The sequence below is a fragment of the Pelodiscus sinensis genome, chromosome 13 (assembly GCF_049634645.1).
Source record: "Pelodiscus sinensis isolate JC-2024 chromosome 13, ASM4963464v1, whole genome shotgun sequence".
In the NCBI taxonomy this organism is placed as follows: Eukaryota; Metazoa; Chordata; order Testudines; family Trionychidae; genus Pelodiscus; species Pelodiscus sinensis.
Genome location: NC_134723.1, coordinates 3,422,395 through 3,544,290, shown reverse-complemented (window position 1 = coordinate 3,544,290; position 121,896 = coordinate 3,422,395). Strand labels below are relative to the sequence as shown.

Here is a 121,896-nt window from a genome sequence, read left to right as displayed (position 1 = left end):
TCACACAGGTCAGGGAGCAGCATGACCCAGGCTGGACCTGAACCAGAGCCCTGGCTGGGGATGCCACCTCGCAGTCCCTTGCAAAACCAGAGCTAGGATCAACTTCTCCACTATGAGCCGGGGGGCGGCAGAGAATTCTCCGCCCTGCGGGCTGGAAATGAGGGCGGCTCTTTCCAGCGACAGCAGAGCAGGGAGCAACGTTCTCACCGGGGAAAGAAAAGGCACGGTTGGTGCTCAGCTCCCCTGGGTGCCTGTCCCCTGGACCGACGCTTGAGGAGCACTGGGTGCTGGGTGAGTTCAGCCACTGGGACCAATGCTCTGCCCGTTTGGCCACTGTGAGCTTGGACGGAGTAGAAACCTTCAGGGCCTAAACTAGCTTCCACGTGAGGTTAGGAAGACACCTCCTGTATCATTGTGTTGTTCACTGGCTGTGGTGAGAGATGCAGGGCTGAGCCCGTTGTCTGACCCAGCCTGGGACTTCCTCCTACAGAATCCACGCCCTGTTCCCAGGAAACAGTCCTCCAGGAAAACCTATGCTGCATGTTTTAGCCAGCGGGGCTGGGTTATTGCCTTACTTGACTGGGTTTGATCAGAAAAAGACCCAGAGCTGACCAGGAATGCATCATGAGAATGACTGTTTGCTTTGTGGGCAAACCCCCAGTGTAAGAAGCTGACGCTTCCAGATTTTCAACCCCCCCAAACTTGTGCTTTGTTGGGCCAATAGCTCTGGTCTGGTCTAAATTCCAAAAGCAAAGCAAGATCCTTTCGCTGGCTCACCCTCTCGCCCAGAATTTCTCTCTCATCCGCCAGGAGCCTATAGGAATTGCCCCGAAAGGCGTCCTGGGAATGCTGTCAGGCCCCCTCGTCCCATGGGTTAGAGACACACTCATGCACTTCTCCTTCTCCCCCAGGATCTCGCATCGATCTTGTCAAGCCGTTTCAAATGGCCGCAACAGTGTTCTGCTCCAGGACCAATCGGTCTCTTCTCCCGACTCATCCTCTCCCCTCAAAGCCTCATTTCTTCTCCCCCCACCCAGCCTTGATAAAATCCCTTCTCCAAGCCAGCAGGGGTTAATGTTGTCAGCCATGACGTCAGGATCCTAATTTGCCCATAGATTTTTTTTTTTCCCTTCCCCAATCTACAAAAGTCTCTCTCTCCTCCCCTCTTGTGACTTTGCAATGAGCAGCAAAACTCTACAGGAGCTGCAGCAACAGCATACAGAAGCCATGCATCTCTGCTTTTGAGAGCAGTTCTTCTTGCTTCCCCGGGATTTTTCCTTCTGTTTTGTGTTTTTTTTTTAACCCTTTCACACTATCCATCCAAGTCAACAGCATCAGGGGGCAAGTAAACTCAAATCCAAAGGCACTCTGGGGTTGCATGTCCCCCCCCCAAACAAAACCCAGAGGGAGGAGGGGAAACAGAAGAGTAAAGGGTAGGTGAAATCTAGACTAAAATTGCACTGCCAGATAACTGTCACCCTGCCCCCCTCCACACACTCTCACACTCACTCACTCACACACACACATCCACACACAATCTTTCTCCTCCTCCTCCTCCTCTTCTGTGAAGGTGGATAACAGGATCCATGCAACATCTGCAGAACTGGATGGCAAAATAGCAGGGGGGAAAATAATCCAAGTGGAGCATTCAGGGGAGACCGGGTTCTTTTTTCTACCTGTGAGATTCGCTTCCACATTTTGCTGAGTCCATTTTGGGGACATTTCATTTTTCTCTCTCTTGGGATTTTGTCCATTGCCAGAGGATGTCTCTTGTCGAGAGGATGCTGAAAGGAAGAGGAGGCGAATTCTTTGACTGGCACTGAAGGGAGGGGGGGATACATATTTCCCCCATTTTTTTTTTTACTGTCTTGTGATTTTTTTTTAAAAAAAAAATAAAGGAAATTATTTGTTGTCTTTTTTTCCTTTTTTTTTCTTTTTTTTGGAGGGGGATTTCAGAAGATCTTTCCCTCCCCTCCCAACGTATTTTTTTCCCTCCATCGTGCTTGTGGAGATGTGGAGGTTTCAGGCAGACAGATTGAGTGCAATTGTCTCTGCTTTCGCGGCGCTTTGTCTTGCCTGCTGTGCGCAAAGGTAAGGATTTGATTTCCAGGGTGCAGGGACAGATGGGGGGTGGGCTTATAGGAGTGGGCTGGGGGGGGAGTTTTGTTGGTGGGGGTCTCTTCTCCAAATGGCTTTCCTGGTGCCTGCTGTTTATTTCCTAGTCAATTGCATATTAGGGAGAGGAAGGGTGCTCAGGCATAGGCAAGATCTCTGCAGCCGGGAGCTCACCATCCAGCTCGTTTGCATCCCAGTCACCGACTGTAAGAGAAACTGACAAAATGAAGCCTTGTACTGGGAAACATGGTGCCCAGCAAGCAGGGATGGAACTGAATGCAAACCCTGAACTGTAGCAAAGGGCTACCTCGAAAACCCCACACTGCCTGCCTTAGCCATGCATGAGGCTGTAGACACAGCCTGCACACGCATCCACACTCACACATGTCCTAGGCATGTGTGTACTCACACCCACTGTGCGTTACAGATGCAATGCAGCCAGCCGTCATGCAATATTTATTCATTGCATGCACACACGTAAATATGACCATATGGCTATATGTGCCATGCATACACACACATCTATGTATGCATTACTATATAAAGTGTACAGTCATACAGTGTATCATATCGCATACTGTGGGCAGGATACTAGACGCGCAATGCATGCGTCCACAGTTTCCTGCTTAGTAATATATCGCATATACACAAGCAGAGATATGACTATATATATATATGGACACAAGGTCCATGCATTCACACATGTACACACATCCATAGTGGACAATGTAGGTGGAGTGCATTTCTACACTAATATTTATCCACTGCACACACACATACCGTGTATACACATTTACACAGTTCATTAATAGACAGGGTTATTACATACTGGCTCTGTATTCACATACCCTTGCCTATATAATATTGCACTAAGACACATTTGAGGCCAGGCACAAATCTAGATCTATAATCCATGTTCCCTGTTAACACAAAGACACAGGTGCGTGCACACAGGCACATGTGCAGATTCATGCCCACACACATCCCTTGACTCCTACTGCTTAATGCATGACACATACACTGTACACTGAGAAATATACACAGATTCCTGCCATTGTATAGGCACATGTGGATTCTGCCCTCTCATATATGGCCAGGCACGTGCAGATGCATAGACTTCAGTTGGCATACTGTAAACACACACCCTTCACACATGCATGATGTATACACGGCATGTACGCTCGCACCCATGTTCACTAAGCATCTTACACGCACATACAGGATTGATACCTTTGGATGCGCGCATACGTGTACAGTGCACGTCCACACCCACTCAGTCTCAAGTGTACAATATTGAAAGAGATACATGTACAATTGACACATGGACTGTATCCTACGTTCATACAGTTTTGGCGCTAAGGTACAGCCACATGCCCACACCTGTGCATCTACACAGATCGTTTGTTCAGAGGAAGGTAGATGGCCTTACAGGACAGGCACACAACTGAAGAGACAGAAGACCTTGTCCTGATCTTTTTCTTTCCTAGCACACACAAGCTCCCATTGACTTTGGGGGCAGATATTTGTAGTTTGTGGGGAAGACTGGGACACCACGGGTCTAGACTTCTTGTGTGACTTTTTTTGGAAACAACGCGTACTCCCTCCCGGCCTATTTCCCTGTCTGTAACATGGAGGTAAGGATCATTTCTGACCTCCTGGCTTGTTGCGGGGGATGAATGCAAGTTTGTAAATTCCATTGAGGGTGAAGCACGAAGCATTTGGGTTGTTGTACGCATATATGAAAACCTGGTTGTACACATGCACTCACATGTGTACAACTAAATGCACATGTATCTGGAGTGTGCACATGTATATACCTATACAATTTCCCAAAATATATACCCATGCAAATATGTGTGCAGACATCCATAAGTCCAGTACATGCTTATCAACACAAATATATTTACCCTGTGTATGCACAGAGACAAGTGTACACATTCATTGGTACGTCCCTCCCCCATTTTCCTGTGGACTTGTGTAAAGACATACTTAAATAAATTAAAAGGGCACATGTATAAGAAACTCAGCGTGTATACACATGTCCTTCAGCATATTCACTGAACAGTTTTTCTGTGTTCCTAGACTGTGCCAAGATAAAACTGTTGGTTTACGTTCACATGTACACATTCTGATTGAAGGTGTATCCAAGCACACACAGGCTCATGCATCCAGATCAAAACCACCTGCCCGGACCGATCAATTTACCCACGTTCCTACCTCATACTCATGCACCTGTACCCACATATTCATGCCCCTTTACAGATAGATCTTTAATACACACACACGCACATATCTGTGTGCCCAGATGTACAGCACACACAGAGAAAGAGAGAGCTCTGTTTTTGCACAGCCATCCACATGCCAATCCATACTCGTGTGAATACAGGTCTCTGCACGTACTCAGCTCACACATAGACTCATGCACACGATGGAGGTCCATACACATAAATCACCGCCACACGTGTACAAGGGCCTGTGCCCACAATCTCCAGCTCCAGGGAGACACCCAGGTTGGTGGAAGGGGTAGTATATTGTGTTGCCACTTTACGTCCTAGACTAATTTGTTGTCGAAGGAAGGATGGTCTGGAAGAAGTGTCTTTTTCACGGATTTGGCGTTCAACCGATGAGGGAAAAGACTGTTGTTTGATCATATGTGCACCCAAGCGCCATAGAAAACAGAGCTGGGCCGAAGGTTGGGTTGGGGGACCACCCAAGTGGAAACACCTGCACTCGTGTGTTTTGGAGGTTCAGTGTAGCTTCTTGCTGCCTATCCTTCCACTATCACTTCCCTTGCGTCTAGGGCTCTTTGATGCAGGTCAGCTCTCTCGTTCACATGGCTGGAAGGAATTGGAAGGCCAGTAGCAAGGGAAGGAATACATGGGGCTTGGGAGGGAAAATACCATGATCTAGGCACACTGAGCCAAAGATGGACTCTTCTTGCCTCTCTGTTGCTAAGACCATATTACAAGCTGCTGTGATACAGTGATAACATATTTATTTTCAGAGGCCAAAGATCATCACTATATTGTCTAGGTGCGTGTGTGTAGGAGAGCGAGGATCCTTTGGTGCATGGCTAACCTGAGAGAATGCCTGGGTGTACAAAATGCAAAGGGGAGATTGGATAGGCGAATATTTGGGTTGGGAGTAAATAGCCTGGGGAGTTCAGTGTGTATTATGTGTGATGAAACTGGGTGTCTATGTAATGTGTGTGTGTGTGTGTGAGAGAGAGAAAATGCCTAGTGTGTTACAGATGAAGTGTGCATGAAAGTGTGAGAGGGAGGTGGCATCTGGAGGTATGTAACAGGGCAAATTTGTGTGTAATTTAGTGTGTGTGTCAGAGATACAGCGAGTGTGTGTAAATGAAGTGTGGAAGCCCTGTGTGTGCTCATGGTAGAAGACACAGAGTTATGTCCTGTGTGTGTGTGTGTGTGCAGTAGGAGAGAACACAAGGGGGTGGGAAGAAAGTTGAAAGGCTGCAGAGTGTGACAGAGATGGAGGCTGTGTGCACAGTGTTGTGTGGGTGTATGTGACAGGGACAGCAAGTGGGGGAAGAGAGTGTGTGTGCGCAGTGAGAGATTGAGTATGAGTTTCTACAGGACACGTGTAAGTGCCCCAGGGGACCACCCCTCTAGGGACTGGTTGACAGACTTTTTAAACTGCATGGGTGTCCCAAAAAGCTTGTTTTCGCCAGGGCATGTGCAGCATGGAAGAGGGCCAGGATCGTTGTGTGGGGGTGTGAGAGAGGAGGACTGTGATGCCAGAGAGACGGGGAGGGGGTGTTTGTGAGAGGAAGAGCTCATGTGTGAGGCAGGGAGCATGTGTGGGCCTGCGCATGCGCACCGGGATGCAGCCTGTACGCCAGGGAGGGTCTCGGCCCTCCGCCAGGCCCGCCGCATGCCTCTGCCGTGTGAGGACGCTGACAAGAACCTCTGCTGCTTCTCTTTCAGCCCCTCCACCGGGAACATTTCTGTGGTGAAAGAGATTGTGGACAAACTGCTGAAGGGGTATGACGTCCGCCTTAGGCCCGACTTCGGAGGTACGGTGAGCCAGGGTCCCGCACGCTGGGGGTGTTTGCGATTCCAGGAAATGGAGCAGAGGCGCTAGAGGCCCCGCTGCCCTGTAGGCGGGTGCCACCTGTCCCGCTGCTCGCGACATGCATCGACCTGTGAGCTTTCCCCCTCTCCGTGCGCTCTCTCTTTTCCTCCCCCATTCCTCCCCTTACCCTCCTTCTGCTTCCTTTGCCCTCTCTCCCTCCGTTTTCTCCCTCTGCCTGTCGTTCTCTGTAGAGCCTTCCTTCTGCTCTCCTCCCCATAGCCCCTCTCAGATCCCTGCTGGCCCTCTCCTCCGCTCCCTCCCTCGCCCTGTCTCTACGGTGGGTGCGTGACGCTGTTTGGCATTCCGGGGTCGTTCGCTGGCTGCGGACCCTGTAACGTGCCATCCCGCAGTCGGATAAACGGTGTTGTTCTGGGTTTAACCTCACTCACTGGCTGCCCCATGCTTCCCGTCCACCCCTGTTCCCCCCACAGCCCTCCAGTCTGTATCTCAGGGACTCTGGCGTTTCGGCAGCACTGGGACATTGGCGCACTAGCTGCCTCCGTCTGCCCCGTTCACCGCCTCGTACAGAGCTGGGAAAGGCTGTGGTCAGACCAACTGCTGGGCGGGCTGTGGGTTTGTCGGCCAGGATCTCTGTCTGCTGACTCCACTGGCAGGGATTTCCAGCCCCCAGGCGCGGAAGCAGAGGAAGGTAGAAAGGGGGCCCCTTTTCGTTTTTGGGTGCGTGGGGAAATAGTGACAAGGCCACGGAGCCTGGTCAATGGGTATTCAGTGGTGCCCGCGAAGTAGTGGGAACTAGCCTCCGGAAACCCAAAAGCCGGCTCTGTGGTGACGTGACGGTTGAGTCACTTTCTCTTGGACTCAGCTTGTTCGGGTTATTTTTGGCCTGAGCGGGGTGGTGCTTTCCCTTCCTGGGTAGGTGGGAATTGATCTCAGCCGCCCCGAGGGTTGCAGAGGAACCAGCGTCTCTTCCGGAGACAACAGCGGAGAAGCAGCTCTGTGTCCTTGCTTTCAAGAGGGCAACGTGCCCCTGATGGGGGGAGAAAGTCTCTCACGCGAGACCTGAGCCGAAGCCCTTGGCAGGAAGATTCACGCGGTGGCAGGAGCTCTGGACCAGTCCTTAAATAGCCAAGTTCCTCTCTGCTCCATAAACCAGCCGTTCTCTCAATCATCTCCGACTTCCCTGCACCTCACTCAGAGCTGCTCCTACGCCCCCACTGGCCGGGATCGTGGTGGGGCAGAGACTCTCCCCTGTAAAATGACTCCTCCCTGGGGCAAAGAGGGGCAGCCTGGAATTTCAGGGGCATGGCGGGTAGCCGCACGCGGCAGGCAAGAGGGAGGCGATGGAGCCTCTTTGGATCCCGACTGCAGGAGGGCTTGCTGAAAAGGGCTCACCAGGGAACCACAAAACATCCCTGTCAGCCGGCTGTCCCCTGCCACAGAAGTTGGTGCAGTCACATTTTACGAGAGAAGAGCTGCAGAGATGCCATAAAAAAAAGGCAAGACAGCCTCCTAGGAAGCCTGTGGGATTATTGGGCTACCGTAAAACACAGTCGGTGGTCGAGCCATGTGCAAAGGCGACAGGAACGCTGGGAGGGGGCTTGTGGGGTACACTGGTTAGTGCTGCAGGAATTGCTGCTGGGTGACCATATATTCCCAAAGGGAAAATGGGACACTGCAGGGGGATGTCCTGAGGCCTTCCACCCCCCATGAGGTCCCGTGTACCCCCCCAGCCTCCTGCCTGTATGGGTCTGGCCCAAGGGCTCCCTCTCCCCCTGCATGATTGGCCATCCTGCTCCCTGTGCTAGCCTGAGGCCTTCCTCTCCCTACCCTCACGCACGGGGCCAGTCCAAGGCCACCGTCTGCTGCCCACCCACATAGGGTCGGCGTTGCTGCTTGTCCCCCTCTTCCCGGCACATTCCTGCATGCCTTGCAAGGGGCCAGCCCCCCTTGGCATTCATCCCATTGGCTCTTGCCAGCACATGGCCAACTGGCAAGGCCAACTGGGACAAATGCCCAGTTTTGCCAAAAACCTGAGGCCGCCCAGGACAAAAGGGACGGTCCTGGCCAAAGCAGGACTTGCAGCCACCCCCGTGCTGGCTCTGGAGCTGGCGGTGAGACCCTTAAACCATCTGACCTCAAAACCTACGGGAGCGTCTCCATTTTTTTCCACCCGTTTGCCCAGCGCTGGCCACATCTCCGTAGTAGAAGCAGAGAGGGCGCCCCCCACGCCCTGGTGTGTAGCTGTTGCTCTCCAGACTTTACTACACATGGCTCTGCTCCTTTCTTCCCCCCTTTGGAAGGGCGCCGTGGCTTGTGGTCTGAGCTGGCGGCGCCATTGGCGCTCTAAGGCTGCACGGGCATTGAGCCTCTCTGGATGTGTGGGTCTGTTGCCCTGGCAGATCCTAAAATAAGAGACCCGGTGGTAGGAGTAGGAGTTGGACCGAGCCCCAGGACCACAGAGGGGTCCCCCGCAGACAGGAGCGGGCGACACATCTCAGTCATTGTTAACCTAGTGAGGGGGAGGGGAACATCTCCCTGGACCAGCGCCAGGCCCCAGAGCTATCTGGGACCCTGAGACCTTGAGCCAACTCTGTCCCGGGGGCAAGTCTGCAGAGGCGGGTGGTACCACACCAGGGGGTGAATACGGGTGACTGGGTTTTCTAGTTCCTTCCTGGCCCTGCCCTGCAGGGGCTGAGGTTTCCACCTTATCCCATCCGTGGAAGCAGTTGGAGAATTGCACCTTGGATAAGAGAGCAGGCTGCTTGTGGGTGTGAGCTGGGAGGTACTTCTGTGGCCCCTACACACCCCAGGGACGTGTACCTCCCAGCTCAGGCCCACAAGCAGCCAGCAGGGGTCTCCTGGCACGGGGCTGATTCCACACCCCACCTCACAGCTCAGGCCAGGGAGGCACAGAGGCCTGCAGCCCCAATGCTATTCAGGCAGCTTGAGCCTTTGAGGAGCCGGGCCACGCCCAGGTCTCCCCTCACAGGACTCCCTGGCAGTGCGCTTGTGGCCGGCCGAGCCACACTCTAGAGTTGTTAGTTTGCCATGGGGGCCGGAGGGCGCGTGCCCCCCAGCACTATGCTCCCATGAGTCATTGCTGCACCTGGAGCTGGCAGTCGGGAGCTGCCCAAGCACCCCCAGCCCTGCTCGCTCCCTTTCTCTCATGTGCCACTTTCCATTGCTCAGGACCACTCCTCCACCCCAAACATATCTGTGTCCCGTCCATCCCAGGGACAGGAGAGCTGCTATTCACTCCCTCTGCCCTCTCACCTGCTCCAGGTTCCAGACCCCAATTCCTCCTCTTCCACCTGCACTTCCCACCCAGCCCAAATTGCCTCCCCCATTCTCCCGCGCTCTGCGACCTGTATCCCATTTTCTATCTTCTCTGCTTTGCTCTGTGGGGATGAGGTGAAGGGGCAGCATGGGGGTGACTGTGTGCACGGCGAGGGGGGAATCCTGTCCGTGCAAACACCTTTCCTAAGTCACAGGCGCTCCCCCTCCCGGGATCCCTGTGCGCTGCCCAGACATGGGGCCTCGACGGAGCTGAAAGCTGCTCGCCGGCTCTCGCTGAGCGAGAAAGAGAACTCCAACTAATGCCAAAAGGAGGACAGGCCTGCTGGGGATTGCAGTTCACTTTTTAATTTCGAGATGCCTCGTTAGCTCCAGGCCGAGCCGAGTGGCTGAGAAACGTCAGCCACTCACCTCCTCCCCCCGCCCCTGGCTTTGAAGCCCATTAGACCATGGAGCAGGTTGGCTCTCAGGGGCCGTGCCATGGCAGGAGTGATGTGCGCCTCGGTTCAGATGAACCAGGAGTGGCAGGGAAGGGGGATCCTGACAAGCCCTCCTTCCCCAATCAGACAGCCGGACTCGGACCATGCTGCCCACGGGTTGCTAGCTGGGCAGACAGAGTTGCGGGGGGAGGCAAGGAGGCAATGGGAAGGACTCATCGGTGGCATCGCCTCGTCGGAGCGCAGGTGCTCAGTCGCACTAGCCTGAGTGACAGGTTGCCTGAGCTGGATGGCGGAGGCCGAGCTGTCCGGGATCGCATGGGGGGCATCGTGCGGAGGGGCGGGCTCTGGGGGAGGTGCCAGGATGGGGCAGGGTCTCCAAGAGGCAGTGATAGAACCAGGAAATGGCCTCTGACTAGAACAGCAAGGGGGCTGTTGAGATCAGCCTGTGAAGCCTTGTCAGAATGGGGGGAGGAGTGTCCCTGTACTGGAATAGAAGGGGTTGGCTATGTGGACAGAGAAGTCAGTCTGAGCGGTCGGGAGGTCTCAGTCCTGGAATAGCAAGAACAGGGTAGTAGAGAGGGCAGGGGTGCAGGGTGCTTTGGCCGAGCTGAGGGGGAAGGGCAGGTTTCCAGCACTGGAGCAGCAGGCTCCCTGCCTGCCCTGGCCCCACACTGCTTCCGGAACCAGTCGGAATACTCCTGCAGCCCCCGGCGTGGGAGGAGGCTCCTAACGCTGTCCCTGCCCTGAGCACTGACTCCGCCTCTCCCATTGGTGGGAACTATGGTCAATGGGAGCTGCGGGGGCGGTGCCTGTGGGCACAGGCAGCACGTGGAGGCTTCCTGCCTCCCCAGGGTCCATAAGGATGTGCCAACTACTTCCAGGAGCCTGCCTTAGCCCCGTTGTGCCACTGAAAATGAGCCACCCACGATAAGTGCCGCCTCACCAGAACCCGTGCCCCTCACCCGCTCCTGCACTCCTGCCCCTGCCTTGAGCCCCTTTCTGCACCCAATCTTCCTCCCAGAGCCTGCACCCCTCACCCTTGCCGCACCCTGCTGCACCCAAACGCCCTCCCAGAGCCCATACCCTGCACCGCTCCTGCACCCCAAGCCCCTGCCCCAACCTAGTGAAAGTGAGTGAGGGTGGGGGGTGCAGTGAGCGGGATGGGGTAGGGAGTGGGGCAGTGGTGTTCGGGTTTGTGCGGTCTGACTGTTGGCCACCCTCCCTATGTGGGATCCACCAGGCTGGGCTGGGGCTTGTTGGCGTGACGAGGCGGGAGGAAAGGAGGGCAGGAAGCGTTCACTGCAGCACCCTGCCCAGCGCTGGGCCTTAGAGCTCTCAGCCGCTCCCGTGTGGACGCATCCTCCAAAGCAGGAGCAAACCCACTGAGAAGTCGCTGCCCCGGGCAGAGGAGACGCAGGAAACGGCTCAAGGAGCCCTGTTAAGCGCAGTGACTCAGCTGCTCTCCGTTGGTGCAGAGCTGCCCAAAACTCCACAAGAGTTGCAAGCCGATGGCCTGGCCTCCCGAGAGCAGCCGTCCCTGGCATCCGTTAGGGGAGGCAAGGTTTCCTCCATGCCCCCCCCGCTCCCCCCCCCACAAAGCTCCCCGCCCCCGGAAGTTAGTGTATTGGGTGTGGAAATAGCAGGTGCAGAGAGAATGCCCGGGGTCCTCACGGAGCAAATACAAAGCTGGTGACCTGGAAACCTCGCCTGCTCCCTTCTCTCTTCACATTTCCCCAGGGAGACAGAGTTACTGTGTACGGGGTCCCGGCTTTCAAAGGCTTAGGAATGCCCCATCCATGCTGCCTGTCACCTGCACCGCTTTGTGGATGTAAACTGCCCTCCTGAAGACACTTACACACACCTGTCCTCTCCTCTCCCCTCATGGATCCCTCCACTCCTCCAGCACACGCACACACACACACACACCTGTCCTCTCCCCTCACAGATCCCTCCCCTCCTCTAACACGCACACACACACACACACACACACACACACACACACACACCTGTCCTCTCCCCTCACAGATCCCTCCCCTCCTCTAACACACACACACACACACACACACACACACACACCTGTCCTCTCCCCTCACAGATCCCTCCCCTCCTCTAACACACACACACACACACACGTGTCCTCTCCCCTCACAGATCCCTCCCCTCCTCTAACACACACACACACACACACACACACACACACACACCTGTCCTCTCCCCTCACAGATCCCTCCCCTCCTCTAACACACACACACACACACACACACACACACACACACACACACACACACACACACACACACCAGACCTTTCCCCTCTCTTCACAGACCTCCTTTCTCCCTCAAGCCCACACACTTGTCCCCCGCCCCTCTTGTTGGAGACCCACGTTACCTTCACACACATGCACACGTGACCCTGTCTTATTACAAATCCAAAATTTTCTTGCTTCATTCCACTTCATATTTGTGCTAACCCACTCCCAGTACGCCCCCTCTCTCCTCTCTCTCTCTCTCTCTCACACACACACATTTCTGTTTTCTCTCTCCTCTGCCCCTCCTTACAGATCCCAATTCCCTTCCACCTCATTTATCTCCCCCTTGCCTCTCCTTCTCACCTGCCGCTGTGTCCAACATCCCCTGCCCTCAGCTCCCCATCCTCCCTCTTGCCTGCCCCTCCTCATAGCCCCAAACTCCCCACAGTCTCTGCTTGTACTTTCTCCTCAGTCGACGAGTGGGAATTCAATGGCGTTCAGTCCTCAGCCATTCCCTTTAGAAACTGTGCAACATCCACATTTGAAAACCCAGACTGGAAAAAGAAATGATGGCTGATGTATTCAAACAGCATCAGTGGTCCATGGTCCTGAAGGGACAGTGCTGGAAGGCTGAAGCCACCATGTTGGCTGAAGGGAATACAGCCCTCGCTGTCCAGTGTTTGACTGCTGGAAAATGTTTCATTGTAGTGGCGTTGCGGCATAAGGAGCTAGGCACGTTGTTACACATTATTGTGAAGGGAGCTAAGACCACTCCCTGTGGTCATTTTGAGATAATGCTTGGGATTTCTCTAGCATGTTGTAAGTCTTCATGCACTGAGTTCACTTAGGATTTGTGATGGGGTGGCCCGAGCCCCAAAGGCCCCTGATGGAGGCTTGTGGCCTTGCCACACCCTGTGCAGCAAACCATAGAGAAGTCCTCCAGGAAAGCAGAGTGGCACAAAGGACACACCCAATCAGGGCCCAGCAAGCCAGTTAAAAGGAAGCTGTTGGCTCAGGGTGAGGCAGGGTTAGCCTTCAGAAAGGGCTGGAGAGCTGGGTTGCAGGAGGCTGCTAAAACAGGGAGTGTAGGCACTTTGCCCGAAAGGGGAGCCTTTAACAGGAGATAAATACGATTTCTTAGCGGGGAAGCTGGGCACAGAGAGAAAAGGGATTTCAGATGGCTTGCCTGAAGTCTCACACTCCTGGCTTCTGCCTCCCCGCCCGGCAAGAAGAATGCTGTTTTCAGGAGACACATGTATGTACTATTACACTCTCAGGCTAAGTCTACACTTGCGGCTTCTTGTGCAAGAATCTGCAGAGCGTCCACGCTGCCCGCCCCCTCTTGCACAAGGAAATTGACAGTACAACGTGGTAAGAGAGGGCTCCTTGCACTAGAGTTACGCTCTTTTTTATCAGGTGTATACCCTCTTGTGCAAGAGGGCAGTGTGGACTCCGGGTAGGGCTTTCTTGCGCAAGAAAGCCCTGTGGCTAAAATGGCCATCAGGGCTTCCTTACGCAAGAGAGCATCCACACTGCTATGGAAGCTCTTGCGCAAAAGCACAGCTCACACATGGACAGTGTGGATGTTCTCTTGCACAAGACTTCTTGCACAAGAACCCTTGCGCAAGATGTTCTTGCACAAGAAGCCGCCAGTGTAGATATAGTCTCACCTACTGTAACCAGGCCTTTGTCGAGGTCTCGCACACCAAGCTTGGTCAATGATGTGCAAGGGGAACCCAGGGGAGTGAGGAAGTTGGTTTGGCGATTCCCTACCAGGTGGCAAGGAATTAGACCTCAAACTGAGGTCCTGCATGCTTGTGGGCGTCAGTTAACCCAATACGCTTTTCATGGCAGTAGGAAAGGATGTTTGTTTTCATGCTCGGGCCAAATTCTGTGTTGAGTAATTGCATTCCACGTCCCTAGACTCCCTTGATGCCGTCCTCTTCACTTCCTGTCTGAAACTGTTGGGTACCATGACTTTCTACTCTTCTACAGCTAACCCTGGGGTGGCTGCCTATTTCAGTGAAGGTTTAATTGATTCTTGTTTACCTGTTGCTGCAGTTTATAAAGTGCCTTTGGATCATGTGGTAGATGGCTGTCTGTAAATATGTAAGACATGATTATAATTACTATTATTAGTATCACCTGACTCATAAATCTGAAGCATAACCCTTTGTCTACGTTGAATGTATAGTTCCATTCGGAGCAGGGTGAATAATTTTTAACACGGTATTTTGTCCACGAATTCTGCCTTTTTCTGTTCCCAAACGGTTTATGAACAATTGGTGATTTTAATAACATTTATTCATTACTGAAGGTTTTAGGCTGAATGCTTTGTGGCCTGTTGATTGGCCAGAAGCCATTTGTTGTGATTATTCAGGATGCAAACCATGAGCTATTTGAATGGCCTCGCAAGCCGCACGGTGGTGTTCTGTCCCTGATTGGGTTAGCAACGTAACTAAGACTCAGACTTCTGGTCTGAATGCTCCCAAAGACAAACTTTAAATTTGCTTTCCAAAAATGTTCTCTGGTATCTGCTTAAAAGCCTCTGTTCCCATGGACAGTCTTGCCAGCAAGCTCGCTTACCAGACTATTCCCAGGAAGTTCATGAAGGAGTGCAAAAACCAGCTACGGATGGAACCTCCCGACCCAGGACTGTGATCTGGCAGGGCCAGGGATGTTGCTGGATCAAAGAGCCCCAGAGGCTAGGAGTGAGAGCCAGCTAGGAGAACATGGGGCTGGGGAGCCCTGGCTGGGTCAGCACCAGGTGGTGGCTGGGCAGCCTCTGTCCCAGCCAGGGAACCCCCGGTGGCAGCAGCGCCTTGCAGTGGGGCGGCCCCGGGATGGGAAAACCCAGGGAACCCCACAGTGGGAGCAGAATTGGCCCTGGCGGTGGCGGGGTGGCCCCGGATCCGGGAACCCTGGGTAACCCCTGGTGGCAGCAGGCTGGGGTGACCGGGCAGCCCTGGCCAGAGAACCCCCAGCAGCAGCAGAGCCCAGCGGTGCCTGGGGAGCCCTGGGAAGCCAGCAGCAGGGCCAGCTGTGTCAGAGTGGGACTGGTGGCGTCCGGGTGGCTTGGCAAGGGGAGCCCACAGTGGCAGCGGGACTGGCAGAGGCCAGGCTGTCCAGAACCCCAGGAAACTCTGGCGGCAGCATGCGGACAGGCGGGTGAGAGCCCCAAAGAGAGCAGCCCAGAAGCAGGGGAGCATTGACTTCCCCTGATCCGGCAAAGTCCCTGGTTTGGGACCGCTATGGTCCTGCGGGTGCCGGGCCAGGGAGGTCCCACCTATACAGTGAATCCATTTAAAAATTGGAAAGTGCCAGGAAAAACATTCACTCGCCTCGTATCTCAAAGCACTTGGCAGTCCTTAATTTACTAAAACTTCACAGCGTCCCTCTGAGGTAGGTCAATAGTTCTACCTTCGATCTGTCGCTGAGAAAACTGGTGCAGAGACTTTATATAAGTAACACGTCGGGCATGGGTGCAATACTGCATCAGAGCCTGCTAGCGTAGCGGAATGCAGCTCCTTTAGGTCAAGGGGTAAAGTTTGACATGGAGGGTCAGTGGTTCTATCTTGGCCATCCTGGGTCAGACCACACATCCATCTAGCCCGGTGTCCTGTCTGCCAACGGTGGCCAATTCCAGGAACCACAGCGGGAGTGAACCCAACGGGTAACCATCAAGTGATCCCTCCCTTGACTCCCATTCCCAGCCTCTGACAAACAGAGACTAGGGACCCCATTCCTACCCATCCTGGCTAATAGCTATCGATGGACCTATGTCCCAGGAATGTATTTGGTTCTCTTTCTGAACCTTGTGATAGTATTGATAACCCGTGGTAGGCAGTATGAGCTACATACACGCTCAGAGACCCGTGCGTGGGAAAGCTCATGTTTGCATGCACCTGTTAAAAACTGCACAGGAAAACAGCTGAGTGCTTTTAAACAAACACTGCCCTCAACAGGGGCGTGAAACTCATTAACAGAATTAACTCCATGTGCGCACAAGGTGCAATGCATTAGAGAGAAGAGCCCTATCAGCAAGATTAGATCTGTTCGGGGACTAGCTAGCTCAGACCCATTGTTCCTCTCCCCGTTGCACGTAAGACGACAGAACTCTTCATGGCTGTCCCTTTTGCAGGTCGGCCAGAGAACGGTTTGCTCTGAGCAGGTTGTGCATTTCCTGGTGGTTCAGCTGTCACTACAGTAGGGTTGCCAGGTGTCCGGTTTTGAACTGGATAGTCCAGTATTTCAGCTTTCTGTTCGGGAAACAAATGGAGAAAATAGAAAGGAGAAAATAGAAATGTCCGGTCTTTTCTAAATAAGATGTAAAGTAGATTGTGGTGTAATGTCAAGCGTGCCTGGTATTTTTGTTGAAACCATCTGGCAAACCTACGCTCCAGCATTATTCAGAGACGCAAGGGTTCTGTTTCTGGGGTCAGCATTTTTCTCTCCCCTTGTTGTGTGTAGGAGCTGAGAAATCTGTCTTTGACCTTTTCTTGTTCACACTCCGTCCCTTCCCCCTTGCACAGACACTAGAATATTGCCGCTCACTGATTGTGCAATCAGATAACTGTGCTTGTGGCAGGGGTGAGGCCTAACCGACCTAGTGCAGCTTTGGTTTCAGATCTCAGGACCCTTTGGATCCGGTCTGGGAAGGCTTGAAGTGCAGTTACGGTTGGAAAAGAGCCTCTGTAAAAATTCCGTCTTGTGGCTCTGTAGTTGTAGTTGTTCTCCCTCAGCGACCTCCATGTCAAATTTGCTCAGTTTACCAGTCCAAACAAGAGATTTCTACCTGCCTGGGCTCTGGAAATCAAGCTGTGTTCTCACTGCTTTGGGCATCATCACCAAGCAAACAGACTCTGGACTTTACTGGGCACGATTTTTTTTTTAATTGTGTGAACGTCCTTTGCACTTCAGGAGCGTTATTGGCTCGGTGCGACTGGGAGCAGTAGAGAGTCTGGGCTGTGCAAACATTCACGGATGGATCCTCTCAACTGCCCTCCAACAGCATTTGACACTTCAGAAGCCGGGGTGCACAGAGATTAGTTCCAGATCAGTGGCAGGCCCAGGATTAGACCCCAGAAGTTCTGCTTCCCGTAACCGTCAGGGCAGAATGCAGGAGCGCCCGGGTTCCAGGCCACAAATCCTGCTCCATCTCTTGTGGGCACAGGGGCAGCCCGTGCATATAGGCTGACTCGGACGTTGCCTAGGGCACCGTGTTAAACGGGGCGCCCAATGATGGCGTCACACCATTGAGGGCTGTGGAGGTAGTGGCGCCGATCGCGCATTCTGCCTGGGGCGCCAGCTGCCGGCAGCCTGCCTCGGGCCGCCCCTGTGTAGGCAGATAGGAGCTTTTGCCTTTCTGATCTACCTTGACAACACACTGTGTCACAAGCTGATTTCCCTGATAGTGTATTGTCTGATTTCTGGGAGGGGAACTGATGGGAATAATTCACAAAGAATGGACTCTTCTGTCACCTTTGATTTTGACCATGCATAAGCTTCCATAGCAAATCCCACCACAAACTGTCGGCAGCTAGGGTGTGTCTAGACTACATGCCTCCGTCGATGGAGCCATGTAGATTAGGCTGATCGGCAAAGGGAAATGAAGCCGCGATTTAAATAATTGTGGTTTCATTTAAATTTACATGGCTGCCGCGCTGAGCCGACAAACAGCTGATCAGCTGTTTGACGGCTCAGCGCGCTAGTCTGGACGCTCCCGCGCCGACCTGAAAGCCCTTTATCGACCTCCCCCTTATGCCTCGTAGGATGAGGTTTACGGGGGATGTTGATAAAAGGCTTTCATTTCGACAGGGGAGTGTCCAGACTAGCGCGCTGAGCCGACAAACAGCTGATCAGCTGTTTGTCGGCTCAGCGTGGCAGCCATGTAAATTTAAATGAAGCCATGATTATTTAAATCGCGGCTTCATTTCCCTTTGCCAAACAAACAAATCTACATGGCTCCGTCGACGGAGTCATGTAGTTTAGACATACCCCTACTGAGCTTAGGTCCTTCAGCACCAAAACACGAGCCTCTACTACTTAAGCAAACACAGGGCTACAGAGAAGTAGTCTATGCTACAGAGAAGATCACATCTGCCACTGTCGATCTTCTAGGGTTCGAATGAGCGGGTCTAGCAAAGACAGCCAATTTCAGTTTGGAGGCTAGCGGGAAGTTTGATGGCAGAAGTAGGACACAAAGCAGGAGTTTTCCATATATCTGTCTGGTTTTTGCACACAGTTAACTCAGTACCATTGTTTGAAGTTGGAGCAGAAGTTGACAGGTGCCTGAATTAATAGGATGTGCTAATTACTTTCATGACTTGCAGAAGACGCCTATGCATATATCAACCATACAAAATCCCCATCACCCATGCAGCCCAGGCAAGGAATTCTTTTGATGGGCAATTGCCATACCGTTAGTTGTTCTTTGTTGTGATCAGTTGTGGTGCCAAAGATCGGGCAAGTGGATTTTGTTACAAGGCTGGTTAAATTTCAGGCAAATGTTTGCTGAAATGACCATGATATCTGCACACCAGGAGTGGGCATTTTCCAAAGCAGCTAAAATTCCAGGTTCCCCTCTTGATCCCCCTTCATTGTTAACTAAGCTTGTGCTTTTTTTTCACATCATATAAATCTTTGGTGTTTTTCTTAAAGGCCCAGTTTCTGGAGTCTAAAGATTGGGGATAAACCTCAGCTTTCATTAAAAGAAATGAAATATGAGCGAAGTGAACAACCCTAAAGATTCAGAAATCAGAAGGCAAAAAAAAAAAAATCCCAAATGTATTATTCTTTCTCCAAAAAAATCTGATTTCTAAGAAAATCTCTTTAGTTTTAAACCAGTTTAATGGTTTTTTTTCAGGCTTGGTTCAGGAGTTTTCAATGGGCAAGACTGCATCCTAAAGGGGCCTGACATGTCTGGGGTGCACAACCCTACATGACCCAGTGCTCTGCTTCAGGTCTCTGGCCATTTGGTGAGTCATGTGACCAAAGGTCATGTGACAGTTTTGAGGCAGTGCTGCCTATAAAAGGGAGCCTGCTCCGTTGAAGGAAGGAAATGGAGGGTTTGAGGAAGGACCTATGAAGGATTCCCTGTTTCAGTCAGGTGGACAGTCTGGTAGAGATACCTGCAGAAGGTAGGTATAATGGGGATTAGCCAAGCAGCAGGTGCTGAGTTTCAGGAAGGAGCTATGAAGTCCATATTAGTTAGCTGAGTTAATATTAAATAATTAAAACCCTGCAGAAAGGGACTGAAATTCTGCCCCTGTGGGGGCTTTATCTGACGGTGAGTTGGCCTGGCTTACACTGACTTTCACCACTTTCTAAAAATCAACCCTCTTGACTGTATCTTCCAGAACTGGAGTCCCCCAGATCATTAGCCAGTTCCAGAATATTCAGGCCCAGCTGTTTATATTTGTAGAAAACGGGTATGGTCTCCCGCATCAAAGTTGTGCTCCTGTTCCATGCTGGATTGAAATAAATGTAGGTGCTGTAGCTAGCGGTATTCTGTAAAACACAAGAGAGAGTGACTGATGAATAAGAAGTGTAATTTCTTCATTAAAAATTTAAAAAAGGAAAAAATACCTTCCTGTTGCCCTGTTGATAAACAAGTCAACAGATTTTCTCGCTGTTAACAAATATTTGCAGCGTTTTATGATGGAGTAATGGATTTGATAGCAAGCAAAATGTTTGCATTAACCTGTTTAAATTAATTTGGTTCAGCTCACACTCCATGTCAGGGATTAGGTGGCTCAGGGCTTTGTAATAGGCACAAATGTTTTCCCACCAGTAGGTGCCGGGTTCAAATCCAGTCTTGGTTGATAGTGAATGACAACTGAGGACTGATCAATAATTGCTGGTGAATATCAGGACCCATCCTGCTTAGTGCTGATTGGTTCCTCTGACAGTCTCAGGAAACAAATTAGGAAGTGAATTGGCTGACCAACTTCCACTCTGGCTTTTAAAGGTGCCCACAAGACTAAAGCATGTTGTTAGGGCAATAGGGGTACCCTTTGATAACGACTGTCCTTCCTGTGGCTAAACCGATGAATTTGGTCACTAGGGCTACGTCTAGACTGCATTGATTTTTCGGGATACCAGAGGTTCCCCAAAAAAGCAATGCTGATCCAAGGAACGTGTCCGCTTTTTCAAAAAACATTTCAGAAGAATGGATGCACTCTTACGCCATCCCTGTAAACCTCGTTCTACAAGGAGTAAGGGATGTCTTGAAAGAGCACTTTTTTCCAAAATTTGGCACCATGTAGACATGCCAAATTTCCGATTTAGCAGTGCAGTCTAGACATAGCCTAGCGCTCTTCATCCAGCACTAAATTGTCTTAAAATCGAAAAAGTTCATAGGGGAACTTTTTAAAAAGATACTTTTTTTATGTTGGGTTAAACATCGATCTGTTTGCCCGAAAATATTTTAGTCGGCCATAGTCAGGGCTGGTAAGTAGCCCCCATCAGATGGGTTTTGTTTTGCAAACTTGGCCAGGCACGTCACGTAAGTACATGCACTTTTCATCAGACCCGTTTCCCCATATCTGTCGTTTCATCCTTGCGAGCCAGTGGGTTAGTGAAATCCACAAGAGCCTGGCTCGGACAGGCATCAGAGAGAGGCAGTGTGCTCTCGTGGATTTCACTTCCTGCGGCTGCCCTAGACTTCGTGTGTGGCACTGGGCAAGTCACACAGAGCTTGCTTCAAAGCAAATTGATGTCAGCAGGTTGGGTCAGGATCTGAATCTCCGTGTGCCTACATTTGCCATCTGTAAGGTGGGGACAGTCATTTTGCCTTCCTTTCACCCATTAGCTGTCTTGTCTATTTACATTTGGGGCATGGGACTGTTTGTACAGCACCCGACACAGTAAGGCGCTGAGCTAAGCACTCTGCACCCTTCCTGTGCTACCAGAGAGCACTTGGGGGCAGTGGTTTTCAAACATCTTCACTTGGGTCACCAGAAAAAAAATGTTGATGCCTTAGACCCCGTGGAGATGGGCATAAGGGCTTTGGAGGGCAGGAAGGGGTATAGGGCTGGGACAGAGGGTTAGGGTGCAGGGTGAGGGCTGTGGGGTGAGGCTGGGTTGAGAGGTTCACGGTGTAGGAAGGTCTCTGGGCTGGAGCAGGGAGTTGGGGTGCAGAAAGAGGTCAGGGCTGGTGCAGCAGGCTATGAGATGGAGCTGGGAATGAGGGATTTCGGGTGCAGGAGACTTTGGGTTGGGGGGGGTTCAGGGCTGGGTCAGGTGACTGGGGCACAGGCTTACCTCCCGTGGCTTCTGGTGAGCAGGGATTTGAAGGTTGACTTCCTGCCCATTTGGCACCACAAACTGTGCTGTGCCCCAGAAGCAGCCAGCAACCTGCCCGGCTCCTAGGCAGGGGCAGGCAGCTAGCTACACATGGCTCTCACCTACAGGCACTGGCCCTCCACAGCTCCTATTGGCTGGTTTCAGGCCAATGGGAGCATGGAGCCAGTGCTCAGGGCAGAGGTGGTATGGGGAGCCCCATGCCCCTGCTGCCTAGGAGCCCGACCTGCTGCTGGCCCCTTCGAGGGCCGAGCACAGTGTCCGAATGCATGGGGATTGGCCAAGGGTGTTCGAAGTGCCCACCAGGGTCCCTGGGTACTGAGCAACATGACCCAGTACCTAACAGTCTGCGACCCAGGGCTGGATCATGACCTGCATTTTGACAGGCGCAAGTGTCTGCAATCCCTGTCTATCCTGGGCTGCTTTTTGCACGTCTTCTGCGTGAAGTCCCTTCCCATTTCCCTCTCTGGGCACCAGAAGGAGACTTTGGGTCAGCCCGTGTTGTGTGTCCCTCCAGCTTCCCTATCCTGGCTCACGCGTCCCAAACGTTTGCACCTTCTTCCCTGGATAGTTGTAGCGAGAACAGGGTGGATCAGTGTAGGGATGTTAAACAGCGGTTAGTACGCTAATCGAGTAGCCCGTGGAATTTCCATCGACCTCTCGATCAGTCGATAAGGGCGTTTGCTGTGGCTCTGCCTTTTAAATGTCGTTTTCTACTGCCGACTCCCAGATCATACCCTGTTCCAAATGCTGGACTGATGGATTGCTCAGTCCTGGCTCGTGCCGTGTCCTCCGCTGTGCCTCTGCTTCCCCGCTCCTCTCCCCGTGGAGATGGTACTGGGGGGAACTGGCTTTTAAGACCCCCCCCCCAGCATCAGCTCCTGCTCCCCCCCCCATTTGCTGCCTCTGATAGAGTGGCAGCAAGAGGGGTGGGGAAGCGAGAAGTCAAGTAGGGACTTGACTACCCAATAAGCCTAGTTCATCCCTAGTTCAACTCTCTGACAGATCTTGGTGTTGGATTCGAAGTATTTGCTTGTGAAGACTCCTAGACGTCCGACTGTACCTTTGCTGGCTGTCCAGCTTTTCCAGCCACGAGGGAAGAGGGAAGTCGCATTTGAGTGAAACATTCATAGTTTGGTCTTTACGTTAAAGATTAGGACATTCTCTCCTGGCGAGTGAGGCACTCCAGTTACATAAAGAACTAGCATCAGGGACACAGGAGCTGGAAAATTAGCCTTAAATCCAACTGGGAGATGAGCTGCAAATCCATGATGAGTCCAGGTGGAAGGCTGCTCCCATGGGTGTCTTCCCCATATTGACCTGGAGTGGGGCAGGCGGTGTGACGCAGTTCCCTTGGGTTGTCCTCTTTCCCGTTTCTCCTCATCTGGGTGCGGGTTGTCATGCCAGCGTCCGCCAGCTTCACCTGCCCGTAGAGGAGTGACACGGGACTGAGAAATCCGGGGTGGCTGTGTCTGGCAGATGGGAGGAGGGGACCGCACGAAGGAAAAGCCGCCCTCGTGAGAGGTTTATTGGATTCTGCCATGCTCCCAAGCAGGGGCAGAACTTTAGAGAGGAACAGGACCAGTTCTCCAAAGAGCTCAGCTCAACGCCCACAGCTGGGGCCAGATTGACAGGCGAGATCAGCTCTCCGGTGGGCTCCCCAAGAACTCAGCACGGGGGAGAGCAATCTAACAATCAACAGCATCTTGGAATCCAAAGGGAAAGCTCCCCCGCCTTCTGGACGCTGGCGGGACAATGGTGGGAGGATGAAAGGCCAGTCTGGGTTCCTGGATCTCCGGTTGCTTCACTTCAGCCGGTGCAGAGCAAAGGAGTTTTGGGTTTAAGGAGACAAAGGGTGCAGGTTTCAGGATGTCTAATGCTGTGTCTAGACAGGTCTCCCACACGGTTACCAGCGTCTCGGTGGCCCTGGGAAAAGACGTGGGGACGCTTCCCTGCGACTCTTGTTGGTTTTCCCATACACTTAGGCTTGGGGTTTTGTTAGTTTCATTCTGTTTCCATGCCGTGGGAAAGCACATCCTTGGGTTTGTAACCCAGACTGTAAAGTACGTTCCCGGCCCCCACGAAGCCCTTTACCTGCCCTCCCCTTTCCACCTACGCATGCCTGAGCGCGCCTGGAGGATGCGGCGCAGCCAGGTGGCTCCCCGCCCCTGCTCAGCCGGGAAGAAATGAGGGGACTAGAAGTCCCCCTCCGCGGCACAGCACCAGGGGCTTTGAAGAGCAAATAGCCCAACAAGAAGTGCTCCAAGCAGGTTGTAGAAGCAGGGGCTGGACTGCAAAGGGGCGGCATCATAGCAGTGGGGCAGGAGAGGCTAACTGTCCCAGGAGCAGCCTAGGGGGGCATTGTCCCGGGGACAGCTGCAGTGGCATTGGGCTTAACACAGCCCTCCCTTTCCACAGCCATTGGGAGACCAGTGCCACTGCCCCTACCAGCCTTTTGTAGTCCCCCTATTCCAGCTGTTAGGCGGCTGCAGAGGGGCCTGCGGGCAGGGGCTTCTCCACCGGCCTCCTTGCCCAGTTGCACGGAGAGAGGAAGCATCTAGCTCAGGATACGTCAAGGGACAGGACAAAGTCTGAACCTCAGGATTTAGCGGGGGCTGCTCAGAGGGTAGATCAGGGATTGCTGCTGGGCCCACTTCCAGAATGCTGGTAAGTGACCAAGCCCCAGGAAATGTACTAGAACAATGGTCCATTTGCCTGTAGTTTGCCTGACTGGAGGGTGAGAGGGAGCTGGGCGTGTAAACTGCTCAGGTCCTTTTGACAATCCCGCCAGGTGCCTCTCCTCATCGTTGGTGCCCAAATACCTTTGAGAACCTGGCCCAAGGTAATTAGGCACATAGAATCATAGAATAATAGGACTGGAAGGGACCTCGAGAGGTCATCGAGTCCAGCCCCCCGCCCTCAAGGCAGGATCAAGCTCCGTCTACATGCCTGTCTTGAAGCAGGTGAATCGTCCCAGTGAAGTCAAGGGGAGCAGACAGGCTTGCAAAGGAATTGCCCAGCATTCATTTGCTTTCTCCTGCTTTTCATTCTCGGTTTTCAGCCTGCACGATGGATACCTTGTTTTTATTCCGCTCAGGTGTGTGCCTACCACCATCTCTTAAAATCAACCTCCGTCTAGCTTCCTCTCTAATCCGTCAATACCCACGGGACGGCTTTTGTAGTCCATTGCAGCCAATTGATTGTTCTCTCTCACTTCCAAATTTCCATGGGGTAGTCACAAGATCCCACTGTAATCCCTACTAATCCTTTAAAAAGGCCCATGGGATAGCCGCCGTAAGGCCCCGCGCCTCACAGATAGCAGCCCCTAGCTCCCAGCTTTCCCTGGAACATTTGCCAAATAATTATTCTTACGTGTATACCAGCGTGGTACGTCCCCTTCGGTAGGCTCCCACGGCAGAACCGTTGCAACGGATATAGGGCTCACTTCTCCCTCCACTGCAGCGCTCCCCTCTCTGGCCTGAAACACAGCAGCTGTTCAACAGGGCATGGCAACAGCAGAGAGCAGGAACTGAGAAATACTCGGCCCATTCAAAGCTGCAGGGGAAATTGAGGTCAACAGCTTGTTGGAATTTGGCCATCCCAACAAGATTAACACCTGGACTCTTGGAAGCCTGCAAGGGATATTAATGAGCACGAGCGGTCAGTTCTCCGTCTCGGCTCCAAGGTGGCAGAGCCAGCGGTGCAGTGCCCCCAGTCTCCATGCTGAGCCGTTGGTTCCGGGCACGTACCTGCAGGCGTTCCACAGATCAGTCTGAGTATACTGCTAGCTCCAGCCTCTCGTCGCGTATGAGACCAGGGAGGACTGCAGCAATACCCCGGCCTGATTAGAGACCTAAGAACGAGGTGCCGGTTTGTTATGCGAGTCCTGATTGCTTCCTCAAGCCCCACGCCACACTCCGCAGTCGCTTGGAAACAGCTCGCGCTAACTTCCCGTGTCCCACGGGACAGCCCTCATATTCCTCCTTATTAAATGAGTTGTGCAAATTGAGCAATCTGATTGGCTGCTGGCCAAGAGCCAGGCTGTGCGGCGAGAACGGCGTGAGTGGGAAGGCCGCGTTAGCCGCGGCGCTCGGGGGGTCTGCCTGCCCGCGGTGCGGCGGGATGGCAGGGCGTGCAAGGAGGGGGACAGGCTGTCCCCCATCCCAATAAGAACGCAAACCCCGCCCCGTCTCCCATGCTGCAAACCGCACAGACTTACTACTGCAACTACCTAAGGAAAGTCTCCTCTAGCTCAAAGTAACATAAGAATGGCCAGACCGGGTCAGATCAAAGGTCCAGCCAGCCCAGTGTCCTGTCTGCTGATGCCAGATGCCCCAGAGGGAGGGAACACTACAGGGAATCATCAGGTGATCCCTCCCCTGTCATCCATTCCCAGCTTCTGCCAAACTGACACCGTTCCCACCCATCCTGGCTAATAGCCATTGACGGACCTATCCCCATGAATTTATCTAGCTCTTTTTTGAACCCTGTTAAAGTCCTGGCCTTCCCCACATCCTCTGGCAAGGAGTTCCACCTGGCATGGCTCGAGCCACCCACCCGATGCCCCCCAGCCCTCCCCCTCTTCCCGGGACCAGGCTGGCAGCTCCCGGGAGCTTGCCCAGGACCGCAAGAGGCGGGCACCCACCTGGTCCAGTGTGGACATCGTGGACCTCGTCCACGATCTCCGCGCTAGGCACAGGAAAGTGGCCGTCTAGGGTAGGAGAGCTGCCAGCCTGGCCACCCAGGAGCAGGTGTGCATTAAAATCAAGGTGGTCCACTGAGACCCCCAACCCTGAGCCCTGAGCTTACAATGGCCGTACTAGGTCAGACCAAAGGTCCATCTAGTCCAGTAGCCTGTCTGCCGACAGCGGCCAACACTAGGGACCCTGGAGGGGATGGACCGACGACAGTGACCAAGCCATTTGTCTCATGCCATCCCTCTCCAGCCTTCCACAAACTTTGGGCAGGGACACCACTCCTACCCCCTGGCTAATACCACTCCATGGACCCAACCTCTATCACTTGATCTCACTTCTCTTTAAACTCTGTTCTAGTTCTAGCCTTCACAGCCTCCTGCAGCAAGGAGTTCCACAGGTTGACTCTTTGCTTTGTGAAGAACAACTTTCTGTTACTAGTTTGAAGCCTGCTACCCATTCCTTTCCTTTGGTGTCCTCTAGTCCTTCTATTATGGGAACTAATGAAGAACTTTTCTTGATGCACCCTCTCCACCCCACTCATGCTTTTATAGACCTCTATCCTATCCCCCCTCAGTCTCCTCTTTTCTAAACTGAAACGTCCCAGTCTCTTTAGCTTCTCTTCATATGGGATCTCTTCCAAACCTCTGATCATTTTAGTTGCCCTCCCCTCTCCCACCCTCTCTCTTTCCCTCTCCCACCTCCTTTTCCCAGTCTCCCCGAGATTTGTTCAATAAAGACAGATTCTATTTTTGAACACATATTTTCTTTTTTTTGTACATCAGGAAGGGAGGCTAGGGAAGGGTAAGTGAAGGAGGTGAGGGAGGAATGGGGTACGAGCCCCCGATGGGGAGGACTGGGCTGGCTCTGTGGGCTTCTGGGGGTGGAAGCTCTCCTGCAGCCCCTCAATTACCCCCTCTGTCCAGATGGCAGCCTGCGGCAAGTGCAGCCGGGCTGATGGCCGAGTGCTGTGATGTGCCCAGTGTGGGCACTCAGGGCACTCCAAGCCAGGACTGCTTTGCAAGCAGAGCACACCTGAGAACTGTCTGTCCGGGGTGGGGGTCGGGTCCCTTTAAGTACAGCCCTCGGCTAGCCTGAGGCAGCAGCTCCACGCTCTAAGTCCTCATCTGATGCCCTGCCGGCACTGCTTCCGGCCATCCTTAACCCCGGTTCAGGGTCCACTTAATGTGGACATGCTAGTTCAAATTAGCAAAACGCTAATTCGAACTAGTTTTTTAGTCTGGATCCGTTAGTTCGAATTAGCGCTGTAGTGTAGACATACCCTTACCCTGTCTCTGGCCCCAGCCACTTCAAAGCAACATTGTTCTCCCTCGGTGCCTTAAAGTTGCCATTGGTTGATAGGTGTTTTTGACCTGTGCCCGAATCAATTCAGCGTGTTCTGGAAGGCCTGCTGGCTAGGAAGAAGGACAGACTGACAGGAATGCTGGTGGGAGTGCTTTGATATCAGCCTCTGTAAATGTTTGATGTTGCTGGCTCTTACACAGGCTCCGACAAGCTACCTGTGCGCTTTGCGATAGGCCGGGGGGATGGTGGCGAGGTTGGCGGTGAGTCACATAAATGCAGAGGGAATAAAACCAGGTGAAAAGGGGTTGGGGATATTTCATGTGTATTTAAAGTTTGATTGTGTTTGGCGAGGTGTAAGCCGGTGCTTCCGGGACCCCGCTGAACTCCTGGCTTCCAAACGTCACCACGAATCAGAGAGACCCAGAATGAAATCAGGCCCCCAAACGATTTGCTTCTGCTTTCTGGGCACAGGCGCAGCGATCGCTGCTCCACCACCGGCGCCAACCCCTTCTGATGCCCAGGTGCCTGCATTTCTGAACTAACTCTGTTGTCTTTCTGCTCCTGCTGGCTAGTCTTTGGGGCAGGGACCTGCCTTTTATTAAACGTTGGTCCTGCACCCAGCACAAGGGAGCCTCTATCTAGATTGCAGTTGCTAGGCACCACCGTGATACATTCATTAATCATCCTCTATATTATGAGCCTCCCATTTTATAAGTGCAAAAAGACACTCCGGGGTGCCCAGGATGGGTGTTTCTTGGGCTACGAGATGCGCTCTGCACTGGCCTTATTAGCCAGGCTGTGCAATAAGGGCGAGTTATTGTCATTGGCCCTGAATGGAGATCAGCATTAGTGACGCTTCATTGCTAAGGTAGCGCTGAATGTGAGCCATGCTCTATAATCTCAGATGACCTGTGGGGGGTTGTCTCTAATATACCAGTGCCTGTCTGCACAGAGTCCCAGTGGCTCAGGGAAACATTTCTGTTTCCACACATGCAGAGCAAAATACTTACCTTTCATCTAACGTGACTGTGTATCCGGTTATGGAAACTGGTGAGAGAGAACCAGAGTAAAGTCTTTATGCGTGAGAGAGAGCGCGGTGTGTGCATCTCCTCCAGCCCAGACTGCAGCCGCTCCAAGAACAAAGCAGCTGCCATCTCTGCACAGAGGCAGGGTCCCTGTGAACGTAAAGGTCCAAGTGGACAGGAAAAGGGCACCCCAGGATCCTGGCTACATACCCCCCACGGTGTGTAGCGGGGGGAGAAGAGACGTGCCCAGAGGAGCACCAACCGGTGTGACCTTCCGCCAGGTGCAGCCTGCACGCCACCTGCGTGGATGTAGCTCTGCCTGCCATGTGGGACCGGGGCCTGATCTGCTCCCAGCCTGTTTCTGGAACCTGCTGGCTCTTGAGCACTTGGAACAAAGATTGTTCTTCTGCACAGACTTGCTGAAGAATCGGGGAGAAGCTACTCGTGCCTGTGTGTGTCCTGCTTAGGACTAGGCACCGCCTTCAATCTCAGGGGCCCACCTACCACTTGGATCCAGCCCATGGACTGCATTTGGCTGCTTTCTATTGCTATCCTGCTGCCCATGCCACAGAATTTCCAGGAAGTGGCTCAGGCTGCAGGATCCTATTGGAAGGGCTTGGGGCTCCGGCTCGCAGAGCTCCCCCGGCAGAAGCCAGAGCTCTTTAAATAGCGTCAGTAACCCCATGCAAGGTGGTAGCGGCGGGCCTGGGAGCCATAAGCCCTTTGCTGTGTGCTTAATTCAAAGCCTCTGGCCCAGACAACTCGGGGGGAGGGGGGCTAGGCCATAGCCCCGCCCCTTCTACCTCAGGGTCCCATCCCGGGGAGGGGGAGGGGGTGGAGCTGCCCTATAACCATATTCCGAAATTCAGTAAGTGGCCCCGTGCACTATTGCCCACCCCTGTCCTGTCTAAAGCATCAATGGCCCACGAACAGTCTTCCTGAGAAAAGGAGGCCATGGTCAAGCAAAGTAACTTCCCCCTGAGGGTGGGGGCCGTTCTGGTCTGATTAGGGTCCAGGCTCTGAGGCAGCTCCCGAGGGATTCTGACAGACGTGCGCCCGGTGGACGTCCCATAGCCAGGTTCCCTGAGCAGAAATCCAGTTCGGAACGGCGCTGAGCAATCCTAGCCATTAGGCAAGGCAGCACAGAAATCACACGCTCCCCTGTCCTTCCATGTGAGCATGGCTCTGTTCCTGGCCAGGCAACCCAAAGGGCAAAACCCATCCTCCGTCCCCAGGCCAGTGCTGCCCTGTCGACATGTGCTACTGCCTGGCGGCGAACCCCAGGGCTGGCAGAGCCCTCCGGAGCCATCGCGTCCAGCCCCCTGCCCAAAGCAGGACCAACCCAACTCAGTCATCCCAGCTGGGGCTTTGCCACGCCAGGACTTAAAAACCGCTAGGGATGGAAACTCCACTATCTCCCTAGCAACCCATCCCGGTGCTTCCTCACCCGCCTAGGGAAATAGCTTTTCCTAATAGCCAACCGAGACCTCCCCCGTTGTAACTTGAGCCCATTGCTCCTCGTTCTGCCACCCATCACTACTGAGACTCCATCCTCTTTGGAACCCTCTTCAGGAAGTTGCAGGCTGCTCTCAAATCTCCCCTCACTCTTCTCTTCTGCAGCCTAAACAAGCCCAAAGCCCTCAGCCTCTCCTCGTAGGTCATGTGCTCCAGCCTCCTCTTCATTTTCATTACTCTCCACTGGATTCTCTCCAGTTTGGCCACATCCTTGCCATAATGGACAACCCAAAACTAGGTGCAATGCTCCAGATGCGGCCTCACCAGTGCCAAACAGAGGGGAATAATCTCTTCCCTCCATCGCTGTGTGGCTTATAGGGAGGTGTGACCGCGCCTCTGGGGGTGGGTCTGTCATCCCTGGTCCTTCCCTCCCTTTACCCAGTCTTGGGGCGTCAGGCCCACTTAAGCCAGGCTGCCCAGCCCTTTTTGGCTGACGACTTTAGTCATTTGTCCATATATTTCGCCGAGTATGGTCTCCGCCCGAGACGGAGGAGAAAGGGGGCCCGGGCGCGCCCTCACTCGCGGGCCCCAATCCAGGGCCCTAAGGATTTAGACTATGGCGCAGTCTCAGTCTGGCTGATGGGGTTGCGACCCTAAATGTGCCAGCCCATGGGCTTGGTTCACCGCCCTGCCCTGGGCTACTTCCTCTCTCCTCCTTGTCCCTCGTCCCATGTTCACTAATCTCCCCTCCGTGATGAGCCTTACCGGCTCTCCCAGTCTCTCCTGCGAGGCATCTCCGGGTGCCTACCCCCCTCCTGGCGGGTCCGCTCCCCCTCGCTTGCCTCCCCCTCTTCACAGCCCAGGCGGGTTTTAAAGCTCCCGCCACCCCGGACGCTGGCTGGGTGTCCCTCCGACGTCACTGGTGTAAGCCCCCTCCTATACACCGGCATGCCGGGTGATCCTCCCCTCCCCCTTCCAGAGGCCGCCCCAGCGTTCCCCAGCTGCGCTGCGGCCTGGGAGCATCCGGCACATGGCTGGTAGGTGCTCCCCGGCAGCGTCAATAAGGCGCTCGCCCCCCCTGGGCTCAGTGCGGGGTCTCGGCGCCCCGTCACAGGAGGGTTCTGGGCTAGGTAGTATGCGTAGGCGCTTAGCCCTGTGGGCTCAGCCTGAACATGTAGGCCGATTTGTTCAGGGATGTGAGAGGGCTTCTCATCATCCTGCCTAGGTGGGCGTCCACAAACCCCAGAACCCCAGGACACGGGCTCTGCCAACTGGGGACCTTGAGTGATTCGTGAGGTCTCCAACTTTTCAGAGCCCAGGGCGTCTCCACTGCTGCTCGCCCGACTAAGCCGGAGACCTGTCCCTGGCTGAGCCCGGAGACGCTGTGTTAAGCTCGGCTCAGCTGGAAGTAGCGCGGTGCGGATCTTCAATCTGTCACTCGTCTGTCTTAGAGCAGGGATTTGGGAGTCAGGAGTTCTGGATTCTATTCATGGCTTTGCCACTGAGTCACTGCCTGACCTCGGGCACTCAGATACCATGGTGATGAGTGTGGCACAAATGCCTCGACAGATAGACTAGATTAGATAGACTTTGTGTGTTTGACAGCTCTTTGTGTCTCCTCATGGTTGGTTTCCCCTTCGAGCCAGTCGATTGTCTTTGTTGTTTCTGTGGATCTTTCATGTGGCAACAGGGGAGAGAAATGCATTGTTGTTGCTGTTTTGCTTGTTTTTAGATGGCAAAAACTGGATTGTAAAACCACAACAATTATCAGTGTGTATGTGGAGGGGGAAGGCGGGGAAGATCCAGGGAAGGGCGGGGGTGCTTGGTGACAATGGTAGGGCACTTGAAGGGAGAAGCAGCATAGATTCAGAGATTCCAAGGCCAGGAGGGACCACTGTGGTCTGCCAGCACAACACAAAGCCGTCAAACTTCCTCCACACAATTCCTAGAGCAGAGCTTTTAGAAAAAAAACAGCCCAGCTTGATGTTAAAAGTGCCGGTGGTGGAGCCTACAGTGTGCCAAAGGGTCCCAAAGGTCAATTGCTCTCGCCGTTAAAAATTGGCACCTTATTTCCGATCTGAATTTGCCTGGCTGCAGCGTCTAGCCATTCGATTGTGTGAAACGGTGCTGCCCTGAGACTAGGAGTCCGGAAATCAGGACTCCTTCTATCCCCGCCTCTGTCACGCACCTGCGGTGTCACCTTGGGCTCAGCTTTGTTGTCTCTCATGGGATGAGGTTTACCGGGGCGGTCAACAAATGCCTTTGATGTTGACCGTGGAGTGTCCAGACTAGCGCACTGAGCCGACAAACAGCTGATCGGCTCAGCGCGACAGCCATTTTAATTTAAATGAAGCGGCGATTATTTAAATCGCCGCTTCATTTGGGTATGTCTAGTAAAGTAATCTACGTGGCTCTGGTGACAGAGCCATGTAGTTTAGACGTACCTTGTGAGACAGGGACTGTCTTACTAGGCAGATGGCTAGCCAGTAGCACAGTCAGGTCCGGAGCTGAGCTGGTGTGCTCATAATAAAAATGGCTTCAGAGAGGTAGCTAAGTTAGTCTGAAACAGGGAAAACTTAAAACAACAAATAGTCTGGCAACACCTTAAAGACTCACAAAACATGTCGATGGTATCATGAGCTTTTGTGAGTCCAGCCTACTTCTTCAGATGTCCAGTCATCTGAAGAAGTGGGCTGGGCTCACGAAAGCTGATGATACCAATAAAAATAGCGTCAGGGAACTGACAAGAGGAGACTTTTCTCCTCAAAAAGCCTTTTCTTGTGCTCCCGGTAGCCATAGGTGTGATTAAGACCAAAAGGGTTTTAGGAATTCCCCTGGCTTGTCTCCGCCGAGGCAGGCCCTCTCTGTGTTTGCCAAGCTGGGGGTGGCTGGTGAGTGCCCCCCCTGTGGGGCTGGCTTCCTGAGCCGGGGCACAGCTCAGGCTGAGAACCCACCCACGCACCTCAGACAAACAGCCGTCAAACTGCTGGCTGTATTCAGTAAGGCCCGGCGTGAAAGGCTGCTCAGAACATCCCACAAGTGCTCAGAGTCTGAGAGGAAAACACTACTGTGCTGTCTCTTTAAGGAGAGTTAGATGGGAGGTCCTAATTAGAGCCACTCTTGATTCTGATGTTTGAGGTGTTATTCATATCCCATTAAAGGATGATGGGGTCTAATTTGCAGGCATAGGGTCTCAGAAGCAGCACACCCACCCACAATGACACTACGTTCCTATTTCTAGTAACACACAACGAATACCTCGTTTAGGGTCTGTCTACACTAGCCCCCTAGTTCGAACTAGGGAGGCTAATGTAGGCATTCGAAGTTGCAAATGAAGCCCGGGATTTAAGTATCCCGGACTTTATTTGCATCTTCCCGTCCGGGCGCCATTTTTAAATCCCCTTAGTCCAAACTAACTGCCCACGGCTACATGTGGCAGTCAAACGTTAACTCGAACTAAGTCCTTAGTTCGAGTTAACTGTTACACCTTTGTAACAGTTTGTGTATCCTTTGTGTAACAGTTAACTTGAACTAAGGACTTAGTTCGAGTTAACGTTTGACTGCTGCGTGTTAGTTAGTTTCCAGGTTAGATGGGTCCCCTATACCATTAGTTTCCAGGTTAGTTTCCAGGTTAGATGGGTCCCCTCCTCTTTATTTGCTAATGGTTTTTCAGTTCTTTTGTGATTTTCTGTAAATATTTCAGCCCTGGGAGTTGCCAGTGACTTGAAGAAAAGTCAACACCATGTGTGGCAAAATGTCCTACCCCTCCCCTTTTGGAACTGTGTAACAAACCACTCAATAAAACTCATACAAAACCAGGGACGTGGTTCCTTAGGCATGGCGCCCATTCAGAGGGCCTTGGGTGGAGGTGGGGACTAGAATCCAGGGAGTCTTTAATCACTGCCCATACCGTCTTTTCTAGCAGTGTAGAACAGTGGCTCCCAGCCTGTGGTCCGTGGAGCCCTGCTGGTCCACGACGGCACTGCAGGGGGTCCGTGGAAAGTTTAAAAATAAGGATTGGCCCCATGGCGGTGGGTCCAACCTTTTCTTTTCGTTTTCTTTCCTTACTTTTCTTTTTTTCTCGGTCTGTGAAAATTGAATAGATTGGAAAAGGGTGCGTATGCTCGAAAAGGTTGGGAACCTCGATTGTAGAATAGAGCAGGGTGCTCTTGGTGTATGGTAACACGGGCTTGTCTCCTTAGGGCAGAGCCAGATGGCACCTTGTTGCCAGGCAGATTAAGTCCGATGGGGAACTGAAGTGCTGTTCTACATGGCAAAATGGTTGTGAAAAATGGCATTGGCTCCCTCCACAGACCTACTCCCGGAGTGTGTCCAGGGGCCTGTCTGCATCGACTAACCACTGTTTGAAAAACGGTTAGCATGGCAGAGCCAACCTCGTGAAGAGGGGGTGAGCGGGAGGCCAACGCTTCGTGTGCCGGAGCGGCAGACTTGTTTGCTACGTTCCAGTTACGTGGCCAATCGGTTACACCTGTGTGAGCCCGTAGACGGGGCTGGGATCGTCCGTTTGGCCTGCAGAAACTAGCTAGTGAAAAAATCCATCTTCTCTCTCCATTCCCAGGCTGAGCTCGCAGGGCTGGGTTAGAAAATCCACATTTGCCCTGGCAAATTCACAGCTCTTGATGTGGAAATCCTTTGAACTCAATGAACCTTCTACCTCCATTTTCCACTGGTGTAACTGCTTTGCCCAAACAACGAGGAGTCCTCTGGCATCTTACAGAGTAGCAGCTTTATTTGGGTATCAGCTTTCATGGGCAAAGACCCACTTTGTCAGATGCATTGGAGTGGAAATGACAGAGGCAGGCATAATATATTTATATATGCTGCCTTTCAGAAGTATATAAGTATATTTATGCCTGCCTCTGTCATTTCTGCTCCAATGCATCTGATGAAGTGAGTCTTTGCTCATGAAAGCTTATGCTCAAATAAATCTGTTAGTTTCCTAGCCTTGGTCTACACTAGGGAGTTATTTCGATAAATCACTCCTTATTTTGAAATAAGCGGAGTGTCCACATGACCAAGCCTTTATTTTGAAATAACGGGCTGGTTATATTGAAATCTGCTCTCCTGCTTTTGTCAGGGAAAAACACTTATTTCGAAATAGCAGTCGTGTGGACGCTCCATTGCTTCTATTTTGAGATAACGACTCCTCTGAGTAATTTGAAGTAATCGAATGCTGCTTGGGGCTCTAAGTCGGAGGTAGCACATCCACAATAACAGAGCCTGCCTCGGACTGTTTTCAAGGCATTCCCACAGGGAGGACCCACTATTTCGATTTTGTCATTTCTGGAATTATTCTTCCGAATTGAGTTCTTTCGAAATCATTTCCTAGTGCGGACATGCCCTAAGGTGCCACAGGACTCCGCGTTGTATTTGCCGATACAGACTAACCCGGCTCCCCCTCTGACATTTTGCCCAGTAAGCTAAATTGCACTGTGGGGTAGTCCAGCGGCAGCTTGTGTTCTGTGCTAACCAGGGCCCCTTTGTGTTTCAGGTAACCCTGTTACAGTGGGAATGAGCATCCATATCTCCAGCATTGACCAGATTTCAGAAGTCAACATGGTAAGTCTGAAAAGAAGCGAAAAGCCAATAAATTGTCTCTTCGCCCGGTGGGTGAGAAAGTACCCCCAAGCCATGACTCCTCAGAATCATTGCAGCAACTGGATGCTAGAATTTGGCAAGAGTTTGGGAGCTAACCTAGGAGGGGGTGTCTGCATTCCAGTGTGTTCTGCTCCCCTGCAGTTACTCCTCATTTCTCCTCTCCAAATTTTGTTGAATGGGTGGTGGTGCAGACTGTCTTTCGTGCTCCACTCCAGAGAGAGTTGCATTTCTGAGGAAGGGGTGGGATGAACAGAGCAAAGCGAGTAAGCGTCTTGCTGGATAAAATGCAAGCATTGGCGTGTCGTTGCTGTGTATGTAACAGGACCAAACCGAAGGGTGGGGATGGAGTGGGAGGGGGGCAGGCGAGGCTAAGGCTATCTAACATGCCTTGCTACCTGCAAAGGAGTGTGTCCCTATCACAGGCCGACACGTGAATTGGAGTGGCTGTGGGAACCTCCCTCCTCGTTCCCTAAATCATGCTTCCAGCAGCCCTGTGCTACTAAGAATGCCATGACTTTGGTGGTCCAGCTTTAGCCAGAGTGCAAGCTGTGAAGCTGGTGCTGAAATAAACCCAGGCCCCCACAGGTGAGGGATCTCTGTCAGGTACACCCCATCCTGGATGCTAGAATTTGCCCTTGTAGCAGCTCAGAGCACTGGGTGACAGCAGGTCAGGCTGCTAGCTTTTGCAGCCCTAGTCTACACTCCAGAGCTAGGGAGATGCTGCACCCCTGACACAAAGCCTGTGGTGCGGACACGCACAAGTGATTCAATTACTGTGGTGGCCAGGCATTGATGGCTCTTGGGTTGACTTATTTTTGTCGCACCGACGTGCTTTAAAACACGGCCAGTTCTTTGCTACCCCTGCTATGGCTTTAGCTGGAGGATCTTCCTGCCAAGGAGATTTCTGAAAATGGCTGTTGGTGTAATTGTCTCAATCCCTTTCCTGGGCGTTGTCGACCTTTCTGCTGGCCGTGAGTGGTCAGACCTCCCCGGGGCAGCTGTGTCTGGCTGGCTGCATTTTTCCAGCCTCGCGGGGCTAGCCGTGGCATTCCATGTGCTGAGACAGGCTGGGCAGGTTTTGCATCGGACTGATGGGTGGGTGCTTCTCTCTCCGTTCAGGAAATAGATTCCTGACCCCGGATGAGCTGATCCAGGGGGTCACCAGTGTGGTGGTGGGGGGGGGGGTGTATCTCCCCCATGTTTCCTTCCCCATATGCTGGAAGTTGGGCCAGTCTTGTGTGCATTCAGCAAAGGATGCCTAACTGCTGAGTTATTAGGACTGAGGTCCCTCCCTCTGCCTTCGGGTGACCCCATGGCAGCTTTTCTGCTAGACCAGCTGCTTTTCCAAGGCTGCCTGTGGTGGGCGGGTGATGGAGACGTTCGCGCGAGGTTGTTCCTCTGTTCTCTCTGTTCTGGCCTATGTGGAAGAACCCCAGCCCGACCGGAGCTTACTGGCCAGTGAAGAGAGTTAAAACCTTTCGGATCCCGATCCTCCTGCCCTGTTTCTCTGGGCCTACAGAGCCTGTCTGATTCCAGTGCCACCAATGCTCCTGGGGCATCTTTTGGTCGTGGGGAAGGAGTGGGGTTGCAGGAAAGGGGGGACACCCATTGGTTTCAAATTTTCTCTACACTTGGAAGAGGTCGGGTCAAACCCAGCCCCATTGAGTTGAGTGGGAGTTGCCTCCAGGTACCTCTGGGCTGAATTTAGCTCCTGGTGGACTGATGTTCTCAGATGAAACCATTTGCACTGCAGGTTCTTGCCCAGCAAAGCCTTTGAAGTGCAGCCTTGAGTTTGCCATCGGTCTGTCTGGGACAGGTTAGATTTCCCTGCAGTTCCACCTTCGGCTTGCCAGGTGCTACCTGCGCTTGCCACTGCTACTGCCAACCGCTTGCCTTGTGGCACAAACTCCTAGTGCCAGGGGAGGTTCCTGGCCCCATGACTGTAGAGTCTGAGCATCTCTCAGTCTTTAATGGGTGTCTCCTCCTAGCGCTGCTCCCCTTGGTGGAGAGCAGAGGCCCTGGCAGTTAGGTGCCAAAGTGCCTTTGAGAATGTGGACCAGCATGATTTGCCCTGCATCTGTGGCAGGAAATTGCATCTAGGCCAGTGGGTCTCAATCTGTAGGTCAGGACCCCAAAGTGGGACTAGACCAGTGTTTCCTGTCAGCTGAGCACTTGAGTGTCCACCCAGGAGAGATTCCGGTGCTGCCGACTTGATTAGCAGAGCACCCACAGCCGGCTGTGTGCGTTTTTGCAGGTGGTGCACATCTACACATGCACCGGTGCACCTAACAAAATTTATTCCACATGTGGATGGACAAAATTAGAAGGCACATTGGTCAGGACCCTGTTTTAATGGGGTCTCTGAGCCTGGCTCGGACTTGCTGAGGTCTGGGAGCAAAGCTGAAGCCTGAGCCCCACTGTCCGGGGCCAGACATGATGCTAGAGCCCCACTGTCTGGGGCTGAAGCCCTAGGACTTCCATTTTGGCCCCTGCACCCAGGCTAGGGAGGCACAGGCAGACTCAGGCTTGGTCCCTCCCCCACCCCACCTCCCCGGCCGTCTATTATTTTTTGTTGTCAGAAGACGGTTGCAGTGCAGCGAGTCTTGAAAACACCTGATCTAGGCTTCCTGCCGCCTGGCCACTGGACCATCCTTCCTCCTCCCACTGTGCTAGCATCACCTTTCAACACAATGCAGCCTGCCGGCCAAATGCTGACAGCGCCCCCTCTTCCCGGAGACAGGCCCGCCACCGCTGGGCCACGCCTGCCGGGTCTCCGCTGGCCGGCTGGGTCCGTGCAAGAGGGCACTTGGCCTTTCCACACTGGCTATGGCCAGTCCATGCCGGGATGGAAGGGAGTTCTCTGCTTCCCCCTATGGGTACATAGAGTCTTTTGGGGGGGGGGGGGGGCTGCCCTACCAGCCTTTCCGGTTATGTTGTGTCCTCAGTGGAGGGGCTGACTCCTGTCCATTCCTCATGTGGGGTCTGCTAGGCCTTCCTAAGTATGCCCTATCAGGTGATGGTTTGGTCCAATGGACAGGGCACTGGATTGGGATTCAGGACACATGGATGTTTTCCTGTCTCTGCCACTCCCCAGCAGGGTAACCTTGGTCAAGTCACTTTCCCGGGCTGCTCTTTTCCGCCTCCTGCCCTTTGTCTGCTTGTCAATTCAGATTATAAGAAGGCGAGCAGCATCTCTTACCTTCGTGTCTGCAAAAGGCCTGGCATGATGGGGCCTAATTGATATGAGGGCCTTGAAGTGCTTTGGGAAACTGCAGAATAAGAACAGGAGAGGCCACTTGGAAAGGGGTTGACGACTGGAGCCATCTTACCAAGCAGACATTCAGGGAGCAGCGATAGTTTTATTCCCTGTGTGATGTGGGCAAGTTTTGACTTCTTGCTCTCCGTGCTGGGTGGCGAGGCAGCATTTTGCCCCGGCTCCGGGCACTGGGATAGCGGCAAGAAAAACAAGGCATTTCTCAGCCCCGTGCGAGCTCAGGAAAGAACCGCTCAAGGAATAAATTAAAGGTGCACAAGCAGGACTGGGTTGCCATGGAAACCAGATAGCTTCTATTGTTACACAACCAGCGCTGTTCCTTACTGCCCCTTGTAGGATAATTAATTAATCCACACAGATCCCTCTGTGGCACGGTGGGGGCTGCTGCTGCCATTGGCGAGCCCCTTACCTGCCAAGCTCCTTTGCTGTGTTCACCCTCTGTCGGGGCTGCGGCAGGCCGGGCACCCCGAGAATGGTGGTGCACGCTGGAGGGATCAGAAACTAGTTTGCATTGAGATTCCAGCCAGATACAATGCTGCAAGGCGGTGCAGCTCAAGACAGTACTTTCCTGAGCAGTGTACTACCGAGGAGATGATGCAGTAATATCTCAGAGCGGGGCAGTGAGCGGTATCCGATGTGCTTTCATGTAGCAGAGGCGATGCAGTTGTGTCTTGGGGCTGGAGGTTCCCAGGGGCTGATCTGTGGTTTGCTAGAGTTGATACAGTTGTCTGTCGGGGCAAGAGGGTCCCCAGATGCTGTGCTCTGTTGCCCCAGAAGTGACGGAGTCTTGTCTTAATGCAAGAGATGCCGGGATGCAGTGCTGGCATTGTAACATCTTCTCGGTGACATTACAATTCGTGTTCACGTCTCTGAAAAATGACTGTGGGGAAAAAGAACCCCCTCCTTTTCCCCAGAGTGTGTGTTTCAGACTCCTAGCCTCTGACTTTACTCACCCAGATAGTGTTTTATTCCTCTATTCTCCTCCTAGCCTCGCAGAGCCAACACTGCTAAAATGTCTGCGTCGTAACAGGGTTGATTGCTAAGTTCCTACCAGTTACACGGAGCTGGATCCCATGTGCTGAACACTGAGGAAGGGTCTAGCTGGACTCCTAGATCCCAGGCTGAAAAATAAAACCCTATAACCTTACCACACAGGGTCTAGAAATCAACAAGCACAGAGCTGGGCAAATAATGGAACCACAGTGCCTGTGAATATTGGTAAGAGAAATGTGCTATACAAACTATCTGGCAAATGTTATGCAACCAGCTGGGACCATGAGATGATAAACACAGAGGTCCACCATGCCATGTCTGTGGAGGACAACAGATGTGTAATGTGGCACTAAGAAATCTTGGCATTGCCAGAGGCCAGGAATCCATCCAGTCTGGTATCACCTGCCAGTGGCCAGTTCTAGCTGCTTCAGAGAAGTTGGAAATGCCGTAGGTGGACAGCTACGGAATAACCTGTCCAGTAATCCCACTTATCACCTCTAATATCATTAGCTCACAGACATTTACCTCCCCTCCTTCCCCCCCTCCATCCCCCTTCTATTCTGAAATTTGATTTGTCCTTTTCATATGTGTTCATTTTTTTAATTTGTATCCTTTGGTATATATGGTTGTGACAATTTTCTTCCACTATTTGATCTGAGGAAGTGGGTCTGGTCCACGAAAGCTCATCATCTAATAAACCATCTTGTTAGTCTTTAAAGCGCTACACAGTCCTGTTTTTTTGTATCAGCTGACCAGTAATAGAAATTCCTGCCTAACTCCCATCACTTAGAGGCTGGTGCCAGCTCTCTCTCCAAAGGTTACTTTTGGAGCTGAAATTCCTCCAATGTGTCCTCAGGCTGTACGTCAGTTAACCAGGAAGCTCATAAACATCCCATCAGCCACTTGCGTGACCTGAGCACAGGCGTCAGGAAAGTTGGGAACCCCAAGCCAACTGTCTGTGCTTAAAGCAAGACAAGACCATCCCCTTCAGCGTCTTTTGTACTGGTCTGCTGCTCTGATGTGGGCAAAAGTGTAGAGTGTAAATGAAAGAAACTCAAAAGCAATAGAGAAGCACTCTGGCCGGCCCTGTGTATGTATCTAACTACTCTTCCTGGTTCTGCAACTTCTTGTGTCATCCCCTAAAAGCATTCAGCCCAGGGTGCACATGTGCATCTACAATATCCTGGTTGGCATTGGTTACACCATCAGCTTTAAAATTTTATAAACCTTGGCACAGGTGACTAGTTGAAAAGTTACAGGCGGGTTATTGTTGCAGGGAAGCACAGAGCTGTTGTGGACAAATCTCCCGGCCATGTACAAGAGGCTGGTGCAATGTGTGGGATATTTACAGGACAGTTACACAATGGAGGTTTGCAGTGAAATCTGTTGGAGGGGGAGAGGGAGGGGAAGGGCAGCAAGGCACCTTGCAGAACTGACCCTGCAGGCAGTGAATAAGGTGTTATCGCCTCCTCTTCTAGCGACTTAACGCTCCCCTCTTCTGCTGCGTGCATGATCATGAGAGTGGCTGCGTCTCTCTGAATTAAGGAAGGTAACATATTGTGCCTGCTATTTTCCAACCTCTAGAAACTTATTTGAAAGCCAAATTTCTTCCCACGAGGCAAAAGCAACACTCGGCAGCGGGTGCCAGGCAGCGCGTGCCCAGTGGAAGTCGTACACAGAGCTGCTGTGGAGCTAGCTAGGCACCAATACGGAGCCAGTATTTTAATGTGGGAGAAGAGGGTACTCAGGACCTTGAAGGACCAGGCCGACGGTTTCTTGATTCTTCACATCCAGGGACAATCCTTTAGCTTTGTGATGAGTTACCTCCCTCTCTCTCTCCCTCTCTTTCAAATGTGCCTAGCCCTGTGGGAGTATCTGCCCACGGGAAGCTTGGCAGTATTTTGTATTTTCACTGGAATGGGCATATCCTCTGGTTTCCCTGCATGTGGGTCACTGCTGCTGTGCTGGATGAGGCTGGGGAGAAGTGGACACTGTATGGAGTAGACTCCATAACTGAGAGGGATTTGGTCCATGCACAGAAAGCCAGTTGCCTGGGCTGGGTCCTGTGGCCATGCAGAGCTCCTTGCAGGACAGACGGAGGCCTGGAAGGATCTGTATGAGATGGAAAGCAGCGCGGTGGGTACCTTGGTGTAATTATATGACCCCCTCCATCTTGAATCCCTTCACAAACTTGTCCTTTTAGTCGACAGATTTTCTGGATGAAATCCTGGCCCACTGAAGACAGGGCAGTTTTGAAATTGACTTCCCTGGAGGCCAGATTTCAAGTTGCCATTGATGGGAAACACTGTCACCCTAAGGATTCACCCACGGTAGTGCTGACCTCACAGAGACTGAGGCGCATTGTCACTAGGTAGTCTACAGTCCCCGCTGTCCTTTTCAAAGATCTGTTTCTGGGATTGTCTTCGTATCTTTAACTCTGAAAATTGGTTTTCTCCTGAAGAACCCAACCAGGGAAATGGCATGTAAGTAACTTACTAGACGTAACGTGGGCTAGTCTCTCTCTTCACTGCTTCTGGATGCGCTGAGGTTTTAGAACATGGAGGAGCAGAATCATAGAGTCCCAGGGCTGGTAGAGACCTCGGGAGTCATCGCGTCCAGCCCCCTGCTCAAGGCAGGACCAATCCCAACAAATCCCAACCAGGGCTTTGTCAAGCCGGGACTTCAAAATCTCTAAGGATGGAGATTCCACCCCCTCCCTAGGGAACCCATCCCAGTGCTTCCCCACCCTCCTGGGGAAATAGTTTTTCCTAATATCCCACATAGACCTCCCCCATTGCGCTGTGAGCCCATTGCTCCTTGTTCTGCCATCTGCCCCCACTGAGAACAGCCTCTCTCCATCCTCTTTGGAACCCTTGTGACGTAGTGTTGGTACCTTGCTGGTTGCTAGGCTTGGGCTGTGGGTGACCCCCACTGGCTGCTGTCTGTACCACCATAGAACTATAGAATAATAGGACTGGAAGGGACCTCAAGAGGTCATCGAGTCCAGCCCCCGCCCTCAAGGCAGGACCAAGCTCCGTCTACACCATCCCTGACAGATGTCTATCTAACCTGTTCTTAAATATCTCCAGAGAGGGAGATTCCACCACCTCCCTTGGCAATTTATTCCAATATTTGACCACCCTGACAGTTAGGAATTTTTCCCTAATGTCCAATCTAAACCTCCCCTGCTGCACTTTAAGCCCATTACTCCTTGTCCTGTCCTCAGAAACCAAGAGGAACAAATTTTCTCCTTCCTCCTTGTGACACCCTTTTAGATATTTGAAAACCGCTATCATGTCCCCCCTTAATCTTCTTTTTTCCAAACTAAACAAGCCCAGTTCATGAAGCCTGGCTTCATAGCTCATGTTCTCTAAACCTTTAATCATTCTTGTCGCTCTTCTCTGTACCCTTTCCAATTTCTCCACATCTTTCTTGAAATGTGGCGCCCAGAACTGGACACAGTACTCCAGCTGAGGCCTAACTAGTGCAGAGTAGAGCGGCAGAATGACTTCACGAGTTTTGCTTACAACACACCTGTTGATACAACCTAGAATCATATTTGCTTTTTTTGCAACAGCATCACACTGTTGACTCATATTCAACTTGTGGTCCACTATGACCCCTAGATCCCTTTCCGCCATGCTCCTTCCTAGACAGTCGCTTCCCATCTTGTATGTATGGAACTGATTGTTCCTTCTTAAGTGGAGCACTTTGCATTTCTCTTTATTAAACCTCATCCTGTTTACCTCTGACCATTTCTCTAACTTGCTACGGTCATTTTGAATTATGTCCCTATCCTCCAAAGAAGTTGCAACCCCACCCAGTTTGGTATCATCTGCAAACTTAATAAGCGTACTCTCTATCCCAATATCTACATCATTGATGAAGATATTGAACAGTACAGGTCCCAAAACAGACCCTTGCGGAACTCCACTTGTTATCCCTTTCCAGCAGGATTTAGCACCGTTAACAACAACTCTCTGACTACGGTTATCCAGCCAATTATGCACCCACCTTATCGTGGCCCTATCTAAGTTATATTTGCCTAGTTTATATTTGCCCAGCAGAGTAGCTGATGGGACAGGGAGGTCACCTGTTCGACAGGTTACCTCCCAGGGAGCGGAACAAAGGAAGGTGGAATGGGGGCAGGGCTGGAAGGGACGGGTCTTTAGATTCTGTCTGGGAACCAGGGGAGAAGGAGCTAGGGAGGGGGGCTGCGATTGTAGGGCCCAGCCACCCCCCATCTCAAGGGGGGGGCACTGAGACCTCCTAGCCCCAGTTCCTGTAACCAGATGACATCTGTGCTGTGCTGTATCCTGGAGAAGCAATAAACTCCCTCTGTTCTACTGGCTGGTGGAGTTTGTTCGTGCCACTACGGGGGTGCAGGAGGTGGGGGACCCCGACGCGCCACCACAACCCCCCTTCAGGGAGCTGAAGGCTGTTCTCAAATCCCCCCTCACTCTTCTCTTTTCTGTAGACTAAATAAGCCCAAATTCTCCAGCATTTCTACCCTTGGTGTTAGACGTTCTTAATGACCCACTATCCTTTCCCAGGGAACAAGTAAAGCCCGTGGAAGTCCCTGAATGTGTTCTCGTAGCATTCGGGACTCTCTGGCTCTGTGACACGACTGCATTACCTGCAATCTATTCCAGCCCAGCATCTAGGAATCTCTTGTTCAGAATATTAAGCACTCTGCTGGAGTGTGGCACAGCTAATGCAGTCAGATGCTAGACGTTACGCGCTGTAATAGGCGGCAGGTCGGGTAGTCGTGTCCCAATGCAGCAGGTTCCTGCCTGGGGGAGGGTGTCCATAGAATGTTGCGCTGTGTTGGGGCTGGGGCCAGTCAATGCAGCTCTGTCTCTGGGGATTTCCCGGATGCCGAGCTATAACGGGGCATTGCCGACGTAGCTCAGGGCTGGGAGTTTCCAGATGCGGTGATGTCATGTAAACCTTCACAGCTGGGCTTTCGGCTGCCAAAGAGCTCACTCTGGTACCGCTGAGGTCGGGCAGTTCTTGTTGCCGGTTCCAGTTCTTAGGCTGTAATTTACCGTTTGCTTGTGGAGGTTTCCTGGTGACGCCAGTCTGTGGCTATTTTACATGCATGTAGCCAGACTGCTCCCAAAGGAGAGGGCTGGCAGAGAATGAAAAGGCTGATCCCGAACAAAGCTGGCTTCCTTTAGGCACTGTTGCCAGTCCTGCGTACAACACCATCACACTCACAGCCCGTTGCCACACCTGCCATCCATCTTGATTTATTTTGCATCCCCTGGCCTAGGATGACTGGCTAAACATCCCCAGCTCTCGTCTTCCCCTGCAGTCCGGAGCAGCCAGCGCATGGTGGATAACGCCCTCCGGGCCCCCTGGCGACTATGAGAAATGGGAGCTAGAGGGTGACCCCAGCGCAAAAGGAAAGTGGGAGAAAAAGGAGACGGGGAGGGGGGAACATTCGACTCATTTCTAGACGCAGCATCTTAGAGAAGCCTGCGAGGGATCCGCGGATCTTTCATAAGCATTCGCGCCGCCTTAAAAGTGAAGGGCTGCCTGCTGATGCCTTAATCCTATCAGACCATGGGTGCTGGAACTCGGGGGGCTGGGGCTGCGGCCACCCCCCCTGCCCTGAAGTGGATTTCACCCTAGACAGGGTTTCCACTTTGGTTCAATGACTCTCAGCACCCCCGCCCTAAAATTGGTCCAGCAGCCTGGTGGCAAACAGCGCCTTATTCTGCTATCACCCCCCTGCTTTCTGTGGGCCTTCTCACGGGATCAGGTGCTATGCAGCAGGGATGTCAAATCCCCTTAAATTAGCTAACTGGTTAAACGTTGCCTTTAGCCGGTTAACTGATTAAACGGGGCCAGGTGGGGAGGGGCATTGCAGCCTGCGGGGTGGGAGCAGCCCCCCTCGCCGACCACAGTCAGGCTGGAAGCAGGCAGCTCCCCACCCATGGCGGGTTGCAGGTGCAGGGCTGCTCCCAGGTAACCGTTAACCATTCCCCAGTAAGCATCACCCCTTAATGAGTGATGCTCACTGGGTGTCCGGCTAACTGGTTACCCGGTCACATCCCTACTACACAATGTGAGCAAAGAATCGGGCCCAATGAGAGCTGAATGCAACCTAAGCCCATTGTTGAAGCAATGCGGAGGAAGCTCCGGTTTGAACAAACCCGGTAACGAAACTGCCTGCTCCCCCTTGGGGCGGGGGATCCTTCTGTACCACAGTGAGGGATGTTCGGCGGGAGCAGCGTGACAGCGCAAGCCTCATTCACCAAGCAAATCGCTGTGCAGCCTTCTGCAGTGCTCCCAGGTCCCTGACCTGAAATTGATTATCGCACACAAACATGTCGATTACACCCCTGGTTTAGCAATTGGAAAATAGGTCAGTGTTACTCAGTGGCTGCAGAGACCACACTGGCAGCACCATATTCCTGACCGTTTGGAAAAGGCGGGCAAAGGGTTGGTTCTCTGGAATGGATTTCCAGAGTAAATCAACTCCATTTCTAGACCCACGCCAAGAGCCTGTTTCCTTCTGCATTTCTGTTTTCTTCTCTTTCTGGATATTTAATGGCTTTAATTATGTGTCATCTGCTTTTCTGCCTAACCCCTAGCTTCTTACACAATATCCCCTCACCATGGTGCCTGTGTAACACTGCCCAGATTAGGGATGTAAAATCCCGTTTAATTGGTTAACCGGTAAAACACATGCTAGATGGGAGCAGCACCCAGTTCCCCTGCTGCAGGCCGGAGCAGCCCCTGTCTGCCACAGGCCCTCCATGGGGCAGGCAGCTACCTGCCCCACCCCACCCCACCCCACTCCACCCCATTTTAACCTTAGCCAGTAAGCTTCACCCAACAAGGAACTTTGTAGATCTGCAAAATGAAGGCCTTGGCTTTAATGTCACTGGGAGTTGCAAGGGGTCCGGATTTCTCACAACCGCATGATCAGGCTCTTAGACAGGAATTCTGCCATGGACAGGGCAGCATGTTGTTCCACATGCATGTGATCCCAGCTAGAGCCAGGCAAAACAAGCATTGGGCAAATGTTCAAATAATCGGGGGGGGGGGGGGGGAAGTTACTAGAACTTTTCTGACGTTCTTTATAAGTTGCTTCAGGCTCTGGACAAGAGTTCGGGGAGCATCCTGTTTCATTAAAAATAGCTTCTCTCCTCTGTACTGTGAGTCACCAACTTGGCAGCTCCCTGAGTCTGGTCCTTCATGGATCGGGGGGGATGTTTCAGTGAAGAAAACATGTGGCCCTTTGTGTTTCTGGGAACTGGAACTCCATCACACCTGTTGCTTCTGTGCTTTGCACAGAAATTCATTGCAAAGAGCAAAAGTTGGTATCTGGGTCAGCTATGATTAAAGCTACACACATGCATGCGGTGGTGCAGAACACGAAGGGCTGGCCCAACGGTCTTACAGTATAAACCAGAGAGCAAACAGTGCTACAAGCCAAGCACAGAAGGGTCTGGAGAGATGAGTGGGAAGGAGGCCATGGTTGGAGCTAGGAAATAACACCTGGAAGAACTGGGTGAGGAAGAGGAGAGGGAGACAAGAAGTGGGACACAGGAATAAGAGGGAGACTAAGGCGTTGGCTACACTCACCGGCACCATCGATCTACGTTAGCTACACAAATAGTGCAGCTGCAGTCAACATGCTCACCACGGTGTCTTGGTGCAGTACGGTCAGTGGGGGCTGCTCTTCCGTTCACATCGGTTACTCTTCTCGTCTTGGAGGCATACCAGCCTCGATGGGAGCATGCTCGGAGATTGATTGATCGTGCCTAAGCAGAGGTGATAAATTGATGGCCAGTGGATCGACCGCTGCAGTGTAGACAAGGCCTAAGTAGAAGACGCCGCATGAATGGCGGCACGAGGCCGAAAGTGGGACAGGGTGACCGAGGGCTGCTGGGGAGGAAGAGACAAAACAACATCATCAGCTACCCCCATCCTGGCTTTCTGCAGCATCCCCTCGGGGGGGTGATCTGGGACCAGGCGAGAAGGATCAGGACTTTTACTGTAGCCGCTGCATTTGAAAGGTGTCAGTGCGGGATAAGACCGCCGTATTCCCAGTGGACAGCCATGCTGCTTTCTCTACAGGCTGCTGAGCACTGGGAGCTTCCAGTCAGGGTTTCCATTGCTCTCTGACGAGCAGTGCTGCTTATGCTCCAAGTTGAAGCAAAGGGGAAGCCACTTCGGGAGATGTACAAACCCAGCGCCTTGCCCCTGTCCCGAGGGCGAGCACCACATGCCGCTAGAGCTAAGCAAGGAACCGTTTTGTGTCACGGTAACTCTACCTTCCAGCCATGGGCACCTGGCAGAGAAGTCTGGTACCGGGCTTCGTTGGCTACGTAGCCTAGCCAAGAAGTCCACAGCTTCACCATCTGGGCTACCCAGCCGCATGCACGTCTGCGTAGAGTAGGGCTGCAACTGCGCAAGAGACCTGGCACCCCCGAGACAGCTGCGACCGCAGCAAACCGGGCCAGACCAGCCTGGCAAGGGGGCACTGGTTAGCATCCCTACCACCAGGCACCTGGGCAGAGGTGAGTGACAGTGGCCTCTCCAGTGCCTTCCCCTGAGCTGACTGTGGCCCAAGACCCTCTAGGCTCCGGAGGGTGTCTTCTTGCACTCCATGTTACAAGAAACCTCTGCCTGTCTATGTGTCTGTATGTTTGAATAGTTAATGGGGAAGGTGCTCAGGATTTGTAACATGGATCCGAAGTCGTGTAGGCCCAATGAGATCGGTCGGGTCACTCATTTCTAATGGTGTCCTCTGTTCATCCCTCTTCATCGAGCTTGGAAACCCCTAGATTGCCTGGAACCACCAGTCCCTGCTCTCCGAGGATTGTCTCAGCCTCTGTTCATTCCAGGGCGGCTAACCTTAGCTTCTCGCATCTTCCTAATCGGTGATCTCCGATGTGAGAACATTCCCCCTTCACATCAAACGATCTCACGACCCTTAGAGTGAGCATTTACCTTGGTTTCCTTAGTCAAGATCTTCCTTCCCCATACTGTGTGCTGGAGCCAGCTGCATTTTGGGGGTGTTGCCGGAGAGAGCCAAGTGCTTTGGGGTGAATGGTTGGGGCTATATAATGTATTACGGGCATCTGTCTGCTTCTGTTGCACATGGCTAATCTTGAGATCAGTACATGCTGCAATATGTAGAGTAGCGGAGCTGACTCCTGTAGTTCAGGGTTTGGAAGCGTTGCAGGGCAGGGGCTTTCCAACTTTTTTTGCTCGTGACCCAGTGGAAGAGAATTGACACTGCAACCCGACATGATTTCACTAGAGTGTGGGTTCCGGGGTGGGGATGAGGATGAGGGCTTTGGGCTGCAAGAGGGGGCTTCAGCTTGGGTGGGGGAGTAGGAGGAGCTTACCTTGAGTGGCGCCCAGTCAGTGTTGCGGTGGGGGTGCTAAGGCACCTTCCTGCCTCCCCTGGCACCGCACACCATGCTGTGCCCTAGAAGCAGCCGGCAGCAAGTTCTAGCCAATGGGAGTGTGGAGCTAGTGCTCGGGGCAGGGGCAGTTGATGGAGCCCGTGCGTCCTTCTAGGAGCCGCCTGTTGTTGGCCACTTCTGGGGCGCAGCGCAGTCTGCAGTGCCAGGACAGGCAGGAAGCTCCCTTATCCCCACCCCTCCCACTCACCCTGCAGCAATGAGACCCTACACCTGACATTCCATGCCCCCTAGTTTGAAAGCCGCTGCTGTAGAGTACAGTAGGCGTCTAGGTCACAAATTATTCCGCTTGCTCTCACTCTTTGGAGAGGCAAACTCCTAATGCCTTTTTCTTGAACCTCCCCTCTTCCCAGCTCTGTTCTAAAGCAATGTCCCACCTTGCTCCCACTTTCAGCCACGGCGCTGCCGTGTGTTGGAGGAATATTGTAGACTGCTCCGGTGCTTCCCTGACTTTGGTGAGTGCCTCTTCTGGGTACGGACTGTCTAAACACTGAGCGCGCTCTCTGGGCTAGGGCCTACAGCCACCCCAGGGCACAGCCATTGAGAGCATGCCGCTATGGCGTGTGGGCGTGCGTCTCCGCATCTCGATATAGAAACCAGATCGGAATCCACAGGCGTGCGTGTGAGGTTGCCATTTGAATATGTAAATAAATAAGGCTATATATAGCTCTATATGGCATGCACACGCGAAGCACTCAAGGCCGGAACGAGGCTCCCACGTTTCCTGGACCCGCCTCCCTCCTGCCATCGCCTTTGCAGGCCTCGGGAGGAGGGGGAGTCGTTAATATGCCAAGTCTGTGCCGGGTCGCTTAGCAACGGAGAAGAATGACTGTTCCACTCAGAAGAATGGTGGGGAAGGGAGAGGCGCTAATGAGGCGGTTGAGGTCCGGACAAGCCCTCCGGTCAGATTAAAGGGGTCAGGATGAAATGTGGCGCGGGAGAGCGTGTGTGCAGAATGGGGATTAGGCTAACCCTGCTCTGAGCAGCGATTTCAGCCAGCTCCCAGCGGCTAAAGGGGAGACATTGGGGTCGCTGGCCAGATCCCCCGTCCCTCCTGAGTCCCCGTTGACAAAGCAAAGGAGGAGGATCTTCCACAGGGGTAGGGCTGCTCTGTGCTGCTTACTCACTGGCATAGGGCGTAAGAGACTGCCCCTCCTACGTTCTCCCCCCATCCGAAATACATCGCCCCTCGTTTGAGCCAGTGTCTGGAAACTGCCGCAACTCAGAGCAGCCATTTTGGATCCCGGTTGTCCTAGGAGTGGGGGGACATGGCTCAGCAGTTTATGTCTCCTCTTCCAGCCCCTTCCCCACTCCTACTGTTATGTGGAGCCCATCTGTCTAGGCATATCTCTATCTGGCCTCCTTTGGGGCACGCGCACCTTCACCGCACCTCTAGGCAGTAGAGCGTGATTGTTTTTCCTGTTTTACAGATGAAGAACTGAGGCACAGAGGTTTGTGCTGTGTCCCAGCAAGGACTTAATCTTACATCTTCTCAGTCCCAGGCCCATTCTTTCACCCTAAGGCCACCCTTCTTCTCCGTCTGTTGGCACGATCCCCAATGGGGGGACCTGCGTGAAGCAGAACCGTTCGCAGGGCAGTCTGGGAGCGTCTGGTCATAGCATGCCTCTGTGACGGCCCCACCTTTAATTGCTGGGCCGCGGGGTAGCTCTTGCTCCGATCCCTCCCCAGGCTTTTCGTCCCTTCTCAGCGTTGTCAGTTGTATCAAAAGCCGCAGGAACACCACACAGTGCCTGTCGGGTTCCTTTATTTACCAAGCTTGCATGGGCTCTTTGCCAATGACTTTCAGCCAGCTCTGGAAATGTGATTCTTTGGCTGGTTCAGCGCATGTAGAGAGCGCTTGCTCACCACCACTGGGCTCTGCACATCAGCGTCTCTTCCCCCAGCCTGGCCTTGCATTCGGCTGCCCATAAATTCAAAGCATTGACATCTGCCTGTGGACTTTGCGGTCTTGTAGGAAGCTCCATTTTTGCATGTGCCCCGAGCTAAGCTAAGGGAATCAGGGTGAACCTCGTCTGGCTCTATCCAAAGTGCAATTGTTGGTCGGGCGTCTTACACCTCTCAGTCATACTTCCATAGCTGGAACTCCAATTGTTTGAGTGGCAGGAGGCTACCCCAGGATGTAGTCTGCACTCAGGTAATGCTCAGATAAAACTGGAAAGGCTCCATGGCCTGGAACAGAGATTCGCAGGGTGGTCTCTGAGAGCAAAATCTGGTCTGTGGTTACCCCTGAGAGAGACCATACCCGCCATCCTACTTTCCAGACAATGCACAATGTTCCCTGGAATACAGGCAGCAGTGTAGAGTCCATGCTAGTTTGAAGAGGGTTGATTTTCAAACATTAGCAGATGCTACTGAGGATGCTGGCTTTGCACGCACAGGGTGTCCGAATAGATGCAGAACTGGTACTGTGCATGCACGATCATGCAACTGCTATTTCTGAGCACAAACCGGGTGCACACACCTTTGCTTGGGCTTGCCAATGGAAAACCAGGCTCTACATTTCTCAAACAGTGGCGCTTCCATCACCTCCCATGGGAGACTCTTCCACGGTCTAATGGATGTTACCGTTGGGAGCACGGCGTGGTATTCATCCAGTCTGTCTTTAATTTCATCCCATTATCCCCTCATACCCCAAGCCATCCTAAGTAGCCCCTCTATGCTCAGACCCATTGGATCCTAACACACTTACAGCTTCCCTTGGTAGCCACTTGGAAAATGACTCTGTGCCTGTCTAGTTCTTTCAGTCTTCCTGCCCACCCTGTACAATCCCTTCATGCCACGGATCGGTTTTGCTGGGCGTCCCTTGGACCCTCCTGTTTGTTAACATCCTTCTGCTGCCTTCCTGAATTGGTCCCTCTCCCCTCCTTGAAGCCTCTCCTGGAAGCACAGGTGAGGGACATCGTCCGGACAGCCCCGTGAACATGGCTGTAGAAAGGCCAATGGTTCTGGTGTGCAGAACCGTGTGCGCAGCATTCCACCCAAGACCCCAAGCAAAGAAGTGGCGTCACTGCCCCCCATGTGTGGCGTGGTACCGTTACCTGTGCAGCCCCATGGGCGTTGTCCTTTTGCACGGCCACAGTGAGTTACAAGCCCTGTTTAATTTTCTGCCCAGGAGGAAAAAATAGCCTCTGATGTGTGTTATACCACTTGCCTACGACCCCAGGGGTACGTGAGCTGCCCAAGATCCCACAGGATACGACTACACTGCATGCTTATTTTGAAATAGCACGTCTACACTGCAGGGGAGTCCAAGGCAGGCTTCCCTAATGTGGACATGTTATCTCGATGTAAAGCCCCAGAGGAATTACTTAGAATGGCCCTGGTGAGGGGCTATTTCGAAATAGCCAAAGTGGCATGTCTACACACGCCTTATTTCAAAATAGCTATTTCCAAATAGGCGTTCTTCCTCGTACGAGGAGATGTACAGATTTCGGAATAAGCCGTCCGTTATTTCTAAATTCTTTCAATATAAGGGAATGGCTGGGTAGTGGCTCGCAATGTTTTTTTTCCGAAATAACGCTAGTTGTCTCAAAATAATGGTGCAGTGTAGACGCATCCACAGCGCTTTAGTGGTGGATGAGTTGGGAACAAGTTTCAAGGGGTAAACTTTACTAAGACACTTTAGGGAACGTCTACACTGCAGCCAACAGACTAGCCTGGGGATGGGGGGTGGCTCTCCGAACCCTCGCCCGATCTGGCACATCGACATGGCTAGTTTCAGTGCTGTCGCATGAGCCCAATGCTGTAGACTTGAGCTTGGAGATGTGCTGCACGTAGACATACCCTGTGTGACTTAGAAGCTTCGGCCCACATCCCCAAAGGAAGTTGGGTGTCTATCTTCCATTGAAATCAGTGGGCGATACGTAGGAGCCTTCACACCTCTGAGTACCCCCACATCCTAAATCACTTAGCCCTAATCTACTCTAGGGCTTTATTTTGAAATAATCTCCCTTAGGTTGAATTTATAAGCAGAGCATCCGAACTACCAAGCCCGTTCTTTCGAAATAACGGGCCGCTTTTTCCGAAATCTGTACTCCTGCTTTCCTTGAGGAATAACGCTAATTTTGAAATAGTTATTTCAAAATAGCTTTAGTGTCTCTATTTCAAAATAACGCCTCCCCCAGTGTCATTCAAACTAATTACTCCCCAGTGCATCCTGGGGCCCTATGTCCAGGGTACCGCATTCACATTAGCAGAGCCTGCTTCGGACTCATTTTGAGGCTTCCCGTAGTAAGGACACGCTATTTTCATTTTGTTATTTCGGGAATTAAGTCGATCTTAGTTGTTTTGAAATAGTTTCCTAGTGTGGACATGCCCTTAGATGCTGCTGAATGTTTTACTCCAGCTCTCGCGGGTTTGAGTTCAGTCCATTGGGTCACGCGTACAGAGAAAACTCCACAACATCTCCTCTGTGTTGCGACTGGATTTGTGTATTTAAGACCCTTGGAAAATTGTGTAGGGTATACATGACACCCTGCAGCAAACACGCACTAAGAACAGCCATTTAGAAAAGAGATTTCCCTCCTTAGCGTTTTGCTGGACACAGATGCCCAAGGATGGGCCAAGAAGAGGTAGCCTTGTTCACAAACCTTTTGCAGTAAGATCAGGCTATTTGCTTCTTTCTCGTGCTACTGCTGCTGTCTCATTTCAAGGAAGGGGCTGTGAGGCAGCATTCCTGGGTGAATGGCGCATCATGAGAGGCTGGTACATCATGTGGGTTTGCTCTTCCGATGGGGCCATGAAGGAAAACCCCAAAGTTCTCCTGTGTCCTGCTAGGATCCTGGGTTTTCTCCTCCCCTGCTACCGTAAGAGAGGCAGCGGCTGTGCTGGTCACACTTTAAGTGTCTCGTATTCCGATTTAATTGAGATTTAACAGGAGAGTTGTTGCATCTTAATTAAATCCAAAGTGATTATTAGCAACATATTTTTGGAGGTTTAACAGCTGTGCAATAGGAGACGTATCTGTTGCGTGTACACCAGGCCATCGGCAATGGCGAATTGGAAAAAAAACATTGAGGGGTTCTGGGGCAGCCATAAACCTGGAGAGGAAAACTCCGGAGAATAGGCTGGGGTGTACATCAGGGCACTAAGATTGCTCCTATCCTTGGACACAGGTGCCGTAGACTGGGTCTGCAGCTGCATTTGATATGGGCTTGGTGGAGCTTAGTTGGCGGAACCTAAAATGTGTATGTGGGGGGGGGGGATAAAATGGCTTAATCCAGGTTCCCCCCTGTGAGCATGGTAGGGTCGGTCTGTTAGGTGTGACATGTTGGGTGAAGCCCCTTGACACGCCTAAGGTGCATTCAGAGCAAGCGTGGGAGGACTGCGGAGAGGGGGGAACCCTGATAAGGTGGGGGGACTCTCTCGCTGCCTGGCCTATCGGTCCGGCCTTGTGGATCTGAATATGGAGGCAGTTCAGGGACGCGCTGCCCCAGCAGCGCTGGGCAGGGACAGTGCCTTCAGCCTGGCAGGCGGTGGGAGGAGTGACCCAGGACCATTCCACGCTGCAGCTCCGCACGCCTCTCTCTGCAGCCTGCCAGCGCTGCGGGGACTCTGCCTTGCATTGTTCCCCCAAGCAGGAGTGCTGATTCTGGGAAGGGTGCACCGTGGCTGGGGCCACCATCGCCTACAGGCGCGCAGCTCACCGGCTGTTCCTCTCCCTGTTCTCATCCCAGTGCTGGCTGCTGCTCCCCTCCCGCAGCAAATTTCCAGTTTGACTGGAGCCGGAGCTGCTCTGTGCTGCCCTCTGCTCCCCAAAGGCTGAGCCAGGAGGGAGCTGGGGTACTCAGTTCCATTAGGCGACCTCTTGGCGCGTGCCAGTCCCCTGGCTGCCGGGGCAATAGAGAGGAGATGGGGGAGATGGAGAATTTTCTAATCACGGCCCCGGTGTGGGACCTGGCTGATTTATCTGTCTCCAGCACTGGACACATGTGCAGCAATTACCAACCTGCAGATTAAAACAAACCTAGACTGACAACAAATCAATGAGGGAAGTTCTCCAGGAAAGCTACTCCCCCGGCGACATGAGAAACTCCAGCCCCTCGGAGCCAAGCTCTGCTGTGCAGAGAGGGCTGACGGTCTGGCCTGGAGGTTGCTCAATTCCCGTCCCCTTAGACCAAGGCTGGAAATGGGTCCCAGAACCCCAGGGCCCTGCACCGAGACAGTTCTGCCTCCGCGCCCCCTCCCTTCCCAGCCCAGGGCTCAAACTGAGAGAGACTGGAAGCTCATCTCAGCTTTGGGGACGAGCTGAGGGGGACGGACAGTCTCTACAGCAGCAGTGCCTGACCCAGGCAGGACTTAAAGGGAGCAGGCCATACACAGCCTACGCTGGTGCGAGCGAAGCACCAGTAAAAAGTCACGCCGCCGCCGCCTGCCCCAAATGAAGCTGAGGAGTAATTCTATAGGCCACAGGGAGCTGAGAAACCCCTTCACCCCATCTTTGCTAGGTCAGGGGCACCGGTGCTGTTCCTGGCTTTCAGAACAGAGGCGTGGGGCAAGAATGCTGCAGGCTTGGTGAGAAAAATACAAATGGAGCCAGGGTGCTGAAAAGCCCACTCTGATTACTGCCCTGTCTAACTCCTCCCAACTCTCAGGCATTTTTTCCAGACAACGGCGAGTCCAGGACCTCTTCTTCCTTGCCTCTGGAACAAACCCAGCAATCCACCAGGACAGTGAAACTAGATAAAACCTGCTGCCTTCATCGGCCTTTCCCTCTGCTCCCCTGTATCTCCTTGCAAGCATTGCATTCACTCGCTGCTGCTCACGTCAGCTGGCTGTGGACATAACCCATCTCTCCCCTCGAGATGCCCGACAGAGGCATGTCTCTCAGAAATGACAGGCACAGAAGCTGGGGTTTCGTGTGAAGCCAACAAGCTCTTCTTTAGTCTCATGTCCTGGCAGCTTCTCCAGCGAGGAGACATTCCACTTTCCTCCCCCCTCATCCAAAGCAGCAGGTTCCTTGACGTGCTTTAGGACCACAGGTTCAGAGCAGCGCTCCCTTGGGCTTTGCTTATGTGGGATGGGATTTGTATTCGGTCATTTTCCCCTCCATAGCGAGGTGCTTTATCTAAGTCCAGAGAACCGGGTGGAAATGGAACAGCTGGCATGGCAGGTAAACTGTAAAATGTCCTTTGTCCTTCATGTTCTTAGCAGGGCGGTGGCAAGAGCGTGCTCTCTCTCTCTCTCTTTCTCCCTGCCAAAAAGTTATCACTCCCCGCAGCTTCCACGTGCTTTGTGAATTATCACATCTACGCGGGGCTAAGAATAACTGTCTCTACAGAGGGAACTCGAGGTAGCAAAGGTCCCTGAGTCATTTTAAGGAGACAGATGGGCTCAGCCGAGGCAGAAGAGAGCCACACAACCAGAAGTGCATCCTGAGTAGAGACTTGATCCACAGAGTTGGCATGTGCTACTCACCCCCCCAGTGGCTGGTCCTCAGAAGATAGGTGCCTACTGCTGCTTCCTGCTAATACAGGTGCTCTTTAGCCCCGATCATTAAGGGTCATGCTGTAGTGCTGGACGTTAGCATTGGCAGGAACAAAGGAATTGGTCGACTATCAACTCAAGTAGTCCATCGTGTCCAATATCCCACTGTTCACAATGGTCAGTACTTTTTAATTCAGAGGAAGGTGCAAGGAACCCAACAGTAGGTGTTTCTGGAATAGCCTGCCCGGAAGGAATGTTTCCCCCTAAGCCCCGTAATGAGAGGTTGGGGGGTTTATATCCCTCCCAAAACTTTTATTTAGATTTTGAATATTTCCTAATCTAACTCCAGATGTTCCTTTTCTCCATGTAAGTGTCCAGTGCTTTTTAATCCTGATAAACTATTGGTCTCAATGTCTTGTGGCAGTGAGTTCCACAGGCTTATTGAACACTAAGTGACAAAGCATTGCCATTGATCTGGTCGGAATCAGCTCCCCAGTGTTGACCCTCTAGAAAGAGAAGACCAGGAACTGCAGCAGTAAGAATTAACTTGGATTTCCTATTTAAGCAAACTCACCCGATGTAACAGGTCTCCTCCCTTGGCACGTGATGTGTGTCGGGTGTGATGTGCAAGCGGGGAAGGAGCTGTTTGGGCTGTGTCAGACAGGAGGGCAAAGTGGGCAGCAAGAAGAAGTGGGAGAAGCGCACGCAGACCGGAGGGGCTCGCCTTGTTTGCTCACAGGGAGTAGAAATGGATGGGGTGGCCCTTTGTGATAGGAATGCATCCCTGGCCATCCTAATCCGGCACAGGATAGCAACATGTCACGTCCGCCATGACAGCCGCACACACGAGGTTGCATCCTGTGCGCCTAAGGGCAGCGATTCGGCTGGAGTCCTGCCCAGCACAATGGAGGCCTGGTCCCAATCGTGACTTTGGGGCTCTAGCATAAATACACCGGATTATGGCTGAGCCAGTAGGTAACTGAGTCATGGGGGAATGTTGGGGTGGGAGGGGAATGGTGCTGAAGTGCAGGGGACTTACTTAGGGGTCAAAGAGGATGCAGCCTGGGAGGGTAAGTGAGTGTGTGTGTGTCTGTGGCAGAGGCCCAAAACTCTCCCCCACCCCCAGCCCTCTCCTTATGTTAGAGAGCTTTCGGACTGCTCCAAAGCTCACCAGACTCAATAGACTCCCAGGCCCAGCCCTTCAAAGATATGTAGGCACCCCAGAAGCAATGGGGCTACGTCTAGACTGGCATGATTTTCCGGAAATGCTTTTAACGGAAAAGTTTTCTGTTAAAAGCATTTTTGGAAAAGAGCGTCTAGATTGGCACGCACGCTTTTCCGCAAAAGCACTTTTTACGGAAAAGCATCCGTGCCAATCTAGACGCGCTTTTGTGCAAAAAAGCCCCGATCGCCATTTTCGCCATCGGGGCTTTTTTGCACAAAACAAATCTGAGCTGTCTACACTGGCCCTTTTGCTCAAAAGCTTTGCGCAAAAGGGACTTTTGCCTGAACGGGAGCAGCATAGTATTTCCGCAAGAAGCCCTGATTTCTTACAGTAGGATGTCAGTGCTTTTGCGGAAATTCAAGCGGCCAGTGTAGACAGCTGGCAAGTTTTTCCAGAAAAGCGGCTGATTTTCCGGAAAGACTTGCCAGTCTAGACACAGCCTGGGAGTTCTAACTCCCTCTGACGATGTGGGCCGCAGCGTGAGCTATGGATCGGGTCTGTAGCATGTCGGCCCTGAGCGACGTCTGCGGCTGGGTCGTGGTTTGGGGGAGGTTGTGGCAGGAGGGAGTTTCTGGGTGGCTGCTGCAGCAGGGTCGGGGCTGCACCACTGGTGTTTTAGCAGCTCCTGCGCCGGCTGCCATGGATTTTGAGCTCTGAGCGTTTGCTGAACTCCTCAGCCCTTCTCTCCCTCATGCACACAAACACACCCCACCTGCCCTCCCTATCCCAGGCTGCTCCCTCAGTGTGGACAGCCTGGTTCCCTACTGCCCCCAGGACCCCCTGCCCTTTCCGGGACACAAGGCAGCTGCCTGCTCCACACCAGAGTTCAAGAGCCTTCTTCCCCTCACACTCCAACTCGCTCCCTGTGAGCAAGCAAAGGGCCCAGAACCCAGAGGAGGCAAGGCACCTGGCTCCGGGCCCTTGGTTGGGGATGGGGCCTGCGCTCCCGTAGCTGGCCACAGGGATCCCGGAGGGGAAGGTAGGCAAATCCTGGCAGCATGGGGAGTGGGACCTGCCTGTGAAGGCTCCCTGGGCCAGTGAAAATGCTTGTCCATTGATACGCATGAGAGGGTGTTTTCTGATGGCACCGCCCCTCCTCACAGCCGCACCGCACAGCCTGGGCTGGGGATCTGACAGCTGGGGCTCTTGGAGGGATGCTCCCATTAAACCCGCAAGCAGCCAGTCTTGTGGACTCACCCTAAGCACTAGGCTCCCTTGTGGGTTGCTGGGTCCAGGGACCTCTCACATCCTGCTCTGCTGCTCCCTGGGGTGCATCTTGGCCTGTTCCCTGGCCCACCCACCGGTCTGGGGGCCCTGAGTGAGTTGCAACATGCTCCGGGCCATGCATAGAGCCCTCGGTGCCCCACGTGTCCTCAGGCTCATCTGCGGGGCCTGGTACCGCCAGGGCTGTCCTGTGACTCTGTCCGGTCCTTTTGCTTCACGCTCTGTGGTGCATCCCGGGCTCCACATGTCCCAGTGCTACAGGTCACCCGACTGGGGGTGGTGAATTCCTGCCTGTTGGCTCACAACCCAGCGTAGCCTCGCTCTGGGGGAGCTACACCCAGCGTGACAGGGAAGAATTCTCCATGCGCCGCACATCCTGCGTGCTCATCCCTTGCCTCGTGCGTGTGACGACCGCGAGCCGTGCGGCCTGGGTTCTCTTCCTTGACGGGCCGGCTCGGATAACCCCCCCACCAGCATGTACAGTGGCTGGGAGCGGAGCTGCCGATGGCGTGTGCGCAAGTGTGTGGCGCTAGGGTAGCAGGAGGGCTCTGATGGGGGAGGAAGCAAACACAAACGGTGTCCTGCACATCATCCAATGAACATGCCCTCGGGAATTCAAATGAACACGGGCCCACAATTTTTTTCTGCTCTTCCCTGAGCTTTATCCAGCACATCCCCTGGGCTGCTGGAGGTTCTAGGGGCACCCTGCTATATCCCCTACCTGCCTAACCCCGTTCCCTCTGTCAATCTGCGGGACGAGGTTCCCCTCGGTGAAAACGTCACCGAATGCTCCGCCATCTCCCTGGATCACGTCCTTAGGGCTCACCCGGTGTGAAAAGGGATCCCTGGGGAGCGGCACCAGACACTGACCTAGTCGCTGGGGTCCCAGCGTAGTGCTCCTCAGCAGAGGGGGGCAGCTCCAGTGTGGCGTTCTTACCTTCCTTCCGGGTGCGCCTCGCACACAGTGAGGCGATGGGGAGGGGGGGCGGGAGAGGAGAAGGGGACTGGAGCTGGCAGCTCGGAATCAGCGGCTTAGCGAGGCAGACAGAACGGCAGCAACGTCGGGGAGCCCAAGGGAACGGTCGTGCTCGGAAACCCTTCCAGCAGGCTCAGGTGCTGTCTCTGCTCCGGCACGGGGTGAACCGGAGGCTCAGCACTGAGCAGGGCCTGTCACACAGCTGGGCTCCCGGGCCTGCCTCTCCCATAGAAGAAAAGGGACCTCCCCACTTGTCTCCCACGGCAGCCGGTCACTGCCAGGCGAAGGGACCCTGGCAGGGGCTTCGGAGAGGGGAAGCCTCCCCGCTAAGGAGCACCCAGGGCCAAAGTTTCTCCCACTCTCGCGATGGCCGTGCACGTGTCTTCCAGCTGCTCCAGCTCCAGCCAGGGGGAGCGATTCTGCCCTGCTGCCTCTTGCCCAGGGACTACGTCAGCTCCTCGTGGCGGGGGCGGGGGTGCTGTGCATGCCACGCACAGAGAGGGCCCGGCAAGTCTAGCTGTAGCTGCCAAGTGCCGCCGGAGCCAGGCTGCGGCCCATGGAACTGCGTGGCTTTGCAAGAGCAGTGTCCCACGGAGCTAAATGAGCCGGGTGCAGGGTTGCCCCCAGATCAGGGTAATCCCGTTTAGCAGCATCCAGCCACCAGCTGGCCTCTGTCACGCACATGCTGGGCTGTTCGCACTCACTTCTGGCCCCACAGGGGCCAATGGCAAAACCTCCATTGGCTTCAGCAGGACTCAGGGGGGGCCCCGATGGCAAAGCGTTGAGGGGCGAGGCAGAAAGGCAGGGGCAGCACACGCCCGCTGTCCCTGCGAAATCCCAGGATGTGGGCGTGCAGCCAAGTAGCTGTGCATGGCGGCTTGGCGCGAAGGGATAGTCTGTGGACCCAGATACGCCGTCGGGCTCAGGGGTTGTGTCCCTCCTCGGGGCATCCCCCTCATAGTTCCACCCCCTCCCACTTCATTTTGGGGGCTGTGGGCAGGGAAGAGTCTGTGCCCCTCCTTAGTGCAGGGACCAGAATCCTGCCTGGCCCTGAGCAGCGCTCCCCTCCCATCGCACGCCCGTGGCAGACCACACGGGCTCTCCCGGCCCTGACAGAGTGAATGCTGCCACCAGGGCTGCACAGAGAGACGAGCCAGCTTGTCTGTGCATTTTGTAAGGTGCAAGCTGTTTTGCCTGGGCACCGTTCCGCCAGTGCTATCCAATGGGGCAGCTGCAGCCGAGGAAGGGCACAGACCGGTGAACCCCGGTGCCGCCTAACCTGCCTGCAAACAAGACAGCCCCTGTGCCCATCGCTGTGTCTGCAGTACCGCTCCCGCTGTGGCTAGCAGGGCTGGGGAGCTGCACTGCTGCAGAAAACCACTGGCAGCCTGAGCCAAGCAATTCTGTGCGTCCCCGGCACCGGCACAGGCAGCAGGGCGACCGTAGGCCACGCTGGTCCACTAACGCTGACCGGGGGGCAACTCGAAGGCTGCGAGGCCTGTTGAGCCCTGTCGGTGTCTCGCCTCTTTGCAGAGACTGCTGGGGTAGGACAGTAGATGTCTCTATTGCTGAGGAGTCCCATTCCCTTGAACCGACTCACTGCATGGGGCAGAGCGTACGATCGCAGTTGGGTGGCTGGTCGGCTTGTGAAGATGTGCAGAGACTGGGCAGTTGGGAAGCTCCGGTGATAGCAAGGCTGGCAGTTACAGCCCCGAACGCCAGGAGCTTGACAGACGTCCCGGGAGGCCCCTGCTTAGCCCCTTGCGAGAATGCCAGGGCAGGGCGTCGGGCATCTGACTCAGAGCCTGGCGACTCCTGTGCATGTTGCATCCGGCCAGTTACTCCGCGCCATGAGGGCGTTATCCAGCAGAAGGGGAGACTTCTGCTGTCATCTCTTACGTCAGAACGGCCGTGCTGGGTCAGACCAACGGCCCATCCAGCCCGATATCCTGTCTGCCGACAGTGGCCAATACCAGATGCCCCAGAGGGAGGGATCACAATAGGTAGACACCATCCCTACCCATCCTGGCGAATAGCCATTGTTGGACCTAACCTCCCTGAATCTATCTAGCTCTTTTTTGAACCCTATTGAAGTTTTAGCCTTCACCGCATCCTCTGGCAAGGAGTTCCACAGGTTAACTGTGCACTGAGTGAAGAAAAACTTCCTTTTGTTTGTTTTAAACCCGTTGCCTATTAATTTCATTTGGTGTCCCCTAGTTCTTATATTGTGGGAATAAGTAAAGAACTTTTCCTTATTCACTTTTTCCATACCAGGCATGATTTTATATATTTCTAGCATATGCCCCCTAGTCTCCTCTTTTCTAAGCTGAAAAGTCCAAGTCTTTTTAATCTCTTGTCATATGAGACCCCTTCCAAACTCCTAATCATCTTCTAAGGGGTGGTCCCTTGTTTAACAGCTCAATGGCTCTACATCTGTAGGGTCCTTCCCTTATGGCTTGGACACTCTGGGCTGATGCAGAGGCGAGAAGGTCCCTGCTGGCGGCTCCCAGAGAGCACGCTCCGTTCTCAGAGTTTGCCCTCCCTGTCCTTTACAACAGCAGCGCATTAATACACCCCTGTCCCGGCTTCTGCCAAAGAGAACTCTGACCTCTGAGTGCTGGCCGCCTGCCTGGCTCTTTCACGCCCGTTGGGAGGACCCGTGGGCTGGGACAGGCTGGGAGGAACTGAGAAATGGAGCGAGAGAAGCATGGAGAAGCAGAGAAAAATCAAGAGGGAGAATGTGAAGTGGGAGCTGGCAGGCAGAGAGGGAGAGGAAGGAGTGAGAGGGAAAGCGATCCGGGGGTGGAGCCCATGAGAAGCACTAACGCTAGGGCTACGTCTAGATTGGCATGATTTTCCGCAAATGCTTTTAACGGAAAAGTTTTTCCGTTAAAAGCATTTGCGGAAAAGAGCATCTAGATTGGCACGGACACTTTTCCGCAAAAGCACTTTTTGCAAAAAAGCGTCCGTGCCAATCTAGATACAGTTTTGCACAAGAAAGACCCGATCGCCATTTTCGCCATCGGGGCTTTTTTGCGCAAAACAGTTTTTCGCTGTCTACACTGGCCCTCTTGCGCAAAAACATTTCCGGAAAAGGGCTTTTGCCTGAACAGGAACGTCAAAGCATTTGCACAAGAAGCACTGATTTCGGACAGTAGAACGTCAGTGCTTTTGTGCAAAATCAAGCAGCCAGTGTAGACAGCTGGCAAGTTTTTGCGCAAAAGTGGCTGCTTTTGCGAAAAAACTTGCCAGTCTAGACGCAGCCTAGGTGAACTGTAGGGCTGTATAAACAATGCGGGGGGGGGGGGGGGGGTTTCTAGCACAGTAACATCTGGCTGAGTCGGCGGGAAAGGAAGCACACAGGAGCAGCCAGGGAACCCGGGGAAGAACTAGACCCAGAGGCAAATGAATATTTGCTCTTCCACTCCCCAGAACATGCTCTGTAGTGCCCCAGTGCCACCGGCTAGATGGCTGGTTTATAAAACCAGAGGGGAAATTAGCTTGGGAATTCACTGGTGTTAACACTTTGGCTACATCTAGACTGGCATGATTTTCCGGAAATGCTTTTAATGGAAAAGTTTTCCGTTAAAAGCATTTTCGGAAAAGAGCGTGTAGATTGGCACGGACGCTTTTCCGCAAAAGCACTTTTTGCAGAAAAGCATCCATGGCCAATCTAGATGCACTTTTGCGCAAAAAAGCCCCAATCCCCATTTTCATGATAGGGGCTTTTTTGCGCAAACCAAATCTCAGCTGTCTACACTGGCCCTTTTGCGCAAAAGTTTTGCACAAAAGGGACTTTTGCCTGAACAGGAGCAGCATAGTATTTCCGCAAAATGCACTGATTTCTTACAGTGGGAAGTCAGTGCTTTTGTGGAAATTCAAGCAGCCAGTGTAGACAGCTGGCAAGTTTTTCCGGAAAAGCGGCTGATTTTCCGGAAAAACTGACCAGTCTAGACACAGCCAACAGATTTTAACCCCCAGATCCTTTCATTCCAGCTGGGATCAGAGCACAAAAGCCATTCTCTGTGTGTGGGCCGTGCTGACCACTTGCCCGGTGCTGTCCATACAGCCAGGGAGCAGCCCTTTGGAGAGGGGAAACTGTTCTTGGGGAGCAATCAGTGTTGCAGGGGAGACATATTGCTCCTTGGAGGGCCTGGCATTAGACTGAGTGAGGGAAGCTTCCCCGCCCTCCTAGCCAGTGCACACAGATGTTTGGGTTTATTAGACCCACCTGGGGCGAATCAGGAGTCTGATTTGTGTGTTGGCTGCTGACTTAAGAGGGGGCTCCAAGGGTTATCAGGAGAAAGCTGCTGAAAAAGCAAGAGCAAGGGTGGGTGTATGGTGTCTAGAAGGAAGGCTGTCACCCCCTGGGTCTGAGGGTGAGCAGGCTGGGGAGGTCCAGTTTGGGAAACCTCAGGGCAGCGTCTGTAGGCTGTGGAGGCCCAGGCTGAAAGCAGAGCTCCCAGCCCCAAGATGGCTGCTGCTCAGCCCTTGAATCTGAGGGGGAGACTCTACAGACCAGGACTGTTACTGCACAGGCCTGAGAAGATGGACTGGATCAAAAAGGGGAGGCAGTTAATCTCCCTGAACACATGAGCATTGAGAAAAGGGGAATATTCATCTCAAAGATGGGGTGTAAATGGATTATGTTTGGAAGTCAGAGGGAAACTGAGGCTGGCTGCCTGCAAGGCTGTCCCAGGCCCCAAGGGGGTGTGGGACATCACCTGTCTTGAGTTCTCCATTATCCGGCACCCCGTGGAGCTCAATGCACCTCGTCGGCTTGCCTGTGCTCAGGAGGCCTGCAGCAGCAAGGGCAGAGGGGAGTTTTGTTTGAGGGCTGAGGTGCAGAGTGCTGAGGAAAACCAGGGTCAGGAGTGAGCTGTATCGGCAGGGCTAGGTGGGGGTGTGATGACGTGTTGGGGTTCCCCTGCCTCCTGCACCCCTGAAATGGCACGAACAGACTCCACCAGCCAGTAGAATAGAGGGAGTTTATTGCTTCTCCAGGATACAGCACAGTACAGATGTAATCTGGTTACAGGAACTGCGGCTAAGAGGCCTCAGTGCCCCCCCTTTGAGATGGGGGGTGGCTGGGGCCTACAATCCCAGCCCACTCCCCCACTGGCTCCTTCCCTAAGCTGTCTCCTCCATGCTCCCAGACAGAAACTAACTCTCCTCCAGCCTTGCCCCCCAGCCAGGGTGGCTGGCATTCCACCTTCCTTTGATTCTCTCCTTGGGGGGTAGCTGGTCAGACAGGTTTGGAGCCCCCTTTGCATAATGACTCATCCCCTGTCCTGCTGGGTCGTGCTACAGACAGCAGAGGTCGCCCACAGCCCTAGCAAGTTACCCCCACTACGTCACAGGGGGTTCTGGCCTGGCACAGCTCAAGGTCCTGCTGAGGTGCCCAGGCGTGCCTGGGGAGGAATAGCAGACCGCCTGCATCAATAAAAATTGGCACTTTGCTGCTTTGCTCGGCTCTTTCACTCTCTTGGGGGAATGCCGGGCCAGGCTGCTGGGTATGGGGGAGGGGAGTGGCACTGGAAGCCCAGGCAGTGTCCTCTGAAGATAATGCTGAGCTCCCTGAGAGAGGAATTCAGGAATCCCTAAGAAGCCTGCTCATTAACCAAACTCCCGGCTGTGTCTAGACTGACCAGTTTTTCTGGAAAATCAGCTGCTTTTCCGGGAAAAACTTGCCAGCTGTCTACACTGGCCGCTTGAATTTCCACAAAAGCACTGACTTCCTACTGTAAGAAATCAGTGCTTTTTGTGGAAATACTGTGCTGCTCCCGTTCGGGCAAAAGTCCCTTCTGCGCAAAAGGGCCAGTGCAGACAGCTGAGATTTGTTTTGCACAAAAGCGCGTCTAGATTGGTTATGGACGCTTTTCCACAAAAAGTGCTTTTGCGGAAAAGTGTCCGTGCCGATCTAGATGCTCTTCTCTGAAAATGCTTTTAACGGAAAACTTTTCCGTTAAAAGCATTTCTGGAAATTCATGCCAGTCTAGACGTAGCCCCGGTGTATTCGGGGTGAGCGGAGAAGGAGATCTCTGTGGGTGGAGTTTGGTTAATACACAGGACTAAGGGTTCTCTGTGGCCTAGGCCCACACTTAGGCCTATATTTCCTGTAGTGGGGGGTACCTCAGCACTGGGGTGCCCCAGTGTTTAGAGGTGCTGAGCATCCCCAGCTGGACACAGCAGGAGAAGACAGGCTGGCAGAACGCCACCAGGCCCTACCCAGCTTCCACCCCTTCAGCTAACAAACAGCTCCACACAGCAGACACCCCGACAGGAGTAGCTGGGCCTCCCTACGCCCTTTGGGGGGGAGCTTGCACTGTGCGAAGCTGCAGGAGTCTGCCTGCCCCCTTGTGCAAATCCAGAGGGCAGGGTCCCGCCGGTGCCGTCTCTTCACTAATTTAGAGATTGCCTACAGTGACTTCTTATCTACACCATGGGTTTAGCCATTGATTTCCCCAGCAGTAATTCGTGGTGAAACTTCAGTTCAACCTACAGCACCCACAGAGGTTTCAGGAGAAAGAGCCTCGCCTCACAAGCCCCTCTTGTACCCTGACGAGGACAGCTGAACTGCAGGGCACAAAAAATCCTGCCTTGATTGTGAGGTAGAAGGAGCCAAACGCTGCCCCCTCCAGCCCTCTCACGATGAAGAGAGGAGATTGTGCGCACACACACACACACACACACACACACACAGCCTTCTCATGATGAAGAGAGGAGATTGTGCATACACACACACACACATCACAACCCTCATTCCAGGCGGCTGTGAAGCTGAGGCAGGCGAGTGGGGAACGGCAGGCAGCCGCTCGGTGTAGGCATTGTGTCGTTACTATGCCTACCATCTAGGCCTGTTCCCATAAGGTGACAGAGTCATGGTGGAAGGGGCTGAGGGCTTTGGCAGCAATTATTTGCACTGCAGTCAAGCCCCTCCTCCTCCCCCTTCCCACACACCAATTTGCCTCGTCTTGATGTTTTTTCATGGAAATTCCAACTCCATTCACTTGGCTGAGGTTTGGCCTATTTTCAGGCACCCCGGGAGGCCTTGTCACACGTGCGGAATCATTTCACTATTTGGGGTTTTTAGTTGGATTTAGTGCCGGACCGGCAACCCTAGAGCCACGTCCTTGCTAACCCCCAGAACAAAAGGCCCCATGGGCAGCAGCAGCCCGAGATGCTCCCTGCCATCGTGCCCCAGCCCTGACATAGACAGGTCAGCTCCATGGGGACCAAGGTCTCTGCCGTCCTGCCTCATAACGTTGTCAGCCTCTCTGCTAAGCCACAAGGCTCTTAATATTCCTTTCTGATTGGGAATTTCAAGACACGCTTCCTTGTCTACTTAGAACATCCGGGCGGCCCCAGATCACTTCATCCAGTGAACCCAGGGCTCGTGGCTTTCAGTCAGTGCTGGGCTGGGCTGACTTTCAACCCGCAGAGGTGAAAGTTGCCAGCTTCCCTTAACAAGGCTTCTGCTTTTTATTGATAGTAGCTCCCACTGCCTGCTTCATCAAATATGCTTGAGCCAGCCAGAAATCCCTTCCTGCCACATGCCCTCACAGTCTGACGCCAGGGACACACTTTCTCTCTACTTCTTATATAGCCATATATATGATGCCCTCTCTTTTGGTGCCTCAAAGGCGTTGCTGCATAAGAGAGTGAGAATTATGATCCAGGGGCAGGGAGCAGAGGTGACCCAGGCCTGTGGGAAGGAGGGGGAGGGAGAAAAGGAGGGGGTAGTGTGAGGACACCTGACTTCAGCAATTGAACACAATATTCCAGCTGAAGCCTTAAGAATGCTGAGTGGACCAGGACCGTCACCTCCCCTGCCTTACACACAGCACGCCTCTTAATATACCCCAGACTGATGTTAGCTATTTTCTCGACTGCCATCGCATTGTTGACTCATTCAGTGTATGATCTAATGTACCCCACAGATCCTTTTCAGCTATACAACCACCTCGCCGGTAGATCCTCACTTTGTAGCCATGCATTTGATTTTTTTTTCCTTCTTAAGGGAAGTACTTTGCCCTTGTCTGTATTGACTTTCATCTTGGTGGTGTCTAATGTATCAAGATAGTGTTGGATTCTAATCCTGTCCTCCAAAGTGCTTGCAACTTTCCCAGCTTAATGTCATCTGCAAACTTTACGAGCACACTCTCCACTCCACTGTCCAAGTCATTAATTAATGAAAATATTAAAGAATGCCAGCCCCAGAAACGGCCCCATTCGATACTCCTGGTCTGACAGCGAACCATTGACTACTAATGGATCATGGTGTTTCAACAAGAAGTGCACTACCATGTAATCATTTCATCTGGACCATATTTGCCTAGTTTGCTGATAAAACTGTCATGCGGGACTGTGTGAAAAGCCTTACTAATATCAAGTTACATCACATCTACTGCTTTTCTCCTATTCACTAGGCCAGTGGCCCTGTTAAAGAAGGAAATTAGGTTGGATTGGCATTATTTGTTCTTGACAAATCCATGCTAGCTATTTCTTATAGCTCTCTTGTCCTCTATAGATTGACTGTTTAAGTATTTGTCCCAATATCTTTCCAAGTATTGAAGTTAGGTAGACTGGTCTATAATTCCCTGGATTCCCTTTTAAAGATGGGTCTATGTTTGCCCTTCTCCAGTCATGTGGAACCTCACCAACCCTCCATGAGTTCGCTGATGGTTCCGAGATTGTTTCAGCGAGTCCCTTCAGTACCGTAGGGTGACTTTCATCAGGCCCTGCCGATTTGAATGCATCTAACTTATGCAAATATGCTTAAACCTGTTCTGTTTTGGCTTGCCTTCCTCCCCCCTTGCTGTTACTATCAGTTATGTTGATTATCTGGTCACTATTGACCTTTTCAATGAAGGCTGAATCAAAGCCGATATTAAACACTTCAGCCTTCTTGGTGTTTTCAATTATTCTGTCTCCTTTCCCACTAAGCAGAGGGCCTACACTTTCCTTCATCTTTCTCTTGCTCCTAATACATCAAAAGAATCTCTTCTAATTGCCTTTTGTATCCATTGCTAGGTATAACTCACGTTGGTATAACTTAGCCTTTCTGGTTTTGTCCCTACCTGCTTCGTTCTCCTCCATACCAATTCTTCCATGTTTCTACTTTTTGTAGGATTCCTTGGATTTTCAGGTGGTTAAAGAGCTCCTGAGGGAGCCATATCGGCCTCTCAGTATTCTTCTGATCTTTCCTTCACACTGGAAGGGTATGCAGTTGCTTTTAATCATGTGTTTGAGAAACTGCCAACTTTTCTGATCTCCTTTCTACCATAGATCAGTGATTCCCAACCAGGAGTCTGGGGGCCACTAGCAGGTTTCAGGGGGGCTGACAACTAAGGCCAGCCTTAGACATGCTGAGGCCAGGGCAGAAAGCCAAATTCCACTTCATGGGGATGATGCTAAAGCCTAAGAAATGTAGCTTCGGGTGTGGGGGGCCCTCTGGTGTGGGGGCTGGGGGCATTGCTCTGTTAGCTACTCCCTGATGCAGGCCTTGGCTTTTCTATGCAGGAAAACAATTGTTGAGATGCAGGTGGGGCAGGGAGTTTTTATAACATGCGGGGGGGGACCTCAGAAAGAAAAAGGTTGAGAACCCCCACCATAGGCTTTCTTCCCATGGCACTTTACTGACCAGCTCTGCCCATCAGAAATGTTTTGCCAGACTTTGTACATGTTCTGTTGTGTCTCCAATTTCAGCCCGACGTAGCCATGCTCTGACTCTGGTGTTAAAGAGCAGGAGAGCGGTGGATGAACTGCAATAATACAATACGCAAAGGAGAGAGCTTGAATCAGTGACAAGGCCAGCCCGTTCCTCCCCTTAGAAATCTCGCTCCATGTAGCTTCAGTCTTCCAAAAGCAGGCACCGTTCCCAACATGCATCATGAAGTCCCGTGGGTGCAAAAGCTTTGGAGACATGTCCGATGTCTCGGTGGCCGCCGGAGTGAGAGGAGGGTCCAGGGTGTTTCCCATGGGAGAGGCTGACGGTTGTGTGTTTTCTCTCCCAGGACTACACCATCACCATGTATTTCCAGCAGAGCTGGCGGGACAAACGCCTCGCGTACAGTGACCTTCCTCTGAACCTGACTCTGGACAACCGAGTGGCTGACCAGTTGTGGCTTCCTGACACCTACTTCCTGAATGACAAGAAGTCCTTCCTGCATGGGGTGACAGTGAAGAACCGTATGATCCGGCTGCACCCAGATGGAACGGTGCTGTATGGGTTGAGGTAAGTGCGGGAGGAGTTTTCGTTAGTTGTACGGTCATGAACAGCCTTGCCATCCCCTTGCATAAATATCTGGCCACACACAGAGCAGCTCTCAAAATCCGTCTTTGAAGGAAGCACAATGTGGCCAAGAAAGAGTTGTTCTAAAGACTTTTAAGTGAGCTAATATCACATTCCACCCCAGAGGCGGTTGCATTTCAGTAATGGGTAAAGTGATCCCTACACTGTGCTAGACCGGTATTAGGGGTAGAGAAATAATTGAGGTCGCATACTGTTTCAGGTTGCTGGAGTTCAAGTTGCATAATGTTCCCATTTGAAATACCGCTTTCAAAAGATCCCAGTGTGGCCTAGGTGACAGAGCACTGGTCTGGGACTCAGGAGACCAGGTTCCTACTCCCAGCTCTGCCGTTGGCAACCTTGGTGCAAGTCACTTCTCCTCTCAGTGCCTCGATTTCCCCATCTGTCAAATGGACATATGATACACATCTCCTCCGTATAGTGGTTTGAACTCTACCGACAAAAGGCACAATATAACCGCTCAGTGTTTTAATGATGATAACATGTTACAGGTTGGACGACTGGAGATGAAATTTTCCAGGTCTGCTCTCAGCCCAAGGGTGAATTTTAATTGAAAGTTTGAGACAAATCAGATTAGCTGTTTCTTAATATGAGACTGCATAAATTTATACTTTTCCCAGTATAAAATAAATAATTTCTTGCTGCTTTTTTTTTCTGGCTGGCACTGGTGCCAGGATGATTGAGTATAGAAAGTTTGATAGTTAGCAGGGAAATTGTGCACGGAGGAGAAATGGCTTTGGGTGTCCAAAGAGAATTAGTTTTCATTTAGCTGATTATGAGTTTCTGAAAATGTACTTTGTGCATGAACAGAGCAACTGTTGAGGATTTCTGTAAGGCTGTGGACATTATTTTGAAATAACTACATTCAACTTAATAACTCCCAATTTTACAAAATCGAAATAGCATCTCCACACTACAGGGAAGCCTCGACATGAGTCCAAGGCAGGCTCCGTGAATGCAGACGTGCTTCCTCAGACTTATAGCCCCAGGAAGCTCTGGGGAGTAATTAGTGCGAATGACTCTGGGGAGTCGTTATTTCGAAATAGCTGCACCGGAGCATCCATACTTCGGCTATTTTGAAATAACCATTTCAAAATTAGCATTCTTCCCTGAAAAAAGCGGGAGTACAGATTTCGGGAAAAGCGGGCCGTTATTTCCCGAAATTATGGGCTTGGTCATGTAGATGACCTGCTTATAAATTCAACCTAAGTGGAGTTATTTCAAAATAATTCCCTAGTGTAAACCAGGGCTAACTGTGTGTGTCCGCGCATGTGTTAGGAGAAGCACAACAGATAGACCCACTGAGTGGAGATGGGGGTGAGGAAATGGGAGTTAACACCTACAGCCCAGGCCAAAAGTGCATTCTGAGATGCCATAGCTGAAATCTGGGACACAATTTCCCTGCTTCTCCACTTGTTGCCTCAGAGTTGTTCTTCTCCGGGGCGTCTTTTGCCCAAGTTTTCACAAGGCTCTTAGACCTGCCTCCAACCATCGCAAGTAAAGGAGAGAGCCACCTTGGGCTTACTTGCCATGCCAGAAAACGGGAAGGAGACATCTCCATTTGGAACAGACTGTATTGGTCTTTCCCATACACAGCACCAGCCTCCGTGATGCTGCATGGTTTGGAGGAGTTTCCACCCCATACACTAGTAGGGAACAATTCCTTCCTACTTCCTACAGCTGAAAAGAGTCAGATCCGCCCTGGGCAGGCCACCTCCAGGGGGAGGCAACGGTCCTGGTGTCCGGGCTAAGGAGGACGACGATGGGTGAGGCTTTTGCCTCTGTTAACGAGAGGCTCCTGTGAAGGTCTGTGTTTAAATGAAACACTGGCCTTTGGGTGGCCTGGAGACGTCTCCCGTGATTGGACAGATCACAATGCAACCCACCACAAAACTCATGAGAGGTTCTGTAAGGGGAATGCCGAGAGGCAGAATCAAACCTGGGACCACTGGAGCTTAACGCATCGGCCTCTACGGTATGAGCGAAAAGCCAGCTGGCTTGTAGCTATGGGTGTGGAAGAGATTCATTATTATCTCTATACGTCATCTCAGTGCCACTCGATGGGCTAGTGCACCACACCTAGAAGGTATGTGGGTTACACAATTCCTATTGCATTCGGTGGGCGTTCCCACTGTTCCTCCCAGGCCACAGAGAGGCACCTTGTAATGTGATGAAACCGCGGTATTCCGAGGGACACTTTAAGAAGTCCAGCCATCACCTGCATGGAGGTTTGAGGCAACATTTTCTTAGGGGCCTTTGATTTGCACCTGCATTTCTGCTGACACCAATAACTGCGAGGTGCAATTTTGCAGTCCTCAAATCATTTCTAGCATATTCAGTAGCATGGAGACACCTGACTGGCAGGTGCAATTGGGTAGCTAAACCATGAAGTGCTGTAAAATATGCTCCTAGTTATTAACATCCACAAAACTGCACCCTCGGTTATTTGCATCTGCAAAAACATGGGAGCAAAATCTGAGGGCTCTTCTGAACTTCAGGTCCTTTTGGTGTATTTTGATCTGTTGGGTTCTGTAACATCCGGGGGTTTCTCTGAAGGGCCAGTCTTCCATACAGAGCTTCCAGAGTGGAGAAATTCGATACACAGTGCTAACCAAGGAGATTTTGATTTCTATCTTGTGGTTTTCATAGTCTTCTTCCTGGCCCTTTTTGCTAGGTGCCCATAGTTGTGTTTGTTTATTCGCATGTCTCCTTCTTTCCAGTCCCATTCTCTCCTTCCCATTGATCTTACGGTGGAGTTACTCCCTCCTGCTGTGGCCTCTCCCTCATTTTATTTGCAACAGACTGTGGTGTCAGAAATACAGGGGCCTGTTTTCGTGGCCGACTCTCACCGCCGGGGCTGGGACACAACTGAGATACAAATACCTCAAAAAACAGAATTGGGAATTAAGAATGCTATAAACGAAGGGATTTAAGCCCACACTTCAGGTCCAGAAACTCAACACCTTGCAGGATGGAGCCCCCAGGGTCCGTTTAAGGTCCACTGAAGTCACTGGAAACTGTGCTGTTAATGTCAATGGGGCTCCACATAATTTGTTTCCATGGGCAAATGAGGCCTTTTCCCTCTTCCCCTTTGCTCTGTGACAGTCCCTCTGTTGCGGAGAAGCAGCCATGCTTGGTTTTCATAGAATTAGCGGATAGGTGGAGGAAGAGAATGCAGATGTCATATAGCTTCATCTCGGGCAACCGTGCGATACACAACATCTCACACCACAACTAATTTGTATCGGCTTGGACTGAGAGCTAGTTGGAAGACCAGAATGAAATGGGACCCGAAAGGGCAATGTATCGAGTCAGCAAAGGTGCTCTGTGGGTGTGCCATGTCATGTGATTGGCGCTGGGACTGGTCTCGTTTAACACCTGCATCCGTTTCCTAGGAGACGACTTACAAAGCAGTGTAATGAAGTGCCCAGATGATCCTACACTGGGAGGAGTTGCAAACAGCAGTGAAGGGGGAGATATCCTGGGAAGCCACGAACCCCGGAGGAGTCATACAGGGGAGCAGAAAATAACCAGACCTGATTCAGTCTCGAGGAATATGTGCAAATATGTAGGAAGGGCAGCCCCAGACTCTGGGCGGGGCATCTGGGAGGCCATAACGTGAGAAGGGAGACTGCAGTGACATCTGGAATGCCCCTGGTTCCATGGAAAAGGGCAAAGCACAAATAACTTGGCTGGAAGGATTAGCCTAGGGCCGATCTTCTCCCTGTATGAGCTGCGGTGGAAAAGGTCCTTGACCCTCAGGGTTCAGAGCCATTGGATAAATGTCGGTTGCGCCAGTAAAAGAGTGAGAGATAAAAGAAACACGATAGAAATTGAATCAAGCCACTGCATCTCCATGCCGGGCCTTGTGCGGGCCAGTCCTACGTAAGCTACTCCTCCCAGATGCAGTCTCTCTGGCAAGGCTCCGTTGGCCCTGCATTTGCTCCTCTGCTGTTCCCATCCCAGCCACTGCACCAGTCTGTCAGTCTAGCTCTGCGGCACCCCAAGGGTTTAAATATTGCCCTCCCCCCACAATTTTGTCAACTCACCTCTATCCTGACCTATGCCACTCCCTTGCTGTTCTATTTCCCGGCCCCTTCAATCTCCCTCAAATCCCATTTAATCGGTGAACTGCTTACACGAGGGCGGGCGGGGGGTTGGGCTGGAGAGCCCCTCACTTGTGGTGCGCAGCTCTGGCCAGGCTGGGCCTGCCACATATGGGGGCTGCTTTGTCCAGGCTGGAGTGCCCTCCACCCTCAGCAGATCTCTCCAGGCTGGAGCGTCGGGCGCCCCATGTCAGGCTGGAGCAGCCCCCACCAGTTAACTGGAACTGGTAAGCATCACCCGGTTAGCCATTCACATCCCTAAAGGTAACGGGAGAGAGAGGCTGGGTAGGAGCCATGCTCCTTCAGCTTTTTAGCCAGCTCTTCGGGGCTCTGCGCTCCAGCCATGGCTAGCCGCTTGTGTTAACTGGCTGCAGCACCGCAGTAAGGAAAGAGCAGCCAGGGATTTGTAAACCACCCAGGGCCGTCCGACGCTGGGTTCGCTGCCAGGCACAGAGCCACGTTTGCCAGCACAGTTTTCTAAGGGACCTTGGTAGGAGCAAGGTTTGAGCATTTAGCAATTTTGCCTCCGTCCATTCCATTCCATTCGCTAGGGCAGGGGTGGGCAAGAATTTTTTACCAGGGGCCACTTCAGACATTTTTGAAGTGGCCCCGGACCTCACCAGGAGGGGCGTGGCCTCAGGCGGAAGGGGCGGGGCCAGGATACTTCCCTGCTTCCCCACCCACAGACCGTGATTGGTCTGGTGCTGGGGGAGCGCGTGAAGTCTTTGCCCTCCCAAGAGGTTCCCCCAGGCACCCGTGTGCCTGGCGGTGGGAGGAGACTTTGCGCGCTCCCCTTCTGCCCCCAGGCCAATCAGGGCTTGGAGAAGTGGAGTTCACAAAGTCTCCTCCCGCCCTGCCAGGCGCTCACGGCACTTCTAAGTGCCGCACGCTCCGGGCAGGGCAGGGGCGGGGCGGAGGACACTTCATGCGCTTCCCCCGCCCTGAGGCCCTGATTGGCCTGCGGGGGTGGAGGGAAGTGGCAGTGTGTCCGTGGTCCAGATCAACCCGGTTGGTGAGCTGGACCCAGCCCGCAGAGGCCCTTTTGCCCACCCCTGTGCTAGGGCACGTCTACAATCCACGGGAGATTGATGCTGCCACGGTCGATCTTCCAGAGTTCAATTTAGTGGGTGTAGAATAGACCCGCACCATCAAACTCAAAGGGCACCCCCATCGACGCCGGTACTCCTGGCTGAAGTGCGCACGTCTGCCTGCAGCATAGACACGCCCTCTGAGGGGACCTCACGGCGGGGCGGGGGGCGGTTCGCCTCCTTACGACTCACTGATCCTGCGCTGTTTGAGTTCTGAGGCGGCCCCTGCTAACTTTCCTTCCCTTCTGGAGTCTTTCCCTTGATGGATTTTGCCTTTTTTTCCCTCCCCTTGGGAGAATTGAAATCCAGGAAGTGGCTATCAAAGGCCACAGGACGTGGTATTTTTTCTTGGCATTGACTGTGCGTTTTAGTAGCTGCTAGTGCAAACTCTAACTTCATGCACTGAAATAAATCAGCAAACCAAGAGCTGGCTCCAGCTCCACTCACGGATGGGAGCTGGCAATTGTGTCCAGTGTGCCCCTCTCTCGTGCTACGGAGGAAGGATTCCCTGAATGGAGCCCGGAGGCGCGGACACCAGACAAGGGAGAGTGAAGTCTGTTGAGTGGCGGGGAAACTCTTTTGGGTCGGAGGCCACCGACCCACAGAAAAATCAGTTGGGGGCCGCACACAAGTGAGAAGCAAAAACCCAAACCCAACCCCTCACTGGCGTGGCCCCCGATTTGAGAAGGAAAAGGACTCTCCCCACATTCCCCTCACACCCCAGAGCCTGGGGGCGGGGACAGGCTAGTAATTTTTGTGTGCTCCAGCCCCACAGTGGAGCAGCGAGGGGGCAAAAGCACCAGTGTGGGCTCCCCATTGTTGGGGGGGGGGGAGCACAGAGCCTCGGGCAAGGCCTTAGGTTCCCCATCCCGGCATGTACAGCCTTAGCTGAGGGCCAGTTGGCTTTTAGCTCAATCTGTAGAGGCACATGGCATTAACCCCTAAGGTTGCAGGTTCAATCCATCTGGCAGAGGTCGTGGTGTCTGGTTTTGCCACGATGAAGAAAAACTTTGGAGGAGAGGGACCTCCGTCTGCTTGACAGGGCATCAGAGGGGGGCACTTACATAAGAACGGCCAGATTGGGTCAGACCAAAGGTCCGTCTCGCTCCGTGTCCTGTCTGCCCACAGTGGCCAATGCCAGATGCCCCAGAGGGAGGGAACATGACAGGTAAGCCCCACGTGATCCCTTCCCTGCCTCCCATTTCCAGACAAAGAAACACTCGCACGCACACGCCGCATTAAGAGTCTGCTCCCACTTCTTTGGAAGGAAACTGAAGTTTTGATGAAGCTTTGCTGCTTCACCCGGCCAGCTGATGAATGTTCGTCCCATGGCCCCTTTGACGAAGGGCCTGAGGGCAAATGGATGGTGAGAGGCCAGGAAAGGGCTGGAACGAATTGCCTGGTGACGTCTAAGAGAGGGAGCAGCTATCATCCCGGGAGGGGCATGAGGCTCTGGGATAGCAAGCGAGACAGACAACCGGGGAAAGGCAGGATGAAGGGAAACGCGAAGGCCAAAGCCAGTCCAGCCCGGGTCATTCTCAGGACCAGGTGCCTCAGGGGGTCAGAACTGATGTACGGGCTTCAGAGTGTGGCTTAGCACAGGCAGAGACTTGAATAGGGCAGGTTTAAATAGCAGCTTTGAGCTCTTTCCCTCCGTGTCGGCGATCTTATGTAATCACTCCACATAAGACAGGAGAAGCCATTAATAAACAAACAGCAATGAGGAGGATCGGAGAAGGAAACAAAATGGCTGGTGTTGTGTCTGCCTGAGCTGACACCCTCAGGCAGGGGCAGAAGACAGATTTGGGGGGGCGGGGCCGGCTAGCAGGAGTCGTGTTAAGATTCAGGAGTCCTGGCAATGCTAGGAGCAAGGTGATGCAGTAGAACACCCTCCGGTCCCTCTCCTCTTGTGGTGCTAAGCGGAAGTAGAAGGATTAGGAGGCTGCGTCGGCTTTTCATGCCCCCTGCACACACACACACAGCCTGATCGTTTGCTGTGTACGTCAGTGACAGGAAAACCCTCCCTGTTCCATTTGGCTTCTCGCACTTGTGCCCAGACCTCGGCAGACAGCACATCTCGTAGCGCACGCTTCCCTCACCGCTGCCAGGAATAGACCGACAAGTTTCCCTGAGTTCAGTGGGAGATGCGGGTGCCTGGAAGCTCAGGCTTTGAGAACAGTCCCCAGCTGCTGCCCTGAGCTGGCAATGGGAAGATGATGTTCTGGGGTACGCCCGGCCCAGCGTGGGATCCGTTCACGTTGTAACAAATCGGGAGCCAGCTCGGAACGTGGCTGCTGTCACAACCTGGCATTTCACAACAGCTCAGTGGCAACCGCAAAGGCATGTGACTCTACCACTTGTGCAGAGGGTGAATCCCCATTAGCTGCTGGCAGTATGGGGTCTATGACCTAGTGTCGGCTCTGTTTCCATCCCTTGGAGCAGGGGTGGGGAACCTGTGGCCCCTGCCTTGCCTGGATCCGGCCCCTGAGGCTTGGGGCTCCCCCCACCGTGACTGGGATAGATTTTTATCCAAAGTGCTTCCAGTTCTCCTGGGCTAGATTCCTCCAGAGTTGTCCCAGGAGCTCTACATTCCTCCAGAGTTGTCCCAGGAACTCTAGATTCCTCCAGAGTTGCTTTCATCTCCCACGGTGTCAAGTGTCTTGATCATCAGCACTGCAGAGAAATAGCAGCTGGGTGGGACAGGGCTGAGCAGAAATGAGTCATGCAGGAGGGCAGAATCCTGTTGGGGGGGCAGGGGAGGGGGCTGTGGTTTCAAGTAAAGGGGGTGGGGTGAGGGTCGTAGGGGTGATTGTGCCTCATCAGCAGGGGGCTAGCCAACGTGTGGGGCAGTGGGAGTCTGTGGAACCAGGCTGTTGGTGACTCCCTCCCCTTGATAGGCACTGTCTCCAGGAGTTCCCGTCCGAGCGGGACACGCCACGCACCTTTGGAATTAAAAACCAAATCAATAAGAGATACAATCCGACAGCATTCCAGTGCCCGTTCCAACCTCAAAGCAAGAGGGGCCTCCTTCCCTTCTGTTCCCTCCATCCTCCCCCCGCGCAGTCTCTCCCCTTCTCCTTCCCCGTTTCTCCTGGAGGCAGTGCGCGCTGTCTGTAGCTGTGCCGTGGCATGGTCTGGTCTCTGTCTCTTCCCCTCCCGTCTCACAGGGCGACATTCCTCTCGTCTGCTTTCCGCCTTCTACCCTCTTGCTCTTCTCCTGCCGTCCCTCGTCCATCTCCTTCCCTCACCGCCCCTCTGCATCTCCCTGCCGGCTCCTGATTTCTCTTGGGCTTTCCCATCTGAGCTTGCTCGCCTCTCCCCCGTCCGCCCCTTTCATTCTGCTCACTCTCCTCTCTCCTGCCTCTCTCCTTTCTCCCCTCTTCCTTGATCTCCTCATAGGGGTCAGCCACCCAGCAGACACTTCTTATATAATTAAAAACTCTGTGTCGCCTCCCATGTGGATCGGTGGCAGGTGCCCAGTGGACATACCCTTTGAATAGTCGCCCTAGTGCACGCGATAGATGCTGGACTGGCTGCCCTATGGACTAACATGCAGAGCTCTGCGCAGATACGCAATTTGTATTCGCATCTGCGGAAGTGATCAGTGGATACCCACATCCACATCCGTGGCTACAAAGCGGATATCCACGGATTTGCGGGGCTCCACTAATTTGCAAAGCCGGAACGGTTTGGCTGGTGACAGAGCAAATCCTTCACTGATGTGCCCCACTGCCCCTCTAGACCATCTTCACAGCTCTGATATCTGGGATGTAGGCACCAGCTAGACTGAGTCCTACCAGCTCGTGCCATGTAGCCCATCGATGGCTTGGCTTTCGGTCACTGCCAAATGAGCCGTCTCAGCCTCCAGTTCAGAACAGGCCCAATGGCGAGTTGAGCCGAATAGGTTACATCTGCAGCCACGGAGGCAGAGACCACGGGCTACCAAAGAGAGGCTCCTGTTAGAACATCAGAACGGCCAGACTAGGTCAGACCAAAGATCCATCTAACCCAGTGTCCTGTCTGCCGACAGCAGCCAACGCCAGATGCCCCAGAACGAGTGAACGGAATAGGGAATCATCCAATGATCCCTCCCTTGTCATCCATTCCCAACGTCTGACAAACAGAGGCCAGTGACACCATCCCTACCCAGCCTGGCTAATAGCCATCGAGGGACCTAACCTCCATGAATCGATCTAGTTCTTCTTAGAACCCTGTTTAAGTCCCGGTCTTCACAGCCTCCTCTGGCAAGGAGTTCCACAGGTTGACCACGCGCCGCATGAAGAAAAACTGCCTTTATTTGTTTGGCACCTGCCGCCTATTGATTTCATTTGGTGACTCCTAGATCTTATGTCACGAGTAAATCACTTTTCCTTAGTCACTTTTCCCACACCTGTCATGATTCTATAGACCCCATCATCTCTCCCTTTAGTCTCCTCTTTTCTAAGCTGCAAAGTCCTGGTCTGCTGATTGAAATGGGGACGGGATCAGGTCCTACCAGCATGAACACGCGTCCAACACACATTCGACTAGACGTCTGCACTGGCTTTGGGCGGCGGAGGGCAGGCGGCCAGTCTCGTCCCAGCCATATCAGCTGGTGTAGACGCTCTCCTTTCTCCCTGCGCCATAGCTCGCTTTCATCCAGAAGATTCAGGCAGGATTCTTGGCATCCAGGTGGTACAGACAGAAGGGTTCCCAGCACATGTTCAGACAGCAGCAGGATTACCACCAGCATCTGGAGCAGGTTCATCCATCCGCCTGCCCACATGCCGTCCCTCCAATAACATCACACCATGCAACAGAAGAGGGGCATGTGACCAGGCACTCCGAGCACGCGCTGCTGGCCAGGCACTGGGCTGTAGTGTAATTTGGAAGGGAAGGGGACAGCTGATGTGATTTTCTGGGGACGACATCATCTCACTCACATTTAGGGTGTGTCTAGACTACAGGGTTTTTTTGAAAAAAGTGGCCTTTTTTCGAAAAAAACTTCCCCTGCACCTAGACTGCTGCCCTGTTCTTTCAGAAGTAAATCGAAAGAACACGGAAAGCCTCATTTTATGAGGAAGAATGCCTTTTTTCAAAAGCGCTCTTTCGAAAAAAGGCGCTACGTAATGTAAGCTGAGCATCCAGACTGCCTAGGTGCTCTCTTTCGAAAAAGCGGTTTGCTGTTTCGAAAGTACTGGTTGTCGTCTAGACGCGCTTTTTTAAAAGAGGCTTTTTTGAAACTATCTTTCGAAAAAGCCTCTTTCGCAAGAGGCTTGCAGCCTAGACGTAGTCCTATTGCCTAAGAATGACCATCTCTAACGGGCTGTGGGGTGTACTCCAAAATGCCTGGAGTCTCATCCTGCTCTTTGTTCTCCTGCTGTAAATTGAAGTCAAGCCGCTGAAAGCCAGGTTGACACCTGGAATGGGACAGGCCTTTGGCGTCTTGCAACCGCCGCGTGCTGTGTTGTGTTCGGGATCTGAAGCCAGCTCTGCAGGTGATGCCAGAGTCCTGCCGGGAGGCGTGAGGGTCATTTGAAAATCAGAGCAACTCTCCCCTAATTGTCCTTGTTCCCGCAACGCTGGGTAGGACAGACACTCTGGGAAGATTTTCGCCCACACGGTCCCGCAAAGAGGGTGGGAAATGGGTATTGACTCCATTTTTGCATCTTGCACATTAGGGAAAACCCGCTCTTTGTCTCAGGCGTGGCATAATAGGTACGGCCGATGCCATGTGTGGCATAGGAGATGAGTCGCACACATTTGGGACACCTCCATCTGCCACACGCCCGCATTAGCCGTGGCGTGGGCTCCCCACGGCCTGTCTTGAGTGGCGGAGTATGCCCCACAGAAACCTCGTCTCAGCCCCCCTGCGCTGCCTCCTGAGCTCAGCGCAACGGCGAAGACGGGGCAGGACGGGCATTGCCTTTCCAGCTCTCCTGTTGGAGGTGCATGGCCTGACTGCTGCCGAAGCAGTACCCGAAAGACAGAGACATTTGTGGTCGCCCTTAGGCAGCTCCTTCTCCCCCCTCTGCCATGCCCGGCATTCAGCCGAACGGGTTAATTTTCCCTTCCCACCTCGGCCCTTCCCTCTGACAAAGGGCAGTGGCCATGTTGTAGCTAGACCCCGGGAGGATATATATAAATTCTCCCTGTCTCTCCAGATCTATTTTTAGCATGGCAGGCAGTGGCAAAGGCTCTCCTCAAGGCTTCATCTCCTACAAACAGTCTTCACAGACAGCAGAGAGATAAATTTAGCACGCAAGATTTCTTAAAGAGACAGCTGCTCAGAGCAGTGGAGAGACTGCTCTGGCTCAGTGGAGTGCTAGCTCCTTTCTCCGCCCTCCCCCCTTTCAGCTCTGCCCCCCTTCTTCCCCCCACCTTTCTCTCTCTTCCTTCCTCGTTAATTCTTTTGCTTGATCTGAGTCTCATTCTCTTTGACCCGCCGTCTCCTCATTCTTTATCATCTTTTCTTTCAGTCTCTCCCGCTCCCCACCTCCCAGGCCACAGGGCTCAGAAGATAACAAAGCGTCCCTGTTAACAGTTCACTGGGCATGCCTGCTTCCCCAAATATGTGTTGCTTGATTAATGCCTTCCAGATGGTGAATTGACAGGGGTGTAGGGGGACCACATCTTCTCCGCCCTCCCCCCCCTCCACCTCCAGCTACACACACGCACCCACACACTGCACAGAAAGGAGATTGCATTCAAAGGAGAGTGGGCAATCAGGTGAAAGGAAGCCATTCTGGCATGTCTGAAGGGCAGGGCACTCTGAAGACAGGGCTGCGTTGCCAGGCTGGTTAACTTGACACTGATTTGCTCTCTCCCCACTTCGGCTGCCCCCCTGCCAGCCAAAGTGCAGAACAGCCACATGCAGAGAGCGCAGCGGAGTGAACGCCTCCCACCATCGTTCTTCCCCCCTTCACGCGTATGATACACGCAGTCCCACGCCCCACCAACAGAAGGCTCAGCTCTCTCCCGTCACCCCCCATATTGCATATACACATTCACAACCCCATCCGTGCGCTCCCCCCATCACAGGCGTGTGAACACACACACACACACACACACACACACACACACACACACACACACACATCTATCGCAGTGCAGCTCGCCTGTGCCGTGCCCAGTGCGTTAACATCAGGGGCATCGCTAGCCAAGGAGACAGCCGATGCGTTAGAAAGAGCGGTTCGAAGAAGGGGGGATTGGGCGAGTCAGATTCAGTGAGGGAAAAGTGTGTGCGGGTGTGGAATGGAAAATGTCATGGTGACTGGGAGAGGCTGGCGGGCTGAAGAGAGAGCTAATCAGGTAAATTATTCTTCCTTGTGCCCCAGTGCAGAGCAATTTAATCAACACACATTTTCTCTTGTAGGGGCCTGGGTGTCCTTGCTCTCTCTCTCTCCCTCACAAACAGAAATGTCTCTCTTCCTCCCTCCCTTCGCTAGCCCTGCTGCTCTCAGTGTCTTTGTCTCCCTTTCTCCATAAAGAGGGAACACAGCCCCCCCCCCTTAATAAAGATGCAGCCAGGCTGACGTGAGTCACGAAGATGTGCGCCATGCAGTGAGGGGGAGCTTCATTCAGTTCCCCTCCTCGCAGACCTCCCTCCCGGGTTACCATAGAAACAGCAGCCCCTCATGCTGCCTGACTTTCCTGTCTTCCTTTAACAATTTCTTTCTCCTTTCCAGAATCACCACCACCGCCGCTTGCATGATGGATCTGAGGAGATACCCTCTGGACCAGCAGAACTGCACGCTAGAAATCGAGAGCTGTGCGTATGCCTCGTGCTTCCCCCCTCTCGCCTCGCCATAGGATTGCACGTGTCAGAAGAGGAGGGAAAGCGGGAGAGGGGGGGATCAGCCATTCTTCTCCCGCTCCCCACTTGTGCATGCTGCCCCGGACCGAGTGCTAAGCCTCGCACAGCCGTTCGTTGCTGGTGTGGCTGGGTAGGGGTGTATGGAGGAGTCTGGCCCGCCCTCTGGGTCTCCCTTGTGAAGAATGGGAGACACTCAAGTGACCCCCAGCTGGGGAGAGACCAGAAAAAGGGCACCGGGGCACCCACGTCAAGGGGAGATGGCAAATCTTACTGTGGCGAGGGGTGTAGGTGCTGCCCTTTGCACCAGCAGCGTTTCCCGGCCCACAGAACAGGTGCAGAAGTGGCGGGATGAAAAGGCAGCAGAGTTCCCTGCAGGGATGGTACAAAGCCCCAGCTGTCCGTGGTGAAGACGGTGCAGCTGGAGCTTTGCCTGTTTCGGAAGGGATGTCCCCTCTGGCTACGTCTAGACTTCAAGCCTCTTTCGAAAGAGGCTTTTTCGAAAGATATTTTCAAAAAAGCCTCTTTGGAAAAAGAGCGTCTAGACTACAACCAGCACTTTCGAAAAAGCGAGCTGTTTTTTCGAAAGCGAGTCTAGACGCTCTCCTTCAAAAAAGCACAGTTTGCATTACCAAGCACCTTTTTTCGAAGGAGCACGTTTGAAAAAAGGCATTCTTCCTCGTAAAACGGAGTTTTCCGCGATCGAAAAAACTGCCGCATTCTTTCGATCTACTTTCGAAGTCTAGACTCAGGGGAAATTTTTTCGAAAAAAGGCCCCTTTTTTTAAAAAAAAAAAAACCCTGTAGTCTAGACACACTCTGTGTCCACACTCTACAGTGCCCCTGTTGCTGTCGTCACACCCCCTGTGCCGCTCAGCCCGAGTTCCAGCCACGGAACTCAATTCAATTTGGCGAGGGGCAAACTGCACGTCGCAGCCCTTAGCCCGGTGCATAAGGGAATGTAAATGAGTCCTGATGGAGGCAATAACGACATGTCATCGCTGGTGTCTCTTAGTATGTTGAGTGCAGTTTACAGCAGAACCAAGAAAACGGATGGCAGATTTGCCCACGGCTCCCCTTCTTGTGGTTGTGTTTATAGCGAGACACATTCGAGCCAATGTGTTCGCGGCTGAGCTACGGTTCCTTGCAGTGTGCAAAAGACCCATGCGGAGGAAGGTTTATTTCCTTAATGCTTTTGTCTTTTTTGGCGCATCTGAGACTAGCATGGTTACATTTTATTTCCTTTCTCTATTGTGTGCCCGGCTTGCCCGTTATGCCATGGGAATAGTAACATTTGTTGTTTCCCCCTCCTCCGCCAGTTCTACCTAAACAATGTTTAAAACACCCACCGAAACACCCCTTCCACAACGGCAGGGTTATGGATTTTTAACAGCAGTGGGCAGAGAGAATCCAGAAGATGTTCTCCTCCAGCACATCCGCTTTGGGGAGTTGTAAGACAGGTCAAATGTGGGACCCAAGTTGTGTGAATCCAACAAGTTACCCAGTTCTTGGAGACATGACTGCTGGGTTGATATAGTTGGGGTTGGACCTGCTTTGGCAGGGGGCTGGACTCGATGACTTTCTGAGGTCTCTTCCAGGTCTAGGATTCTATGACCTATGAGGAGAGACTGAGGGATTTGGGTTTGTTTAGTCTGCAGAAGAGAAGAGTGAGGGGGAGATTTGAGAGCAGCCTTCAACTTCCTGAAGAGGGATTCCACAGAGGATGGCAGAACGAGGAGCAATGGTCTCAAGTTACAGTGGGGGAGGTCTAGGTTGGATATTAGGAAAAACTATTTCCCTAGGGAGGGGATTGGGGTGGTGACGTACATGGCCAGGGGGTGGGGCTGTGTACATCACCGCCTTTCCTTCCCCGAGAGACGTGAGGGAGGGTGGGGAAGCACTGGGATGGGTTCCATAGGGAGGGGGTGGAATCTCCATCCCTAGAGGTTTTTAAGTTTCAGCTTGACAAAGCCCTGACTGGGTTGATTTAGTTGGGATTGGTCCTGCTTTGGCCAAGGGGCTGGACTCAATGACCTCCTGAGGTCTCTTCCAGCCCTGGGATTCTACGAGGGACATATGAGAGCCACAGTAGAGTTTGTCACCAAGAGACGAGGCTACGTTTTGTAACCATGTGAGCTGAGAGCCTGCCCCCTGAAATGTAGCTATGTCTGCATGTGCCCCTCCTGACTAGTGTGCCAACCCTCAAAAAGGGGAGTGGGATGATAATTCCTCATTCCTGGGCAAAGGAAAGGGAAAGCTGATCTGGATTCAGTCCAGAGAAGAGGAACATAACTAATGCAGTCAACATGGTTTCATGGAAAATAGGCAAACCGACCTGCTTTCATTCTTTGGCAGATGACAAGTCTGGTTGGTAGAGGTAACAGACGCTTGTGAGGCGTTTTGACTTAGTGCCACATGACATTCCGACTACAAAGCAGCAGCACTATGCGGTATCAACAGAGCCCACGTTAACATGATAAAACCTGGCTAGCTGACAGATCTCAAAAAGGAGTCGTTAGTGGCTAATCGTCCCTGTACAAGGGGATTTCTAGTACAGCTCCTCAGGGCTTGGTGCAAGGCCCAACACCGTTTGTCGTTTTCATCTGTGATCATGGGAGAAATTTGACCAGCAGTGATTTGAGATCAGTGGCCAACAAAGAGTGTCCGATGGTAAATAGCGATGAGGAGAAGGCAGTCGTACAAAGCAATACGGGTCGCTGGCTCTTCTGGGCCCACACAAACAGCATGTGTATCAGTCCAGCCCAATGCTTAGGTATGCATCTAGAAATGAGAAAGATAAGCCAGTCCTGGAGACCGGGGGACTGTACCCTGGAAAGCAGTGACTTGAAAAGGACTGAAGAGTCCTAGCAGGAAAGCCACTGAACGCTAGCCTCTCCCTGTGCAATTCTATGGCAAAAAGGGCTAATGTGCTTTTTGGAAGTCTGAGCACAGGGATAGCAAGTCGGGGAGGGAGGAGGATGTTTACCTGTACGTGGCATTGCTGGGGCTGGTATTAGAATGCTGCTCCTGGGTCTGGTGCCTACCATTAAAGTCCAGAGGATGCAGAAAAAAAGTCTCAGAAATGCTTCAAGAGCTGGAGAAAATTCCTTGCAGAAAGAGACATAAAGAGCTTGATCTGTTTAGCTTATCAAATAGAAGATTAAGAGCTGACTTGATTATGGTGTATAAGTATCCTGATGAGGAGAAACCACTTGGCCTCCTTAACCTAATGGAGAAAGGCAGAACAAGAGCCAACGGCTGGTAGCTGAAGTCAGACAAATTCAATTTCGAGATTAAACCCCGTTCTTTTTTTAAGTTAGGGTGATTCACCACTGGAAGAAACTCCCAAGGGGAATGGTGGATTCTCCATTTCTTGATGCCTTCATATCGAGACTGGCTGCTTTTCTGGGAGAGAAGTTTCGGGAAAACACACGCAAAGTATTGGACTGAAAACAGGGGTCGACGGGCAGGATTTCATGGGCTGTGATACATAAGAGCTCAGACCAGATCTGTTGGTGCCTTTTGGCCTTAAACACGATGGCTCTGTGCGGCCTTATGACCTGTCTGTCACTTCAGTCAATGGCCGTTTAGTGGCAGCAGGGGCATCAGCTACCTCTCAAGTGTGGTGTAAATCTTCTCCTCCCAAAAGAGGGAAGAATGGGCTCAGCAGGAGACCCCCGCCCAACGCACAGAGGCACCAGGCTACCAGTGAGCATTCAAAGGCCAGATCCTCATCCGGTGGAACGTGGGGTCGCTCTACGGAAGTCAGTGGTGCTAGGCTGTTTTATGCAGGCGTGAATCTGGTCTAATGTCTGGGGATGGGTCTCAAAGCAGCCTTGAAGAAATGCGATGATGTCTAAGGCTGAGTGACTCTCTGCGTCTCTGCAAGTCAGGCACAGAGACAGTGCGAGTTTTGCCTCAGCTCTGTTCTGGAGGGACCATGCACCTTCTCCCTGGTCCTTTTAATTCTTGGCCTGTCTGTGGACACTGCAGGTAGTTGGTGCCAGGAGTGAGGGTGGCTATATGTTGTGGTTGTGGACCCCTTCCCAGTAAGACTTTCCAGTCCCTTCCACATGAGCTAGCAAACTGCCAAGGTTCGCATGCTATGCAGAGCCGATATAAGCTGAATATGAGTCCGCAGTGTGATGCTGTGGCAAAAAAAGCAAACATGATTCTGGGCTGCATTAACAGGTGTGTTGTAAGCAAGACAGGAGAAGTCATTCTTCTGCTCTACTCTGCGCTGGTTAGGCCTCAGTTCGAGTATTGTGTCCAGTTCTGGGCACCGCATTTCATGAAAAATGTCGAGAAATTGGAGAGGGTCCAGAGAAGAGCAACAAGAATGATGAAAGGTCTAGAGAACATGAGCTATGAGGAAGGCTGAAAAAACTGAGGTTGTTTAGTTTGGAAAAGAGAAGATGGAGGGGGGACATGAGAGCCGTTTTCAGGTATCTAAAAGGGTGTCATAAGAAGGAGGGAGAAAACTTGTTCATCTTGGCCTCTGAGGATAGAACAAGAAGCAATGGGCTTAAACTGCAAGGGAGGTTTAGGTTGGACATCAGGAAAAAATTCCTAACTGTCAGAGTAGTCAAACACTGGAATAAATTGCCCAGGGAGGTTGTGGAATCCCCATCTCTGGAGATATTTAAGAGTAGGTCAGATAAATGTCTATCAGGGATGGTCTAGACAGTATTTGGTCCTGCCATGGGGGCAGGGGACTGGACTCGATGACTCTCGAGGTCCCTTCCAGTCCTAGTATTCTATGATTCTATGATACGCTGCAGTGAACAGGGACTAGTCACAGATACAAGTAAGGAGCTTCAGGGGGTAGCAAAGTCATGTGACGAATTGGGTTGTACCCACGAAAGCTCATGACACCATCGACATGTTTTGTTCCTCTATAAAGTGCTACCAGACCATTTGCTTGCTGGTTTTTTAGATACAAGTAAGATGAAAGCATCTGGCAGCATCTTCTGCAATGAGAAATACTAAACCTCTTGCACGCTTGATCTCAAAGGAGCAAGGTGAAAACAGGCCAGGGAAGGGGGGTGTGGTCACCATGCCAATGAGACACTTAGCTGCACGCGTCCCTTGTTGGCCTCATTCCCGCTACTGGCAAGAGTCGTTTGGCAGCTGTCGGGACTGGGCTCCTCTGCCCGCCCTGTCCAGCAAAGCATTGGTTATCTTGTGGTCATCCATGGGATTCCCACAAGTGCATAGTAGAGGACCAAACCCAGAAGGAATTTGCTTTAGGTCATGATGGACCAGGCTTGCATTCAATCCAGTTATACCGAAATGAAGTTATTAACTGAATGTAGCAGTTATGAATGGTTCACAATCCTGCTGGAAGGGCATAACAAGTGGGGTTCCATAGGGGGCTGTTTTGGGACCAGTTCTGTTCAATATCTTCATCAACGATTTAGATGATAGCATGGAGGGGATGCTTATTAAGTTTGCAGATGATACCAAGCTGGGAGGGTTGCAAGTGCAAGGAGGAGAGGGTCATAATTCAAAACGATCTGCACAAACTGGGGAAATGGTCTGAGGTAAATAGGATGAAGGTTAATAAGGACAAATGCAAAGTACTCCGCGTAGGAAGGAACAATCAGTTTCACACATACAGAATGGGAAGTGACTGTCTAGGAAGGAGTAGTGCTGAAAGGGATTTAGGGGTCATGGTGGACCATAAGTTAAACATGAGTCAACAGTGTGATGCTGTTGCAAAAAGAGCAAACATGATTCTGGGAAGCATTAACAGGAGTGTTGCAAGCAAGACACGAGAAGTCATTTTTAGCTCTACTCTGCACTGATTAGGCATCAGTTGGAATATTGTGTCCAGTTCTGGGCACCACATTTCAAGAAAGATGTGGAGAAATTGGAGAAAGTCCAGAGAAGAGCAACAAAAACAATGAAAGGTCTAGAAAACAAGAGCTGTGAGGAAAGACTGAAAGAATTGGGCTTGTTTAGTTTAGAGAAGAGAAGACTGAGAAAGGACACGAGAGCAGTTTTCAAGTATATAAAAGGATGTGAAAAGGAGGAGGGAGAAAAATTGTTCTCCTTGGCCTCTGCGGATAGGACAAGAAGCAATGAGCTTAAACTGCAGCAAGGGAGGTTTAGGTTGGACATTAGGAAAGTGTCCAACCTAATGTCAGGGTAGTTAAACACTGGAATAAATTGCCTAGGGAAGTTGTATAATCTCCATCTCTGGAGATATTTGAGCAGGTTGGACAGACACCTGTCAGGGATGGTCTAGATGGTGCTTGGTCCTGCCATGAGGGCAGGGAACTGGACTCGATGACCTCTCGAGGTCCCTTCCAGTTCTGTGATTCTATGAAAAAGTGGAAACTAGATCATATTATGATGGATGAATATAAAAAACAACACAAGCGTGTAGGGACAGAGTGAGCAGAGTCAAGGCACAAAACAAATAGACAGCGCCATAAAAACGTTCTGCAGCCACACTAGAAGCAAGAGGAAGAGCAATATTAGCGTAGACCCATTAGCACAGACTTCTGCTCAATGCTTTTGAGTGTGTGATGATCTAGACGATGCTTGGTGCTGCCGTGAGGGCAGGGGACTGGACTGGATGACCTCTGGAGGTCCCTGCCAGTTCTAGTGTCCTAGGATTCTAGATTCTATTAAGGAATTGGTAGTTCATTACTATTTTCCAGAGCCCTCCAGCCCTCTCTGCCGCTAAAGCTGTCCTAAACGGCTGCATTCGGCTATCAAAGAGACACTGCCCAACTGACCCAGGCGAGCATTGTGACCTACGTGAACGGGGGGGTCGAGCGTCTGGAAGGAAAACGCCCCAGTGTTGTGGGGTTTTCCCCATTCTTGCTGCTGTTCGTAATCCGCCGCTTCGTTGCGCTCGTATTTTGCAAACCGACAGGCACCACTTTGTGGGCCACACCAAAGCAGCTTTGTGTGAGCTCCTCGGGCTGGCCCACAGCAATAGTTCATCGTGGAAAAGCTGTGCATGTTGCCTGGGACAGAGGGTTCTGATGTTTCTAAGGAAACCAAGGATCATGTGATAGGTTTGGGGGTCAGCTCCCACCATCACCTGCCACTTTTTAGTCTTCATGAGGAGCATTGGCCATGTATTCCTGTCTTCAGGCAGCTGTTGTGCAAGTTGGGCTAAGGAGCAAAGATGCATCAAGGGGGGGTGGGCTAGGCACTGATAAATGGACTCCATCTGGGTCCCCTGGGAAAAGTCTTTGTGGACACGGAGGTGCTGGTTGCCAGGTCTTGTTAAGCCTGGCTGTACTGTGCTTCCCCACCCACAGATGGCTACACAGTGGACGACATTGTCTTCTTCTGGCAAGGAAACAACTCAGCCGTCACGGGGATGGAGATGCTGGAGCTGCCCCAGTTCACCATCATTGAGCAGAGACTGGTCACCAGAGAAGTGGTCTTCACCACAGGTGGGGCTCTGGACAAAGGGCTTTGGGAACCAATTAAAGGCTCCTGGGTTCTAATCCTGTAGTGTCCCTTTGGAAAGTTGGTCTCTCTTCCGTTCCTACCAGCCCTGCTTTGTCAGATCCCTGCCCGCAGACCACAAGAGGTGAACCTGTTTTGCCAATACCCTCGAGATAGCTAGGCCAAAATGTTGACTTCCCTTAAACAGGGCCTCATTGGTAGGTTCCCTAATCACTCTTTCCACGTGATTACCCAGTGGCTCTTGAAGTGCCAATAAAAACTACAATAGGCTACACACAGGAGAGCTAGGAACAGACTCCAGGTCTCTTTCCTCGCAGTATAGTGCCCTAACCATTACACCAGACTACCTCCCCCCCCCCCCCCCCGTGCCCAGTAAGTGGGTTGCCGGCCTTGAGGGTCCCTTTGTGATAACACATCATCCCCTTCTTCAGCTCTTTAGGCAGCTGGTGAGGCAGGGTATCCCCCTGGATTTTCAGCTTCATAGCAAAGGGAAGGTGAGTCCTCAGTGGAATCCAGTTGTGGTGAGGCAGGCAGTGGCCACAAGTTTAAACAAACAACTATAGATTTATAGAGCAACAGATAGAAAAAAGGAGACTAAGGGGGGAATATGATAGAGGTCTATAAAACCATGACTGGTGTGGAAAAAGTGAATAAGTTTTTATTGACTTGTTCCCATAATATAAGCACTAGGGGCCACCAAATGAAATTAACAGGCAACAGATTTAAAAAAACAAAAGGAAGTTTTTCTTCACTCAGCGCACAGTCAACCTGTGGAACTCCTTGCCACAGGATGTAGTGAAGGCTAGAACTTTAACAGGGTTCAAAAAAGAGCTAGATAGATTCATGGAGGTTAGGTCCATCAATGGCTATTAGTCAGGATGGGTAGGAAAGGTGTCCCTGGCCTCTGTTTCTCTGGTGGTGAATGACAGGGGAGGGATCATGTGAGGATTACCTGTTGTGTTCCCTCCCTCTGGGGCACCTGGTATTGGCTACTGTCGGCAGACAGGACACTGGGCTGGATGGACCATTGGTCTGACCCAGTCTGGCAGTTCTTATGTTCTTATTTGTAACTAGCCAATTAACCCGTCATAAGACGGGATTTTCAGGTCTGTCCTCCACGTCGGTCTTCTCTCCTGAGCCTCCGGTCTCTCGTTCCGTCTCTGTCTCCCTCTCTCTCTCTCTCTCTCCTCCTCTGACTGCCTGTCCCCTCCTCCAGCTCTCCTCCGCCTCTTGCCTCTCACTCGGGGGACCGCAGAGTCCAAATGGCCTTTTGGGCTGCAAGCTCCCCGTGCTGCATGGAGAGCGCGGAGCCCAAACGGTCGCTTGTGCCACTTGCTCCCACGCGGTGGCCCGGCTGAGCGGCGCAGAAGTCAGCTGAGCGCCACGGCGGGAGGCAAAGGGGGGCAGGGTGGTGACATTCATGGCCAGGGGGTGGGGCCTGGAGCCGCTGTCACACCGCACATCACCGCTCCGCCCACCTTCCCCTCCTGCCGTGGTGCGTGGCTGACTTCTGCGCCGCTCAGCGAGGCCGCCACGTGGGAGCAGGAGGTCGTTTGGGCCCCGCACTCCCCATGCAGCACGGGCCACTCGGAGGGAACATCCAGCATTTCAGAAACAGCACCCCCCAGAGGGAACAGCCAGCATTTCAGGCAACAGCGCCCCCCCAGAGGGAACAGCCAGCATTTCCGAAATAGCACCCCCCAGAGGGAACAGCCAGCATTTCAGGCAACAGTGCCCCCCAGAGGGAACAGCCAGCATTTCAGCGTTACAGACTCAGACACTGGGCTACTATATATATGATTAGCTATTTGCATTTGCCCAATTTGCATTTTATGGGTGAGCTTGCACATGAAACTGGGAGTTTATCTGAGGGGGGAGGCTGCACAGGGACCTTACTTGGGTGAGCAAGTAAGCAAGCACACGGTGTCTACAGAAGAGATCCTCTGTCCTCCCCGACTACTCACGGTTATAGATCCAAGGTATTTGCCCAAATGACCAGGCACCATCACTGTGCCGTCTGTGCAGAAGCAGACTGTGCGATTCCCTTCCCTGGCTCTACACAGCCTTGCTTCCAAAGGATTCCCAGATGATTTCCATTCCCGTTCTTGGTCCCTGCCTTCGGTAAATGACACCTCCTTTTGGTATCTGATTGGCAGGCTCTTATCTCCGCTTATCCCTGAGTTTTCGGATCAAGAGGAACATCGGTTACTTCATCCTCCAGACGTACATGCCTTCCATCCTCATCACCATCCTGTCCTGGGTCTCCTTCTGGATCAATTACGATGCCTCTGCTGCCCGGGTGGCATTGGGTAGGTCCCTTTTCACTCTACACTCTTCCTTTGGGGAGGGGAGTGGTGGAATTGTTTGGAAAAGAAAAGGAGAACACAGCGACTAAAAGAGTGACCAAGATTGCACAGCAGAATCAATACACATTGCACCGTTGATGTTCTGCCAAGAGGGCCAAATGGGAAGATACCACAATGCATCTGGTGTGATGCTTGAAAGGTGAAGTGGCATTTCCAGCCACCCCTCGTCAGAGGCAGCGCTGTCCCAAGAGGGGGATTGTAGACGCTTTGAAAATAGCAAGTCTGTGAAACGCAAATCAGAGCCTGCTACTCTCTCTAAAGGGCAGAAGTAAACTCGGCCTAACCTTTTCCTGGTGCATCTCGTCTGCCTGGTCCCGCAGGCTCAGCTGTGCTCCTTGGGACATAACAGAGAAGGGAGACATCCCCCATCACTCCCCACCCCTGCATGTCCAGTCCCTTCCTCTCTGCCCAGTTGCCTTTCTGTGGTTCAGCAATGCAGGTTACCTGCACAGAGAAGGAGGGTGGAGCCTTAGGGGCCCAGAGCAGAAGCTCGTGGAGTGCATCTGTGTATGATGCTGTTTTGAAAACACCTGTAACTTGCTTATCTGCTGAATTCATTCCTTCAGATGTGTCAAAGAGATTTGGTGACAGAGGACTAAGTCCACAACAAATCTGAAGGCTCAGAATTCAGCCCTGAGGATTTGCCCCAGGACATAAAAGCACCTGAATATCTGGCAATGTGTGAAAACCACGAGTTCTCCCGTAGCGGGGTAGGCCAGAGAGGGATTCAGGGTAATTGGTGAGTGATAGTCCCAGCAACTCCTCGGCTTCGTGGGTGTCCACTTCCACATGGTCATGGTCCCTCACTACAGCCAGCCAGCCATTTTCCCAGGGCTGGAGGTAGTGTCCAGCCTGAGCACGGCTGAGAGGCGTCTGCCACCTCCAGTGGCTGGGCCCCAACTGAGCCACATGGCCTGCCTCTTATACTTCCTGTTCCTGTGGAGGCTCCGCCCTTCCACCTCCAGCATGGCGGGCAGAGGCTTTTCTGGTTCCTGCCACCAGAGGGCATCAGGCCCTTCCACACTGTCACTCTCTAAGGAAGGCCACACCCCTTTGCTACATCTCTGCTCAGTTAACACACAACAAGCCAAACAGACTCACCAGAATTTGCAAGAAAATCATTTCGTTTTTCTGAGAACAAGCCTGAGAAATTTCAGCTCAAAGAGGCATTTGTACCCCCGGATTGGTCTGTGTCTTAAGAGTCCAATCCCACACCGTGAGCTTTGCCATGAACTTTAGCGGCATCAAAATTAGACTCCAAAACGGCAGGTTACATGGGCATGCTTCCTTTGGCATTACCGTGGTACCACTTAGATGGCATTTTTCATTCTCGGGTGTGTGTCTGTCTGTCTGTCTGTCTGTCAATTGACTGGGAGGCAGATAAAACAGGTTAGATGGATGGATGGATGGACAGACAGATAACGAATGACTATGGACACGGATGGACTGTATGCAGTGTTACAAATTTCCATGCTACTTTGCAAACCCTAATAAAGACATGTTTCCTGTCCTGACAAGCTCCCACACTAATTAATACAAGGCAAATCCAGGAGAACAAATGCAGGAAAGCACGTAAGGAGAGGCGTAAGAGCTGTCCTGAATAGGGACATTTCCCTGAGACAGAGTCTCCCTGAGTGAGGGAAGAGGTGAGGATCGGGGGGAAAGAGGTGGGGTGGATTGAAGAGGTGGGTTGGGAAGAAGGAATGAAAGGTGATCGGAACACCAGAATAGAGGCACAAGAAAAGGTTCAGAGGAGAGCAGCATGCAGAAGGGACAGTCAAGTGAGGGAACTGAGATCAGTGCAGGGAGTGAGAGGAGAGCTAGAGATTTAGCGGAGTGCAGAGGTACGTTGGATCTTTCAGAGCAGAACAAGGTGCTTGAATTTGTTACTGTAGATGACAGGGAGACAATAGGAGAAGACAAAAGAGGGATGTGGCAGATAGAACAATAGGAGAGCAAGGTGATTTCAGGTGTGGCAGCCGTTGGTGCAGAGTTCGGGGTGGAGTTAGTAGGACAGAAGGAAGAAGGTTGCTGTAATAAAGGCAGGTGATAACCAATGCATGGACAAGAGGAAAAGGTAGATGAGGATGTTCTACAGGGATATTATCTGGACATTGGGGGAGAAGGAAGGAAAAGTTCTCCATGAAACAGGGTTGGTGAGAGGCAGGACAGTGGAGTGGCAGTAGGGAAAGGATTCCCTTGTGACAATATTGAGGTTGGGGTGACAAGAGGAAACATCAGAGAGGGGGCTAAAGATCTGAGATCAGAGCCAGGTAGAGACAGAGACTTGGGACCAAGAACCACGGTTGTAGAGATGATCATTGAAACCACAGACACAGTGAAGGTCACCAAGAAGATGAGAATGAGAGAGCAGAGTATGGGATCTTTGGGATTGCCACCATCCAGATGAGGAAGTTAAAGATCATGAGAAGAGATGCTGATGGAGGATCAGCAAGGTGCATGGAGAGCTGAGCGGTGAAAGCCAAGAGAGGAGAAGGCTAAGGGGGTGAGGGGGTAGAGGGCTTCCCTGCCTAAAAAGTCAGCAGAGTGGCCAAGCAGCGTCTTTTAGCTGGGAGAAGGCTGTTGGCGACCTTGTGCAGAGCTGGGAGACTGGAGCATGGGGAAGACAGCGGGGCAGGGGCATTGGAAGGAGCTGGAGGTGAGAGCATCCAAGCCAAGAGAATGAACGAGACACTTCAGGATTCCGGAGGCAGGGTGGGCGAGGACGAGGATGGAACATGAGTGGGCTGACAGGGGCAGGAGACAAGCGGAGGAGAGAGCAAGCCATCAGAGAGGAAGGACTGGAGGGGGGATTAACGAGGCAGCTGGGAAGGAAGGAAGGGAGTCGGGGGGCCAGGTGAGAGGTGGGCAGAGAGGAGAGTGAGTGGGAGGAGGAGGAGGGAGCCAAACTGGATGTTCTCTGCCATTAGGAGTGGAGGAGGCGGGGGATGAAGAAATGGAGGCGAGCCCGCTCTCCGTGCTGTGCTCACTGTGCTTCCTGGCTCTTCCCTACCAAGGCACCTGTTGGGAGGTGGGGCTCAGAACAGCTGTCATCACCCGCTCAGACATCCCGCTTGTCCCTCTCTGCAGCCACACCTGCTGGGAGAGAACAGGGCTGGAGTGTCTGAGCGCCCCAGCCTCCTCTCCTGCCCCCCCACCCCCGCTCTGCCCCCTCCCTGGCATTGTTCTGGCGGAGACGAGCGCCATGCTGTGGCACCGGCACTGCTCCGTAACGGCGCGCACGCCCTCTCGTTGCAGGGGTCACCACGGTGCTCACGATGACCACCATCAACACCCACCTGCGGGAGACCCTCCCAAAGATCCCCTACGTCAAGGCCATCGACGTCTATCTCATGGGCTGCTTCGTCTTCGTGTTCCTGGCGCTCCTGGAATATGCCTTTGTCAACTACATTTTCTTCGGGCGGGGCCCTCGCCAGCAGAAGAAGCAGAGTGAGCGGCTCAGCAAGGCAAACAACGAGCGCCACCGATACGAGGAGAAGAGGGTGAGGGAGCAGGTGTGTCCCCTTCCTGCCTTCTGGCAGGAGAATTCATATTCTTCGTGGTGGTTCAGTCTGGGAGCTCCCTAGAGGGACTGTTCTCCCCCGTATGACCAAGGAACCCAGTCCCCACGCTCCCTAAATGCTAAGCTAACGGGTACACCCGCTGCAAACAGATGCCCATGAGGAAAAATGCTCCTGAGGCCCCTTCCATCCTCACTGCCCCCTCGCTGAGCCATGAGGTCTGTCCTCTTCTGAGAGGATGAGGGTGTGACACAGGTGTGTTCCACGCGACCAGAGTGGCACGTTGTCCTCCTTGTGGCGGGAGCACCTGACGCGTCAGCCCCTGCCTCTGAGATGACAGAACGTGTTCTTCAGCTGCAGCGGCAGCATCCAGTGCTTTTCCATCTGAGGGCCAACATTCAGTCTCTGTAGATGACCCGTCCCAAGGTGTTGGTGTTGCCCAGACAACAGTCCCAAATTCTCCTTGGGGCCAGTGGGCCAAGGCAAGGGGTGACTCTGGCCCGGAGCGTGCTCTGTTCAGCGTCTCACTGGCGGTTTTCTCTCTCTTCCCCGTTTCAGGTTGACCCTTATGGCAACATTCTCCTCAGCACCCTGGAGATGAACAACGAACTGCTGGCCACGGACATGATGGGCGGCGTCGGCGACTCTCGAAACTCTGTCCTGTCCTTCGAAGGCTCAGGGATCCAGTTCCGCAAGCAGCTGGCCTCTCGGGATGGCTTTGGCCACCACCCCACCTTAGACCGCCATGTCCCTCTGACCCACCCTGCTGTTGCCCGCAACCGTGCCAACTGCCGCCTCCGCCGGCGGTCCTCTAAGCTGAAGCTCAAAATCCCGGACCTGGCAGATGTCAGCACCATTGACAAGTGGTCACGGATCATTTTTCCAATCACCTTTGGATTCTTCAACCTCATTTACTGGTTGTACTATGTAAATTAATGCCTGCGGCCTCCAGGAGCGATAGGGACAGATACTCAGACAATGACAACACAGGAGAGCTGTGGTCTTTTTGGTTTGGGTTTACTCTTTTCTCTGATTATCATTTCCTCCTTTGGTTGGTAGGTTGATTCTAAGCTTACTTTCTCTTTTCAGCACATTAGAAACACGGCGCATGGGGGAAGTGGGGCGGGGGAGTGGGGAAAGGGTCTCGGGTTTCAGGAGGGTTGGCCTGGTCTTGATTTCGGTTTTGTGCCGAAGAACTTCACCATTGTTTATAAAAAAAAAAAAACCAACCCAACATCGAAAAGGAAAGTTTTAAAAAAAGAAGAAGAAAAGAAAAGTTGGAATGAAACTGAGTTCAAAACAGGGGTGGAGGAATAAGCTATCTTTGAATGTGCTCCCTGGTGCCCCGCCCACATTCCCATTTTACCACCGATGTCTCATCTCTTCGTTCTTGTCGATAGCATTATTATTTTTTAATCTTTCACCCATGTTCACTGTTAGCCCTTGTCATTTCTTCCCACCTGGGTTTGCTGAGGTCGGGAAGCTCCATTTTTGCACTGCATGGTCTTTTCTTTCTCTCTCTGTCTCTTGCTTACAGGTGTAAAGGAATCTTTTAAACAAACAGAATATTTATTTTGGAACAGCTGGGGGAGGGGCTTTGGGAATTACTTGGGTAGGGAAGATCCCGGGAGGCGGGGCGGGGGAGGGCGCATATCAAAAACAAAGGCACATTTGCAAGTTGCCTTTTTCCACCTTCAGGAGTTTGCAAGCTGTTTTTCCGGTGTGAGCATGCGAGCGTGTGTGGGTGTGTGCACGCGTGCATGGTTTCTGGGGAGGGGAGGGGGGTTTTGTAATTTTTTTGGTAAGAGGACACAGGTCGTGTTTAACCGGTTGTGTTTCCGGGGGAGGAGTAGGGTTTTGTGTGTGTATTACAACAGCAGAGAACTTTGGGGAGGCGGACCCAGGGAGATACATACATGTTAAGGCGGAAGTGGCTAGGATTGGCCAGGAAACGTGCCGCTGTCCGGAGTCAGCATGTGAGCTTTTGTTGACAAAGCTTGAGTCAGTCCTATAGTGAGCGGGACAGAGATGTGTGTTCTGAACGTTTTCCACCCTCCATCCTGGCGTGCTGACCCTCCTCTCTGTGCCACCGGATGACTTCAGACCACTCCAGGGGGGCAGTTTCTGTCTAGACTTCTGGGTGTAGAAACATGTGAGGGGCAGGTGGCCCCTTTCCGAAACTCATTAGGAGCAAGGGGTGGGCTGGGGCCTCGGACACCTACTTCTTAAGCCAGGCCTTGCTGCAGATCCATTAATGCATCTCACCTGTAGAAGGGAACACACTTCCCCTCTTGCAGACGGTGTAATTAACAATATGTCAGAGTTCCACTGAGCTAGGGGAGCATTACTTGGAGAAGCTAGGCTCGCTAACGGCTGTGTCGGTAGGCGGTTGAGCTGAAACCACGGATCCCTTTGGGGCTGGTGGAAGCCCTAGCTTGCCAGCGGCTTCCAACCTTGCACACTTGTTAATGCTACGCCAACGTTAATGGCACTTGTCCTGGGGTGTTAAAAACCAGCCTTCTCCAAAGCAGCCAGAGACTTCAGGTTCCTCCATTTCACCCCCCTTTTTCCCCCAATCATGAGCCGTTTTGGAAAAAGTTAGCTTAGAATATTTCCAGCACAATTGCACGTCAATAAAAGCCATGAAAAAAAAATTCACAAGTGCAAACCTTCAACCATGGGGTCATTCTCCAGTATGCCTGCCATCCATGGGGGGAGGGCCTCGCACCAGGCACGCGCTGCTGTTAGTGTAAATCTCCCTTTCGTTGCTCTCTAGCTGTCTCTTTCTTTCTCCCCCTCCATCTTTGGTTCCCATGGGCAAGGGAAGCTTAGCGCTTCAGATGCTCCATATTGATTCCCAGTGACACACGTGCCTATTGTATATTGATTTAGTCACTAATTTGTGTCTGTGCGGCGCTTTGAAAATCTAATGTGCAATAGACCTGATCTGGCATTGCTGAAGGCCAGGAGAATTTTTCCATTGACACGGGTGGGGGGGCTAGGATCTGGTCCTCTCTGAGTCCTAAGTATTGTTATTGTCCTCTGAGCAGTGTGTCTTGTACATGTTCTGCTACTAGGATCCAAGAGACACAAAAAGTGGATCCAAGGCTCTCAATGGCCCCCAAGCATCTCTGGCACTAAGACCCTTGCCCATGCACATGTACGTGGCCTCTGCAGCGCTTAAAGCGGGCTGCCTCCGCAACTCTTAAAGCCCAAGGAGACTGCCTATCATGCTTCATGTTTTATGCATGGCCGAGGGCAGTGCTGTCGTAAGCGGGTTTCCCCAATGCGGTCGCCTTTGTGGTGCCGCTGGGATTTGAGGGTAAAGCCCTTTCCCGTAGGGCTGAGCACGAGAGAAAGGCCTGGGAGCACAGCATTAGAACTGCCCTGGCGAGCCAGGCCCATATGGCACAGGGCGTGGTCACACTCCGGTGGCAGGCAAGAAAGTCAATTGCACTGGATGCTAAGTTTCCACTTATTAATGGTGTCACAAGGGTCACAGGCCTTTAGAAGTACAGTTACAGTACTAGTTACAAGCAGACGGTGGCCATGGTGATAAGCCACGGTGATCTGCTACCGGTGGGCATGCTGGATTTTCATAAGTGTCTGTAACAACTGATGGGCCATTTATGAAAACAGCCTCATTAATCCCATGTAAATGGATCCTTAATACGAAGTGTGGCCAAAATAAATACAAGGCAGCTGCAGCACATGATGCCTTCGAATGGCAGATAAGGAACAGGGCAAAGGGCCAAGCGATAGAGAAGATGATGCTCTCGAGCATTGGAACATTGTTCAGCAGCTACAGGCATTGGCGCGGGGAAGTCTGGCTAACGCTTGCCGGCTCGGGGAGCCCAGGCCTCAGGGACTGACCGTGTACATCTGCCAGCCAACCCTGATGTCCAGCAGCCACAGAAGCAGATGGAGCTATTATCAGGGTTATTTGCCATCTGGGCCCTGTTCCCCAAAGTGACGGGGGCCTCCACCAGCACTGACTGATCCCAGGCCCCCAAATTTCTCTCCACAGCCTTTTGCAGCTGGAGCATGAACGCAAAGTCCCGGACGTGCTATCCGAGACTTTGGCCGGGGCCTGAGCCCCGAGCGGCATGGTTCCGTTCAGAGGCTCCAGCAGTCAGGGATTAAGCCATGCTCCCCTGGGAATGCAGCCACCCAGGAGTTTGATTCAGCCTCCTTTGTTATTGGCTTGGTCCTCTAGTCAACTGGGTTCTCTAGTCAACTGGGTTCCCTAGTCAACTGGGTTCTTTTGTCAGCTGGGTTCTCTAGTCAACTGGGTTCTCTAGTCAACTGGGTTCTTTTGTCAACTGGGTTCTCTAGTCAACTGAGTTCTCTAGTCAGCTGGGCTCTCTTGTCAGCTGGGTTCTCTAGTTAACTGGGTTCTCTAGTCAACTGGGTTCTTTTGTCAGCTGGGTTCTCTAGTCAACTGAGTTCTCTAGTCAACTGGGTTCTTTTGTTAGCTGGGTTCTCTAGTCAACTGGGTTTTCTAGTCAACTGGGTTCTTTTGTTAGCTGGGTTCTCTAGTCAACTGGGTTCTCTTGTCAACTGGGTTCTCTTGTCAACTGGGCTCCCTTGTCAGCTGGGTTCCCTAGTCAACTGGGATCCCTAGTCAGCTGGGCTCTCTTGTCAACTGGGTTCTCTTGTCAACTGGGTTCTCTAGTCAGCTGGGCGCTCGTCAACTGGGCTCTCTTGTCAGCTGGGTTCTCTTGTCAGCTGGGCTCTCTAGTCAGCTGGGTTCTCTAGACAACTCGGTTCTCTTGTCAGCTGGGTTCTCTTTCTTACTAGGAGTCGCCCTTCTCTCTGTCTTTGCACGGTTCTGACCTGTCATTACTAGGTCAGGGTTTGCTCAAGAGAATCCGTCTTAATATCGCCAGACACCCAGACTACTTGGCTCTATGCTCAAATCTTGCCAAAGTGGGTGCAGGCAGGACTTTTCATGCCGGCCAGGGCCTGCCTCCTAAACTCTGGGGATAGGATAGGCTGCTGGAAAATAAAAAAGCCTTGTAAGTCAACTGATTTAACAGGTCTCGCCTGCTTAGTGAATAGGGGAGAGGGGATACAGGCAGGAGAAGCGTAAAAACACCTTGCAGGGAAGAAGCTATGCTCTTTCCACTCCACAGCTCTGTAGCAGAAGAGATAAAACACTGTGTTGCCATGGGGGGAGGGGCGCAATGGTTCTAGAAAGATCTTTTGCAGGAGGTTGCAGGTAAGGGAAGCACCTTGAATCTGTGCACAATGCTCTTCCGACTCACAGGTCTGAAGCTCCCAGAGGAGGGCTGGACAAGAGTCAGTGCAAAGCGAGTTCCTTTGCAGACTGGGGGGGAAAGCAACACTCATTTTTCATGGCTGCTGCCCAGTCCTGCCTCCGCTGTCTTCAACAGACGAGTCGTGCTGCTCACACAAGTTCAACAGCTTCTGTTTCTTCGGCAGCTCACAGCTCATCCCTCCCCCGGTCTCTCTTTTTGCTGTTCTTTTTCCCAAACCACAGCGAGCGTTTCCCCTCTTTGGTGCTTGCTTTCCAGTGGGGAGGCCCCTATGGGCAACCACACTGTCCTAGACCCCCCACATGCTGCCACCACCAGCTTGGAGGTTCAGGGTGACTGCAAGGGGCACCAGTCACCACCAAGGGCACCCGCGTTAGCCTTCAGACTCACAGTCCTTGCCTCTTCTGGGCAGAGTCTCATTGCCTTCTCCCGGGGGCGGGGGGATGGAACCGTTCCCTAAGTCACACAGTCTGGTTCACTAGGAATATTCCTATCTGCCTGCCTTTTGCCTTCTCCCTGAGGGCTACGTGCAGGGCACAGCTTGCAGTCATGAGTTACCAGCCAGCTTCTTTCAAGCAAGCACATTTCTTCTTATGGCAAAAGCATTAACAGAGAAAACACGTTCGAATCAATCAAAGAACCTGCACATGTGATAAAAAAACTTCCCAGAGTTCACCCAAGCTCCAGCCTCGGGATCTGGTGGATCTTAGTCCTTCAGAACCCACAACTGGGTTTTCTGCATGGCTACAAGTTCATCTGTCTTCACGCCACAGCAAAGGCCCTGGGTCAATTTAAACTCATGCTATTTCATCCAAATTCCTTTCTTTCTCTGGAGAATCCAGTCTGAAGAAGTATACGTGAGTCTCTCCTAGACATCGTACCTCTCTGGGGCAGAGTTTTAGCCTGGCTGATTAGCCTTAATATCATTATCCACTCGTTTTAGTTCCTGGCGGAGCTGTGGTAGCCCGCCCGTGCTGAGTAAAACACAACCATACATAAACCTTTCATTTCAAACAGTGGACTCCGAAAATACTATTTGGGGCTACAATATTGGTCCTAGCCACAACCATCCATTTGGATTTGGTGAAGCTCAGGCAATGGAAGAGAAATAGAACCGGAAATTCTCTCAGGATAAACATGGCCAATGTAGCCCAACTCTTTTATTTTCTGACCACTGGTACAGGGCTGTCACTCAGGGACCTTTAGGAATGGAGACCTTGAGATTATATCCAACCTGTCCCCCACCCATCCTGTAGAGACATGAGATTTGCAAATTAGAAGAGGAAAACCAATAGTCCATGTAGCAAGCCCCTGCTATTCGATGGGAGACTGTCAAGCCTTGGTTACTAAGAGGACAGGAATATGTATGCCTTTGTATTCATGTTTTCAACCCTAACCCTGCCCATAGTGTATATAGGATAAGTTCACAGTGCATGAAACAAACCGGACGTTAGGTCGTAAGTGGCATTCAGCTTTCTTGCTAAAGCATGCACATCTGACACCGCACCAGCAGCTTATACCTTGCAGATAAGGGGGGGACCCATCCTCTGTCAAGGAGCAGTGCCGTACGCATCTCAGAAACAGACCCGTTTGGGTCCCAGATCAGGCTGGTCTGTTTGGCTGTTACCAGAGGGCCTTGGGGGTGAGGTGGCTGCGGGGAAAGAATTCTAAATTCTCAGCTGGGCAACCAGGCCTGGGGGGCGGGCGGGGGAGGGTTGAGTAACGATGTGACGTTCTCCTGGGGTCGTTGGGAGCACGGGACACTGAAGACCTCTGTTGACCTGAATGGACTGGGTACAGCCGCAAGCAGCCATACATGAACATGGCCTTGTGACTCTTCGCCCTAGGCTTCAGAGAGCACCGTCTCTGGAAGACAGCGGGGTCAGGAGCGAGGGGAGGGAATGGAGTCAGACTGTCTCTCCATGGCAGCCAGGACGCGTGAGTCTCAGGCCATGTAGACATATGAACACTACCTGGGTAGCCAGGCTGGGCTGGAGGGCAGGTCGGACTAGCTCCTGGAGCACATACCCATCCAGATCCCCTGGGGCAGAATTCAGGCAGCTAGCCCAAGGCGTTACCCATGGTACCCCTTGCGAGCACAGCTCGCATGGGTCTGTCTCCATGAGCTGGGACTCACGCCTCCCAGCTGCAACGTAGACCGAGCCTTATGTTCTCCCTTCCTTTAGACGGGGACAATCATTTGCACGCTGACACCGTGCAGGGGCTGGGTTCGGAGACGTGACCGGCGGGGAGGTCACCCCAAGCCTGAGCTCAGCCCTAATCCCAGAGGAAAAGCCAGCCACATGGGTTGCCCAATGCTTGTGCGGCCCCGAGGGGAGACTGGGAGCATTTAGGAGGCTGGAAGGATGCGGGGTGGGCGGAGGGAGAGAAGTCCAGCACAGGCGTTGAAAACAGGTCCTGCTGCAGATACCGCGGGGGTGGGGAAGGGGGGTGGGGGGGAAGGGGTTGTACATAGTGGGGGATTTTTTAAAAAAAATGTTTGATTTCTAATGTCTTGTTGTAAACCAAATAAAAGTGGTTTCCATGCATCCGGAAGAGAAGTGAAACAGCTGCAAGGCGACAAACGTTCTGTGGTTCCACCTTCGGACACCCCGTCCCCAAACCTTTCCAAGGGGGGACCCGGGTGTGCGTGAAGAGACACAGCTGCCTACGGCGATGGGCTGAGCGGCCGGCACCGGCCCATTCCCCTGAGCCAGAATCAAATTGAGGTGGGTGGGCGCAAGAGAGGAGAGAAGAGGGAGGCTCTTGAAAGCAGGATTCCACCACCGCTGGTTCCCCGGGGGGAAACTCTGCCTTAGCACATCTTAGGATGCAGAGAGGGTAGAGGACAAGGAGCCGCATACGGGGGGAGGCACCTGCATGGGACTTCAGCCGTGATTCAGATGACATGAGTGGTGTGTCCATCTGAGCCCTCTTGGTGGGCAGCTGCTGGGCTGGGCTCTTCCTCGTGTTTGGAGGCTGCGGGAGGTGATGAGGACTCGGAGATGCTCAGGAACTCAGCAGAAAAACTAAGACAACCTTTCTAGTTGAAGGCCCTTCCCAATGGAATCCACCTTCATCTGTAGGTTCGTTTCTTTGGGCTGGGGAAGAGCAGGTACCTCCCACCCGAGTTAGTTGCCTCTTCCAGTGGCTGTTGGTGTCACTGAACTGCTTTAGAAGCTTGGTTGTACGGGGCCGGCTTGGTCAGTAGCACAGGCAACTGGTTTCAAGTGCCAGGAATTGTCGTTATTCACATGTGGGGATCTAATTTCTGGGCTGGCTTCCAGCGTCGTTGGGGGCAGAGATGACAGGCTGGAGGGGAGGGTTGTGGCAGAAGACCTAAGACTCTTGGTCTTTTTCTGCATCGTGTTGGAAGAGAAGGGCCAATGCAGGGATTGGTGACCACTCACGTGACAGCCTCTTCTTTCTTTGTGTGGGGGAGGTTTGGGGGTCTAAGGCCCTGCTGGCCTGTCTTGCCTTTCAGTTGTGGTGGGTTGGCAGTGGGCAGTCCAGCTGGCATGGAGAACAGGCCGAGAGCCTGTGGCGAGGAGGGCTGAGCGGCTGGCCACTGGACGTTGCGTTATGTGTGCAGTTGCAGAGGGAATGAAAACTTTGCAAAGGGGAGAAATCTTGACCCGTGGCTCTTAGGAATGGTCTTTGTGAAACAGCAAACTCTCTCTCCGCTGCAGTGACAGCGGCACCTACGCAGCCTCGGGGAGGGGCCTATATGTACCCTTGTTACGCAGCCCTCCAGCTGTCTGGAACAGGGTCTGGCTCCGCTCAGGAGAGGCCCAACCTGGAGCAGCCGGGAGGAAAGGACACTCTGTCTTTGGGCAAACGGAGCTAAGAGGAGTTGTTCTAGCTAGCGGGGAGGTGCATTAGCAGAGTGGCTTGAGACGTGGGCACCCAGCTACCTGCAGACACTGCTATCCGCCCCCCATCTGAACCCGACAGGAGCATTTCCAAAGCACCCAGGGGACTCAGGAACGCACGTTCTACTGAAAGTCCACCAGGCGTTGTGGTTAGTATTAACCTTGTGATCGTGGCTGAATCAACAAGCCCCCATCCAGTGCCGTGGTGCTGGGTGCCAGAACCATCCCCGACCAAAAAGACAGGCTGTTCTCCAAAGAGGCGTCAATCGAGACTGGCTAGGTACTTCTTGAAAATCCCACCCCAAGCACCGAGTTAGCCTTTGCTGCCTGCCCCAGGGGAGATGGGGTGACCTGGTTGTGTCACCGGCACAGGCCGGGTGTGCCTCTTGCGCGGTGCTGAGCGTGCGGGCCGGGAGGCGGAGAGGTCTCTGTGCTAGACACGCCTGTGGAATACCCGCAGATGTAAAAGGAGCTGGAATTCATGCCGGGCAAGCCACAGCCCCGGGAAGTGTTACTGAAAACCTGCCCGGCAGTGCGATGTTGCCTTCTGATTATCACTGTGCATCCCTGAGGGCACTTGGCTCCGGCCCCCTCCGATCTGTATTCGTTACGGGTGTCCTCTTCACAATGCCCTTTTGGCCCTGATTTTGCTGCGGCTTCAGCAGGTCCCCTCTACTGAAGCTCCTCTCTTAGCGAGGCCGTTCTGGCAGCCCAAGGGCGAAAGGATCTCCTCGGCCCCATGGCGTCTCCTGGTTCGGTTGGGTGGCCCTGTCCAAGCAGCAGAGCTGGTGGTGGCATCCCTGTCCCACGTGGCCTGGCAGGCTCCGTGGTTCGTGGCACCGGGTCAGCTGGGTGGTTGCGTTGAGGTGAGTGTTGTGAGCGCTGGCTGTAGTCAGGCAGACAGGGAGCCAAGAGCAGGCTGTTTGGAGAGGGAGAGGGTGTGAAGAGCAGGGCAAACAGAGCTTGTGCTTGGCAAGGGAGGCTAGAAAAAAACATGGCTTCCCTTGTTACCCTGCCAACATTGCTGGGTGTATGTGGGGGGGCTCACCCATTCTCAGGGGTTCTTACGAGAGGAGCTCACAAGCTGAGATGTTCCTCTCTTTGGTCTCTGGCTCTGACCCTCTTGCCCCGGCCTGCGCTGCAAGGCCCTGCCAGCTCCCCACACATTGCGGTGCGCTAGGCAGGGGAGGGGCCGCGGGGGTGTCTCTCTCTCTGCCATCCTGGTCCTCGTACTGCCCGCAGAGCTGTGACGACCTTGCCCCAGCAGAGCTGGAAGCGGCGGAGCGAATGGCTGCTCCTCAGGAAGGGGGTTGGGGGTGGGGGTGTGGACAGAAAGCCCCTGGCTGGAAAGAAGCCCAGCCGTCGCGACACCCCCTCCCCCACCCAGAGCCAAACGCCGTAGCGTGACCGATTACGCAGGAGCCGCGTGGTCGTAGTGACGATTCGGCCCCCGGTCGAGAGCTGAGCTCTGACCCAGCTGCCGCCGGCTAGAGCGTGTCTCCTGGGGCGCGAGTCCAGAGGAGCGAACGTTGCAGAGAGCACGGGGTCCCAGCCCACACTCGTGTGGGTCCTAGATACCTTCCTCGTCAGGGCCTGAAACCAGAGACGGCGTCTCCTGCGCCTCAGCGTATCCCGGGGCCAGGGGTGCCCCCACGGCAGGGGTTGAAATAGGGGGCAGGGAGACACAATAGCTGTCCTCTTCTGCCCTTTACCAACCTCCTTTAGCCCCGGCCAGCGGTTCCACCCTGGCAGCATTGCACCAGCCCACCATGGAGGGGCATCCCCGTGGCACGGTGCTCCCATGCCGCAGGAGGCCCCATTGCCAAAGGAGCAGGAGCAGGCGAAGGACCCGGGCCCGGGCTCCCGATTTCGGAGGAGTCTAAGGGTGGTTGCCACTTTTGCCACTGACTTCAATGGGGCTGGCGTTCGCGAGGCCTCCAACCAGGCCTGTGCTACCCCGCTGGACGGAGTCTCACAGCAGGGCCTGGGACCTTCTCCAGCCCAGTCAGCCCTTGTTTAATCCAGCCTGGCTTTGTACTTTGTGCGGGGGGGACGCCAGCCCCGTCCCGGGTCCCTTCTCGGACACTGCTCCCTCCTTCTCACGGGGCAGAGAGCAGGCTGAGCCCCCACCCCAATAACTCCATGTGTCACTTCTTCCCTTCCTCCCCCCAGTCTCTGCCTTGGACCATCTGTCCACCCTCTCTGCCATCTTTCACCAGGTCGTCTCTTCCCCCCTGCTCCAGGGTGTCTGCTTCTTCTGCCCCACGGGAGCCAGGACATCTCATCCCCCCCGCCGCCCCTGCTCTGTGATGTTTTCCCTTCCTTCCCCTCATTTCCCCACGAGCCTCTTTTCTCTCTCTGCCCTCTTCTGCCTGGGGAAAGCGGCCGCCATGGGTGATAATGAGGGCAGTGGGGCAATGGGGGTGGCTGGGGTGATGACAATTGTCTCCTCTTCCTCCCTGCACCTCCTGTTCCTCCCCCCTCCCCGAGGCTGCTCCCTGCCCCGCGCTGCAGCAGGAAAGAGACTCCACGTGGGGAGTGGAAGGGGGAGCCGAGAAGCAGCTAGCGCTGCGCCCTGCAAGGTGCACAGCGCCCTGGCCTGGCCAACCACGTCAGCCCATGCTTAGCTTCAAGCACAGGGGAAGGGCCACTGACTTCAGCTGGACTACTGATGTGCTTAAAATTAAGCACGGGCTCGCACGTTTTGCTGCATCAGTGCACTCGGCAGGTTGCAGGATCAAGCCCCAAGACAGACCGTTATGGGCAACCCCGGGACCGTCACAACAGTGTCCCCTGCAAGGGCTCAGCAGATGTCACGGTGTTGGGGGGCAGGGTAAAGACACTGATAGACAGCGAGCGATGCCAGAAGAAAAAACTGTAATCAAAGCTACTACAGCCGGCTGTTTGGGGGACTCAGGACAAAGGGGAGGTTCAGGAGTACATGGGATTCTTCTGGTGTGCTTACAAGAGGGCCCTTTGCACTCTGCAGTAACAACTTTCCATTGCCTAGCATGTCACGATATTGTGTCCTTGGGTAAAACCACAGACATGAAAATGGGTTGCGACTCCTGTTGGCCCAGGCTGCCCACAGCTTCTAAACAAGGACAAGCATCCAGTCGGGGCTGTGCTTGCAATGTGGAGATACCTTCCTTCAGGACGTACAAACAGAACACGGAAAGGTTTGCCACGGTTGTTCCGTGGACTGTCTGAGGCCGGGACATCCTTCCGCGGAATCGATAGGCCTCACATGGCAATGTGTCAACCTCTCCCGCTCCACCCATCCATCTTCCTCTCAAAGCTAGACAAGAGGCAACATCATGTGCAACTGGGGAACCTCCAGTGTGGTGAGAAATTCAGGCAAACCACCTAACACCGCCACCAACCAAAAGACAGGGAGGCCAACGGTGTAGTCATGACATATCAGTGTATATTACCGCAGGGACTGCTATGGACCATCAATCCCTACTCTGCGTGGCTGCATTGCATCCTGTACAGCGTTGAAAAAAAAAACCCTAAAAAAAAAAACCTGAAAAAAACGAAAAAACCAAAAAAAACCCAACCTAACAAAACAACGAAAAAGGAAACTCAACACCCATTTTTATTATCTTTAATTTGCATTTTCTGCATGAAATGAGACCTTGATCCTTGTCTTTTTTTTCACAAAAGTGAATTCTGCTTTAACAAATGTAAAAGAAACAAAAGGAAAAAAAGGAAAATAATGTTTCTAGCAAAGTGATTTAGATGTAGAAAATTTTGTAAAAAAAAGTGGGGAGGAAAAAGGAGAAAAAAAGGGAAAAAAACAACAACAAAGAAATAAAATAAAATGACCTAAAGAGCCATTTTTGTCTACTCTACAGGTGAGCCAGTGTGATTGGTGGGCAGGCATTCCATGTCATCAGGAGGGCTTTTCCGGTATCGGACTGCCCTTGAGAATCTACATTCTGCAGAAGGAAACGACTTTATCGGGAAGGTCGTGCTCACCAATCACTTCCTGTGTGTCCTTTCAAAAACTGTCTCCGTTCTGTTTACGTTTTTTCCCCAGGGTTGCGTTTGATTTTTGCTTTGTTCTGGTTTTTTCTTCTAACGCGACAGTTTTTGAAAGCTGACCATGAACAAAAGTTAAAAAAAAAAACTTGAAAATAGTTTACAATTTTGTACAAATCATGATAAATATTAACAAAAATGTTTTTAAAACTGATCATAACAGTGCCAAAATTCTGTAATGTGTACATTAATTTCTTCTCTTTTTTTGGAAAAAAAGTGTTAAAACACTAAAAAAATTATTCTTTTTTTTTTTAACAAATGACAATGTATGTGGACATAACTGTAGTTGAAAGTTGTTCATTATTAATTGGTTAGGAATCTTTCTTGTTTTTTTTTTCTTACCCAGACCAGAAATAACACTTTTAAAATATCACCTGGAAAGGAGAAATGGTCCATTTTTCCCAGTCATTTGTTTGAATGCAAGATTCAGTTTGCAGGCTCTGTCTTTAGCACAGATTTGCAAGAGAAGCCTCTGTTGAGCAAACCGCCTCCATTCAGCAAGGCTCTCTTTAAGCACATGCTTAACTTTAAGCACCTCCCACTAATGTAACTTTAACCAGCTGTTTAAGTCCCTCTGATTTTATTGGGGTTTAAACACATTCTTAAAGATATGCACACGCTTAAGGGCTTTGGTGAATTGGAGTCAGAGTCCAGAACTGGAAAATTCAGAGTGGGAGAACATAATATTTCTAAATTGCCATAGCACGACGGTGCTTTTGGTCAGTGGCGAAATCTTAGGCATTCGGGGTCCAACGTCTCTAGAGGTTCTAAGTGGGTCGGGATGAAGAGGCCTCTTGCAAAAACTGTCCTTGCTTCTTGGCAGCCTAGGGGAGTTGGAAGCCACAGGTTCAAGGCCTGACTGGCAGAGCAGAAAGGTTTGCTAGACACAACACACTCCTGGGTCATGGAGTTACCAGGTGGCTGTTCCCTCAGACAGGCTCCGGCCGGACCGAGTTCTCTGCATAGACACAAAGCTGGGAAAGAATCACACATTCAAACCACACAATGCTCTTCTGCTAAGCACTGACTGCTACTTGGAAGCGCTTTTTCATTCAGCAAACGGGGTGTGTAATTCTTTGGGGGAAGGTTTTGGGGGTTGTCCCCCACCCCTTGGTTGGATTTTTCACTGCGTACAAATACTGTAATATAGTCATTACCTTATTTTTTTCAAATGTGACTATTAAACTTTTGCATTTCTTCATGAGCTACTCGAAAATCCCCATATTTCAAGGCATCCAAACCCGGCTCTTTCCTGGGAGAGCAGCTTGGGGGTGACTGGGGGTGCCAGCTACTCGGCTGAGGCCTATGCGACAAATTTGCCAAACTTGTGCTCTCCTTGTGTCTGTCTGTATCTTTTTGTGTCTCCTCTCTTGTTCTCCGCCTCTTGCACATGCAAACACCCCGACATGCCCCCAATGTTAGTGCGGAAGGTTGAGATTTTTCAAAGCCAGCCAGAGGAATTAACTGTGACTGTCCAATTTCCAATGGAAAACTGTTGTCCAAACATTTTAGGCATCCTTGAAAGTCTTATCCTTATCCTTAGGCACCCTTGAAAGTCTTATTCCTACAAGACCCTCGTAGGATGATTCAAGCTAAAGGGGTATTTGCAGCCCAGGGCAGGATCAGAAAGAGAAAGTATGTGGTTGCCTTTAAAAGTGACAACTGCCTAGGATTTCCCAGAAGTATGATGTGACGTTGCTGGCAGTGGAGGAGAACAAGGAGAGGAAAACAGAGCAGCCACAAAGCCCCTTGTTGCTTTGACTTTCAGTTACGATTCCCACCAACTAGTCACTCCGTGGCGGCCCTGGTGATGGGGCTTCGGTGATGTTCCGGGTTCTCCTCCTGCCATCAGGTTATTTCAGAGGGATGATTGGTGTGAGTGTAGCTGTTGACAGCCCCGTTCCGTCAGCTCTCTGCACTGCTCAGTATTTGAATTCATGCCTTCCTACTTTCTGTGGGGCTTTCTGGTCATATCTCACTGGGTGGCCATTAGCTCCTGGATGCTCACAAGACACTGGGAAGTGTGGAGTATCTAGATAGGGCAAGGTGAGCAAGGTGGTTGCCTTGGGACCCGGGCCTTCAGGGCCCTGCGCTACCCGGCACCTGCCCGCTTGCCCCGGCGGCCCGTGTCTATGTGCATAGCCCTGCCTCCTGCTCTGCCCCTCGCTCAGCGCCTCACAATGGCCCGGCTGACGCTCCTTCCATCTGCCAGGACAGGATGAGACCCCGCCCTCCTGCTTGGCCGCTGCCTAGCTGGCTGTCTCCCTGCCTCTCCGCCTCTTTTTGCACTCCACGAAACCGCGCCCCTCGGCTTGCCACTGCCTGGCTGGCTGCTGGGCCCAGGGCCCCACTCCCAGTGTCCTGCCTAGTGCCCCGCAAACCCTTTGGCTTGGCCTGCTAGACAGGGAGACCCATGGGCCTCTCACGCCAAATAAAGTCTGTCAAAGGAAACCCCCATGGTCTCAGTAGCCCTTTGGCAACCTCGGACACGTTTGTTATCTACTGGCCCAGGTCAGTGCTGGGTGCCAAATGGTGGCAAGTTGACCCCAGAGCTCAGGTCTGATGGTCCCATTTCATGGATGTGTAACGACAGCATTTGGGGCAGGCCCTGGTCTTGTAATGAGCTCCACATAAGAGAGGCCATTGGGTCTTCACAGAGATGCAGGGGTCGTAGCAGGATTCAAGGCTTCGATACAACGGGAATGAGTATTCGATCGATATATAGACCAGGTAGCATTTGATCCAGTGCTTCTCAGCTTGAGAGGTTGATACTTACAGGGCTTCAAATAGGCTTCATCCTCATCTCCTTACTACGAATGCAAGGGGTCTCCCATGGCCTTTCTCTTCTGTAACATGAGGTTGTGACGTGGAAAAAGTTGGGAGGGATGGAGGAAATGGAGGAAAAAAATGCGGTGGGGGAGAGAGGAAAGTAGCTAATCTTCATTTCAGTTTCAAAGGGAAAAGGGCAGTGAAGTTTTGGGATGGACTTTAAAACCAATGGACTATGATTGTTAATCATCCCAAGCTGCTTTTTGGAAAAACAGAGGGATCAGCCTCAGTGTTAACATAAGAACATAAGAACGGCCGTACTGGGTCAGACCAAAGGCCCATCTAGCCCAGTATCCTGTCTACCGACAGTGGCCTGTTCCAGGTGCCCCAGAGAGGGTGGACCGAAGACAATGATCAAGCAATTTGTCTCCTGCCATCCCTCTCCAGCCTCTGACAAACAGAGGCCAGGGACACCATTTTATCCCCTGGCTAATAGCCTTTTATGGACCTAACCTCCATGAAATCATCTAGCTCTTTTTAAAACTCTGTTATAGTCCTAGCCTTCACGGCCTGCTCTGGCAAGAAGTTCCGCAGGTTGACTGTGCGCTGTGTAAAGAAGGACTTTCTTTTATTAGTTTTAAACCTGTTGCCCATTAATTTCATTTGGTGTCCTCTCGTTCTTATATTATGGGAACAAGTAAATAACTTTTCTTTATTCACCCTCTCCACACCACTCATGCTTTTATAGACCTCTATCATATTCCCTCTCAGACTCCTCTTTTCTAAACTGAAAAGTCCCAGTTGCTTTATCCTCTCTTCATATGGGACCCGTTCCAAACCCCTCATCATTTTAGTTGCCCTTTTCTGAACCTTTTCTAATGCCAAAATATCTTTTTTGAGGTGAGGAGACCACATCTGTACACAGTATTCAAGATGTGGGAGTACCATAGTTTTATATAGGGGCAGTAAGATATTCTTCATCTTATTTTCTATCCCTTTTTTAATAATTCCTAACATCCTGTTGGCTTTTTTAACTGCTGCTACACACTGCATAGTAGGGGTTATTTTCCCCAATATGCATTACTTTACATTTATCCACATTAAATTTCATTCCCCATTATGTTGTCCAATCACTCAGTTTGGTGAGATCTTTTTGAACTTCTTCACAGTTCTGGTACTGTTGCAAGTCAGCCTGCTAACTTGTCTACCTGTCATCGTTAAAAGGCATTTCAATTTTGTGGGAGATGCTGGTGTTTCCATATCTGGTCTCATTCAGCATCTGAATGAAAAAGACAACATTTCAACATGTCCCACAGAATTGAAACTGCAAAATAACATATTCCAAGACATCGAAATGTTTCCTTTTCATAATGCCAAATTGCTTTCTTTTGATACGGTAAAATGGTTAAGCTCTGATAATGGCAAAACTGAACCTAAAATATTAAAAATAACATCTGCAGTATTAAATACAATTTAACATTTGAATATGATAAAGAGAAAGCAATTAATGGAAATTATGAAGTTGAAACAAAATGTGTTTTCCTTATCAAACCAAAGCATTTTGACATTAGTGAAATGAAACGGGAGAGTCAAAATGATTCAATACTTGCCCATTGAAAATGGTAATGAAATTGACACCATCAGCGTTCCCTGTAAGCTGAGCGCTTGGCCACCCAAACAGGAGAGGCTCAAATGCCGCCCAATCAACTAGCACCCACAGCCAGCAATAAGTGTTTCTATTGGTGGTGCACATCCACACCTGCCTTGGTGCACATAACAAAGTTTATTCTGCACATGCATGGAAAAAATCAGAGGAAACATTGGCCCCCATCCCGTGAAACACTTTGGTTTTGAAATAACTGCCTTTTCCAGTGAAAAACTGTTCTGTCTAAGCGTATTTGACCAGCTCTAGTGTTAACCTCTCATCCCCTTCCACTTTCTCTTGGATATAGGATTTGTCTTCATTTTCTGTCTTCAGTTGCAACACTAACTCCCTGTACGCTGCTTTAACAGCTATGGCATCGCCCTCCCCGATGCGACTGCACGTCAGTGGTGCATGAAACGACTCTTCTGCGTGTCCATTATGGGGGAGATTTTCAAAGGTAGAAACCAGACTTCGGCACCTGAAGTCCATTGATTTTCATTGCGAGCCATTACCATCCAATGTGCCTGCTCACATGTTGCTCTATCTCTGAATCTATTTTTCATTTGTCAAGTGCTTCGGGACCCTCCGCTCTACGTTATTGTTATTTATTTGACTTCGCTCCGCTCTGAGAGGAGAGGCCGCAGGCTCTCGCCCAGTAGGTGGTGAGTCAGTAGGAGCCCATCAGGCAAAGCATGATAGATTATGCCGGACCCACACAAAGATTTCACCATCAATCAGCACCTCCTTCTCACAGCATCCCTTTGCTCTTCGAGGAGGAAGAAAAGAATTACACGGACAAACCCCATTTTTTCGGCGTGGCTTCCTCTGCTGCGCATGCGCATCCCGCAGGTACCGTCCCAGACCAGCGTCACACACACGCGAGTCCATTTCATAGAATCCTAGAGCTGGAAGAGACCTCAGGAGGTCATCAAGTCCAGCCCCCTGCCCAAAGCAGGACCAACCCCAACTTAATCAACCCAGCCATGGCTTTTTCAAGCCAAGACTTAAACACCTCTATGGATGGAGATTCCACCCCCTCCCTTCATAACCCATTCCAGTGCTTCACCACCCTTCTAGTGAAACAGTTTTTCCTAATATCCAACCTAGACCTCCTGCACTGTAACTTGAAACCATTGCTCCTTAATCTGCCATCAGTTACTACTGAGAACAGCCTCTCTCCATCCTCTTTGGAATCTCTCTTCAGGAAGTTGAAGGCTGCTATCAAATCCCCCCTCACTCTTCTCTTCTGCAGACTAAACAAACCCAAATCCCTCAGTCTCTCCTCATAGGCAGGACTCAACAATTAGTGTAATCTACTCAGATTACAAGCCGGCACAGCCGCGCAGCGCAGTAAGCACACGCGAGCCCTGTTCATAGGTCATGTGCTTCAGCCCCCTAATCATTTTGGTTGCCCTCCGCTGGACCCTATCCAATGCACCCACATCCTTTCTATAGAGGGGGGCCCAGAACTGGACACAATATTCCAGATGTGGCCTCACAAGAGCCTAATAAAGGGGAATAATCACTTCTCTGGATCTGCTGGCAATGCTCTTCCTAATGCACTCTAATATACTATTAGCCTTCTTGGCTACAAGGGCACACTGTTGACTCATATCCAGCTTCTCATCCACTGTAATCCTCAGGTCCTTTTCTGCAGAACTGCTACTTAGCCAGTCGGTCCCCAGCCTGTAACAATGCTTGGGATTCTTCCATCCCAAGTGCAGGACTCTGCACTTGTCCTTGTTGAACTTTGTCAGATTTCTTTTGGCCCAATCCTCTAATCTGTCCACGTCACTCTGGACCCTATCCCTGCCCTCCAGCGTATCTACCTCTCCCCCCAGCTTAATGTCATCTGCAAACTTGCTGAGGGTTCAATCCATCCCCTCATCCAGGTCATTAATAAAGAAGTTGAACAAAACCAGTCCAAGAACAGATCCTTGGAGCACTCCACTAGAAACCGACCACCGACTAACATCGAGCCGTTGATCACTACGCGTTGGGCCCAACAGTCTAACCAGCCTTCTATCCATCTTACAGTCCATTTATCCAATCCATACTCCCTCAACTTGCTGGCAAGAATATTGTGGAAGACTGTATCAAAAGCTTTGCTAAAGTCAAGGTATATAACATCCACTGATGTTCCCATATCCACAGAACCAGTTACATCGTCATAGAAGCTAATCAGTTTGGTCAGGCACGACTTACCCTTGGTGAATCCATGTTGACTATTCCTGATCACTTTCCCCTCTTCCAAACGCTTCAAAATGGATTCCTTGAGGATCCCCTCCATGATTTTTCCGGGGACTGAGGTAAGGCTGACTGGTCTGTAGTTCCCTGGATCGTCCTTCTTCCCTTTTTAAAGATGGGCACTACATTTGCCTTTTTCCAATCTTCCGGGATCTCTCCGAATCTCCATGAGTTTTCAAAGTTAATGGCCAACGGCTCCACAATGACATTTGCCAACTCTCTCAGTACTCTCGGATGCATTAAATCCAGACCCATGGATTTGTGTATGTTTACCTTTTCTAAATAGTTCCTAACTTGTTCTTTCCACACCAAGGACCATCCACCTCCTTCCCATACTGCGTTGCCTAGTGCATTTGTCTGGGAGCTGACCTTGTCCGTGAAGACAGAGGCAAAGAAAGCATTAAGTACTTCGGCTTTTCCCACATCATCTGTCAGCTAGGTTACCTCTCTCATCCAGTAAGGGCCCCACATCCTCTCTGATCAGCCTTTTATTGCTAACATGCCTGTAGAAACCTTTCTTGTTACCCTTTACATTCCTTGCCAGCTGCAATTCCAATTGCACTTTCGCCTTCCTGATAACTCCCCTGCATTCTTGAGCAATATATTTATACTCCTCCCTAGTCATCTGTCCAAGCTTCCACTTCTTGTAAGCTTCCTTTTTGTGTTTAAGCTCACCATAGATGTCCCCGGTAAGCCAATCTGGTCGCCTACCATATTTGCTTTTCTTGCTGCGCATCGGGATGGTTTCTTCCTGTGCCTTTAATAAGGCTTCTTTAAAATACTGCAGGCTGTCCTGGACTCCTTTCCCCTTCAGGTCAGCATCCTAGGGAATCCTGCCCATCAGTTCTCTGAGGGAGCCAAAGTCTGATTTTCTGAAATCCAGGGTGTGTATTTTGCTACTCTCCTTTCTTCCTTTGGTCAGGTTCCTAAAATCTACCATCTCATGATCACTGCTTCCCAGGTTGTCACCCACCTCCACTTCCCCTACTAGTTCCTCCCTGTTTGTGAGCAGCAATTCAAGTTCCTTCAGCACTTGTACCAAGAATTTATCCCCAACATTCGCCAAAAATGTCCTGGATTGTCTGTGTACTGCTCTATTGGTCTCCCAACAGATGTCAGGGTGATTAAAGTCCCCCATGAGAACCAGGGCCTGTGATCTGGAAGCTTCTCTCAGTTGTCCAAAGAAAGCTTCATCTACCTCAGCCACCTGATCCGGCATTCTATAGCATAACATCACCCCTGTTGCTTCCACCTCTAAATCTAACCTATAGACTCTCCACAATCTTTTCTCGCTGTATGTATTGGAGCTCCGAACAATCACACTGCTCTCTTACATACAATGCAACTTCTTTTCTCCCCCGCCTGTCCTTCCTGAACAGTTTATACCCTTCCATGATAGTGCTCCAGTCATGTGAGTCATCCCACCAAGTCTCCATTATTCCAATCAATTCAGAGTTCTTCAACTGGGCCAGGGCTTCTAATTTTTCCTGTTTGTTTCCCAGGCTTCTCATATTGGTGTATAAACACCTTAGATAATCAGTTGATCACCCTACCTTCTCCATCCAAATCAGGGGTCCTCCTTTGTTATTCATTCCTCCTAGTGATTCTTCCCAGTGTCCGACTACCTCACTTACCTCAGGACTTTGGTCACCATCCCCCCAACGAACCTAGTTTAAAGCCCTCCTCACTAGGTTTGTAAGCCTGCCCGTGAAGATGCTCTTTCCTCTCTTGGTTAGATGGATCCCATCTCTTCCTAATAATCCTTGTGCCTGGAACAGAGTTCCATGGTCGAAGAAACCAAAGCCCTCTCTTCGACACCACCTGCGCAACCACGCATTTACTTCCTCACTTCAACGATCTCTACCCAGACCTTTTCCTTCCACCGGAAGGATGGACCAGACACCACTTGTGTTTCAGATTCCTTGATCCTTCTTCCCAGTGCTACATAATCTGCTGAGACCCGCTCAAGGTCATTCTTCACCGTATCGTTAGTTCCTTCATGGAGAAGCAGGAAGGGGTAGCGATCTGAAGGTTCAATCACTTTTTGAAGACTCTCAGTCACATCCTGAATGTGAATTCCCGGTAAGCAGCACACTTCTTGATATTGCAGGTCTGGACGGCAGATGGATGACTCAGTCCCTCTTAGGAGGGAGTCCCCAACCACCAACACCCATCTTCTTTTGGGGGTGGTGGTCATGGAACCCCCATTCCTAGGACTACAAATCCCATACCTTCCAGTCGACGGTGTTCCCTTCTGATTTCTTCCCTGAGAGGTCCCTGCGAAAGCATTCTCCACCACAATGTCTTTGGAAAGAGCCTGAAAGTGGTTACTTACTTCTACAGGAATGGAGGAGACCGGAGTTGGCCTTCTTCTCCCTCTAGAGGTTACATGCTGCCAGTTTTCTTCCTTGTCCTGTACTGCCCTGACTCTCTCTTCAGCCTGCTGTGCCTGCAGGATTAAACACTGCCTTCTATCGAGGAAGTCTTCATCCTCTCTGACAGAACACAGGCTCGATACTTGGGCCTCCAGCCGTCTAACTTTTCTTCCAAAATGGTGACCAGCTTGCACTTAGTGCAGATGAAATCCTTTCTTTCTTCTGGGAGGAAGACAAACATGGCACATGCTGTGCAAGTAACAACAGCAGAGCTATCACCATCCATACCTGCTTTCCTTCTGAGAGATTCCAATTAAATGCCTCCTTGAAGGGTAGGAGTGTAGTGAAAAGATGTTAAAGAATTGTGAGTGTCTCTCACCTTCTTCCCAACTCCCTCTCCAAACTCCCTGTTAACAGCCCCTGTTCACAAGCTCCCTGGTCGCTGACTCACTCCTTTATAAAGCCCTGGACTGCCTGATAGCCCCTCCCCCTGATTAAGGCTCAACCAAAGAGCAGAGGCTTCTAGATTTCAAACCCTGATTAGAATCTCATAGCTTCCACCTGCCAGCCACAGCACACACTCCGTGAGCTGGTGGAAGGGGAAAAAACCAAACAAACAGCCAAACACAAGCTCAGCACACAGCAAGAAAACCCCAAACACACACTACAGACAGACCACTTCCCTCAAGGGTCCTGTATTAGCTTCCTCCTTTATCTGGAGAACTCCCTTTTCAAACTCCCTGTTAACACATTTGCCTGCACACAGGAGGAGGTTGCGTGGGCAATCCAAGCATTGGCTTGGGGAAGTTCAGTCCTACTCCTTTCCCTTCCTTCTTTGTGCCGGCAAGAAGCAGAGGCCTACGGACAGTGCCCTTCCCATTCCCGGCACGCTGGAGGAAGGCACAGGACTGGCCGGGAAATTGACACACAGGTAAAGAAGTTCATGGCCCTCACTTCTTGGAAAGTGCCTAGGATAAATCGCGCTTTACTGGCTAAAGTGAAGACAAAGCTACACTCTGGATGAGACGGAACCTGGCTGCTGTTAATTTCCACATCGTGTCTAACACAGAGGTCGGCTCCATTCCGTACGCAGCCTACCGGGGCAATTCCCTAGTGGGCCATGGGACCATTTGTTTATATCCACTGTCCGCAGGCACGGTCCCTCCCTTTGCCCCCCCCCCTGCAGCTCCTAGTGGCCACGTTAGCCATTCCTGGCCAATAGGAGTGACATGCTGGCTACCACTTTCTTCAGTTCTCATTGGCTGGGAACAGTGAACCGATGTCACTGGTTGCTGCCAGGGACATGCCCTCCGGATGGTCCATGTAAACAAAATGTCTCATGGGCCGTCAGCAGATTACCCTGGTGGTGCGGCTGCCAAAGGACGCTGATGCCTGCCGTAGACTATTATGCTTGGACTTCATATTCTGTCTCTGGGAAGGCTACAGGGGGTGACAGCCTGTGCTTTGAGGGTGCCCAAGTATTCCCAGCTGGATATTTCAGATCACTCAGTCACTCTGCGACTCTCTGAACTTGGGGGAATGCAAGGCAGCTGTCGGAATCGGCACCAATTAACAGTGGTTTCAATATTAAACATTCATGTGCTGTGGCCAGCCTGCAGGAGCGGTGCGGTCAGAGAGGGGAACCAACCTCCCGCCTCATGCTTGGCCACCTACTCCCAAGCAGAGGCATTCAGTCTACAACAGCTCAAAGACAGACCCCATCCCCCACCCCCCAACCCCTCCTTCCCTGTCATCATGCCTCGCTGCATGCCCTGAAAGCTAGCCCGTCTGGGCTATTTCAGGCCAAGATAAAGAGGAATTCCAGGCAAGGGCCCATCAAAGAACAGAGCTGCTGATGGTCCCCTGGTTTTTGTACCACAAGGCTTCCGCTCAGGTGTCTCCACTGACCACTTCTGCAGAAGGGGGCACAGATAGAGGCTTCTCTTAAGGAACCAGGTCCCCTTTCAACAACATCATCATACCATTCACAGGGAACCAGGCTGAGAGCTTCAAAGGCTTTTCTGCATCTGTTCTTGAAATCCATGGGAGAGAGAGGCTCCAGGCCCCCTTGCAGATCCCAGAACACTGGGATCACGTGCTCTCACCAACACCCACCACCCAGCAAGAGATGGCCTCCCGTGTCGGCTTTGGTTTCTAATTTGATTTAAAGGGCAGCCCCGCACAAAGCCCAGGGCAGAGAATCACAACAGCAAGGCCCACATCCCAAAGAAACAGTCACAGGCTCCGAGCCACTCAGAGACTAAAAGCCTTTTTACCACTGCCACGGACCCAACACTGCTCCATGGCTGCAAACCCAACCAGTGGAAAGACATCTTCAGTCAAAACTGCCTCACCTTCCGGTTGTGTCCACTCCATCGTCTCAGTGCTCTCCAGACGGAGTTTCAGCCAGCTAGCTGCCAGCCAGGCCCAGTCCCTATCAAGCCCTGGAGAAGACCTTCAGAATGATCGGTCTAGGACACAGGGAAATTTCCATTTGCCCCCAGTCCCAACCCAGACAATATATCTAGAAGGCAGCCAGCCATATGAAGTTCACCAGGGATAAGCCATGGCTGTCACGATGGTTGTGCCACACGCAGCAGAATTGTCACCAGTGTAGCTATTAACGTCTCGCTCACTCTCCGCCGTGGTGCATTCAGGGTCCCCACCGGGATCGTGTAGGGATTCCACAGTGCAGTGGTAGGAACAACACGCTAACACGGGTCTCATCTCAGCTCCTTCCTTAGCGCGTGATGAAACTGGGCACGCTGCATTCAGTTTTGAGGTGGGGACAATCTCCTACATTTCAAGATGAACGCACATAGCATTACACACAATACCACACACACCTTCGAGCACCCCTTTGGTTCTTTCCGGACTGCGTGGCTGGAGACACCAGAGTCTGACTG

General features: G+C 52.2%; 1 protein-coding gene across 3 annotated transcripts; it reads left to right on the top strand.

Moving 5' to 3' along the window:
- The first annotated feature begins 1,152 nt into the window (after positions 1-1,152).
- GABRQ (gamma-aminobutyric acid type A receptor subunit theta) lies at positions 1,153-97,860 on the top strand. Of its 3 annotated transcripts, none has more exons than XM_006136299.4 (9): positions 1,153-2,091; positions 6,063-6,151; positions 35,448-35,515; positions 70,158-70,378; positions 83,315-83,397; positions 90,719-90,856; positions 93,029-93,181; positions 96,497-96,741; positions 97,318-97,860. In XM_006136299.4, exons 1-9 carry the CDS (start codon positions 2,012-2,014, stop codon positions 97,693-97,695), a joined length of 1,455 nt encoding a protein of 484 aa, XP_006136361.1. In that variant the 5' UTR covers positions 1,153-2,011; the 3' UTR covers positions 97,696-97,860. The 3 variants fall into 3 exon arrangements, with proteins under 3 accessions (XP_006136361.1, XP_006136359.1, XP_075752805.1); XM_006136297.4 differs by having other exon boundaries at positions 96,497-96,753; XM_075896690.1 differs by lacking the exons at positions 1,153-2,091; positions 6,063-6,151; positions 35,448-35,515 and adding an exon at positions 42,178-42,304 and having other exon boundaries at positions 96,497-96,753.
- The last annotated feature ends 24,036 nt before the right edge of the window (positions 97,861-121,896 follow it).

Bases quoted from the DNA above. Each gene is read 5' to 3' on its own strand.
- GABRQ (XM_006136297.4), top strand. From the start codon at position 2,012: ATGTGGAGGTTTCAGGCAGACAGATTGAGTGCAATTGTCTCTGCTTTC. The intron at 70,379-83,314 runs GTAAGTGCGGGA...TCTCCTTTCCAG, and splicing joins ACGGTGCTGTATGGGTTGAG to AATCACCACCACCGCCGCTT. The intron at 83,398-90,718 runs GTGCGTATGCCT...CCCCACCCACAG, and splicing joins CACGCTAGAAATCGAGAGCT to ATGGCTACACAGTGGACGAC.